The sequence below is a fragment of the Citrus sinensis genome, chromosome 3 (assembly GCF_022201045.2).
Source record: "Citrus sinensis cultivar Valencia sweet orange chromosome 3, DVS_A1.0, whole genome shotgun sequence".
In the NCBI taxonomy this organism is placed as follows: domain Eukaryota; kingdom Viridiplantae; phylum Streptophyta; class Magnoliopsida; order Sapindales; family Rutaceae; genus Citrus; species Citrus sinensis.
In genome coordinates, this window is record NC_068558.1 from 34410144 (window position 1) to 34546603 (window position 136460).

The 136460-nt window shown below is 34.6% G+C and overlaps 12 protein-coding genes, 1 long non-coding RNA gene, 1 other non-coding gene and 1 pseudogene across 26 annotated transcripts; 5 read left to right on the forward strand and 10 right to left on the reverse strand.

Annotated features, from left to right (window-relative positions):
* Positions 1-5330: 5330 nt before the first annotated feature.
* On the reverse strand, positions 5331-7124 carry LOC102626571 (hypothetical protein). Its single transcript, XR_008052712.1, has 2 exons — positions 6814-7124; positions 5331-5690 (listed from the first exon to the last, which is right to left on the reverse strand). It is a non-coding gene; the product is annotated as a hypothetical protein (long non-coding RNA).
* Positions 7125-9993: 2869 nt separating this feature from the next.
* On the reverse strand, positions 9994-14671 carry LOC102626275 ((+)-neomenthol dehydrogenase). Its single transcript, XM_006492719.4, has 4 exons — positions 14513-14671; positions 13985-14243; positions 11775-11957; positions 9994-10521 (listed from the first exon to the last, which is right to left on the reverse strand). The coding sequence occupies exons 1-4, from the start codon at positions 14584-14586 to the stop codon at positions 10129-10131; spliced, it is 909 nt and encodes a 302-aa protein (XP_006492782.2). The 5' UTR covers positions 14587-14671; the 3' UTR covers positions 9994-10128.
* A 6287-nt stretch (positions 14672-20958) lies between these two features.
* LOC102625983 (cysteine synthase-like) lies at positions 20959-27938 on the reverse strand. Its single transcript, XM_006492718.4, has 10 exons — positions 27645-27938; positions 27013-27122; positions 26597-26654; positions 25967-26230; positions 25130-25267; positions 24825-24876; positions 24621-24700; positions 23754-23813; positions 22375-22455; positions 20959-21373 (listed from the first exon to the last, which is right to left on the reverse strand). The coding sequence occupies exons 1-10, from the start codon at positions 27882-27884 to the stop codon at positions 21281-21283; spliced, it is 1176 nt and encodes a 391-aa protein (XP_006492781.2). The 5' UTR covers positions 27885-27938; the 3' UTR covers positions 20959-21280.
* An 8961-nt stretch (positions 27939-36899) lies between these two features.
* Positions 36900-43202, forward strand: LOC102608582 (putative E3 ubiquitin-protein ligase LIN-1). Its single transcript, XM_006492738.4, has 16 exons — positions 36900-38020; positions 38127-38187; positions 38311-38691; positions 38781-38866; positions 38990-40270; positions 40401-40545; positions 40654-40911; positions 41009-41318; positions 41408-41532; positions 41611-41730; positions 41816-41947; positions 42030-42152; positions 42248-42358; positions 42428-42571; positions 42698-42955; positions 43056-43202. Exons 1-16 carry the CDS (start codon positions 37083-37085, stop codon positions 43071-43073), a joined length of 4491 nt encoding a protein of 1496 aa, XP_006492801.2. The 5' UTR covers positions 36900-37082; the 3' UTR covers positions 43074-43202.
* Positions 43203-43286: 84 nt separating this feature from the next.
* LOC102608877 (hypothetical protein) lies at positions 43287-44221 on the reverse strand. Its single transcript, XM_015525373.3, has one exon. It carries the CDS (start codon positions 44113-44115, stop codon positions 43552-43554), a length of 564 nt encoding a protein of 187 aa, XP_015380859.2. The 5' UTR covers positions 44116-44221; the 3' UTR covers positions 43287-43551.
* A 247-nt stretch (positions 44222-44468) lies between these two features.
* Positions 44469-44541, forward strand: TRNAA-AGC (transfer RNA alanine (anticodon AGC)). The gene has a single exon. It is a non-coding gene; the product is annotated as a tRNA-Ala (tRNA).
* A 177-nt stretch (positions 44542-44718) lies between these two features.
* LOC102625517 (pentatricopeptide repeat-containing protein At5g65560) lies at positions 44719-49388 on the reverse strand. 5 transcript variants are annotated; one of them, XM_052438068.1, is made up of 4 exons: positions 46433-49388; positions 45988-46118; positions 45805-45913; positions 44719-45499 (listed from the first exon to the last, which is right to left on the reverse strand). In XM_052438068.1, exons 1-2 carry the CDS (start codon positions 49159-49161, stop codon positions 46115-46117), a joined length of 2733 nt encoding a protein of 910 aa, XP_052294028.1. In that variant the 5' UTR covers positions 49162-49388; the 3' UTR covers positions 44719-45499; positions 45805-45913; positions 45988-46114. The 5 variants fall into 5 exon arrangements, with proteins under 5 accessions (XP_052294028.1, XP_006492779.2, XP_052294027.1 ...); XM_006492716.3 differs by lacking the exon at positions 45988-46118; XM_052438067.1 differs by having other exon boundaries at positions 45805-46118.
* Positions 49389-51922: 2534 nt separating this feature from the next.
* On the reverse strand, positions 51923-54418 carry LOC102625245 (beta-hexosaminidase 2-like). The gene is made up of 2 exons (XM_006492715.4): positions 53450-54418; positions 51923-53048 (listed from the first exon to the last, which is right to left on the reverse strand). The coding sequence occupies exons 1-2, from the start codon at positions 54261-54263 to the stop codon at positions 52093-52095; spliced, it is 1770 nt and encodes a 589-aa protein (XP_006492778.2). The 5' UTR covers positions 54264-54418; the 3' UTR covers positions 51923-52092.
* A 15475-nt stretch (positions 54419-69893) lies between these two features.
* On the reverse strand, positions 69894-72636 carry LOC102624960 (beta-hexosaminidase 2-like). The gene is made up of 2 exons (XM_006492714.4): positions 71744-72636; positions 69894-71100 (listed from the first exon to the last, which is right to left on the reverse strand). The coding sequence occupies exons 1-2, from the start codon at positions 72504-72506 to the stop codon at positions 70073-70075; spliced, it is 1791 nt and encodes a 596-aa protein (XP_006492777.2). The 5' UTR covers positions 72507-72636; the 3' UTR covers positions 69894-70072.
* Positions 72637-74934: 2298 nt separating this feature from the next.
* LOC102624666 (uncharacterized) lies at positions 74935-78820 on the reverse strand. Of its 4 annotated transcripts, XR_008053478.1 has the most exons (4): positions 78659-78820; positions 76111-77218; positions 75886-76001; positions 74935-75371 (listed from the first exon to the last, which is right to left on the reverse strand). XR_008053478.1 is itself a non-coding variant. In XM_052438397.1 (3 exons), exon 2 carries the CDS (start codon positions 77184-77186, stop codon positions 76143-76145), a length of 1044 nt encoding a protein of 347 aa, XP_052294357.1. In that variant the 5' UTR covers positions 77187-77218; positions 78659-78820; the 3' UTR covers positions 74935-75371; positions 76111-76142. The 4 variants fall into 4 exon arrangements, 3 of the variants coding, with proteins under 3 accessions (XP_052294357.1, XP_052294356.1, XP_006492776.2); XM_052438397.1 differs by lacking the exon at positions 75886-76001; XM_052438396.1 differs by lacking the exon at positions 74935-75371 and having other exon boundaries at positions 75777-76001.
* A 1017-nt stretch (positions 78821-79837) lies between these two features.
* Positions 79838-87043, forward strand: LOC102624100 (ion channel CASTOR-like). 4 transcript variants are annotated; one of them, XR_372317.4, is made up of 13 exons: positions 79839-80404; positions 80501-80572; positions 80915-81523; positions 81930-82112; positions 82758-82817; positions 82904-83107; positions 83307-83555; positions 84628-84726; positions 84970-85164; positions 85591-85683; positions 85956-86222; positions 86353-86639; positions 86782-87043. XR_372317.4 is itself a non-coding variant. In XM_006492712.4 (12 exons), exons 1-12 carry the CDS (start codon positions 79961-79963, stop codon positions 86569-86571), a joined length of 2694 nt encoding a protein of 897 aa, XP_006492775.2. In that variant the 5' UTR covers positions 79838-79960; the 3' UTR covers positions 86572-87043. The 4 variants fall into 4 exon arrangements, 3 of the variants coding, with proteins under 3 accessions (XP_006492775.2, XP_024949012.2, XP_006492774.2); XM_006492712.4 differs by lacking the exon at positions 84628-84726 and adding an exon at positions 84475-84573 and having other exon boundaries at positions 79838-80404; positions 86353-87043; XM_006492711.4 differs by having other exon boundaries at positions 79840-80404; positions 86353-87043.
* A 97-nt stretch (positions 87044-87140) lies between these two features.
* LOC102623612 (calcium sensing receptor, chloroplastic) lies at positions 87141-98843 on the reverse strand. Of its 3 annotated transcripts, XM_052438538.1 has the most exons (15): positions 98676-98821; positions 97694-97782; positions 97318-97358; positions 96013-96960; positions 95645-95745; positions 95417-95531; positions 95044-95121; positions 94771-94863; positions 93930-94013; positions 93587-93685; positions 93371-93433; positions 92870-92900; positions 91318-91364; positions 90737-90795; positions 87141-87545 (listed from the first exon to the last, which is right to left on the reverse strand). In XM_052438538.1, exons 4-15 carry the CDS (start codon positions 96679-96681, stop codon positions 87311-87313), a joined length of 1674 nt encoding a protein of 557 aa, XP_052294498.1. In that variant the 5' UTR covers positions 96682-96960; positions 97318-97358; positions 97694-97782; positions 98676-98821; the 3' UTR covers positions 87141-87310. The 3 variants fall into 3 exon arrangements, with proteins under 3 accessions (XP_052294498.1, XP_006492772.2, XP_052294497.1); XM_006492709.4 differs by lacking the exon at positions 97318-97358 and having other exon boundaries at positions 98676-98843; XM_052438537.1 differs by lacking the exons at positions 97318-97358; positions 98676-98821 and adding an exon at positions 97950-98637.
* A 3678-nt stretch (positions 98844-102521) lies between these two features.
* LOC127901330 (uncharacterized) lies at positions 102522-107572 on the forward strand. Its single transcript, XM_052438434.1, has 9 exons — positions 102522-102817; positions 104307-105089; positions 105180-105326; positions 105412-105519; positions 105616-105777; positions 105863-106650; positions 106747-106842; positions 106933-107061; positions 107132-107572. The coding sequence occupies exons 6-9, from the start codon at positions 106171-106173 to the stop codon at positions 107528-107530; spliced, it is 1104 nt and encodes a 367-aa protein (XP_052294394.1). The 5' UTR covers positions 102522-102817; positions 104307-105089; positions 105180-105326; positions 105412-105519; positions 105616-105777; positions 105863-106170; the 3' UTR covers positions 107531-107572.
* A 109-nt stretch (positions 107573-107681) lies between these two features.
* LOC127901357 (uncharacterized) lies at positions 107682-111275 on the reverse strand. Its single transcript, XM_052438488.1, has 2 exons — positions 111128-111275; positions 107682-110373 (listed from the first exon to the last, which is right to left on the reverse strand). Exon 2 carries the CDS (start codon positions 110366-110368, stop codon positions 107747-107749), a length of 2622 nt encoding a protein of 873 aa, XP_052294448.1. The 5' UTR covers positions 110369-110373; positions 111128-111275; the 3' UTR covers positions 107682-107746.
* A 195-nt stretch (positions 111276-111470) lies between these two features.
* LOC102622740 (probable phosphoinositide phosphatase SAC9) lies at positions 111471-118497 on the forward strand (annotated as a pseudogene).
* Positions 118498-136460: the final 17963 nt, after the last annotated feature.

Below are 136460 nucleotides of genomic sequence, written 5' to 3' on the forward strand. Positions count from 1 at the left end.
AAACAAAATTTCAAATTAATTCTTTTCAAAAACCGATAAACTGATGATGGGACGCATATATGAAGGAAAACTAGCTTCAGTTTTATGCTTTTACAAAGTGAAAATTTTAGAAAATGTATGTTAATTTGCAACCTATTTTAAATCAATTTTTGATAAGATCATATAGTACAAGCGCGTGAAATTAATTAGACATGTAAGGTGTGTTTGGTACACTGTATTATATTACGTTGTATTACATTATTTTAATGCAGGTATATTGTATTATGCTGTATAGCATTAGCACTATATTATAATAATACGGTATAATATTTGGTACTACATTGTACTGTATTAATTTTTAGTTATATTATATTTGGTGTTGCACTGTACTGTATTAATTTTTTTTTGTGATTGATTTTAATTATATATTTAGAAAATAATATCTACTAGTACTTAGAAAAATACTAAATATAGAAGCCTTAAATTTAAGAATTTTTACATCAATTTTTTTGGTTTAAATATGTAAGACATGTGTAAAACAAGCAAATTCTAAGATTTACAATGATATAAGATTTATTTTTTCAATAATTCCTAAATATATAACTTATGAAATAAAGATTGAAACAAATAATCCAATCAAATAGCATTTAAAAACTATCACAGCATAAATAAAACAAACTATCACAAGATTCATTCAAAATTAATATATACTTCAAAAGCATCACAAATTAGTAAAGTAATACAATAGTTGTTTGCGTCAAATAATTTAAGTACACACATCTACAAGCCAAACTACTAATGCAAAATATCATTGTTTAGTTAGAAATACATACTCTCTAATCAAATTCCACCTCTCCTCTCATGCTCACGCAAAAGCATCCTAATATAAGCCAACTTACGATCACGATCATTTCATAATACTTTGAAAGCCCTTATATGTGAAGGCTTCTCAACCATCAAATTTAAGGCAATAAAGTCGTCATCCACAGAAAGTCCCACCGAAGCAAGCTCTCTGCCAATGTAATCATGATCTTCACTACTTCCAAACACATTCTGAGACATGTCAGCATTGGCTTGGTGCTTATTACAATTACAAGCATGTATATGAAAGTTGTTGTATTGATTCAGTTAAGTAATGAATAAGAAAATTCCAGAAACAACAAAATTACTTTCTCCAGAAATTTTCTCTCAAGCAAATCACATTTGTTTTCAACATCTTTCATGGTATTAGAGCCATCTATAGTCAGCTCAAGTATTACACTTTAAAAAATAAGCAGATCAATAATTCAAATAAGTTTTCACAAACTTTATTCAACTTTGCAGCAACGGTTAAACTTAATTGGTCTAACTTTCTACTCTGGCACAAACAAGTTTTAACTTCGATTAGAGGGAATCGACTTGAAGAATTCATCTCATAAGCTTAAATTATTTCGGATCGGTATCTTTCTAACTCAAGAGATGATGGATCTATTAAGAGAGTTGAGAATCTAGCTTAAGTCAATTGGCGAGCACAAGAACAAACTAGCCTTGGTTAGTTGTTGTCCACCATCAGTGAAGGTATTTTAAGTTGTTTTCTTAACTATGATACTTCCTTTCATGTGCGAGATCTATTAAAAAGCAATTTGGAGTTCAATCTAAAGCCAAAATAATGCAATTTCAATACAAAAATAGATACATTAAGAAAAGAGTCATTGTTTATTGAGGAGTATTGCACAAAAATGAAAATGCTTTCTAATAAACTCATTTGCGATGGTGATAAAATAACTGAGAAAGATTTGTTGATGAAGATTCTAAATGGACAAATATATGCTTATTTGAATCTAGCCTCAATTATCACAACAAATAAAATGGACTATGATGATGCATATGCCGGTTGTTGACGCACAAAGCTAGATTGGAATAAAATCATAACTTTCAGGCTATGTTACATGCTAACTACAGCATGAAAAATGCTAATTACTCACATTTAAGAGGTAACTCTAAGAAAGGTTCTCATGTTAATGGATGTTATAGTCATCCTAGAGGCAAAGGCCTAAAACCCTAAAAACCTTAATTGAGGCATGTCCCATAACTTATATGGGGCCTTGTCATTTTTCTTGCATGGAATTTTATTTTGTAGGCGACAAGTTGTAAGAATAACCCCCCCTCCCCCCAAATTCATTGGAGCCCCAAAACTTATAAGCATTGCATTCATCATTTCTTTTAGAATTCTATTTTTCCTCTTAGTAAGCCCATTTGATTTAGGTGAATAAGGAGGTGTTACTTCATAAATAATACCATGATCCTCACAAAAGGCATTAAACATACTAGATTTATACTCCCCTCCCTCATCAGTTCTTAAATTTTTTTTTTATTTTCATTCTAAGTTGATTTTCAACTTTATTTTCATAATCTAAGAACTTTTCACCCATCTTATCTTTATTTCTCTGTAGATATATCTCAGTATATCTTGAGAAATCATCAATAAACGTTACATAAAATCTTTTACCTCCTCTAGTCATGGTTTGTTTAAACAGAGTAATTTAGTTAATCTCTTAAGAATTGGTTTACATGTCCTTTTTGTGTACTTAGACTCCACATGTATATCACATTTTTCAATGTTTGATACATTAATATTAGATAGTAAGCCAATATCTTTCATTTTCTTTAAGAAAAATTGATGTGTCCTAGTACCATGCCATAGATCGACAGAGTTAACTATACAAGTAGAAGTAGAGACTTTATTATTAATAATTGTGTCAAGTACATTAATTATGAACAAATCACTAGAGCAATGTCCTTTCCCGACAAAGACCCCATTTTTAGTCACTACAATTTTATCTCCTTTAAAGGAGACTTTTACACCAGCCTTCTCAAATACAAATACAGAAATTAAATTATATATAATATTAGGAAAATGAAGGACATTGTTCAGTGAGGATTTTTCCAAAAGTTAATTTGAGAAGGATTTTCCCTTTTCCCATTATTGGAATAGAGTACAAGTCACCATGATACATTTGTTCTTCTCCATCACTCACTTGAACATACTCATAGAAAAATTTCTGTCACTCCAAATATGTTTGGTAGCGCCAGAATCTATCACCCATTCTTCCTTTCTCTCAGCGGCAACCGTGTTTAGTAGAGAGACCACCACGGCAGTAATAATTTCTTCTCCATTGACCAAATTGGCCTTAGGGGGCTTGTGATCTCCGTTTCTGTACCTGCATTAGCAAAATGTTCTGATATGCCACAAACATAACAATTGCCTTTTTTCTTGAATGTGGTCTTTTTAATTTTGAAAAACTTTCTGTTAGGCTTTTAGCTCTTGCTTGGATGAGCCTTAATCTTGATCAAATTATCCTTACAAGTAATTTCCTTGGCTTCCTCCAATTAATCCATTTGGGTACGTTTTTCTTCATTTCGGACATGAACAATAGCATCCCCCAAATTCTTATGCTTTCTTATAATATTTCCATGAGTTAGGCAATTTTTCAATTAAGCAACCAACCACAAAAGACTCGGGAAGATTAATATTTTCATTTTTCAAATCATTAATAAGCATGTGGAAGCCATGAATTTGAGAAGTCACTTCCTTATCTTCCGTCATCTTAAAACCTAAAAAATTAGCAGTTACATACTTCTGAGCTCCAGCATCTTCTATGATATATTTTTTCTTCAATTGAGCCCAAATTTCATAAGCAAACTTGTGTTGTGAATAAACATCATATAATCCATTTGAAATAGTGTTAAGAATGGTGCTTTACAAAACCTTATTTTCTTTAATCTAATTTTGAAGTAATACCTCATAATTTTCAGAATCAGAATCTGGTAGAAGCTTCGTGAGAAATTCAGCAAGATTCATTACATCCAACGTGTTATAGATTCAATCATGCCATCGCTTGAAAAAATTCCCACCAAAAGGTTCAAGTTTTGATTTGTTAAGTAAGGCTTTAGCGGCAGCCTTCAGTGTGGCATCAGTTATAGTATCCATAAGGAATAGTCTTAAGATTGTTGTAAAATTAAGATAATAAATAATATGTTGTAGAATATAGAATATGGCTATGAATAAAATAAGTAAAAGTCAAGGCATGCTACGCACTATTCTTAAGACTATTTCTGCCCCTCAAATTAATATTTTGGTGCAAATAGGTTAATTACAAATAATCCCCTATATATAATGACTATAGTTGTTGTAGGAGTGCACATTCAATACAAAAATTTGCAATAGCAGATAATTAAATATAAAATATGATAATTTGTGTGGTAATATTTGGGATAAGGAAGAACTAGAGAAAAATCTGTGGACTTATATTTATAGATTAATGGTGTCTATTCCAAATGACTCTTCAAATGACCACCATTTAATTTAATTCTCTTTTAAGTACTTTTAATTCCTTTTTACGTTATTTTCATAACTACCAGTCTACCATAACTTCCTCCCTAAAGTTTAAATTCGAACTCCTGTGATTTGGTTTAAATTCAACTGTATGAGATATGTTATTTTGAAATACCCTAGCATACTCACAATAATCTCTTCCTATCTAATCCTATCTGGTGTACCAAACATGTCCTAAACGTTTTACTTATGAGAGTCACTCTGAACTTAATCCACCATTTCCTTTTCCCATGGATTAGTTTCCTTGGTCTTTCTCTTTGGTACTAAACCTTTCAAGGTTGACAAATTAAGTTTTTTTTTTGAAGTAGCAATTATATTCATCAAACATGATTGTGTAATTTTAGGACAGTTTTTAAACCAAGGTTCTGTTTGGCATAATTTTCCAAATAAAGTTTATTCAAATAGTGTTTTTAAAGTAGGAGTTTTATTAAAAAATATATACTTGTTGTTTGATTGTTAATGAAAACTTTTATAAGAATTTATAAAATTATTTGATTAGGTAAGTTTTTTTAAATTATGTTATTAAAAGAACTAAATAAAATTGTGAAATAAGTTAAAGATATTATAAAAAATTAACATTTTTGAAAGTTTTCAAACCTCTGCTCTCCAAAACCCAAAATTTAAACTTTTAATACTAAAAATAAAATAATTTATTTAATCCTTAAAAATTGTGAAAGAACTTGTAGGATTAAAAAGTCCCGTTCACAATTAAATAAGCCTGGGCAAACATGCAATCTTACTTGCTAAGACTAAAATGGTAATTTATTGTATCCGAGGACTGAAATGATCCTTAGAAAAGATTTATTTTTCAGATTTTTTGGGTATCAAATTAATGGGTTCTAACTTCAAAGAATCCTATGAATCAGCCGATAAAGTGGCAACAATTTCACTAACATAACAAATTTGGTGAGGAAATTATGTAGTTAGTTTTTCGGTTCTCATACTGATGAAGATGCACAACAAATGCATACTGAGATAGTTAGAACAGCCAGGCCAAATTAGATTGAAGAACACGGCAATAACTTACACAGACTTAAACCTTCAACTTGTTTTATTATAATTTCACGCTCATAAACATAAGAAAAAGCATCCAATAGCTTGCTTGCTTCAAGAATCTTGCTTGTTTTTCTGTTCTTCAAACTTATCTATAGCTGCCTGCAGTTCATCCGTGCCTCCAACGGCTCTCATAGTGTAGTAATAAACTCCAAAGACAAATGCTGTCAAGCCCCCAGCAACAACCAGATTCTTGGTCCTTGGAGCAAGGGTATTAAATCCTGCAAGCCCAGCCATCTCGCAAGCAATAAACCTCTGCGCCTGTGTAGTTATACGTTCAAAGCTGCACAATGAAAATAAGATGGTCATCGAGTTAGTCTAACTTCTAAAAGATCTAAATAGCAAAAGATACCAGGAAGCAAGTCAGATACATTTTGCCACCTAAAACTTTTACTCTGCATATAATTCCGTTTAGAAAAGTTCCGAGTGAAGAACTGCCCATAGACAAACATGCAGGGTGCCAATCTCTAAGAACATAATATTATATGAGCTCAGACCTCCAATGAACAAATATGCATCAGAATTGGTATTAGAGTTACGGTTACAATAACTCTATGCGCAGACTATAAATTCTAAAGTAAGAATTGGGAAGGAAAAAAACTATTCCTTCAAATAACGCATACCATGCCAAAGGATAAAGGGATGACGTGACAACAATTTTATCACTAATACCAATAAGAGATTAAAAAAAAAAAAACTAATACATGCAAATCTCAGGGGCATAGAGGAACAAATCACAATATGAATAAGAGTCATATATGCCCTGACAGAGTATAACGGGGCATTAGATCTGGCTAAGAAAAACAGCAAAAGCATCACTCTTACAAAAATTAGAAATACACCGCACGAAGTTGATAACAAAAGAATATTTGGCCCAGATCAACAGCAGTGTAAGTATGCTAATAAAGGACCAAATGTCAAAATTGAAATCTTTGGATGGAATAACAGGGGTATTCACGGAAACTGATTTCAGAAACAAGTGGCACAAAAATCTCATATTTGACATAAATTATTCTTCAATATTGTTCTTTCATCATGCCTATCTCCACCATTATACTTTCACCATACTAAAAGAATAACAGAATCAAATAGACAATCAGTATGTAATTAAATCTAGGATTACCTGACAAGGGTACCGATTACACTGATAAGAAGAGAAATAATTCAAGAAAACAGATGAACTAAAACACTAAAAGGCAGCCCACTTGATATCTCCATCAAAATGAAACAAATCCAAAAGGGTATTGGAAAACACCCATAAGAAAATGAAGAACACAAGTAAAAGCAAATATTCGGGTATTGAAAAATTAATCAACTCAAAGCTGAACAACAGAGCATAGCACAAAAATCAAATAAAAACCCAATCGAAGGGTGTATATATTAAAGAAAAGATAATAGAAACAAACCTTCAACTAAGATGTGAAATTGAACAGAGCGATTCCTCGAAAGTCAAAACCCTTAAAACCCCAAGCACCTCTGAAGAAAGAGAAGCTATCAATAATGTTCGCAAATTTGCCAGTTTGCTTGGGGTTTCAAGCGTTTGGTGACGAGCGTGGACACATTAACAGAACTTGTCGGGTCATCCTTTCTTCAGATTCCCTTAGGCCCATTTTAGTGTTTGTTTAAGCCCATTACAATGTGCGTTTTAAACTGTCCATGTCCAATATGAGCATGCTCTCGATCGCCATCAAAAAGGAATTCGAAAAAGAGTAATGCTTTCGACACCCCTTTAAAATCTTTATCAACCCCATTTTTTGTGACGATAGTTCTATTATTACTGAAAATCACCATTAAAGGACAATTATTAATTTAACTGAATTAAAATCTTTACATCCAATTATGAACCCCATCTTCACATCTTAATTTATGGTATAATTATTTTCTAACAAGTTCAGAACAATTTTTAGACAATGAAAAAAATAAATTACCTAATGAAAAAAGTTTAATTATAAAAAAAAGTTTAAAATTTGATTAACTCTATTATATTATTTTTCCGTTTTTCGTAATTTTAATCAATTAGTGTTTTATGAAGATTGAAGCAATCGTTATTCATTAAACTAATAAATCGCGGTAGAATTTGATCTCATAATGCATTTGCCACCAGCCTCATATACAATGCATAAACAAGGAAGAAATATTCAAAACAACGTGCGGCTAAATTGGTTACCATTGCAAGCCACGCAAGGTATTAGAAAATAACTTCTAGATACATTAACCAGTTGAAATTCAATTGTCCAAGATGTACTCTCATTTGATCTGCCAATGCAAAACTAACATAATTGGTCAGTTTATAAAGATTAAACATATTTAGAAAATAAAATAAAATAAAAAAATCAAATACTCACATGTTCCAAAAAGACATGTACCAAAAGAGCCGACATATTATTAGGCAAAATTAGCCTCTTAGGTTACGTTTAGCACGCAAGATTAGATTGGACTAATTATTAGGACTGGACTGGATTAAGTTGGATTGGATTAAGCTGGATTATATTATATATTGTACTATGTTTGGTATAATATCGGATAGGACAATGTTAAATCATATTTAAATACAAAAAAAAAATATGAATACTTAAGAGTAATAATTAAAATTAATTTCAAGGTAATTAACAAGAGCATTGAATATGTATTAAATTAGTTATTGGGTAGTCATAATTATATTAAACAAATGTAAATTAATAACAATATTTACTATTTAATTAACTTTTATCTGATATTTTAGGTATATTTTATTTTATCAAAAAGTTAGCAAATAATGTATATATAAAATTAATTATTTACTTGTATTGTTAATTTCCATGATTATTTTTAATATTACATTAGTGATTATTAAATTTAATACAATCAATTATTGTAACAAATTATTAAATAGTTAATTTTATTGCAATAAAAATACCAATTTAATTAGACTATAAAAAAATTCAAGGAAATAATGAATAAATAAATTAAATTTAGGTTACAAATAAAAAAATAGTGTTATATATGAAAGAAATATGAATAAATTTTTTTTCTCTTATTCTAATCCCATCTAAACCCACTTATAAATTAAGATTGTTAATCTCATGATTTAATAACTAAATTAAAATTTAGTCCTCCCTAATCCAATCCAAGCAAAGTAACCAAATATAAGATAAAATAATTAATCTCAAAATTAATCTAATCTCATACTTAATCCTAACTTCCAAACGTAACCTTAGTTTCTTATTCTTCTCCTTTTTACTGAGTGCCTCCGCTGTAGTCTCCTTTTTTCTGAGTGCCTCCCCTGTAGTGCACGGGAATTTTTCACTTTTTCACAATTCATGGGGAAGCACGAGGGACGATGAAATATGAATACATTGAATGATGTTCTTTCAAATTACTTCTAGATACATTAACTAGTTGAAATTCAATTGCCCAAGATAATAATCTCATTTGATCTGCTAATTAAAAATTTTTAAAAGAAATCAAACACTCCCATGTTCCAAAAAGACATGTGCCAAAAGAGTCTACAGATTATAACGCAAAATTAGTCTCTTAGCTTCTTCTTCTTCTTCTTCTTCTTCTTTTTTCTGAGTGCCTCCACTGCAGTGCATAGGAATTTTTCGCTTTTTCACAATTCATGGGAAGCACAATGGACTATGAAATATGAATACATTGAATGATGTTCTTCCAAATACTTTATAAAACAAAATTAGGCCGCCTCCTTTGCTTGGAATATATGCCGAGCCAATAATGTTTGCCCATCTCTACTCTCTTGTCTCTTTTCACTTTCCATGTAATAAAAATATATGCATATTTTATGTTTTGCTTTTTGAAAAAACCAAAAAAAAAGAAAAAAAAAAGAAAGGAAAGTTGAGCTCACCTCATCACATTTTTGGCTTTAATCATTTTTGCTTTTGGCCATGGCTATCATCAAGCAATTGAATATTTTTTGGAGTCTACACGTTTGCATGTATATGCGTGGGTACCAGTTAAAGTCAATTTAATATCATTACGAGATAACTTCTTATAATGAAAAGATAAAATATAGCAATGAGACGAATTGGAAATTCATGACTCCCTATTTCACGCACTCGTTATTAAATAATCAATGGACACATATCATGACTTTATGAGGTGGTTTAAATAATCAATCAATAACACAATACTATATTATAAATATTTCCGTTGGTTCAGCATTAATTTTAAATCATTAAAAATACTCATTTAAAAAATGAATATCCAACTGCTTAAGTGATGTGTGGGTTGTAATTACCTTTTAACATATTCAAAAGGAAGGAGATGAAACATCTTTGTCATTCTCAAAAACTTTTTTTGTCACCTCGGCCTCTTATAAAATTCTAATGCCTCACTTTATTCTTGACCTTAATTAAAAGTGTAAACTTAACCTATTCTGTTCGTGCACAAAATTGATACCTCATAAAAATCTAACGCCAGTACAACTTGAAAACTAATCAATATTATAATATCACATTTACCTTTTAACAACAAAATGAGAGTGAAAAATTTACAAGCAGCTTGGCACCCTTGTAGTAGGAAAAAGAAAATAATTGTACTAATTGAGGATAGAGGTGGGCGAATCTATCCGTAATCAGAATTTAGGCGTATTAGTTCATGATAGGTATTCTATTCTTCCACAATAGTAGATAAAAATAAAATCTCTTTCTGGATCGATTTGATGAAATTAAAGAAAAGCAATCGAGGATCCCTTTCTAAAAAAATGAACTCTTGCGTTACTTTTCCTACAAATTAGACTTAACAAAAGGATCCAGCCCTATATAAAATTTAGCAGTGGGCAGCTGTTGAGGATGAAGCAAGAGGAGCCTGGCACCAACATCGGCAGCTTCATCAGCCGTGTGAGAGCCTTGCCCTTGAGTCATCGACGTCTGAGTGAAGCCGGGGCAGTAACTGTTGACACTGATTCCTTCTCCTTCATATCTTTTGGCTAAAACCATAGTGTATGCATTCAGTGCAAGCTTTGATACTGCATAGTCTGTCCAAATTTCTGGCCAGCCTTGGCTCTTCCACGTACCATTTTTCGCACTTTGGAGAAATAATCCGACGAAACGTTCGATTTGTTCTTCAGACAGTTCTTCGTCTTCTAGGATTGATTTTATATTAGGGTTTCTCACCTTCTGCAGGCATGTATACAAAGGTACATTCATGTTATGATGATGAGATTTTGAAATTTCCATCATTTTGATAGTTTTTTGAGAAACGTGTATTTGTCACTTTGACAACATTTTCATCAAGCATTGATTTTATTTATTTTAAGATTTTAAAAATCAAAGAAAAAAGATTAAATTATGTATTTGAAGTACGGATTTTTTTTTTAATTACATGAAACTAGTACTCAAATTACAACTCATAAAAATGTTTTTACTCAATTTCGAAAGGGATGACACTGCTTTCATTCAATTATTTTCCATAATTGAGGAAAGAATTAATAAGCCTCAACAATGCTTTGTGGGGGCTCTAGCCACTACCCTCCCGATTATAAGAGGATGGTTCTAGCAACTCGTGGTTATTTGAGATATGGAATTGAAAACATTAATTAAAACAACATAAAAAATATTTTAATTATTTTTCAAGATTTTTGGTTAACAAATTCTTAAAAGAAAAAAAAAAAGTGTTGAAAACAAGTGTATTTTTCATTATATTCATAGATATTGAAAACATGAAATTCAAGATCCCTTTTAATCTATTTATAATCTTATACATAGATAGTAACAATTCATAGCTTGGTAAAATAGTGATGAAGACCTTTTTATTTTTAGAAATGGTTACACATACTTCTTTTTGAAATGCATAGTGCTCCCTTTTGTGGTAAAAAATAATCACGTAGGCTCCAGGATTTCTAAAAAATATTAAAAGCTGATTATATCCCAAAAGTGATCGGGTGCGACTATTTCTAAGAACAAAGCAGTTCTGTGATTATTTCACAAAATTATGGAGTGCCACTATCTTTTTTTTTCTAAAGATATATACTTATTATTACATTTTATAATTAAAATGGCTAAGTATTCTGATTTAGAATCCTGAACTTTAATAAAATTCAGAAAAGTTATTAAATCATATGATTTAATTTTATAATGCCATTACAATATTAAACCAAATGGCTTAATAAATTTTCTGATTATTGCATTATTAAATCATACAACTTAATAACTTTCCTGAATTTTAACAAACTCTAGAATTCTCAATTAAGACAATTATATATATAGAGCTAAAAGACCACAAAAAAAAAAAAAAAAGAACTCTATTGCAATATATTTTATCTTATAATATATTAAAATAATTTTTTTTAATCTTTTACTTTATCCTAAATTTAGTATCATAAGAATCCTTAATTGGAAGTTCATCACTGTATATAAAATAAATTACTTACACTTAATGTGCCAAGTCTGGAGCTAATGTTAAGTATTCGGCTTTTAGATGGCGAGCGACGAAACAATGGCAGAAGGGATTCGGTCAGCAACTTGGCTCCGTAAAAATTTGTTCTGATCACAGTCTCTGCATGCTCCACTGTGTTTTTGTATATGTCATTGAATGATACTCCCGCATTATTCACCTACAATTCAAGTGTAAAACAAATTGGTAAGCAACATAAAATCAATTAATTAGTATAATAATACCCACCCAAAAAAAAATGAAGAATATATAAGCGCCAGCAGAGAAAAAATAATGTTAGTTTTGTTCAAAATATGATAATTTCAATGATTTCAATCCATAATTATCATAATAATAATTTTGGGTGTGCCAAATTGAGATACAAATATTATATTTTAAATGATTAGGCATTAATAACGACTCTAGCTGGGTAGGCAATAGTCGAATTTTATACCGTGATTTATGTGATAATTATGTAGCACCAATATGAATGAATAAAATAATAGTCTGAGATATAAATTTTATATCCAAAATTTGTAAACATAAAACTATTTAGGTATTACGATACTCTACTTACGAAGTTATGATACAATCATATAGAGGATGTATTTCAAATAACGTGACATTTATAAATTAAATGTGTTAAATAATTACATGTTTTAATTATCGTCACTCAGTATCATAATGAAATATAAAATATTTTTATCATTATTTTATAAGCGTAGAAATAGTCATCTAGATAACATACATTAAGAATTAGATAAAAATTTCAAAAAATAAAGAATAGATAAATTAAACGGTGGGGCTACATGCACCATTACAATAATTTTGGACACCCATATTCCAATAAAAAAAAGCATATTATTAGAGAAAAAATTTAATATTTGATATTTAATAAATGAATATATTCAAAATTCGGGCGTTCAAAGTCAGAATTTGTAATAGTGTAACAAAGTCTATCATAACTAACTAGTCCCCACCATATACGTTACAATCAAACACAAGTAAGCAAAATAAAATAAGACTTAAATGTTGGTCCCCGCATTACCCCAAACTCAAAGACACCACTTATTAGTTCACAAAAAGACGACGCATTATTTAATTTTCCTTCCTCCTCGAATAAAGTGTTGTTGAATGAGCAGCAAATCACTTAAGTTTTGGTTTTGGAATAAATAAATAAAAATCCTCCCTAAATTATATTTAATGTAATTTATAATTAAATGAAATTTTTATATTAATCCATTTAATTTTTATTATTTTATTATTTATTTTTTACACTGATAAGTCTAATTAGATCCTAAACACAATTATTTCACAGATAAACTTTCCCTAGATCGTATTTGACTAAGATCCCGAAGATTTGAATAAAATGTGAGAGATTCTTTCAATCTTTCAAAAGAATTTTTAACAGTAAAATCCTACATCCGTGGCTTCATTTTATATTAACAATAATAAAGGCCACTGAATTCAAGTTTAGCCATTCGAAAATTTCCACTAAATTTTATTTGCATTCCATTAACAAAATTACAATTGATTTGTTCATTTACCATTCAAATTTTGAGGTTTTAATTTTCATTTTAAGAGGTAGAGGATGGAACCAAATAAAATTTTTATTCTTATATTTTTTTAAAATTCAAATTCAAATGGCAGGTTAATAACAAAGAGGTTAAAAGTCAATTGACCTGCACTTGGTCCCTGGGGCAGTTCTTAATTTTAATTAATTATCCTAGAATAATTCTTTAATGAGGATTTTTTGTTTAACAAAGTGAGGATGTCATTAATAGATAAAATAATACAGATTTCAATATGTTAATATACAAAAAAACACGGTCTTTAACATATCGAATTTTTATTTTTTGTATTTTAGTGTCATCCTCATTTTATTAAGGCGAGAAGTTTTTATTAGAGAAGGACTCTATAGAATAATTTTTTAATAAGGATATTCTCATTTTAACAAAGTGAGGATATTACTATTAGACAAAAAAAATAAATTTCAATACACTATTAGATAAAAAAAAATACAGCTTCTAATGTATTAAAATATGTGATTATATATATGTGAGTGTGTGAGGAAAAAATAGAGATGCTATATGATAACATAAAAAATAATTATTATCACAAATATTCTTAATATCAAACAACAATAATTATCATAGATAGTGCCAAGAAAGAAAAAAAAAAGAAGGAATTAAATATTCTACTACTTACAAGAATATCCAACGCTGCAAAATTGCTTTTGAACCATGAAACAAAGGCTTCGATTGAAGAAGGATCAGACACATCCAATTGAAAGAAGTTAACAGGAAGTCCTTTCTCAGAAAGTGATTCCACAGCTCTTTGTCCTCTTTCCACATCCCTAGCTGTTAAAATAACAGTCAGCCCCAGTTCTGCAAGTCTCTTCACCAAAGCAAATCCAATCCCCTTGTTTGCTCCTGTCACTATTGCTATCGTTTCTTTAGACCACCATCTGCATTCAAACATAAAAAAAAAAAAAAAAAAGTTGACAAATTAAATAAAAGAACACAAGAAAAAACACCCCCCCCCCATATAGAACTTATAAGATATTTTTGTATATGATGCTTTTATATATATATATATATATTATTCCAAGATGGGTTTTAAAGAAAAACACAAAACTTCTTAATTAGTTTTTGAATTTAGAAATTGTTTTTATTTATTTCAATCAAACACTATGAGTAGATATGAAAGTGCTTTTATATGATTGAAATAAAGTACTTTGTTGAGGACACGAGGGAAGAAGAGGAAGAGGAAGAGGAGAAATAATTGGGATCTGGTTCTTGTGATTTCATTGTTGCGGAACGAAGAAGAAGAGGATGAAGGTGCAACTCTGGGCAAATGAGAAGTGAGAGATTTTATTTATATCGAGACAGGTAAGAGTATGACATTAAATAAATTTTCATACGTGGGACATACGACAATGAGTGCTAATTGAAAGTCTGCGACGACTTGCAAGGTTTCTATATCACAATTGTAGTAAGATCTCTAAGTTTTCATATTTCTTAAATGAGGACATAATTTGTTTATTTGAATTGAAAAAAAAAACTAAATTCTTATTTAAAATATTAAATTTACCCAATAGGATGAGATTTTGTTGATGGTTGTGCAAATTAACTCTAAAAGGTGCTTTAGTTATTTTTTAGCAAGGTCTACCTATTGCATTAAGATCCTCGCTTAATTTAAGCACTTCTGAACTTTTAATAATTTTATATTATGTTTCATTTAATAATAATATATGAATAAAATTTAATTTTTTATATTTTAAATTTATTAACTATTAATTAACGCGTGAATTTTTATTTAGGAAAAATTCAGATTAGAAGCAAATCTTAATCTCTACCCTCTCTGGGGTTACTGGGTTGATACCTACGTTATGCAAATGGAGAGTCTATGCTATTATTTGAGAAAATGCAAAAGATTAGGGATTTTCATGTTATGAGCACATTTGATAATTATTGTACGCAGAAAGAGTGAAGCAGGTGTGAACACTGAACAGTGTGTGACATTAAATAAGGGAACCCGCAGTTCGTAACCAAATAATTTAAGCCGTTGGCGTGGGCTGTGCGGAGGAGAAGCCTACCCCACGATTATTTTATTTTAATGTCGTAAGCCTTAATTTTGGAGCAGCCAGTGTGCAGGCCCGGCGCAAAGATTCTTTTTTCAGTAGGTCTGACTGGAAACGGAGATTGCCTATTTTTTTATTCGCCTCAAATAAATATATACTATTTATTTTTTTATTTTTTTTATAATATCTAAAAAATTTCTGGTACAAAATATTTAAAGAAAAATAAAGATAATTGAGTCATTTATTTAATAATTTATCTCGAGATAAAATATATATATTTATTATAAGAAAGATATTTAAAAAATAACAAAAAATATATGAAGAATATTTTATTATTAATTTTTTATTCACACTTAAATATATATTTTCTTCTTTTAGTTTTTAATTTTTTAATTTTAATTTTTATTAATATGATTTATTTAATCTATAATAAATATAAATAAAAGTGTATTTGAAAATAAGAATAATACTATAAAATTATGCTGCCAAAAGTGTAAAATTACCAAAAATAATATATATTAATTTCAATAGCTAAAAACTAACGGACTCCCACATAAATATAATTAGAAGTGTGGAGATAGGTTTTACTTATTATTAATAAGTTGTGTGTGTATATATATATATATATATATATATATATATATATATATATATAGACGTATAATAGTTTATATCTTCTCTAAAGGCTATATAAAATAAAACCTTTCCACAAAAAAGCGTGTATGGCAAGTTCATTAAAAATATCGCCCATTTGGAATTTGTATTTGTAAATAGGGGAAACCCGTGATGTAACTATGGTATCGTGCCACAGTTGCATCCAGTGGTTGAATGCCAGTGGACCCTATCAAACCAAGTGCATCCAATGGTTGAATGCAACTGTAGCACGGTACCACAGTTGTACCGTAACTTGATCCTTGTAAATATCCCCTGTAAAATAACGAGTGTCAAATATATTAATTCAATTAGTAAAATATCTTGAGTTGAAATAAAAGTTTTGGAATTTGAACCCTACTGGTATGGATTGACTTTAATATCAGCATACGATGCTAAACATTTAAAAAAAAAATCTCCACCAAAATAAGAATAACATATTATATTACAGAAAAAAACAAATAACGGCCCCCATTAAGACACTATGGCGACAAAAACGGTGCTCCATGGTGTCGTTTCTATTGTCTTTTAAAGTAGCAAGTAAATTTCTTGTATTTAAGGGGAAAATTTCTACAATACATAAGAGTTAATATAATTAATTGATGTATGTATGACATGTTTAATTAAATTTAATGTAATCACCATTTATGAGATGACTTTTCAAAATAAATATATATATGTCATAACATCATTTATATATTGATATATTATCTCTGATGTATTATAGAATTTATAGACATTATTTCTACCGCCATGGACATGGTGTCACCATGGACGATAATGGCTAAAATATGAGCGCTATATTGCAAGTAGAGTGTTCTTTCTTGTTTAAATTTCTTCTTTTTTTATTTTTACGAGCCAAATTTCATGAATTCTACTTTTGGCTTCTTTACATGTATATGTTTTAGTTAAATAATATTGACACATAACAGTTTCTCGCTAATTTACTTATAAAATATTATATAATTCTCAGGTACAAATGTTTGCACAAATTTTCATACGAATATGTAATTTTAAAAGACCATAAAAGTTCCCGTTTGCACAAAGTTTCTTGCAGACATCCTCACCTCATAAGTGTGTGTGTCTATATATATATATATATATATATTTAGGAAGGGATAAACTAAGAGATAAGAAAAATATAAATTCTTATGTAAATTATTTTATCATATAGCATACTGAAATATGTGTTTTTATAAAATAAGAGATCTTTTTATCTAGCGCATATTTTTACATGTTTTAAAATGTAGATTCAATGTTTTGTATCATTATAAAAAACTTTTACAATATTGCAAAATAATTTTTCAATAGCTTTTAACATTGTAAAACCCCAAATTCATATATATGTATTGGTCTAGGATCCTGGACTTTATTAAAGTCCAAAACATCTATTAAGTTGTATAATTTAATAACATAATGTCCTTATACTATTAAACTATATAACTTAATAGTTTTTCCAAATTTTAACAAAGTCCAAGATGCTCTCATTGGGGAATAATTATATATATATATATATATATATATATATATATAAAGAGAGAGAGAGTATATAGAATCTTTCTCTAGTGAAAAAGTGAGGATGCACAGTAGAATACAAAAAAATACAAATTCCAATACATTAGAGACTATTTTTTTTATTCATTAGTGTATTAAAAAATGTATTTTTTTTTGTTAATGATATCCTCATTTTGTTAAATTAGGGATGCTCTCACTAGAGAATTATTATTACACACACTCAGGTGAGGGTGCCCTCTTGTTTTTTTTGTACGGCCGCGTTATTTAGCCATATGACTTTGTAGTTAATTAGACAATGACTTTATTAAATGACATAGTTTAATAGTGAACTAAATATTGATTTTATTAAATCATATGACTTAATAATGTGTTCGCATAAAATAAAATGAAGGTGCTTGCACCTAAAGAAAGATATATAGTTTTAAGCCTCTTAAGCCTTGCGATTTTAAAATTTTTCTGAACTTTCCCTACACTTTAAAAGTCTAAATTGGAACATTTATACACACACACATATAGGATGGATCAGCAATCTCCTAAAATATATTTAATTTTACACTCATTATCATTTATTAGATTGAAGATAAATGAAAAGATCATATTTATCAAAATTAAATATTAAACAAAAAATTTTCGCTCCATGTGGAACCTACCACAAGCATTATCTTTTCATTTTTACTTTAACCCCATGTTTTAAGCTTCTTAAATCCCATGTTTTTTAAATTTTTTCAGACTTTTCTCACACTTTAAAATTCATGTTTGAAACATTTATATTCATGTTTGAAATATTTATACACACACGCATACACACACGCACACACATATATCTATAGGGTGGATTAACAGTCTCCTAAAATATATTTAATTTTACACTAATTAATATTCATTAGATTGAAGACAAATGAAAGGATTAGATTTATAAAAATTAAATATCGAACAATTTTTTTTTCTAACTCCGTGTGGAACCTACCACAAGCAATGTCCTTCCATTTTTCCTTTAGCTTTCACGTGCTCTCCCTCCCTCCCTCCTCGATTTTTCAATCACTACTTTTTGTTTGTCAATCTCTTCCTCCAAATTCGTCCAAAGTAATTAACTCCAACCTATATAAATTCTATCCAAAGCCTATTCATTAACTAGCAAGAAATCCGCAACAAGAAGATTAAACAAGTAGTTAATTCTTCCTCAAAAGTTTATTCGGTGGATTTCTCACAAGAAGCAAAGAAATATTTTAATTTATTTGTTCTCACAGATATGTCTGAAAAGCATTAAAAGATTTAGTATGTTTTCATGTTTTTGTACCATTAATGCTATTTATTTTTCTTCATTGTTTCGGTTTGCTTCCTGCTATACGAGTATGGAATTTAATCTACTGCTAGATTTGCTTTCCTGTTACGGGAGTATGTTTGTCAAAGCGATTGGGCACCAAGGTCATTGACGAGGAAGATTGAAGCAACCAGTTGGCTTAGTAGAAGATTCCAATTTGCATAGAATGATATTCACAGAATAATTATAAAAAGCATGACAATACACCAAATCTTCTATGCTTTCACACATACTCACATTTTGTGAGACGTATTCGGAGAGAATAAAGAGATTTGTATCGATTGTATATTATAGGTTGTTGTTAAAAAAAATAAATTATTATCTTGAAAAATTATCTCAAATGATATGACATTTATCAATTGGTTGGTGAGATAATGTAATTAATCTATTCGAATTTTGTAAATAATTATTAACTACTTAATGAATGACACATTATTGAAAATGAAATTTGACATAAAAAATTAAAAAAAAAAAAGAGAGAGAACATGTGCAAATAGAGAGAGAAAATATAAGAAAGAGATATTTAGGTAGGATCCATATGAAGAGAAAGCAAATAAAATTTCTTAAATATCTAATTTTAATAAATCTCAACCATTCATTCATTTATTTTCATTCAATAAATATTGATAAATATAAAATTAAGGGCATTTTTAAAGACTGCTGATCTCACCTGTCTATATATATATATAAATGTTTCAGTCAAGAATTTTAAAGTGGGAAAAAGTACAGAAAACCTTTAAAACTGCATGGTTTTAAAAACTTAAAACTGTAAGCTTTTAAAGTCGTGTGGTTTTAAAATTTTTCCAAACTTTCCCGTACTTTAAGATCCCTGACAAAAAAACTACTATATATATATATATATATATATATATATATATGGTAAACAGCACGGCACACTAACTTCATCCTATTAAGGCAGGCGGCACACTGTTTATGCTTTGCATGCTTGGAATCCACGTACAATGAAGAGCTTTTGTCATGCTTCAAAAGCCAGCATAGACTGCAATCACAAGTAGGCTGTGGGCACGAACTAAAAAACCTTTTGACTTTAACTAGTTCATTTTATTCAAAAGCTAAGCACTTATTATGCTTTGTTCTTCTCCACTTTTTTTTTTCTTAAAAGCTAGCTTAAGATTGTAGGATAGATCAGGGGACCAATCTTTACATTAACAAAGTTTTGATAAGTAAAGCATTAAACTGAAAAAAAGAAAAAAAAACAATGTAATGTTTGATTCACTTGAGTTTGATTCACGTGGGTCACAACTTTTAATGAAAACTGTATGATTTTCTCAATAAATTTTGTTAAAGGTTTTAATATGACAAATATTATGAAGAAAATTTGTTAAAATTAAAAAATATTTTAGATAATATAATTTAAAAAATAAAAATGTTTAACAACCCATTTTTTAAAAAATTTGAGTTTTCTTTAAAGTTTAAATATATAGATGTATAATAGTTTTTTTTAAATATTTTAGATAATATATCATTCCTAAACCCTTACATGATTACTACCAGATGATAATTTCAAAAAAAAACAAGAACTTTAATTTCACATTAAAAGAAAATTCTTTTGTTAATAAAGAACCGAACAATATCCAGCGAACGCATAACTACGACATGAATAGAACACTTAACTAGTACTAAAAAAGTTTCACTTTGTAATATTAAAAGATTGAAAATTTTGTTAAAATAAAGTAAATGTATTATAAATAATTTAACTTCTTAAAATTGTTCAATAGCCTAACTCCGCAAATTAAGCTCAAAGCGTGGCACAATAGTTACCTTTAATATGATTTCAAATTTGTTTTTTCTATCATAATTGTCCCTTTAATATCATTTTCAATTTTTTTTCCCTCATATAATTTTTCTAGTGGGAAGAGTGTGGCGGATGTGATACCTATAAAGAGGACAAAGCCCCATTGCCTACTTTTTTTCTCCCCTCAATTAGCTTTCCTTTCGGCTTGAGGTTATTATTTGTCAAGGACTAATTAAAAATAAGGTCAATTATTTTAATGAAAATTGAGGCCTACATTAGTTGTGAACTCTTTTTATGATCATGCAGCGCAACAAGGCAATGCATTAACTGCCAAATTAGAGTAAACAAGGCAAACATTAACTGCCAAATAAAAGTCGGTGTTCACTAATCACTTCCCATGTCTTTAACATTTTAAAATTAAGCTAAAGCACATCAATTACAGAAGAGAAATGTAATCACAAATTCCACCCCTAAGATGAATTCCACAAATAACAGGATTTTCCTTCTTAAAAAAGGACTTAACAGTCATGAATGGACATAACTATAATTAGGATCCTACAAGTGGATGTACACAAAAACAGAAGATACTGACTAAAACAAAAGCAAAATGTATGCCAATGTCTATGGAAGACAGAAAAATAAGCTTTGCATTTTCAATAAATCTCGAAGAGTTGAATTTCACGGCACAGGCTGCATGTTCTCACATTCTTCTCGGATTGACTGGAAAAGAACGGATGAGAGGTATCGTTCTCCAAAGCTCGGAAACACAACCTACAGCCATTCAAATTGTCATTAAAATGAGAAACAACCGTTAGATTATTATTTTATAGTACATTACTCAGTTCACACACAGATAAATATAGAGTCGAAGGAAGCAAGACATATTTAAAACTATAATACAATTATAAGAAAAGCGTAGAGAATTCTGACCAGACTACAGAGCTTTTCAGGTTCCAGAAGCTAAAAGGTTGAAGAAAGCATTCATGATGGGGAAAAAGGCCTCCGGAACTCACCCAACAATGTAGTTTGGTCAAGTGGTCCTAATCTATAAAATATTTCTCTCTCCCTAGAAAGCTAGTTCTCATAGACACTGACCATAAGCTGACAGCTGCATTGCAACATCACCTAACCATACTAATAAATAATGCTGACCATATGGGTAGCAGCCAGAGACTTGTTCTCCTTTAGACCAATCTTATGAAAACATGAATCTGTAACTTGAATGGATTTGTTTAATTACTTGATAAAGCAAATTGGTTAATTGTGCAATTTAGTCCTGCCTTTGCCACGCAGGCATGCACTTGAAAGACAAGAAGGCTTTGCTGGGTCAGAAATAAAATGGAGTAAATTGGGCAAAATGGCCATACGGCACCCTCAAGTTAACAAATCACTTTTCAATTGAACTAATAATAGGAGCATTCAAGTTCACTGAATGCAATTCAACTTGATGCTTTACCAGATTTACGTAACTTAATCCCATGTTTCTCTTCAAAGAAACAACGACAAAAAAGATGGTCCCCAAAATATAATCATGTTTGAATTTAGGAATTTTCTGTATATAGAACTAAAATTTATCCCAGATGATAACACAAGTATAAGCCCCTTTAGTGGCATGCAACATTGCTTATCAAATCTCACATGGTTTAGTTTTAATCTAATTTTAAAGTATTGAAAATTTGTTTTTTCATTTTGAAACTTTTTGGTACCAGATTGCAGCTCATTCCAAAATTGATCAACTCGACATGAGATTCTATGAAAGCAACATGACTTACTGCAATAAGCTTTCCAGCATTCTCAGGTCTCTTCCCAACCTCCATTGCTGCAGCAGCTGCCGCCCCAGAAGATATGCCAACCTGATATGAAATCACTTTTCGAATCATTAGATAGAAAAATGATGCTAAAAGGAAAGATTGAGATAGAGATGGATGAGGAAGAGTATTTAAACCATGCTGCAGCTATCTGCAGGTCCAGCCACTCAAATCATGGATTGAATCTCAAAGATTAAAAAGGGAAGGAAAGGGGAAAAAGTGTAAATGGTTCCTAACTTCATTGGAAGAACCACCACTTCCTCAACTAAGAAAACTTTTATTTTTCTTCTCTCTTTATGCAGCTAGTGATTCAATGTTAATGTTTTGGGGGGGGGGGGGTGCTTGGCCTAGGATTTCTAGGTATCAACCCAAAAGACTAGTTTATTTAGTGAAGTGACTGTCCTACTTATAAACCCAAGTATCTTCTTTTTACTAGCTGATATGGGACACAACTCAACAATCCCCACCTCGGACGAAACCACCGCTGGACTCCGGTCCTTTCGTCCAACACACTTGAGTGGTTTCACAACCACATTCTGGGTACTAGGGTCAAGCTCTGATACTAATTGTTGGGGGGACCTTGACCTGAGATTTCTAGGTATCCAACACAAAAGATTAGCCTATTGAGTGGAGTAATCTATCCTACTTATAAACTCAAGTATCTTCCCTTTACTAGCAAATGTGGGACACAACTCAACAGTTAATTTACAATTAAGACATGAGTTTTCATTTACACATCTTTTCTTTTAGTTCAATAACACCCAACTTTAGTAATCGATTAATTTCTTCATCATGAATTATTTAGCATCCATTAAAGTGAATGAAAATGATTTTGAGACACATGACAATTTAACAGATCTAACACATCCACATGATTTCACATTACAATCAAAGTGAAGTCCTCAAAACAAGCAAAGGGACACATGCAAATCCTATAGATGGATTAGATTAACCAATCTGATTGCCAAATGTGCATCACTTTTTTTTCCTGATACCCATAAAATCCCACAAGCCTTTCTATGTTCACCAAGTACTAAGCTGACTACTGCCAAACTCTACAACCTTGATGCAGTCACAAAACACATGAGACATTTAGTATCCAGGTCATCAGGTGGCTGGCTCCCAGGGAGTTTGAGACCCTGGACTATTGGTTGAATCCAACGGTTTGTTTACTATTCAACCCAACCCATTGGGGGATTTAGCTCTCTGTCTCTACTTAAGCACAAACTTATTTCCAGCTGTGCTCTGCTAGATCATGTGCATGTAGAAGTTGGTCAGTACCCAGATTCAGTTTTTCCTTTCACTTCAAAAGTTAAAATCCAAGGCTAATAAGAAGCACTAACCAGCAAGCCTTCCTGGAGTGCTAACTGCTTTGCAATTTCAACAGCTTCATCACTAGATACCTGCCAAATTCACAAACAGAGACACGTGAGATGTGTCAGACTCTACTAGCATCTCATATGGAATCTAAACAAATAATTTGAAAACAAAAAGCATAGCACGAGATGAATTAATATGAAGGCATAAACAGGGATGGCCACTGCCATGCACAGCCGGTACATCCATTTGGCCCACGAAATGCACATATAGAGCTTTACACCAAATATAAGGCCAAAAGTCATTTGAAGCACATTTGTTTAAGAGCACATCTTTGTGTAAGAAAAATTATTTACATTCATATTTAAGCAGTTTCCTAGTGTATCAAGAAACTAGAGGTGCAAGAACACAAGTAGGTCAGCTGGAAATAGTCCAAAAGACAGTGGTGTTGCACACAGATGCATATATAAAGAGACTAGGAAAAGAAACAGGTCAATTGAAGTGCACTGAAATATAATTGAAGTTCTAGTTTTGAAAACTTCCATAGGTTGGTAGCATTAGAAATTATCCATGTCGACCATGCATCCCATATGTCCATCCATGTTTAAGTCAGTTCTCGAGGCTAAATGAATTCCAATCAACCTTTTGAGCTGACAAGCAATCCCATATGATAATTGCAAAAAGTACTGTACAAGGATTCATGGTTATAATTGCACACAGATGCCTAAATAACAAATTCCAAGTTACCAAAATCAAGACACAGGCAACTGCCAAACAAAGAGAAAAAGGGTTTGACTACTCTCTCCAATTAAGAAGCTCTGTGAAATAAGAAGATTTCAAAACTTGCAAAGAAGTAAACAGTGAAACAAGCAAAAGAGCAAATAAGAATTAACCTCAATGACTTCATCAAGCACACCCTCATCCAAATTCCTAGGAACAAAACCTGCTCCAATCCCTTGAATCTTGTGCGGACCTGAGTTTTTATGGTAAAAGCATTTAAAACACAAGTTGTTACATATCAAAACAGAAATTTTCTTTTTAGATGAATAAGTTATACTGAAACAACCTTAAGACTAGAAACTAATTTCTCATCTTACCAGGCTTTCCACCTGAAAGTATATTGCTTTCGGAAGGCTCTATGCCAATAACCTGATAATCATTAAAGTTAAAAGAGAACTCTAAAACAGTAAAACTAGGAAAGAGACAAACAGCTTTTTAAGAAATCAAAAGCACTTAGCGTCAGGTAGAACAGCCAAATGGTAGCGCACTTTGAAATTCATTTTTCTGTCCATGCTACCAATTTTAAGACACTTTCAGATTGGCAGGTTAGACAAAGACTTGGTGGCGGATATGGGACACATGCCAGATATGGTTTGGAAATAAATAATACAAAGATGATTACCTTGATATTAGGGTTTTTCTCTTTAAGATATCGACCAGCTCCCGATATAGTTCCACCAGTTCCAATTCCTCCAATAAATATATCAACCTTGCCTCTAGTATCTTCCCAAATTTCTGGACCAGTTGTCTCATAGTGTATCTGCAAATGGAAATACTTACTTCAGCTCCAGTTATACTCATAGTTTCCAGTTTATTTGATGATACAATTTCTTAACCTAAAATAGGATCTCTTGAACAAAGACTTATTCCAGAAGATGAATGATATGTTGTGATATACTAAATTGATAAATGGAAAGCTGGAAACCATCAAAAGTGATCCTTACCCGTGGTCAAAGCAATTTTTATTGTATTCAATCAGTAACCGAGTAGCATCAAATTAAGAGATGAGGTTTCTTGCCTGATAGCAGGTACCATCGTGCTAATTTGTTAAATTGATGCATCCCATGTCCGAAAATAATATAACAAGGCGAAGAATAAGCATAAAATGCAGGAATCATTAGGTCATTCAGGGAATGTATATGTTCCATTTCCAACAGCATTCTGGGCATATCTCATAGGCTGGTTGCCCTTATATACACTTTTTTCAATATGCAAGCCGTGTTATTGCTTTCTTTTTTCTATTTTACTTGCAATGATGGACAATATCATGGCATAAAAAAGTCACATAATGCACTATCTAATGGGACTACAGTTTTCAAGAAAGAAGATGTGAGCCACTGTTTTACCATCTATGTGGACCATCATGGCCTATCCTTTTCAAGACCACTTTTTTCATTCTTTATCTACTAAGGCAAGTCTATGCTGAAACTAGATATAAGTAGGAAGCGTAACTGCAGACCTTAGGGTTAGCAGGATTGTCAAATTGCTGAAGCATATATGCATTAGGTGTGCTATTCAAAATTTCTTCAGCTTTCTGCACAGCCCCCTTCATGCCTTTTGCTGAATCAGTTAATACAAGCTCAGCTCCAAATGCTTTCAGAAGAACTCTCCTTTCCAAGCTCATTGAGGCTGGCATAGTCAAAATGAGCTTATATCCTTTCGAAGCAGCTATGAAAGCAAGGCCAATTCCAGTGTTTCCACTAGTGGGCTCTACAAGAATACTCTAGAACAGACAAAAAAATAAAAAATAAAAAGTAAGAAGAGAGAGAGAGAGCCAAAACTATGCAAAAGCAATGGTAAACATATGCTTTTTCCAGATGGGATTATAACTGAAACAGTGATTGCTTGTTTTATCTCATGCTTAAGGGGAAAAAAAACACTTCTAATTACCATTTTCCTAGTTCAAATATCCAGTTAGTAACTACTTCAAATGCCTCTGAGTCAAATTTTAGTGCAGCAAACAAACAGGAAGAGGCCCTTATTTAGCCAAAATAAATAAATATCAAAAAGCAGAAGGCTTAGCCTCCCAAATTTAGTTCTTATTACACATTCGTTCAGCCGCAAAAGATTTGTAGCAAACATGTCTTACCTTTCCAGGCGTTATTAGTCCTTTTTGCTCGGCATCAGCTATCATACTGAAACCTATCCTGGAATCAGAAATCAAAATAAAAAATATTGAGAGGATGTAAATTATTATTGATTAAGTTCCATTGCTAGTGATTCCAAGAAGAAGCAAGGAAGCTAGAATATGCCAAATTCATAAGGACATAACAAAATTAATTTGCTATAACCAATGGTTTAGGACTGACAAGTCAGATTTTAACCATTTAGTACATGGACTTTTGGCAAAAACTTAATATCGAAGGGTCTTTAGGGACAATAAAGAGACAGTTCAACATCAAGAATTTTCACCATAAAACTTCCATTCTGGTGATGAATGCACACAAACCAAAAGATGGTCACGAAAGTTTTGAGTATCTAGAGTTGCAATTTTATCTTTCTCACCTGTCCTTAACACTACAACATGGTTCCATGATTTCAAGCTTGGCAGCAATGTTTGCAACACACCCCTTGACAATAGTATTCAGGTATACCATTGGCGTCTTCCCAATAAGCTGCATGACATAGAAACCAGTACAACATATCATTAGCCAAAGAAAAAAAGAAGTTCATTGATATTATTCATGTGGGGAGTCAATAAAAAATGATAATGAAATAACCAAAAAAAAAAAAAACGACAAATCACATAAACTATGCTAAATTACACTCTTAACTTTCTCATTAACTATCCGGTTAGCGTTCACACCCCTACTCCAACACATGTTTTCCAAGTATTAAAACCAACCCACTACATAATTCTAATCAATTCCATCGAAACACAGTCCAAAATCACTTTAAAAAAAGAAATTCCAAAACTGTCCTAATCCAAAATCAAATTTTCAATAAACAAATAATCCAAATTTTCCATACTAGACCAAACATAAGAACGCAGTGAAGTCACAAACAAGTTCCTAAACTATGAACGAGCGAGCTTATCTACATCAAACACGCCAACTAAGAACCAAAAAAGAGATGAAAAAAATCCAAACTTTGAACAAACAAAACAAACCCAATTAAAAACTCAACAGTTCACTCGCCTGAGTGACATCTTCAGCAATGTTGAGACCTTCAATCCCAGTCTGCGGCTTCACAGAGACGGCCTTGCACACAACAGAGTTGCAGGGTTTGTAAGAGACCTTGTACAAATTCTGCTTCAATCTTCGAGCTGCTGTTATGGGGCTAATGTAGCCCAGTTTCAGAGTGGCCAATGATGATTTCTTGGAGATGCAGAGAGGAGCAGTCAACGGACTGCACACCAGAGAAGACGAAGTGACCATTGTTTTGGAACTTTGTGGGAACTAACTGTGATGACCAACTGATGATGCTAAACGAATGAAAGAGCCTCAGCTATTTATTTTATTTTTATTTTTATTTTTCTTTTTATCATAAAAATTTAGAAATGTCTTTTTTGGAAAAGAAAAAACTACACTTCATCAATTGGGTTTTTCTTTTAAAATGTTAGTTAAAAAGTTTAAATGTAGTATTATTATTTTAAAAGCATTAATAAACAAATGACACCATAAATTGTTGTATAAGTGCCTTTAAGGGCATGGATTCCCTGTCTTCTTATATTCTATTTTTATTAATAAAAATCACAATTTCGATAATATGTTTTAGCTAATAATAAAAATAAAAAATATAGTGCGTGAAAAATTTTATATTTTGTCAAATTAATATTAAATTATTATCTACATAATAATAAAATTAATTGCTAATCTTTTTAATTTTCTAATTATTATGAAAATAAAAAAATTAAATTTTAGTGTAGTTCATCAAATGTTATGCTAAACTAAAAAGATTAGGCAATAGCAAATGTAATTTTTTTTATTTAATCCTATTTAATTTTATCATATCTTATTCTACTTAGTCCAATCTAATTTAATCATAAAAATAAAAACATTAGAAAACAAAACAAAAATAAAAGAATAAAATAAAGAATTGTTGGGACCGATTGCTTCAACCGGTCGAAATAAAAACTGGGATGAAATTTGATTTGTATTAGTGGGAATAGAAATTTAAATAGTGTAAAAAAGTTGTCAAATATCTTTTTTCTCTACCCGATGCATTATTACGTCCACAACTCCACATTCAATATTCTACTTCCATATTTCATAAAGTGAAAAAGGGTCAATGGGATTTTGTTAGCCTTTGGATTGCACGAAAAGTCAATTTAGTTTCTTTAAAATTTTTAATGCAAACAAGATTTTTTTTTTTAATGCAAAAGTAAGAATTGAAAGCATTGCTCCTTGGATTTCTACGTCATAAGGGCACTGTTTGATTGATAGCAACTTAAAATATTATAATTTATAATAGCATTTAAAAAATATGCGATTCAGAAGAAAGCTTAATTTTCAATGAATAATTTTTAATATTAAATGAGACCCATACAACAATGTTTATCAGTCACTTTATTTTGAAAATATTGTAAAAACGAGATTAAATTTCTCCAAAGGTATGTGGTGTATGTTATTGGTATGTTACAATGCAATTTTTTTTTTTTAAAACAATGCATAATGAAAATTAAATCCTCTCTTTTGTACCGTCTCATTTACTATTTAAACTAATTAACGCCAACGTCATTTGCATTTCAATTATTCCAAGGGCTAGTTTGAAATTACTTTTAAAAGACTTAAAAATAATTTTATAAAGCAAAAATTCCATTCTCGTATTCGGTAAATTAGGTTAAGGTGGCTCTTGTTTTTTAACTTAATAATTTAAAGTGATTTAATTTAATTAATTAAGTTAATTAGAGGTGTTTGTTTTTATAACTTAATGAGACTTTTTAGATAATTTTAACTTAATAAAATAAGTCAATTTTTTTGGCTTTTTACTTAATGGAGAAATTTGAATTAAGTCAATTACTTACTAATGTAAAAAATATCCATGTTTTATAATTTATTTTTCATGTCTATCCCAAAACTCACCCATAGACATTACCCCACATAAAAATATCCATGTTTTTTATTTCTTATATTATATACGATAAAATTTGAAATTTATGGTATTTTATATATTAAAATTATAAAATAATTATGTATTCACTTGAATATAGTTTTACTTATAAATGTTAAAATATTGTGGTATTTAATATATTATTTATTTTTTAATATATTATTTATTTGACATTCAAATTTAATAAGGATACAAATGTAAAAGTACATATTTTCAGTTTTTTCAGTTGAAAAAAACAAACAATTTAATACTTATTTTTCGAGATTCAGATGAAAAAATAAACATATTATTCAGATTTAAACATTCAGATCTATTCAAAATTCAAACTAATTCAGGTCTATTCAGATTTCAGACAAAAAAACAAACGTCGCCTTAAAAATCACTCTTGACAAAATCACTCCAACAACAAATTTTGAAAAGTAGGCAGAGCAATTTTTCAAAACATGATTTTTAAGAATTAGCTTTATACTAAATATAATTCCATATAAATCCTCATATATATTATAAAAATTTAAAATTATCCTTATTAATTAGAAAATAAAATCATTAAGTTTAAAAAATTATTATTATTACTAATTACATTGAGATGACAAAATAGAAAATAAAATTAAAAAAATAAAATATTTATTTTAGCTGTCAATTATTATACATACAAAATAAAAAATATTTTATTTACATGTTTATAGAAAATTGTAAATAAATTTTATTTCACATTATATCCAATTTAGTTATTTATATTCTTATGACAGTTTAATAGTAAGATTTACAAAATATATACGACTGCTTTCAAAACGTACAACATTTTTAAAAATAAATTTTGCCAAACGTTAAACTGATTCTCTTCACAACTAATTATTTTTAAAGTACAACTAACAACAATTATTTTAAAAGTTACAACCTTTTTAAATTGGTCCTAGTATATAATTTGACATTCATTGATATAGGTGTCACAAAATTAACAAGTATTGAATAATTAATTTAAATATCAACTAGTGGGTTCATTTAATTGAGATTGTAATTTTTTTTAGTTAAAAATATAAGGATTCAACCCCGCTTATGTGAATGAGGAGCGAATTGGATTGCCATTCTAAATAATAATAAAAGAAAGTTAAATATTAACCAATATGTGTAATGAATATAGGTATTAGTTACCTAAATTGGGATATAAATTAATTATGTATATTTTAAGTATATTGGTAGGAATAAACAGATTTTATAAGATTTTATCATTTATTTTTGCTGGATTTTTTGTGAGATTTTGTAGTTAATAACAATACTGGATGCAAAATTTTTCTTTTAATGTATGGATACTTTCATTTTAGCTCATGAAATGATATTATAGGTTTATAACCATAACAATTAAATTTTACCTTCATATATATATATATACCTGCAAGCATCAAATATGTTTAGCTTCTCGACTACTCTCTTAATATGTTTAGCTTCTCGACTTCTCTCTTCCTCATAATAATCTTAAATACATGCATTATTATTACTCAGACTTCACCACCAGTTGCATCCGGCCTTTCACTCCAGTGTAGGGTTCATATGATGAATGACCTTAGTAATAATGATAAACTACTGATCATTCATTGCCATTCTAATGATGATGATCTTGGGGAGCACACCCTTTGGAAGTTTGGATGAAGAATGAATTCAGTTTCAAATTCCAAGAAAATGTTTGGAGATCACTCATTTTTGGGGTAACATGAGATTGGACTTGAAAGAAACGACCGTCGATGTTTATCGAACTTACCACGAAACAGAAAAATGTCAAGATACTAGAAATTAATTATGGTCGATCAGAGAGGACGGATTATATTTCGGCAACAATAAAAAATCGTGGGAAAAACAGTAATAAAATTAATAAAGATGTTTCAAATCAAAATTAACAAGTTTTAATTCCTATGTGTCCTTGTTGGTAGGGGTGGTTATCGATTCGGTTCGATTTAGTTTTGAGATAAACTTTCGATATTGGTTTGGTTCAAGTTTAAAATTAAAAAAAAACTGTTTGGTCTTTAGGAAAAATAAGAACCGAATTGGAACTAATATATAGTTCGCTTTGGTTTGATTTCGATTCAATATCATTTTTTTGGTTCGGTTTCGATTTTTCAGTAACAGTTTGCTTAACGGTTTGGATTAACAAATCAGTTTTTCGATTCAGCTTAACCTATACACAATACCTACTATAATCAATGTATAATAAAATAAAAATAAAATAATTTAAAAATTTATATTAAAAAAAATTACAAGACGTTTGGACTAAAATGAAAAACTTTTAGAATCATAGTCACTATTTTTAATACCAAAACATTTGGCCCTAATATAAATAAAATAAAATAAGTTTCTGCACTATAATATAATTTACCAAAAATTAGGGATGGGAATGATATCTTACCTTGTTGACTTTCAGCCAGGGACCTTTTGCAAAGTTTGCAAAAAATATTAGGGTATAACATAATTTCTATATGCAAACATTTCCTAAACATTAGGTCATACAAAAATTTTATAAAGAACAGGGATCCAAACGATATTATTAGTTTGGTTCGGGTTTTGTAACTTTTTATCCGAAAATTGAACTGAATGGTTTGGTTTGGTATTTTTATATTCGCATTTTTATCTTTAAAAAAACCGAATCAAATTGAATTTTTTCCGATTTCGATTGGTTTTGCCCACCCCTACTTGTTGGTGACCATGTTCATGTACCAATTAAATATTGTGATTCAAGATGAGTATATATGCAAATTAGGAAGAAAAACAATCTAACTATGATTAATATAATTACCACCCGTTAAGTTAAAGAAGATTATGTTATCCGGAATCCACGAGATATATATACATCTCTAGCAAATTGGCAAGATCAATAAGAAGTTTGTGGATCATCCCGCCGTAAATAAGTTTCTTGATGTATTAACAGAAGTTTTGAGTTTATCTTATAATTGTTGTCACTAAAAATTATAACGTGTCCTTTTTAAAATTGTAAAGTGGTGTTCATTTTTTTTTTCTGACCAATAACTTATATAGATTTGAATATTAATTTGTCCCAAGGCCTAATTGAGTCATTTTCAAATAGTTTTATTTGGATAATTACACGAATTTAAGTTCTCAGAGAGCTAGAGGATTAAAATTTAATAAAGAAAAATATGAATTTTAAATTTTTATTTACAAAATTTTCCTTTAAATTAGCTTCTCATAATTTAGCTTCTATTACTTATTGTTTACAGCAAAATAGCTCGTATATAATATATATTTTACTAACCTTTAAGATGTCCTTTTCTACATTTTTTTCCAATTAGTTTTTATTGATGACAAAATGCCCCCTAGATTAGAGATTTTGGCTCCACCCCTAAATAACAATATATTTGTCAATTTGACGAAATAGAAACATAAAAATTGGTAAACGATGGAGAAATTGTTAGAACAAGAAATTCTTTTGGTGAAAACCATCACCTACAATTCAGGAACATTTATGTTATATTACTAAGAATCAATAACAAATTATGCGGAAACGTACCTAAATTCATAACGTTGAATTGTTGTTTAGGGTTGTGTGGTTGACCTTCCTTATCAACACTTTCTCCTAGAGAGTTTTTTAATTCTCTCTATGCTCTCTTTCAATGATAGAATATCAGAAAGAATAGAAAGATACGTGTGACTTGAAAACTATAACCACTCATATAGACAACTTTTTCTTGTTGTCATTAGGTATTCTTAATTATGTCTATCATAAAATTAGAATATTATTAGGTTTCTACACACTAAAGGCTCATACCATTTTAGATACATAAAAGCTCATAATACCGAAAACCTTAATAGATAACTTTTAATTGGGCTTAACCTTATATCACAATCTGCAATACATAATTATTCACATATAAACTCAACGTTAGATTAAGGATCCAACAATGTTAAATTAAAAAATCCAACAGAAACATAAGTTTTTAACAATTTGAAATATTATTGATAAAAGTCCGAATGAGAAAATTAGGATTTAAAGGCCCTTCTACACAAATCTTAAATATTGCGAATTTACCAAAGTAGGCAATAAATTATTATTATATACTGAAATTCTTCTAAATGAAATAGAGAAAACAAAATAAACAGCACTCAAACCTGAAATCTACAAAAATAAAATAAAATAAAAATCATGGAACCAATAGGAAAAATAAGAAAATAACTATAACTTACAAAATGACTATAAAAGAAACAAAATTTATGGCCGAGTGGGACAATGTGATTAGATTCTCCTTATCGTAAGCTTTAAAACGATATATTATATGCCCTAAATGGATACATGTACCTTAAGTTATGACCTTGAAAAGAAACACTTCTTATCTTACACAATTATCCTACATCATCATTCGTGTTTTATTTTTCATCCTCTAAATGGAATATCTTGATAATTTTACTTTTACATATTTATCTCTATAAATACTTCTTGAGGAAGTTATCATTACAATAAAGTAAAATCAATGGTTTATTACGAAAGCAATTTTTTTTTTGTGTGTTTCGCACACTGTATTATATTATGGTGTATTCTATTATTTTAATGTTAGTGTATTGTATTATGTTGTATTGCATTAGAACTGTATTATAACAATATTATACAATGTTTAGTGCTATAGTGTATTGTATTAATTTTTTTGATTAATTTAAATTAAATATTATATTATATTATATTATATTAATATATTATGTTATATTATATTAATATATTTAAATTGTATTAATATTTTATATTATTATTTATTTGAAATTAATATTATTCAAATTTAAATATTTATTATTAGTTATCATAAATTATAATGTAAAAATAAAAAAATTATATAAAATTAAAATTAATAATAATAATAATAATAATATATTATTATTATTACACAAAAGCAAAAGTCAAAAGCAAAAAGGCCAAAAAAAAAAAAAAAGCAAGCGGCCGCATTAGCTTGGGCCCATCAATACAATGCTACTATAGCTCTTTATCTACCAAACATGAGCTTGTATAAATTTAATGTAATGAGAAGTTTTAATACAACAACCAAACATGCCCTTTATGCATAGGCAACGAACTCCCAGCCGCACTAGTCTCGAGATCCCAAATTTAATTTGAAAACTTGAGTTCTAGTCATCGTCTCTCATTTTCCTTCCGATTATAAATATAATTGCGTGGGAGTTAATTTATCTCCCGTTAGTTTGTGGTAAAGATGTTATCATCCAAATTTGTGAGAATTAAAATTTAGACCATGTTTTGCTGTAATGCAACATGAAACTAAACCATATTTAGTATTCAAACAGCAGTTAATTAAGATTCATTATTTCCTTGTCATACATATATGATTCATTATTTCATTTGCCATACATATATGTTGTCAATAGATATAGTCATTTAATGAACTTTTTTTTAATTAAAATAGGTGAATAGTTCTCATCATTCCATATTCGAAAACCATTACTTCTCATTCATTTTTCAGTGTATAAATTCGTCTACACACAGCTTCTGAACTGCAACAAGAATTCACAAACTCTATTGATAGATAATTGCCAAAAAAAAAAAAACATGTTTAGATTTTCTTTGACTCTCTTCTTTTTCATTATCATCCCAATTTTTCTCATCATTCAATCACTGCTACTCAAAGGATGATGATCTTGGGGCGCATCTTCTTTGGATGAAAGAGGAATTTCGTTTTGAATTTACAGTAGATTTTTGGAAGAAAACTCATTTTGGGTGCGATATGGGTTTCGGTACAAACGAGAGAACCGTCGATGTTTTTCAAACTGGAATTGAGATTCACACCTGTCGCTCTACTGGGAATTGCTTTTGGTCAATGAGAGAGGATGGCATCTATTTTAGCAACAATGATCAATCTTGGGTTAAAAAATATGATTGGTAGTGATGATCGTGAATGGAATATTAGTACAGTTAATGCCTTTTGATTGATGTTAAAAAAAAAAAATTCAAGTATATTAAGGGATTGATAATATATATTTTGAGAATTTGAACTTCGTGCCTCTTATATATTTTAACAGAAGAAAGCTTATTATTTAATTCTTGTTTTTGTTAAAAATTATTACCTCTCATGGTTTACATATGATTGCAGGAGCGTTTTGAGTAAAATTATAAGATTTATAAGCCTATAAATATCATGCGATTAAATAATAATTAATAAGCTATAAATACCATGTGCTATGGAGATTACGCCACCATTGCACTACCATGCATTTCAAATCTAACGTAAAGTTGGCCAACACTATGAATTTCACTCCAGTGATAAAGTACAAAGCAACTACTCTCTCACGATGCCGAAATTAATATAAACCAAAAAAAATCAAATTTGGGGGCCATAATTTCACATTTAATATTTTGAAAGTACCTGTGCAATGTTTATAAAAAAAATTTATATGTTGTGAGTCTTAATTTAGTTCCGTTTTCAAGTATGATATTAGTTTTAACCAATTTGATATCCATTTACATATTTATTACATTATATTTTGCACATCTTATGTGATTTTATGAATTATTATTTTTATATAGTTTCTTAATTTTTTATTTTAATTTATAAGTTTGTACAAATATTACGTTTTCTTTATCAATTTTGAATTATCATTTCATGCTTCATGTTGAAATTTTCAAGCATATTATCAATTATGATTTGAATTACTGGAAAGCTCGACCCTTAAAGCATTATGCTCTTAGGTATCTTATATGACACCTTATTATGTTTTAATTGCATAATAATCATGTGTATATTGCTAACATATTTTGAATTGTCAATATTATTATTAGGATTTGGCTATATTGGAGTTACTTTAAGGTAGAGTATCATTTTATAACCACACGATCAAAGTTATAATGAACTTTTTAATATTTATCACTTTACATGTGTGGTTGAGATTCGTATTCTATCATAGATCTACTTCAACGTAGCCATAGCCTTATTATTAACTAAGAAAAATACGAAAATTGAGTTTGACCTGCTCTTTAGTCCCGCTAAAAAGAGCTAAAGGAACATAGAAGGGCATATTCGTCTTTGTCAACAACATAACTAAAAAAAAAAAAACAGTTAGACATTATCTGGTCCTATGTTGTTGGGACATGAACAACAATTAAGCAACAATACAAATGTTTCATTGTCTCGAACTTAACAGCTGTTCAAACTTTCTGTTATTAATTCAATTATAATCTTTATAATACTGGTGATGTTAACAGTGTTTAGTAATTAAAAACTGTTTTAGTCCACGGTTTGCTTTGGTCATCGTATTACTCTAGTCCATGGCTCAAGCCGGCTGATACAATAACAACGGCCGGCAATTTGAAATTACAAAAATTAAAAATTGTTTGTGCAATCCCAATGAAGAAATTAGCTGGACGAAAACTCCTTACTAAACCCTCTTCATTTTCAGAACAGGCTACTTACTTTAATTACGTGATAGCCCCTCTAATTAGGAAATTATTTGCAATTACTAATAAGGTCATTTTGTTTTGATTTGCAAATTAATAGTATTGAGTTGCTAAAGATTTTGTTTGAAAGATGGCTGGAAATTACAGATTCGCGATGGATCAAAAGGATATTGTAAGATTAATGATAGCAAGTGTGGGAAGTTTCATACAAGATCGGTTGATTAACCAGGATGAAAGGACTCAACACAAAGAGCAGTGTGCTGAGAGGCTAGCAGCTGAAGATGGGAGCAATGATAAAGACTCCGAGTTTAGATACTCCGATCAAGCAGTACTGGCCAATTTGGATTGGGGCATTGAAGCACTTGAAGAAGCTATTAACACCTCGAATATGGAGACTAAGCTTGCGCGATTAGACTACGCGGAGAAGATGCTACAAGTATGTGCCATGCTGGATTCAGATCAGCAAACCGCTGGAGTTCCTAACTTCTATCTATCTGCTTGGGCTCATCTAAATCTATCGTATCTTTGGAAACTGAGGAATAATGTTCACAACTCGGTGCTTCATGTACTCGAGATGTTTTCTATTGATCCTTTCTTCTCGCGGATTGATTTTGCACCCGAGCTTTGGAAAGAATTGTTTCTCCCACAAATGAGTTCAATTGTTGGGTGGTATTCGGAGGCAAGGCATAGGCTTGTGATGGAAGCAATCCCTGATTCTTCTGATTTGTCATTTACAGCTGATTTGGATCAATTCTTCAATGAGTCTTTGATCTTTTCTATGAGGCCTGAACAGGTAGAGAAGTTGCAGCAGCTTGAGCAGCTTTATGGAGATTCATTAGATGAGAATACGCGAATGTTTGCTAAATATTATAAGGATTGTATGAACTCTGATTCGAGTACTCGTACCAAGGTGATCCCAATGCTGCCAATTGCAGAACCGCCGGCGACTCCTTTGCATGAGTTCAGTCGATCAATTCCTGATTACGTAAAATTTGGTCCTGTCTTGCCTAAGAGCGCAGGATTTTCAGCTGTTCTTAAATCAAAAAGTAATATGAGAGGACCTAACAGGTTAGTTTCAAATTTGTGGTGACCCTTCTAGTTTTGTAGTCATCTATTCAACTTCTCAACTGATTTTAGGCTCTAAATATATGCATATCTTCATTTGGGTTTGCAGAATGAATGTGACTTCCATGCCCTCACAGGATCTTGATGAATCTCTTGTGTGGGATCCTCAAGTGAGCTTGCTTTATGTAGATACACACACACACACGCACCCAGTTACCCATTGCATAAAATCAATGCCTCAACGGATTTATAATTTTATATAAACAATCTTTTATTCTTGGCGACAATGCCAGGGGGACATGCTTGAGGAGAATGAATATGAATCCGATTATGAGCCTGTTGATGATTATATTAATTCTGGAAACCCTAACTCGGCGTCTCCTAGTGGGGCAAAAATGATTAAGGATGAGGAAAGTGAGCTGAAAGAACATGTCAATCCAATTTTCTCTCCTATAGATTCTCCCAAAACCCGTAGTCCGAAAATTTCATCTCCAAAACCAGATGTGCAGAATTTATCTCCCAAAACTGATGTGCACGGTCGAAAAGAACCCAAATCTTTATTGCGACTTCTGTCCAGCCGCATATCTCATAGCCCTGTACCGACCTCTTCGCCATCGTCTCCACAATTGAGTAAAGATTACAGCATTAGCTCAGCAGACTCAGATGGTGAATTGGTAGTTTGTTAAAAACTTACGAACACTCAAGTTATTTTATTTGCTTTGTTAAAATGTTGGACTTCTACTAATTGTCACTTTTCAATTAGGAGAAGCAGAAAAGCTCAACGAGAAACTCTTCTCGAGCAAGGAGTATGAGTTACGAAGATGTGAACATTGTTTTGCTGGAGAACAGGTAGGCAGTACGCAGTACTTTTATTCAAGTTTGTTACTTATGTAGTTTAATAGACAATCCTGCCATTACATAGAGTTTACAAAATTTCTTTCAAAGAATTATTAATCTTTTTGAATTCTGCAGTCCCTGCAATGAAAGTGACGAAGGAAGCCAAAGCTGCAATTCGCTCCCTTGCTCCGAGAAGATGACTTCCAGATCAAGACCGCCAAAAGATTTTGTCTGTCCTATAACAGGCCAGATTTTCAATGATCCAGTTACCCTTGAAACTGGTCAGACGTATGAGAGAAAAGCGATTCAAGAATGGCTAAAAAGAGGAAATACGACGTGTCCCATTACAAGGCAACCTCTCTGTTCAAATTCACTGCCAAAAACAAACTACGTCTTGAAGAGACTTATAACATCTTGGAAGGAGCAGTATCCTGATCTTGCTCAGGAATTTTCCTACTCCGAAACGCCAAAGCATTCATTTGGGTCCTCCCCCTTAAAAGACATGACTTTGGCATCTAGTCCATCTAGAACTTTCAATTTTCACATTCATAACAATACGGATGATCATATCAATGAAAGGCGCAAAAGATTTACACAAGCGGCAAATGCTACATCACCGACTAGTGTGATATCTCAAGCTTCTGTCGAAACAATTATAAATGGGTTGAAACCTTATGTTACATGTCTTTGTACTTCAGAAAACTTGCAAGAATGTGAAACCGCAGTGTTGGCAATTGCGAGATTGTGGAAGGAGTCAAAGGGTGATCCTGGGGTTCATGCTTATTTGTTGAAACCAACAATTATAAATGGGTTTGCGGAGATATTATCAGCCTCTTTGAGTAGAGAAGTTTTGAGAACATCAGTTTACATTCTCTCTGAGCTGATGGTTGCTGATGAAAGTGTTGGAGATATTCTTACCAGCGTAGATTCTGATTTCGATTGCTTGGCTGCTCTTCTGAAAAATGGCCTAGGGGAGGCTGCCGTGCTTATATACCAGCTGAGACCAGCATTTGCTCAGCTTTCAGCGCATGAATTTATACCCTCCCTTGTTCAGCTAGTACTGAACAAAACTGAAGAGTTTGATGAACTGCAATTTGTGATGGAGCCCAAGGATGCTGCCATAGAAATGCTTGACCAGATACTAATGGGAGGAGATAAAAAAAGCAGGTCCATCACTGCTTTGAGTCTCATTTCCGCCAACGGGATTCCTGCCTTAATTAAGTGTTTGGATAGGGTTGAAGAAAGGAGGTCCATTGTTTCCATACTCCTATGTTGTATGCACGCTGATAAAAGTTGCAAAACTTTGATAGCAAAGAGAATTGAGCTATCCCATGTTCTTGATTTGTTTCATGATGGAAATGATAGCGTGAGAGGCATATGCATCAATTTCCTCTCGGAGCTGGTGCTGTTGAATAGGTTAATTTATGTTCTCTCTTATATGTTTTACGTATCAAATCTTCACTTGTCTTGATGGTAATAACCATACTATATTTTGTAACGTTGGTATCTCATTGTTTTTCATTTTGCTTTTGCCCATTTGTTTCAGGAGGACCTTTAGCAACCAGATTTTGCAAGTAATTAGAGATGAAGGATCATTTAGTACCATGCACACCTTTCTTGTTTATCTGCAGATGGCTCCAATGGAGCAGCAACCTGCCACAGCCTCTCTACTTCTTCAGTTGGATCTCCTGGTTTGTGTTGTCTCTTTGAAAATCAACCACAATAATTAAGCTTGTACAAATATATTTTAGTAAACATCATGATGTCTAATCATAGATTCTTACAATTCTTTTGTCCAGGTTGAGCCACGGAAGATGAGTATGTATAGGGAAGAAGCTGTAGAGGCACTAATTGAAGCACTCCGCAGGAAGGATTTTCCAAACTCCCAAATGATGGCTCTAGATGCTTTACTATCGCTAACTGGGCGTTTCACTTTTTCGGGGAAGTCCTACACGGAAGCTTTGTTGCTCAAGATTGCAGGGTTTGATCAACCTTACAATGCACTTATGAAGCCAGAGCGACTGAGTAAACCTGAATCTGAAATGGTGGAATCAATGGTTTGCATCTATGGTTTTTGGCTGATTTCGGAACCTGTTATTCTTTAATATTTGCATTCAGTTGTATGTCAATAGTCACTTATATTTTTGAATGTAGGAAGAGGAAGAACAAGCTGCATGCTCCTGGGAGAAAAGGGTGGCTTTTGTACTCTGCAATCATGAGAAAGGCTCAATATTTAAGGCTTTGGAGGAATGCCTCAAAAGTAATTCTTTAGAGATGGCCAAGTCTTGCCTTGTAATTGCTACGTGGCTAACTCACATGCTTTCCACTCTTCCTGATACTGGTGTAAGAGGCACCGCTCGTAGGTCTTTGCTTGATGAATTCATCAATGTGCTCCAATCCTCGAAGAACCTGGAGGAGAAAATTTTGACAACCCTTGCTTTGAAAACTTTCATCTCTGATTCAGGTAAATTTTAGTCTAAAGAAATTTAACATTACAAGCATATTTTTTAAAATGAGTTTAACGACTGTTTAACAAAATTTCATGATATCAAGTTGCACTAGAGGAACTAGGAAAGTATGCTAAATGCATATATGGGACCTTGAGAAAGCTTAAGAAGTATTCAGCTGTGGTCACAGATATACAGAAAGCTTTAATGAATTTGTCATCAGTCAATGCAGTAAGTACCACTTTTGCTGTGTTTAGTGCAAGTAATGCCGACAGTTACTTAAGTACCTTAAATTTTTCTGCTTTGCAGACAGAGTTGTGGCATTGCACTGAAGTAACTGAGTTGGATTCAAGCACAAATGGTGAGGTTCTCTCTCTGATTCACCTCAAAGGTCGCGTTTTGAGCAGCCATTCCGATGGCACTATAAAGGTATGAGCTCATACAAACACACTCATCTTATACAAACACCAATTCGTTAGTCTAACAACTAGGTTTGGTCTTGTCTTGATTCTAGATGTGGGATTCTGGGAAGAGGGTTTTGAGATTGATTCAAGAAGTTCGCGAGCACACAAAAGCTGTGACGTGCCTCTATGTTCCATCTTCAGGTGACAAACTATACAGCGGTTCCTTAGACAAAGCAATTCGGGTAAGTCTTCTCGTATCAGTAAAACAATCTTCCTAAGAAGTGAAAGCAACAACAACAGCTTTAAATGTACATCCTCAACCAGGTCTGGTCCATCAAACCAGAAGAAATTCATTGCCTTCAAGTTCATAATGTAAAAGAGGCAGTAACCGAGTTGACAGCCAACGCTGAAATTGCTTGTTTTGCTTCCCCAGCAACCGGCGTTAAGGCAAGTATATACATACATTCTGTTCCATGTGAGCAATTTGTTACAAAGATCAGTAACAAAAGAAATCTAGCTGAAAAGATAACATAATGTAACAGGTGTACAATTGGTCAGGGGCAATAAAGCACATAAACTTCAATAAACATGTGAAATCTCTGGTAATGACCGGAGATAAACTGTACTGCGGTTGCTCTGGTTATAGTATCCAGGTACACACATTCTTGGTTCTCCAACGCACTTGTTTAAATAGACTCCGTGCTTATAATTTAACCATGCAGGAGGTGGATTTGGGCAATTTAACATCAACCACATTCTATGCTGGGACAAAAAAGTTGCTCGGGAAACAAACTATACATTCCTTGCATATGCATAATGGCCTTCTCTTCGTAGGTGGCTCTTCAGTTGATGGCACAGCCGGAAAGGTAGGCGAGGAACTATTTTCATTGGAATGATTCGTGTCACTATCAGTAAACTAAACTGACTGATTTTTTAACTTTGTTGCAAACAATTTTTATTTATTTATTTTTTTTTGGGGGGGATTATTGAAGGTGTTTAGTATCTCAAGCAAGACAGCTGTGGGATCATTCACAACAGGGATCGATATTCAGCACCTAGCTGTCAATAGTGACTTCATATTTACTGCTACAAAGTGTGGGACCATTGAGGTTTGGTTGAAGGAAAGAGTCACCAGAGTTGCCTCTGTTAAGGCTAATAATAGTGGTGGGGGGCATGCCAAAATTACATGTATGGTAGCTGATAACGATGTGGGCATGCTGTATGCTGGCTCATCTGATGGCAAAATCCAGGTAGTATGTTTAATCGATGAAATATATACATACACACAATCAAGAGTCCTGTAAAATTGTGATTTCTCATTTGGTTTTCTATGTAATCCGATTTTTGCAGGCTTGGGCACTGGAGTAGACGGTCATCCATATAAGTAGTTGTGATATTTATATATGTTGATCTTTAAATTTGTAAATCAAGCACTGTGATTTGATTGATTTCACTTCTTTTAATATGTTAAAAATTATAGCTAAGGGGTTTTGTTGAGACTTGAGAGTATTAATCAGCAAGGCAAATTCATTTTAATAAATTTAATATAATTTCATCACATGATTCCATAGATGTCACCCAAAAAAAAAAACACTCAAAAATTGAATTATTTTGACCAAAAGAATAGAATCAAATAGAACAAATGAATACAACACAATCGAAACAAAAACAGTAGTCACAAAACTTTACAAACACACAGCAGCCGCAGGCTGGAGTGGAGTATAAAATAAACTTTTTTATACTCTGGCCCCTCCAACTTTGACATCCGAACATATTTCCCCCTTTTTAACTTTTTAAATTCTCACCCTCAAACTTTACCAACTTTTCATTCGCCTCCCTTGTTCTGTTAAACATAAACTTGAAATGGCCGTGACCAAGCTTTCGAATCCTCCTCCTGAAACCTGCTGGCGCCGGCGGCTCCACTGTTACTTCCACCAACAAAAGCATGGTACCTCAACAGGAAAGTAAGCGCAAGCACGACCCACTCCAAGAAGAAGATCAAAACGGAGAGAGCACCGGCGAGTTTGAGAATGACAGCGCCGTCTTCTTCTCTGACGTAAGACTTCAAGTAGCCCAAGAAATCACTGGTGCTGGCGAAGATGAGGACGGAGACGGAGCCCTGGAAGATTCCGGTGAGGACGGTGGCGACCATGTGGGCGGCGTAGCACTTGTTTGAGGAGGAGGTGGCGACGGAGAGGGAGGAGACGGCGATGAAGATGGTGAGGACGTGGAGGAGGATGAGGAAGAAGCCGACGAGGGAGGGAAAGAGGCGGAGGGAGAGGGTGAGGAAGATGAAGCTTGAGGAGGCGGCTAAGAGGATGTAGTTGCTGATAAGCAGGAGCTTGTGTTTGCGGGAGTGGGTTTCGGCGAATGACGACGACGATGGGTTGATGTTGAAGGAGACGCCCATTGTTGTTGCTGTTACTGAGAGATATCTGTTAGAGCTTGATTTGTTGATGATTTGAAGAGATATTGATGATGATGAACTGAAAGATTTTGTTGGGGGAGATCGGAGATGCGAAGAAGGGTATTTAAAAGGAAGAAGATGGAGCAACGGTCATATTTCTTTTGAAAAATTTTTGCCTTTGGGGGGAATGTGAACGTTGGAAGAGGACACGTGGCCAATTAGGTAGCAAGTTTGCAAGTTCACAACGGTCGGGAAAAGGCAATAGATAGCAAGTTTGCAAGTTCACAACGGTCGGGAAAAGGCAATAGATGTTAGTTAAGGTTCAAACCTTATTACGAACGCTTGAGTTTGCATCCGGGGATGTAGCTCAGATGGTAGAGCGCTCGCTTAGCATGCGAGAGGTACGGGGATCGATACCCCGCATCTCCATCTTATAGAAGCCAGTTTTTTATTTTTTTAATTTAAACGATTTCTGTCAATCTAAGAGAGATGAAAATTTAATTTCTAACAATTTCCATTGGTTTGAATTGAAAATTCTTCAACCTGATTAAAGTTCAACTGCAATTGAGGAAGTCCATTCATTTGAACAGCTGAAAACTGCCAATCTAAAAGAAATTAAAATTATTCTTTATGAATGAATATTAGTGATTTAAATCATATTAACAATCAAATTCTCCAAAATCTGTACAGAAATTATGGTCCGGCCTAAGTTCCTAAAAAGGGTGCAAAGAAAAAGGAAAAACTCTCCTGTCTAGTAAATTCCGAGTATGGTAAACAATGTAACTATCAATGCCCTCTTCTTTTTTCATTGAAATATCAACAAGGAATGCTTTATACTCGAACTTCACCTATCCCACGCCATCACATTCCCGCATAGCAGGCTTGTGCTGTTTCATAATAGAGTTGCAGCTTAACGAATAATTTTGAAAAATTTCTGCCACAAGATCCAGAAACAATTGTTTCAGCTGGATGGTACTTCATTTTTAATAGCACTAGTTGAAATATTCGGTGATCCAAAATTGAATCCTGCTGTCTTCAACTTGTTTTGCGTCCTCCAGTAAAGGTAAACTATTCCACAGGCCTTGAACCAGCTGCAGATAAAAGAATTATACTCTTTCTTGGAATAACTTGTATGTTGACTTGTTTAGCATTCAGCAAGAAAAGAATACAATTCTCCCCCGAGCGGGGCAGGGATATTACATATCGCCAGGAAAGCCAATTTATTGGCTTGAAAGAGCTTTGATCACGACTGGTTGTAAACAAACCACTGTCTCGCCTCTGCTTTCTTTCGAGCTCCGCTCTCCCCGCCCCATTCATGGCTTGCTGTTCGGATAGTCAGAAAGAAATTCCGGGAGGCAGGTTTCAATGCAGATAGCAGATATAGTTCCTAAAAGGTAGTCACCAGATTGAAGTGAAATTTAGCAAGCAAGCAAAACTAACGTCCAAAAAACAGGAGGGAAAGGAAAACAAGGAGCTGTTATGAATCTTGGTAGCAGAAAGATGTCCATATTTCCACAAATATATTAAAGTAAAGCAATGATTTTTTTCGGCACAATAAAATGTAATCTAAGTAAATCAAAGATAAAGTGCACATATGGCATTAAGAGAGCAATAAAGTGTGTGCATATTGCTTTCTGATTAAAAGGGTAAAAATCAACATTTAGAGCACATATCTTCCTCTCAGGTATTTACCTTGTTCATCTGCCAGATGGTTGACACCGCAATGGGTCTTCTCACCTCTGGCGAAATTCAAAAACAACTTTACAGTAACATCGCAGAGAGAACATCTACATAATCCATCCTGTAAGGGTAAATATTAGAAAGGTAAGAAACAATTAACAAAACAAGAATGAAGCATGTTATTATCCTACATACAATTCCAGTAAAATCTTCTTCAATACTTCTTTCACAAGGGAAAGAATATGGCCATAAAGACTCCTTCATTGCTGTCTTGCATCAAGTATTCCTCCATGTAATTGTTGTACAAAGCTGCACACTTCAGTCACCTGCTATAGACAACACCCGTACTTTACTTATAAGACCATTCACAACTCCAAGACAGATGCTAAATATCTTTGCTTAAATCCCAATTTGCAGTACTAATTTCGTAGCACAAGAAGTATGCATTTTTCGTCTATGCTAATAAAAATAACGCTTTCGAAAGAAATGGCTTCTGAGAACTTGTATTTCTTACTCTATCCATCTCTCTATGTACACATATACATTTAATAAATCTAATAGTAATTTTCCAAGAAATGGAACAACGACCAAAAATAAAAGACTGAACATATGGAATTTGAGACGGTAATTAGTCACTTGCCTTTTATCAAATCCCTCAATTAACATTGCATATGTTGGAGATTTTATCTGGCAGCCTTTCTTTTCCATGATGTCCAACAGTTCAGAGCATTTGTCTGCAAGACCTTTCTTAAGCAAGCCATCAATAAGTATTTTCCAAGCTACTTCATCAGCATTATACCCACAATGTAGTAAGTTACAAAACACTGCTTTAGCCTTCTCGTTTTTCTCTTCATCATATAACCCACAAAGGAGCATCTTGTAGGACTCTAGATGCGGTAAATGACCATGTTCAATCATAGCATCCAACAGTCTTACTGCTTCCTCATACAATTTCAACTCACAGCAACACTTCACAAGAGCATTATAAATATCTTCACTAGGTGATATTCCTCTTTCTCTCATGTGTTCAAATAACCTTTGGGCTACTGTCCAGCGCCCAACTTTGCAAAGTCCAATGATGAGCTTCCCGTAAGTGTTAACATTAGGTGAACAACCGTGTGCATGCATTGTCTCAAAAAGTTGCACTGCAGTGTCAAATTCCATCATCTTCCACACATCAGCAACGTTGACTAATGAGACATTTGAAACCAAATAAAATCCCATCACATTGCTGTTTTCTTTCATCCATTTTTTATTTGATAGATGCTTGATTAAAAAAGCATATGTGTGATGAGAAGGCTCGCAACCAGCATCAAACATGCGCTTGAGAACATCAAATGCGGAATATATTAAGCCCAAATGAGCATATGCGCAAATTAGCAAGGTGTAAGTCACAGAATCTGGCACAATTCCCTCTCTATTCATTTTAACTATCAAATCTTCAGCTTCATCTAATTTCCCTATGCTGCAATATGCCTGAATAAATGCAGTATAAGTATATACATCAGGTTTAAGTCCCAAGGAAACCATTTGGTCTAAAAGCCTGTGAGCATGATCAAAGTCTCCTTCCTTCAGTACTTCTTCAATAAGAATCGTATAAGTATAAACTGTGGGTTTAACTCCCATCTTTGTCATCTTTTCCACCAGCAACAATGCTTCTTGCACCTTTCTTTCTCTGTATAAGCCATCTATTAGAGCATTGTATGTGTATGAATTCGGCAAACAATCATCACTAAGCATTCTCTCTAGTAAAGAATGGGCATCATCTATTTTCCCTTCCTTGCAGTATCCATCAATCAATGCAGTATATATCACTTCACCTGCCTTTATACCTTTCTTTTCAAGAGAATCAAACAGCACCTGAGCTTCTTCCACACGCCCTCTTTTACATAAAGTGTCTATGAAAACACTATAAGTAAACTGATCAGGAACAAGACCACTTTCATTTATCAAATGAAGCACTTTATAAGCACTATCTAAATGACCTTCTCTACACTGTCCATAAATCAATGAGTTATAAGTAATCAACGTAGGTGATAAATTCTGCTCAAGCAACTCATTAAGTAGAGACATTGCCCTATGCACATTTTTTCTTTTACAAAACCCACATATCAGTTCATTATAAGTCCTAGCATTTGGACTACAATTATTAGATTTCATCAAATCCAAAATTTGCAATGCAGCCTCCATCAATCCCTCCTTACAATATCCATCAATCAACGCATTATATGTAACCACATTTGGAAACAACCCTTTCTCCAACATTCTATTCAACAACCCGCTTGCCTCATCAACCTTATTCTCTTTACACAAGCAATCAATCAACACTGTATAAGTATGCACATTTGGCTCACACCCTCTTGCCGACATCTCATTAAAAAACTCCAACGCTTCTGATTTCCTACCTACTCTACACAACCCAAAAATAACCACAGTATAAGTCCTCACAGTCGGCCTACAATCATCCTCTCCCATTCTCCTAAACAACTCTATTGCCTCATCCACCCGTTTTGCCCCACAAAGACCGTGTATCAAATTCGTATACGATACCTCATTTCTTCGACAACCCTTTTTCGGCATCATCCTAAAAACCCTAAAACCTTTCTCCACATCCTTATTCCTACAATACCCCAAAATCAACGACGTATAAGTAAATGTATCCGGACTCAATCCCGCCTGCACAATCTTACTCACATACAGCTCTGCCTCACCAACATTCCCCACCTTACAACACCCATTAATCATCGTATTAAACGTATAAATATTCGGCACAACCATATTATCCAACATTTCCAAATACACGCGCTTCATCTCATCAACCAAATGAAATTTCGACAATTGCATTAACAATGTGTTATAACCCTTAACACTAAGCTTCAAACTAAACTCACTACCACTCTCATTCACTCTCCTTAGAAAATCTAACACGAAAAGAATTTCTTTATCCAAACTACAAGATTTAAGCATCAAAAAGACAATTTTTTCACTGGCCTTGGTGAAATTGTTACGGATTAAGAGATTTAACAAAGAGGAGTAGGATTCAACGGAGTGTTTGAACCCGGGTTTTTGGGAAATCCAATAGGAGAAATCGAGGGCAGTTTGGGGATTGAGGTCGAGGGAGAAGAGAGAGGAAATGTGAGAAGGGGACAAGAGAGGGATTAGTTTTGTGATCGAGGTGTGTCTTTGCCAAGTTGTGGGGTGAGTTGAGAGGATGGTGAAGATTTGAGAAGGGAGATCCGGTGGGTCCGGGTCTAGGGGAAGTGGGAGGGAGGAGATTGATGATGATTTGCAGAAGGGATATTTATTGAGAAACTGACCTGGGCTTTTGGTGAAGGCGGTAAAAATGGCAGCCGGCGCCCGATTACTCATTTCCAGACGGCGGCGGGAATGACGGTTCGGTTCATGAATGTGAAAGGAAAGAAACGTGGGAGACTGACACACTTCACTGGTTTCTGTAACGAAAGAAGAGGAGGGTTGTTACAATAACAGTGGTAAAATGGAAAGAAGAAAACTGTGTAGTGAGTTAAAACTGCCCTGAGCTAATTTACGTAAGCAATGCTACGGCGTCCAAGCATACGGGTCTCAGTTTGAGTCCGAATTATTAAGGTGTTATTTATCATTAATTAAACGATGGTTAAATAATTTTATGACTTATTAAATTTATTATTTAGTAGATGAATGATATATGATATTAAAAATTAAATTAAAATTTAAATATTAGAATTTTAACTGTTAAACACAAACATAATACAAATATTTTTTTTTTCGTGACACTCATATGATATATGATATAATGTGCAACTCCATTTGTCTTTTTTTTTTTTTTGTCCCAGTAACGACACCTCTTTCTAATAAAGTTTTAAGTTTTTTGTTTTCATTTTTTTTTTACTTATAAATAAATGTTGATAATTGTTTCGGACTTGTAAGTATTGGATCAGTTTTCTTATAGACTATTACAAATTAAAAAGAGTAAAATTTGCCATTCAAAAATGAGTATTAAGAATTTTTTTTTACCTGCCATGAAAGTCATAATTAAATATCAAGATGTATTGGTATTTTAAATAAGGATTAAGATTCTTTTTTAATTTGAATTCTATTGAATATAAATTTACGTTTTGATTAGTGATTAATAAATAAATAATAAATAAATTATATAAACAAAAGATGTTGTTAATATCATCAATTGATTTTGTACAAATTAATTTAACATAATATTATTAGCTTGATGAAAATATAAACTTACAAAAATAAATTATCATTACAATATTTGTTTATATATGATATTAAAGATTTATCGATTGATTAAGCATGTCTTTTTTTTTGGGGGGGGGGGGGGGAGTGGGGGGGGGGAGATTAGACAAGTTAATAGGAACATAAAGTCTAAATTCCTAATCTGCGATTAGAGATGGTAGAAGGGCTCCGGCCGGCCGGGCTCGTCGGGCTTTGTCTGAGGGTAAGAGCTAAGGTCTCGAAAATCAAGGCCGACCATGGACCTGGGCTTACAACAATAATAATCAGGCCCAGCAACCCACAAAATTTTATAAATTTTAATTTACTCCAACTCTTTTGTGCAGCCAGCACTTATACACCCCAGCGTATTTCTTCAGGCAAACCTTATCATTTTAAAAATTTTCTGAAAAACAAAAACCGGGCCAGCCTAAACTCCGGTTCAACCGTCCCATTTTGCCAACCAAATTTGTGCTTAAAGAAACAACCGACATGGGGCATATGACACGCTTTTCAAATCTCACCGGGCAACATTAAGATGAGCAAAGTATTTGTATCAGTTGTTGGTTGCATTTACGATAGGGACACAAAAAATTTCTAAATAATCAACATGAAATCTTAATGAAATAAGAGTATTTCACTCACTGAGCTGTGTAATTGGTTTGTGTATACCAAATGAAAAATGAAATATTCGAGGAACTTTTCAAATAAAAAATAAAATATTTGAGGAAACTAAATTAATCACCCATAAGGCTATGGTATAATATGAGTTTTTGGAAGAGTAGAGACTAATGAGAAGGGCTTGATTAGCTAAAATATGATCTGTGGTTGTATCAATCGTAGTGGTCCGGATGATGGCAAGGTGAAGTTAGTAGAATTTCTTATGTTAAGACAACTACACGAATAGAATTTATTCATAAATCTAAAAATGATGATGGGATGCTGGTTTTGGTAGAAAAAAGAGTAAAACAAGTATTAAATTATTTTCTAAAAATTGAAAATATAATAATGAGATGCTGCTTCGATAGAAGAACGAGTAAAAAGAATGAAAAGATAGCTTTTAGAATGAGAAATGAAAAATGTACAAAAAGAATCAAATGTTAGGTTTTAGAAAGAGAAGCAATTTTTGAATATTGATAACTTTGATATTTAAGTTTTATAAAATTTGATAGTTTGTTGTACAAGATTAAAATAGTTTGCTAAGGTTGTAAATATACTTAAATTAAATTTCTAATAAACTTTAAAAAAAAAGCATATTAATGTCTATCAATAATATATTTTTTTAAAAAATACTTGTTAATAAAAATCGATCATTGTTTGAGTTAGTCTCATTTTTTTAAGTCATAAATCCTCACTATGTACATCATAGTATTTCATAATATTTGTTTGACTTTAAATTTTATATTAAGCAGTACCTAATATATAGTTTAACGTAAATATTAATTGTAAAAATTAAATTTTGTTTTTCAGAAGATTACGTTTGCATTTTTTAACTTTAAAATAAAACATTTTTGGATACCTAACTACTGAAGACGCAAATATGAATGCATGATTAAAAATACAGAAGTGATCTCCAACAAGGCATTATTCGCTTCCCCGTCAGTCTCTGTGAACTTAATTGCCAAACCAATTGGACATAACTGGAACATTATCCTTGAGAATGAGATAATGCTTCTTCTACTCCAAGAACTAACTACTTGTTTTGTGTCTAGTAATAAAAAATTGCAACCAAAGCCGACAACCTCACCCCCCACCCCCCCCCCCCCCCCCCCCCCCTCCCCCCCCAAAAAAAACATTTATTGGTTATTAGTTTTATAACTTTGGTATGGAACAAAACCATAGAAGGGTGTTAGACCATTTTCCTATCTAAGACTAGTAAATCCTTTGTCGAACTATATGTATGTTGAACAATCACAGGACTTGTCTTTAATCCATGGAGAAACAGGACAGTGCCATAGAGCTATGTTGATTTTGGGGCTAGTTCAATTAACTAGTATAATTATAGCAGCTGCGCAAAAGATGATTTCTTGCTGCTGTGAATGGCAAAGAAACAGCCCATAAACAAGCATATAGCTAAATTGATGCATGAACTGTGTTGCACATGCCTGGATTTCTCACACACCAAAGTGGCTGAATAGGCTCAGCACCAATCCCTCTACTCACCATTCTGTGCCTCCACTCATTCAACCGATCTGTTGCTTCCGCGTACCTCTTCTTGCCCGTCTCATCCCTGTTTCCTGACCACAGCGCCTCAGCCATAGCCGAGGTCCTAGGCCAAAGCCGAGAGTCCAGAACAGTTGGATCGGCTTGCTCAGACCATAATGCCACCTCCCCACCAAGCACCAATGTAGCCTTCTCCTCACTCAGCCCATATGTTATGTCATAATTGTATATCGTTTGCCATGTCTTAAACGGCGCACACCATGACCCTCCTTTTGATGCTGTGTCGCTACTAACAAGCTGATCATACTGGCTATCATTCCCAAGAAATCCTCCATGTCCACAATCCAAATAATAGTAATCTGCAGATGACACAATTGCCCTGTATCCAGCATCAACAATCTTTTTCGTGTTATTCGGGCCATTGTTCCATGTTTGCAAGATTGTGTACTTAGGATCAAGAATTGAAGAATCCACCTTAACAACACCATCCAATAAAACATCCTCCCAATAAATCACAGTGCGATTGAGGGAGGCAATGTAAGGGAAGGTTTCATTAACAAATTTTTCGAGCACTTGACTGAGACTTCCACCGTTTGATAGGAATGATTGAATGGTGGGATCAGTTTTCCAGCAACCAGGGGTGACTTCATCAGCTCCAGCATGGAAGAATGGTTCTGGAAACATCTTTACAACATCACTTATCACATTTTTAAAGACTTGGTAAGTCTTCGGATTCAAGGGGTTCAATTGGCCAGTTCCTGGCTCTGCTGCTAGCTTGTCTTCCCCTTTGCTTTCTGCTGGCCACCAAAACATGTTTGCACATGTTACAATTTCTGGGTATGCCTCTGCCCATGACCCTGTGTGGCCTGAAAATCAAAACACAATTGCTCACGCACTCATCTTTTCCTAAGCCATCAATGCAGCTTTATGATTAACGAAGAGAAATGAAACAGTTTTATTTCAAAGAATTGACAACATATTAGATTCAGCATGGCTCTTTTGCCTAGTAGTAATGCAAGAATTATGCCCCAGCAAGCTAAAAACAGGAGCCCCACCAAAACAGGGCACGTTCTTATTTTTTATTAGATTCTCTATTAATGTGAATTTTAGTCAAACCAAGTTCATGATTGAAAATTAATTAAAAAATTAAATAACATAAAAACAAATTTTACTCATATTGGCTAATTGCATACCATAAAATTATGCAAATATTAATTAGACAATCTCTAATCACATCAGACTTTTAAAAAAAATAATAAACACTCACCAGGAGAATCAATCTCAGGAATGACCCTGACACCATGATCCAGACCAAACTCAACAATCTTCTTCACATCATCAGGAGAGTACTGCATGTCATCGCCATAAGATCCTTTAGCAGCAAGCCCGGGTTCAGAGGGCAGATTCAACGGAAACGAATGAGAATCCGTAATGTGCCAATGAAACACATTCATTTTATTAGCACTCATGGCATAAATCGTCCTCATTATATCACCAACGCCGTAATAGTTCCTCGACGTATCAAGCAACAACCCTCTGTGGGCGAAGATGGGATCATCCCACACGTAAACACCCACCGGAACACGGGAAGGGCGGCCCCAGACGAGCTGAGAAAACGTCTCTAGACCTCTCATGGCGCCCCACGGCGTCTCCGCCGTCAGGTTTGCCGTGGGGTGGTCGCTGGGGATGTGGAGAGTGTACGACTCGTTGACCCCGTGGTGCAACGGCGCGTATAATCTGTGGATCATGATATGGAGGGCCTGCAAGGGTTGGGGAGGGGGAAGGGATAACGTGGCTGTTGACGGGTTGTTGACCGATGATGGAAGGTGGTGTTCGGTTTTGATCAAGGTGAGATAGCGGGCGACCGCAGAGGAGAGGTGGGGGTGGTCGTATGGTGGCGCGATGGTGAAAGACGGAGACAGAAGGCTGAGCTGGTGCTGCGGGGCCCATCTGACGAGTCTTGGTTTTGGCCATACGTCGATGGTGGTGGCAGTTGTCGATTGGACAGATGGGATGATGTGTAGCACTAGAAAGAAGATCAATGCAACAACGTTAGAGATGGAGATGTGACTTCTGACCATATTTTGGAGTCTTGTTCAAGTGCTGTGTGACTACGCTTGTGTTTTTGGTTGGTATTGGATCCTTATAATAGAATGAATGAATGAATGCTTATGTTTGTGCTGTGGAAATGTTTGCAGTTGTTTTTAAATTTTCAATTTGAAGTTTCTAACTTCGGTTTTGCTTTTGTTTTTCTTGTTTGGTCTTAATAGTTATCCTTTTCGCATTAATGTTGACACGTGTAATTAGCACAAGCGATGCAATTTTCTAATTATTCGAAATTCAGTAGTCTAATAGTGCTCTAGTTTAAAAAACAAAATGCTCTTTCAGTCTTAATGAAACTAACCTTTTCATTATAAAGCTTTCAGTATGGATTTCGAAGTACTAATTAAGTATGAGTTGGAGCAATTATTGTTTTTTTCTTAAATAATAATTGTTTGGGTGATAAAATATGACAACCACAATCAGGCTTTTTTTTTAAAAAAAAAAATTGATTGTGCTCGCCTTGCCATTTAAAATAGCTTGGGGGGAATTCGATGAGCAGGATTAGGCAAGGAGATGGATAAACTAAGAAGAGGCTCAGTTAAAGTCACTCCCTCAATCTTCTTAAAAAGTTCAAGGACGGAGCTCTATCCACAAAACCCATGATTCTATCATCTTATGGAGTAAAGGGAGGTGGAATCCTATAAAAAAAAAATACCAAATCCTAGAATGTAAGGGAGATTAAGGGTAAACTCTATCCAAAAGCTCCACTATACTGCAATCCATGGGGAGAGATTTGATCCCCATAAAACTCCTAAGAATGCCAAGTGTTGGAAATTTTTTGAAAGAAACTCCATCCTATCTTATTCCTTACATCATCTCAGAGGGTTGAATTTTGAAAAACTTTCTTCCTCACCCATATCTAACCTTCCTTATTTTTATTTCTTCTTCTTATTTTAAAGGAGAATTTCTTCTTATTTTATTTTTTTGATTAATTTTTTATTGATTCTTTTATACAAATAATTATATACCCTGTCAGTCCACGAAAACCCGTGATACTAACTTGAAAAATTTCTGACTCCCATGACCATTTTTCTGGTTACAAGTACTCGCCAGGATTGAACCGTGCTAGCTAATTTTTGCTCGGACTTCTTTGTAAAGGCAAAAATCATCTCTCCATATAAACAAATTCAAATGTTAATGTTACCAACATGACCAGATTATTGTGTCAACATTTTGGCTCTGTCTATGGGGACAGTAGGAGAAACCATTCTACTGGAGCAACAAAACCTATGTGGGATCAAGAGGAAAAAGTGAGCACAAAGAGGGTGAATTAAGGATGAACAAAAGTGATGATGAAGCAAGGAGGGAGATACCCAAAATTGATAAGAATAAAACTTAAGGGTAATCGCCCACAAAGTTAGGGAGCAAGCGATAAACGAAAGAATGAAGCAGATGAAAAAAAATGGATAGTCTGGCACATTGTTACAAGAACTAAGGGAAGAATAGAGAAGCCTCAATACAAGGAATTCTGCTAGGAGTACAGATATGCTAAAATCAAATAACAAGAGACAAGTACCTGAAAGACCAGGAGTTGTTGTACCAGTGCCACAAGAATGGATGATCTTTTTAAAAACAGACCAAACCCCACTATAGAAGTGCGAAGAGAGGAGAATATCAAAGAAAGAGAACTGAGAAAATATCTATCATGTTGATGCGAGATTCTGGTTCTCTGCTCGACCACGACCAGGATCTCTCCTCAACTAACTAGACCACGACCAGTACCTTTCCTCGTAATACTTCTTCTCCACAGACTCCTGCATACATAGAAACAAGTCAGAGCACGCCGGGTGTTTTCTCGGGGTAAACCCTCCGACGCTCAAGTCAGGAATGTAGGCTTTGCCTTTCTGGGAAAAACGGCCACTAATCTTATGGCTCTTTTCTTAGATCTATCAATCGAAAGTTCTCTTTTTTTTTCAGTTTTAATCTCAAAAAGTCTAACTTTTTACCTTCGTTGGCTACCTTTTTATAGGCTTATCTTGAGTTCAGACCTTCCCTCAATCCACGCCCATTAACTTCCCACCTCTCGGAAGTGGATGCCCCGTTTCCGTAATCGTGGGTGGTTGCATGGCCTTCGTGCCTTGATTCTCGGGTTGGAGAGCACGTCTCGCCAACTGTCGTTGACCGGGTCTCTTCACCTCAACCCTTAGCAGGAATGACTTTATGCTTCTAATAGGAGACCGGCCTCACGGATGGCATATTCGTGGACGAGCAGAATATTCCTGCTCCTGTTCCCCTGCTACCAGACTTCTGTAAGATATACCTGCTCGTGGAACCCCGCTACCAGTTATCTGCTCATCACGGCTGGTCTTGTCGAAGTACATACCCCAAATATCGGTCCCCTAGTTTCTGATGTTGGGTAACATAGTGAGCCGACAGTAGAAACTCGATAGTTTTGGCTCGTGCGGGATAGGAAAAGGCTGCCAAGAGTCGTGTTGCATTTAATTACGGATAAGGTGAGGTGGCAGAAATCTACCCCTTCATTTGAATTTCAAACCGATGGTTACGAAACTCTTGGATTTGTGCCGTGAAATGTTGGCAGCCCAAAAGTTTGTTCCTCATTAGGAAAACCCAAAACCCCCAAAAGAGAAACTCGTCATTTACTCTGTTTTTGTCTTTCCGACGAACGAGTATCGGCATAAAAGCTTCCATCCCTGTCTTCCATCCTTGTCCCTCTCCGACTGAGCTATAACTTCAGGTATTATTTTTATTTCCTCGGTCTTGGATAGTTGTAGACAATTTCTTTTCTCTCTGTTTTGTTTGGGTAGTGTTTGGTGATACTGCTCTGGTTATAGTTTAGGGAATGTCAAAAGGCAAAGAGAAAGTTATTAAGATTGACGACGACGAGTTAGACTTCTTGCCTAGTCTGCTCGTCAGTCCTGCCTTTGACCCCGGGATCCCCTTAGAACCTATTAGATCTAGTGTTGGGACTAGTGCTAAAAGGATGTCCCCCCAAACAACTTCCTCAATTGGCAATAGCGGTGACGAGGGTTCTTCTGGTTCCGAAGACACCTTGAGTGAAGACCAGGAAAACGATTCTGGTGAAATGTCTTCACCAGGAACATCGCGACCAGATAGGAAGAGCACAGTAGGAAGTAGAACTCTATCACAGCATTACGCTATTGATTTTATAACGTGCACGACAACAGTAGACGAGCTTGTTAATCTCCGGGTTAGGTACGACATTCCTGATGATATATCCCTTAGGATCTTAGGAAAAAAAAGATACTCCTAGCCGACCTCCTAGGGGGTACGTTACTCTGTTTTTGGAGAGTTTTAAATTTGGGCTGAGGTGCCCCCTGCAACCCTATTTTGCCCGAATACTTAATGGGTTGAATTTAGCTCTTGGTCAGCTGAACCCCAACAGGTGGAGAGTACTCTCTAGTCTGTTCATACTGTGGCATAGATGATGACAAAGCAAGCCCACAGTTAATGAGGTGAAGCACCTGTACCAGCTAAAGAGCAGCCTTAAAGACGCCGGCTGGTATTACTTCCAATCAAGTACCAAGACCAGGAAACTTATAACTGATCTTCCAACGGGTGGTGGTGGGAATTGGAAGAAAAAATTCTTTTTTGCTGGGGTCCCTGGGGTCAAGTTGTGCAGATTGACGGGAAGGATTATCGTGTCCTACCTCGTTTCGTGGTCCCAGGTTGCCTGCTCGCTTTAGATGTCTTGTCTCCATAGTTATTCTCATTTTGCTGATTTGTCTCTAACCCAATATCTGTTCGCATTGTAGGTTCTTGAAGTGTGCACTACCCGCTTAAACTTGAGCCGCTTAAGCGGGTCGAGGCTGTGCTGGCCAACTCATGTTCGAACTGAGAGTTGCTAACTTCTTACAACTTGGTCGAATCTGGTTTGGTGTCCACCGACCATAAGATGGAGAATGCTGTGATCCGGGCTCTGAATTAGAAACGTTCTTGACCTCATGCTGCCAAGCGGGACCAGAATAAATATGCTCCCACTGCGAAACGGGTGAACATTGTGCAGCAAGCTCCCCCTTTGAAGACTCTACCACCTCCCCCTACCAAAGCCAGAGAAACTAGTGGAGCAGCCGCTGACCCCGCTTCCTCTTCTCCACCAGCTGGGCCGAAGTCTCGCTCATCTGACAGCCGAGTAGAGCATCTAATCCCTTAGATCAATGAATTTTCTAGGCTCGTGAGCAAGAAGAACTTGGAAGATTTTGACGGCAACACTCTGGGCGAGCTGGTGGGGGCTATGCAGTATACTGCCTTTCACCTCGGCTGCATGACCACTTACTATAAGGCGAAGGTCGGCCGCTATAACTGGAAGATGAAGGAGGACATTCAATCGGCCAAGACCAAAGCTGATGCTGCTGAGAAGAGAGCAGGAGACCTGAATCTCGAGAATTTAAAGTTGATAGAGCGAGAATCTCTCGCTCAAGCTAAGGCCATTACCCTTAAGGAAGAGCTTACTAAAGTCAATGAGGATCTACAAAGGTAGAAGGCTATGTACGAGGCTCAGATCAAATCTCTCCGGGATTCCCACCAAGTTCAGGTCGAGAACTTGGAGAAAGAGGTTGACAACCAATATGACCAGGGACTTCGGCATTCTTATCGCTGCATCATGGCTGTCCTCGGGAAGCAGCATCCTGATTTGAAGATGGACGAGCTTGCTGCTTGTGCTGCTCAGTATATGGATGAAGAGGCCGCCAAAGAAGATATCGAGGAGGTGAAGCCAAATGCCACCGAAGAGAGAGCCTTTCCTCTTCATCCAGTCCCCGCTGATGTTGCCGAGGCAAATACCCCTCCTGGGGCAACTAGTGAAACCCCCCCGCTCCTGAAGTAGAGCAGCCAGTAAAGAAAAACCAGCTTACTGACCCGCCATCCTCTTAAGCACGTCTTGTGTTGTAGTTGCTTTTTGAACATTGTATGTTAATATTAGCAGCTTTGCAAATTACTAGCAGATTAATAAGAATGTTTTTACTTGCTTTCTCGTATTATCGTTACGATTTATTTATTTATTCGAGCAAATCCAGGTATGCTTGGCTTCCGGTCTCGTCATAGGACAGGCTTCAAGACTTAGCCTTTGCATGCCTTAGAAAATTTTTTTCAATGCTTGGGAGTCTGCTCGCCTTTGCTTGGTCGAGCAGATCCTGGCAAGTTTGACTTCTGGTTTCACCGTAAAACAGGTTTTGAGACTTAGTGAGCCTTTGCATGCCTTCGAAAATTTTTCAATACTTGGGATTTTACTCGCCTTCGCTTTGGTTGAGCAGATCCTGGCACGCTTGGCTTCTGGTCTCGTTATAAAACAGGCTTTGAGACTTAGTGAGCCTTTGCATACCTTCGAAAATTTTTCAATACTTGGGATTCTGCTCGCCTTCGCTTGGCCGAGCAAATCCTGGCACGCTTGGCTTCTGGTCTTGCCATAAAACAGGCTTTGAGACTTAGTGAGCCTTTGCATGTCTTCGAAAAATTTTCAATACTTAGGATTCTGCACACCGTTGCTTGCTCGAGCAGATCCTGGCACGCTTGGCTTTTGGTCTCGCCATAAAATAGACTTTGAGACTTTGTGAGCCTTTGTATGCCTTAGAAATTTTTGTATGCTTGGGAGTCTGCTCGCTGTCGCTTGGTTAAGCAAATCCTGGCACGCTTGGCTCCTGGTCTCGACATAAAACAGGCTTTGAGACTTAGTGAGCCTTTGCATGCCTTAGAAATTTTTCCAATGCTTGGGAGTCTACTCGCCGTCGCTTGGTCAAGCAGATCCTGGCACGCTTGGCTTCTACTCTCGCCATAAAACAGGCTTTGAGAATTAATGAGCCTTTGCATGCCTTAGAGATTTTTCTAATGCTTGGGAGTCTGCTCGCTGTCGCTTAGTCGAGCAGATCCTGGCACGCTTGGCTTCTGGTCTCACCATAAAACATGCTTTGAGACTTAGTGAGCCTTTGCATTCTTTAGAAATTTTTGTAACATTACAGCTGACTGAAATTCCTCATCAATTCATTAAGTGCTGAACTCGGCTTACATGAGATTGTTTTGACATAAAATAAATAACAACGAGCGCGAATAGAAATAACTTTAAAACATGAACAAGTCTTACTGGAAATATTTCTTGAAGTGCGCTACGTTCCATGGGCGTTTCACCTCATGGCTATCCGTGCGAACCAGCTTGTAAGCTCCGGGTCCAACTATCTATTTGACCCTATATGGCCGCTCCCAATTTGGTCAAAGTACTCTTTGAGTCGAGTCTTTTGTGTTCTGATTCACTCTCCTTAACACCCAATCTCCGACCTTGAACTACCGTACATTCACCTTCTGGTTGTAATACCGAGCAACCCTTTCCTGGTAGACGGCTGATCATTTCGATGCTTGCTCCCTCTTCTTGATTAGCAAATCCAAATTCAAGCACATCTGGTCGTTGTTCTCCTGCTCATCGAAATGATCTGTCCGGTGCGTGGTCGTCCCTATCTTGGCTGGTACAACTGCTTCATGTCCGAAGGCCAAGGCAAATGGAGTTTCCCCAATTGCTGTTTTGTAGGTTGTCCTGTATGCTCATAATACACCTGATAACTCATCAACCCATGCACCTTTTTTTATTGCCAACCTATGGCATGTGACCTCACGGTGGATTCCTGGCATGTCTTCATGTGTCCAAGCAAATATATCTACATGAGCTCGTAAGCAATGCACCAGCTCCTGCTTCTGCTCATCTTTAAGTCTCGACCCGATTCAGACTGTTTTTCCTGGATCATCTTGCTGCAAGCTTATTGTCTCCAGTTCCTCTACAAGTTTCTATCTGCCATTCTTGGCTCCCACTCGGGTATCAAGGGATGTAATCTGCATTGCTTCCCTTACTACAGTGGAGTAACAGCTTCGGGTGATTCTCTGGTCTCTTCGTACCACTCCAACTACCCCATTCACCCGGTACTTGAGAGCTAGATAATGGTTGGAAAGTACCGCCTTGCTCATCCTCAGAAATGGACGACATAGAATCATCTAGTAAGGACCCTCTTCGTCGATCACAACAAAATCTAGTATCATAGTCCTTTCTGTTAGGGAGCTACCAATTGTGATGGGCAGCTCGACCACACCCAGAGGGACCAGCCTTCCTCTTCCAAATCCCTTCAAGGAGGTATTTGTGTGCTCCAACCTCAAGTATGCTATTCCCATCTCCTTAAGAGTTGACTTGAACAAAACATCGACCGAGCTTCTGGTCGATGCTTCTTGTGTCTACTAGAACTCGGTCAAACTTCGTGCTAGCAGCGGTGACTTTAATAATTAAAGCATCCTCATGTGGATATAGAATCCCTTCTTCATCCTCATCTGTCCACATGATTGAAACTTACCTGACTCTTGTTCGCTTGGCTGCTGGGGTGTTGAAAAATACCTCTTTGCTAGTCATGGCATACTTGGCGTAGTTCTTCCTCGACATGTTGGAGTCTCCTGCCAATGTTGGGCCCCCAACAATCACTCTTACTATAGGCTGCTCGTGGCTCAAGTTTCTATCACTCTGCTCCCCTTCACATGTCGAGGCCACCATTGGAAAAGTCTCATCTATAAACTCATCCACGTATCGATTTCTCACCAAATTTTCAATCTGGGTCTTGAGATCTCTGCATTTTGTTGTGGTATGGCCATGAGTGCTATGGAACTTGCAATAGCGTCCCCTATCCCTCCTGCTGGGTAGCTTTGTTATTGGGCTAGGGAGGTACAGTAATCCCCAGTCCTTTATGGCCTCGTACACCTCGTCTAGGAGCATCTTCAAGGAAATATACCGCTCATAGTCCTGGTTCTAGTCAATCATGTGCACTGTCTTTTCCCTGTTTGTACCGTTCTGAACTAGAGGAGGTGGCAGCGCTTCTGGTTTGCTCCCTTTACCACCATAGGGGTGTCGATGAGGATGACCATATACCGAGTCATGCCTTCTCCAAGGCTCCCTAGCTGGTGAACGAGGAGGTTGCGCCCTACTGCGCTGATACTGTGATGGCCTCTGATGAGGCTGGTAAGCGGTAACCCGACTTCATGTACCACTACCTGAGGCATGGTGGTCCCTCCTCTTGATCGGCCCATTTCCTGGTAAGGCTCTCTTCTCTTTCATTCTCAACCCTTCTAGCTGGTCTGTCTTAATCCGTGCTGCTTTTTCCTCCTCAATCTTTATGTCCCTCTTAGCCTGCTCGTAAGCGGCTGCATACGTCTGAATAACTGTGCTCCTCAAATTGTACCATAGCCTTCCTATCTTCACCCTTTCTTTCAATCCCCTTAATGCCTGAGGATGGTTGAAGGCTCCCAAGTCGAGGATAGCGCGATGGAACCTCTTGATGAATTCCCGAAGAGTTTCTTCTTTCTCCTGTTTCATGCTTTTTAACTCCATCATGTCATCTTCCAATGCCATTGCCCCACAAATTGCTCTGTAAATTCCTGACACATCTGGTCAAAGGATTTAACGCTTTCTCGAGGAAGTTTTCGGTACCACTCACGTGCTCGTCCCTGTAGAGACAGCGGGAACACCCTGCATTTTTGAGCTTGGGATAATCCTTGTACCACAGTTATGTCGTTAAAGCGCTCTATGTACACCAACGGATCGGTTCGCCCTGATTACTTGAGGTCTGGGAGGCGAAAATCTATTGGAATGATTGCTCTCATGATCTCTGCCGAGAGCGGGAATTCTCCATCCAGCATTATCCTCCAACCAGGTACTCTGCTCCTTCCTTGTATGTCATCAATTACCTGCGCTAGTCTACGCACTTCTTCCTCTAACTGTACTGCACGACCAGGGTCACGTGCTGCAACTTGATCTCGCTCTTGCTCTACATCATGTAAGTGTTGCTTGAACTCCGTTTCCTCTGCATTCGCCACCCCGTCATCATTATCAAAAATCTGTCTTCCTGGGGATTGATCTTCCCCTCTATGGATTTCTCCCCATAGAGATAAGTTACCTCCCTCACCACTAAATCTCCTGGTGGTCTGACTTCTCATCATATCATCGTGCCCTGGTGTCATTCAACCACTTCTCACCCTTGCCTCATGGATTCCCCTTCGTTCACTCCTCAGCTCATGTAGGATGGTTGTCAGAGTCTCCATCTGCTTTTTCATCAATTCCATCCGGTCATACATGGCTTTTTCCCGTGCTTCATTGGCTATCTCCCTCAACGTCACGGATTCGTTAAGCCTCATATCACCTCCTTGTGCACTACTTCCTCCTACATCCAGTGTTTCTTCACTTGCTTTACTCCTCCTCTTTCTGTCAACAGAAGCTTTTTGATTAGCTCCCCACAAACGGCGCCAAAATGTTGATGCGAGATTCTGGTACTTTGCTCGACCACGACCAGGATCTCTCCTCAACTAATTGGACCACGACCAGGACCTTTCCTCGTATCACTTCTTCTCCACAGACTCCTACGTACATAGAAACAAGTTAGAGCACGCTGGGTGTTTTCCCGGTAAACCCTCCGACGGTTAAGTTAGGAATGTAGGCTTTGCCTTTCTAGGAAAAACAACCACTAATCTTATGGCTCTTTTCTTAGATCTATCATTCGAAAGTTCTTTTTTTTTCAGTTTTAATCTCAAAAAGTCTAACACTTTTACCTTCGTTGGCTACCTTTTTATAGACTTCTCTTGAGTTCAGACATTCCCTTAATCCACGCCCATTACCTTCCCACCTCTTGGAAGTGGATGTCCCGTTTCCGTAATCGTGGGTGGTTGCATGGCCTTCGTGCCTTGATTCTCAGGTTGGAGAGCACGTCTCGCCAACTGTTGTTGACCGGGTCTTCTCGCCTCAACCTTTAGCAGGAATGGCTTTATGCTTCTAATAGGAGACCGGCCTCGCGGATGGCGTATTCATGGACGAGCAAAATATTCCTGCTCCTATTCCTCTGCTACCAGACTTCTGCAAGATATACCTGCTCGTGGAACCCTGTTACCAGTTATCTGCTCATCACGGCTGGTCTTATCGAAGTACATCCCCCAAACATATCAGATGCAGAACGTTCACATTAGCAAATGGCAATGCAAATTGAAGTGTAAAAACCTACCATGAATTATCGAGAAGATGGAAGGTCAAGAAAGGACTCAAAGTTAGTCTGTATTATTAACAAAAGTCATGAACATTATAATTCCAAGAGACTTTTGCTTCCAAGCCTTCGTTATTGTGGGAAGAATGACACCTTGATGTAAATAGAGCAATTTAATGAGATAACATGAGTGTAAGGTCTAACATCATTATAGAAGTGCAAAGCATTCCCTTTGACATTAGAAGGGCGAGCACAAAATTGGTATAGAAAATTATCTCGAGACAACATTAAAATATTTAGCCAATTATGCAAGGATTTCGCTGAGCAATTTAAGAGCACCGTGACTCTAGAAGATGACACGATGGAGCTTATGAGTATCAAATAGGGTGAGACGAAAACTCTTAGGAATTTTGTGGAAAGGTATCATAGCGTCATCTTGGAGCTTAGTGCTTTTAGTTATCCGCAAGCTTCGAGGGCGCGAAGGTAGACAGGTCATGGTATAACCTGATGGTGCCAACAATTAACTCTTATATAAAATCCCATGACCAAGTAACTAGAATTAGAAGCAAAAAGACAGATGAGCTGCGGAGATGGGAAATAAGGGCTTAAAGGGGAAGTATGCCAATTAGGTATCATGATGCAACATCAGTGAGTAAGAACAACACTACGAGGCCAACACCTTTACTCACAGCAGAATGTTCAGGCTAGGCTCCCATCATTTTGCCCAACAAGTCTAATCATCAACACAACACTGCATCAAACCACAAACTAATCATACAAATTGCTAATGGCATGCTGAGTAGAGGAAACAAAGTAGACTATTTAAGACAAGTAAAGATTTTAAGTCTCAAAACCTATTTGGGTGAGACAAGGAGCCTAAATTTGTTAATTTAGCTCACATATAAATAAGTGAACAAAAATCTAAGAGCACGAAATCTTTCTAAGCAAGTGAAAGTTTCAAGTTTTAAAACCTGCTCGAGTGAGACAAAGAACACAAACTTGTTAATTCAGCTCAGCCATGATTAGACGAGCAAAAAGATAAAAGCACAAAATCTTTCTAAGGCAAGTAAAGGTTTAAAGTCTCAAAACTACTCAAGACGAACAAAGAGCCTAAGCTGGCTAATTACGCTCTCCATCAATAAGTGAGCAAAAATATAAGCTCGGCCATCAATAGAAGAGGCAAAAATATAAGAGCACAAAATCTTTCTAAAACAAGTGAAGGTTTCAAATCTAAAAACCTACTTGGGTGAGATAAGGAGCCAAATTTGCTAATAAGGTTCAATCATGATTAAACGAGTAGAAAGATAAAAACGTGAAATCTTCTTAAGGCAAGTAAATATTACAAGTCTCAAAATCTCGCTAGGATGAGAGAAGGAACCTAAACTTGCTAATTTAGCTTGGCTAGGATTAGGGGAGCAGAAAGATAAAAGCAAGAAATCATTTTAAGGCAAATAATAATTTCAAGCTCAAAATCTGCTCAAGTGAGAGAAGGATCCTAAACTTGCTAATGAAGCTTGACCATGGGTAGGGAGCAAAAATATAAAAGTAGAAAATCTTTCTAAGGCAAGTGAAGGTTTCAAGTCTCAAAACTTGTTTGGTGAGAGAAGGAGCCCAAACTTGCTAATTTAGCTCGCAAGCAGAAAGATAAACGTTTGAAATTTTCTTAAGGCAAATCCATATTTCAAGTCTCAAAATTTACTTGGAGTGAGACCAAAAACCAAAAGTTGCTAATATACACGTCAAGACTAGGCAAAAATCCATAGAACTTATCAAGACTACGAGAGAACTCTGAAAACCTATAAAACTTGTCAAGACTAGGTTAGAATCTGTAAAACTCGTCAGGGCCAAACAAGAACTCTAAAAAACTATAAAACACGTTAGGACTAGATAAGAATCTGTAGAACTCGTCAGGACTAAGCCATAACTCCATAAACTTAGAAAACTCGTCAGGACTAGGTGAGAACCCATAGAACTAATCAGGACTAGGTGAAAACTTCATTAACCTCTAAAACTCGTCAAGACTAGATGAGAACCTGTAGGCAAGAACTCCTTAAACCTATAAAACTCACCAGGACTAAGTGAGAATACGTAGAACTTGTCAGGGATGGGTGAAAATTCTGTAAACCTATAAAACTAGTCAAGATGGGAACTAGGCGAGAACTCATTAGGACTAGATGAGAACTCCATAAACCTATAAAACTCATCAAGACTAGGCGAGGACTCATAGAACTTACTGTCAATAAGCGAGAACGCAATAAGCTCGACATGGGCGAGCAAGAGCTTATTAAATTCACGATAAATAGGCAAGGACCTAAAATACTTATCAAAGTAGGCAAAAGCTTATTACATTCTACCATGGATGAGTAAGAGCATAGTTTAAACAAGACCACGAATATGTGAGTAGAAAACAAAAGCAAAAAACTTACTCAAAGTAAATAGAAGTTCTAAATCTTGAAACATAATTCAAGAGAGGTGTGGTTGTCCCTAGTAAAAGGATCCTCTTTATGTCCAAACAAAAAGCGGATTCACCTTGTCATAGCAAAAGACGAAGCATCCCTAATACAACTAGAGCTAGTAGTAATGGTTCAACTTGAGTTTAATCTCTTTTGTCCTTTTGCTCCTTCATATAGGCAACCATATCTCTAGTAAGGTCATCCATCTTCAAATTAGAATGGCCTTTTCAAGGAACACCATAATGCAATTATAGTAAAACTTAAGGGACAATATTGTAACTATTGTCAGCTTTCTTTTCTAGGGCCTCAATACGGTCTTTTAAACTAACAATCATTTCCTGAGATTGGGATTTAAAGGACTTCATCCACTACTCAAATGAAGACTTCTAGTTGCCAAGTTGAGTCCTTAAGTCTTTTAATGCCTTCTTGAACTTAACAATTTTGACTTTAAGCTTCGCTTCAGCATCTCAATACTCTCCTTTTAAGTATGGATTTTGATCTTCATCTTGTTGTCATACCTTAAAATCCGCTTCTTATAGTTAGTCGCTATGTAGTTTAGGTAGTAAGAGCTATATCGAAAGGCATTCAGTAGTTCAAAAAGGGTGCAGCCTTCTATATCCTTTTTGTTGACTATTCTAAAAGTAGATCTTAAACTCTAGTGAGGAGAAAATCTGGGGATAAAACACAAAGAGTTGGGAAGTGGTAAGCAAGCCTGGTGAGTAATATTGGCAGAAGGGGGATTTTTAAACATATAGTTTCCAATTTGTTCATTACATGCTCAATACTAGAAACCAAGGAATTGGTGTCTGGATAATAAAATAGGGTGATCACAATCAGGGTTTCCTTGAAGCTTGATGGTGCTTACGTCACCATTTAAAATAGCCTAGAGGAATCTGCCGAGGATGATAAAGTGAGAAGGGGGTTAAACTGAGAAGAGATCCAGTCAAAACCATTCCCTCAACCTTCTCTGAAAAATGGGGACTCAGCTTCATCTACAAAATCCATTATTCCGTCATCCTATGGAGTCAAGCGAGGTGGAATCCTATCCAAAAAAACCCATAATCCTAGAAGCTATAGGGGATGAAGGGAAAACCTTATCTAAAAGCCCCATTATACCGTAATCCATAGGGAAGGATTTGATCCCCATAAAACCCCTAAGAATTCTAACAATTGGGGACTTTTTGAAAAAAACTCAATCCTATCTCATTCCTTACATAAATCTCAAAGAGTTGAATTTTGAAAAACCTTCTTCCTCACCGATATTTATCCTTCCTTATCTTATCTCTATTTCTTCTTCTAATTTGAAGGGAGAGTTTCTTCTTAATTTTTCTTTTTTGGTTCATTTTTTATTGATTCTTTTATACAAATAACTATATCCCCTATTATTCCACGAAAACCCAAGATACTAGCTTAAGCTTTGGAGAGTTAATGCTGGAAAAACTTTCGGTGCCCTTGACGGTTTTTCTTGTTGAAGATAGTTCCTAAGGTCGAATCGTGCTCGCTAATTTTTGCTCAAACTTCCTTGTAGAGGCAAAAGCCATCTGTCTACATAAACAAATTCAATTGCTGGCATCAGGATTTAGTACTCACTAGGGTCGAATCATACTCGCCAATTTTTGCTCGAACTTCTTTTTAGAGCCAAAAAAAAAATCTCTCCACATAAACCAATTCAAATGTTGGCATTAGTATCTGGTAGATAGCCCTCACACCGACACAATTAGATTTGGCATCAATAATAATAAGGAGTGCGCATAGTGATTTCCTAGCTGCAACTAGCCTCAATCTATTGTAATTTGATATTTTTTTCTTTATTTATTGCTAACAAGAATTACAGTAAAAAAGAAAGTCTTGTGTGGGGCGAAAATTGCTATTTATTTTCTCTTTTAATTATAAAATCTATCTTTATGGAAGAATGAATTTAGAAAACTATTATTGCTGCATTGCAATGAATGAATGAGTCTCAAATCCACACAAAACTATAATAAAAGGGTAAGGGACATAGTCTCCCCGCCCCCCACAAAAAAAAAAAAAAGAAAACATATAAAATAGACTCTCCCATAAATCAAATTCCATAACGAGATTTGGAGATTAAAGATATGACCAAAAAGAGCATATGTACCGTGTAGATTGGACCATGTCTGATAGCGTTTTAGTCAAGTCAATTTTAACAAAGAAATAAAAAAAAAATTCCTATGTTAAGTCAATTCTAATAAAGAACTAGACTTAAACAGAATTTTCATCTCAATTTCTGTCATTTCTTTTTCCAAGTTGGGACCCTTTCTTCCGTCGTGTCTCCATGTCTTGTTCACTTTAGACTTGACCGTTTACTTGAGTCTTGGTTACTCAAACCTTTTCAGCTGATGGGTTTATTTTGTTTGTTAAGAAATATTCAATTTTTTTTTAAATTTTATTTCTTTTTTTTGAATAAATTTTCTTTTAATTCCTAAATTTTAGATTAATTACCTAGTTAGCTCCTATATATATATATATATTTTTGAATGATAGCTCCTATATTTTTTAAAATCACTAAAATATCTATGTTATTACTTCTATAACGTCTAAATCGTATAGGTATTATAACATTTTTAAATTTCAATCAAATCTAATATAAAATATGTGTAAAGTAGAAAATAATCAAGTAGATTTTATCATAATTAGATATACAACATAAGTTTTTTGAGTAATTTTTTTTAAATAGAAAAAAATTAGACAAATATTCAAACTGTTACCACTAAAGGAACATTTACTCTTTTTAATTTACATATCACTTACTCCATTTCACTTATATACAAACATAAATTAGGAAATTCTCCTTTCAAATATTGGGATGAAGGAAACTTAACTAAGAGCCTAAAACAATAAATTTGACTTGCTTCTAAGTTAAGAGCCCAAATCAATAAATCAAACTGAACTGTTCGCATGGAACTAGATAGTGCATTAATTTTTAGAATCAACGCCACCAATAAATACTTTTAACTTTTACATCTCATTTCTCTTGCAAAAAGTTTTTGCTAGCGATATGATCTTAATAAATCTTACAATTCAAGAATGTCTTAAGAGGTTTCGACAGCACCAATCCACCATGTCACGGGACCAATATCCGATAATATTTTATCACATATCCTGTCACAGTTAAATTTTAAAATCATTACAAAAACATCATAGATATATCGATCCAGAGGAATGGGAGTTGAAATTAAAAGACTCATCAATTTTATTGAAACAACTAATGCAATTAATTAACTAATAATGTCCACTGAATCATTACAGTTCTTGATACTTCTCGGTACATTAGAGGGACAACTAGTTAGCTTTCAATTGGCATTGGGATTCCTTTAACAACAAGAATCTTTGTTAACCTGTGTTTCTTCAAGAAGAATCAGCAAAACCCTTAGAACCCACGGAACCCGTAGAAAGTGTCACATTTTCTTCATCATCCCCCGAATTATATGCATGAACAGTGTTACACATTCCGGGATTTTGCAAGCACCACAGTGGCTGAATAGGCTCAGCTCCGATCCCTCTATTCACCATCCTATGCCTCCACTCGTTCAGCCGGTCCGTCGCCTCGGCGTACCTCTTCTTCCCCGTCTCATCCCTGTTTCCGGACCACAAGGCCTCCGCCATAGCCGAAGTCCTCGGCCACAGCCTGGCATCCACCACCGTCCCATCAGCCTGTTCCGACCACAACGCCACCTCCCCGCCCAGCACCAACTCCTTCTCCTCCTCAGTCAACCCTTCAGTGATGTCATAATTGTAAACCGTTTGCCACGTTTTAAATGGGGAGCACCAGGACCCTCCGCCTGCGGCTTTCTGAATCTCCGGAGGCTGATCATACAAACTGTCATTTCCGAGGAATCCCCCGTGTCCGCAGTCCAAGTAATAATAGTCGGACGATGACACAATCACCCTGTACCCAGCTTGCACAATTTTTTTGGTGCTCTCAATACCATTCTTCCAGGATTGGAAAATGGTGTACTCAGGATAAAGATACGATGGATCAACTTTAATTTCATTATCCAGGATCACATCTTCCCAGTAAATCGCAGTCTTGTCAAGAGCAACAATGAACGGAAAGACAAAATTGATGAATTTTTCCAGGACTTCGCTCAGGGTACCGCCGGTGGATAAGAAGGATTGGATTAAGGAATCGGATTTCCAGCAAGCCGGAAGGATTTCATCGCCTCCTGAATGGAAAAAATTTTCCGGGAAAATGCTTGCAACATTCTCCAGGACATTTATCATGACCCCGAAGGTTTTTGGGTGCAAGGGATTAAGTTGTCCGGTTCCAGGCTCGGAAGCAAGCCTGTCTTCCCATTTGGTGCCTGCTGGCCACCAAAATTTGTTTGCACAGGACACTATCTCTGGGTGAGCTCCTGCCCATGATCCTGAGTGGCCTGAAATTACATTACAAAAAATTGAAAGTTTTTAAGGAACAGTCTTTGCGCACGGCTGTCTGATGGGAACATATCATATGAATTATAAGGAGAGAAAAAAAAAAGAAAAAAGGCTATGATTTTGTCAAATGGGTAGATAAAGTGACAAAAGATTTTTTCCTACTGATAAATGTTGGTCTTGAATATTAACATTAGTTAGATTTATTCATATTTAGAGTTAAAAAGACAAAAAACAAAAACAAAAATAAAAATAAATACTACTTTACTTTAATTGTGGATATTTTCTCTTTTACCATGTTGATGACTGATGAGACAAAATTTGTTCCGTTTCAAGTTACAAAACAAGAGAAAATTTTTTCTATCTTGTGGCTTAAAATTTCGGGTAATATCAAAATTAAAAACTCATATTCAAACAGTTTGAAGATAGCATTACATTATTTTTTAACTTCAGCTTTTAATTTTAAAAAAATAAAATAAAATTGTCAAACAGAAACGTTTTTCATTTTTAAATTACTATTTTTGAAAGACATTACCAGAAGCATTTTCGAATCCGAAAAACATCAAACTCAAAACAACAATTTTCAATGTCTCATTTAAAAAAAAAATTGAGAAAACAGTGTCTGGAAAATAACATCAAACTCACCAGGAGTGTCAATTTCCGGAACAACCCTGACACCATAATCCAAACCATATTCAATAATCTTCTTCACATCACTAGGAGTGTACAAGTAGTCCTCCCCATAGGATCCCTTGGCGGCAAGATTAGGATCAGACGGCAGCAACAATGGAAACGAATGTGAATCCGTAATGTGCCAATGAAACACATTCAATTTATTTGCACTCATTGCAGAAATTGTCCTCAGTATATCATCAACTTCATAATAGTTCCTCGAGGTATCAAGCAACAACCCTCTATGCGAAAAGAGTGGCTCATCCCACACATAAATGCCAACCGCCACACACGACGGATTCCCCCAGACCAGCTGGGAGAAGGTCTCTAGGCCCCGCATGGCCCCCCATACAGTCGAGGCTACGAGGTAAGCTGTGTTTTCGTCGGAGGTGATGGTGAGAGAGTAGGACTCGTTAACACCGTGCGTAAGAGGGACAGAAATGTTGTCAACAGATATGGAGAGGGTCTGTAGGGGAGGAGATGATGAAATGTTGATGGATGGTCTAACCAAGTGATGGTGGTGCTCTGACTTAATGAGTTTGAGGTAACGGTCAACGGCAGAGGAGAGCTGGGTCTGCATTGGTGCTTGGATTTTGAACTCTGCAGCAAGATTTGTGGCTTCAGGTTTTGGCCATGAGAAGATTCTGGGTTTCGGCCAGACATTAATGGGATCAGATTGCAAAGACAAGAGGCAAAGTTGAGAAAGGCTGATGAAGAAGATAATGGCTCTTGCCATTTGGATTGTGCAATGGCTGTGAGAGAGAATGAGGGAGGTGCATTTGCATATAAACAAGGTGCAAAATTATCTTCTGTTTGAGGAGAAGTTTTTTGAATGGCTGTCGTTTCAGCTTGCAATGATAGGCCACGGTACAACAGTTAGAATCTGTATATCAAGTTCCAACAAAATTTCTAGAAAGTTTTGGCAGCCGGGTAGCAGGAATTTGTCTCCACTATTCTCAAAAAGTAGAATATTTATCGAAATACACCCTCACACTTCAAAATTCCTCGTATATGCCTTTTTTAATGTGCAAATACCCAATTACCCTCATCCAAATCTTCTAAATCATGGTCGAGTACACAAAGCCTATGCTTCTGTTGCTGTTACTTCATTCTTCTGCTGCTACTTGTTCTATTATTAACTTTCACTGGAAATTCACCGAATTTAAAGTGATTTACACTTGATTTTTACTTCACAAAGAGAATTTAGGATTTATAATTGTTAGAGTTATATGCTTTAGGATTTTAAAAAACTAACTCTTGGTCTTTGCAGAGTTGTACTTCAACTGTGACTCCCTAGCTAACTAGAAAATCAAAGAAGTTTGTCTCCCTTTCAAATTCCGTCAATTCTTTTTTTTTTTTTTAAAAAAAAAACAAATTACAAATTTTGAAAGCCAAAGTAAATCGCTTATCGACAGTTAAAACTCTAGGCCGGTTTGTTTATTATATGCTTTTACGAAACCATGACATGTAATCATCACTGGGGAAACCATGGCATGTAATTATCACAGAGGAAACCATGGCATGTATGTAAACGGATCCTTAGTAATTAAGAAAGTGTTATGGAGTGTTCAAGATTTTGAATTTTTGAAGTAAATAAACTTTTGATTTGAACAAAGTTAGAAGGTATAAGCATAGCATATAGGTCTCATTTGAGATTGAGGTGTTGTAGTTTAAAAGTTATAACTGTTGTAAAAAAAATATTGTAACTATTAAATAAAATTAATAATATGTAGCAAAAATAAATTTTAAATAATAATTTTCATAAAATTATTAAAGATATAATAAATTTTTCATTATACAAGTGAAAAATTATATGAACATACCTTACAAACTACATCAGTTAATGTTTATCAGACATTTTAATACTCTACCTTAACACAATCCTAAATGCACCCATAGTCGAGGAGGCCTAATTCGAAAGAATTAATCATATAGCCTTATTTATAGATTAGATTAGCATGGGAAGAGGGAAAAAGCATGTTGGTCTTCGGTTCATGTTTAATTATAATTATGCACATGCCGTCGCTTTTGGCAGTTATTAGTCGAGCTAGCATTAATATTATACAAGCAGGTGCAGGACTTGTAAATTGTGGTCTTCTTTCACTTTACAACTTAGATCCTGTTTCATTTGGCTTATATTGCCGATGCATTTCTGCATTTGATTTGACTCAACAGCGGTCATGTACTTTTAAAAATTAGCTTTTCCAGTTTTGCTTTCCTGTACAATCAAAACCCGAAGATGAAACATATAAACTGGACCTTTTGCCAAATTGAAATTGATGATGAATTTGAAGTATTGTCTTAATAGGATTGATCATATTTGCTATATATTATTCAAAATTTAATTGAGACCAAGAGTTATTTACATTTTATTTAAAACTAATTGCAACTAAATTTCTCTAATGTAATCGTGTAATGAAAAATTTACTCAACTGGTATGTCGTGTAATTTGTCTGATTGGTTTATAATATATTATTATGCAGCTTTTTAATCTTACTGCTATATATATATATGTGTGTGTGTGTGTGAAATGGTAAAGAATGAGGGAAGTTTCGGTGAGGATTTTATATTTCTCTTTTAGGGATATTTTAGTCAATACACAACTCGAAAGGCATAATTATTACATAATTATCAAGCATGGGGTATAAATAAATAAGAGTAATGATACAGCCACAAACTCTTGTACAAATTTATTTTGTACAAACTGATGTGGCATGATAAGATTGGTTGAATTAAATATCATTTGACCCACATGATTTGTTTTTATTAATTTATATTTTCATTCAACTAATGAATTAATATCACGTCAATTTGTACAAAATAAGTTTGTACAAGAGTTTGTAGCTGTATCATTACTCTAATAAATACCCTTGTTTTGGGGTATACTGGAAAAACAGAATAGCAAAAAGTTGAGTTTTAAACTGGGGACTATTATCGGACCCTGCAAGTGAGGAAAATGCAGAGTTTTGTTTTCAGGAAAATGAACATAATGGCTTGGAATCAGAAGTTGGTTGAATTGTGGTCATACAGTGTGATTGATCAATTCAATTCGGGTTAAAATCTTCCACATGTTACACGAGAGCTCTGTGGGAACCCAGTTATCTCATGCGACTGGCTGTTGTTTGAGCTTGTAGAGATAATAATAATTCAGAAGATACAAGAAAAGTAATAATATGCATTGGATACAACCTAAAAACTGGTAAATTTGGCAGCATGCGGTGAAGGGAAAACTAAAGAAATATCGGATCAATGTGTGATTTTCCTTCGTTCAAGGCTTTTGGTTCAATTTATTACATCGACTATAGAATTTAAGTAAAATTGCCCGATTGTCAGCCGCACTCAAACAAACGCCAAAACTGGTATATTGAAAGGGAAAGCAAGAGAGAGAGATAAGAGAAGCATACACGTCTTTTGGGAAAAAAAAAATGCAATTAAAGAAATTGATAGATAAGACTGTCCGAATAACCCAATTGATTTAGACTCTTACCATGAGAACAAGACTGAAATCATAATCCTTTAAAATGAAAAAAAAAATGTAAATAAATCCTGAATTAAGTTCTTATCTGGTGGTGAGGTATTACCGGCTTTTAAACCACATCAACTGTGAAAAAAACAATTATAAACATGAAATAAAAGTCAGCAATGTATAGTAAACATAACTTTTAAATAATAATTGTGACAAAAATAATAAAGTTATGGATTTTTTTTCTTTGGCTGAGAAATAAAAGATTATATAAAACACCATATGAAATTATTATAGATTTTTTAACATACAAATGTGAGACTAGATCAATTAATTTTCAAATAATTTATGTAGTGTAGCTTTTGCACAATCATTCTGCCAAATAGGTCCCAAGACCATTTTCGCATAACATAAATATTATCTGTTATTAAGTATACCATATAATGTCTAGACAAATGCCATGTGCCATCTGTCAGAAGACAAATTTTTTTATCTCAATTTTGTAAATAGTAATGCACATCATTATGTATTTAGATGATCAAATACAGCAATATAATGGAGACAATATCTCCCAAGATTTTCTCATATAAACATGCCCATGAAAGGTTGATCCATACATGAAACAATCTCAATAGGAAGGGAATAGGACTACCTTTTCATTTTTTTTTCCCCTTTCTCCTCAAAGGAATAGGGCTCACTGAACCCATCATTCAATAATTCAGTAGCAACAATGAAATATGGAAGAGCTTTCTGCAAAATGTGTTAAACCTTGTATCCAGAGAAGTGAAATTTAGCTAAGAAACTAGCTCAAGGAATACATACTTTCCAAATTTCTAGCATGAAGACAGAAAGAAGCAGCAAAAACATTAGTACTTACAGTCTACAAAGGCATATGGATGAATGTTACTTTCAGATCTCTCCTAGATAAATCTGTTTATCGCTGCTGCAAGATCCAATGACAGGTTCAGTTGGGTGGAAAACAGACTCATTGACAGATCCAGTATGTCCCGGAAGCTTATACAAGATACGTCGTGAGGTTGTATCCCATATGTAAACCATGCGATCTGAACTACCTGCAGTGACCTTGCTCCCATCTGGTGACCAACCACATTTCAACAAGGTCTTTTCAAAGTTGTGCTGGTGCCCTTCCAAAATCTTCACACAGCGATTTTGAGGTGCATATGGGCGCATATCCCAAATGCAGAGCTTGCAGTCCATGCCATTAGTGAGGAGATATGAACCATCAGGACTCAAGCTCATGCCTGTTATCATATCTTGATGGCCTTGAAGTGTCATGCTTACTTCACCTTTACGCAAGTCCCAAACCTTGACATCATTGTCAATGCCACCAGTGTATATTTTATCAGAAGCATCGGAGAAACTGACAGCTGTGATCTGGTATTTATCTGGAAATGTTTGGATAGCACCCCTCTGACGCATATCCCAAAGTTTAGCAGTTCCATCATCAGAGCCACTAACAACAAGAGGCGGTCCTCTCCGAGAAGGGCAGCAAGAATTGACAAAAGAGTTATGCTCTGCCATCTTTTTAATCTGTTTTCCGGTTTCAACATCCCAGGCCCGCAGAGTTTTGTCCGGGCTGGCTGATATTATCTGGGACCCGTCAGTTGTCCAGTGAAGATCCAGAATTGCATTCTTGTGCCCCTTCAGAACCATGAAATTTTTGCAATCCCCATGCACATGCCAAAGGAAGATGTCTCTGTCGTGAGATCCAGAAGCAATCACCGTTCCTGCTGGATTGAACTTCATGGTATATACAGCACTCTGATGGCCTGTCAGCAACATAATCGGTGATTCTAAACTTGATGTTCTCTGCTTTCCATTTGGACCTGGAGCTTGGGGAGCACTATATGGGACTGTAGACCATTCCATTGGCCTTGCACTAACAGTAGACAAAGCATTTTCATTCTCTCTTTGGTGTGTAACAACTTCCATATTTCCCTCTGGTACTATGCTGGACAAATGAGCTATAAACCATACATAACCAGTAAAGAAATTAGCAGAGGAAACAACCCAAAAAAAAACCGAAGTCAAAGAAGGTACAGGTCCAATATCTATGATTCTATCTAGCAAAACTAAGGACTAGATTTCAAAACTAATGGCTTTGCTTTCAAATAAGGACTCACAATTATCCTTGGCACATTCTGATAGCTTGATTACTACCATTAAAAATCCATGTTTTCCATAGATATAGTTATAATTTTTTTCATCCTAACATGATTGATGTAAGCAGGCATCATTTATTTCCTTTTTAACAAAAAAAGCCTTAATTCTACTAAATGGTTGGAAGTATGCATTCATCATTCAGCTAATCCTATGGATATGGGAATTATTATTAAGCTCGTCACTATCAAGTATCCAACTACATGAGACTCAAGCTCAGTGCAGGAAAATTAAATAAATGAAATCCAGCAAAAGTTGAGACATTAGATTATGCAGTCACGGAATGTGATAGAGACAAGACGTAATGATAAAAGTGAAGAATCATACTGTATGTTCTTTTTAAGGAGCCATAAAGTTAAATAAATCATAAGTTGATGTAATATATGTCAAGCTAAAGCAAACAAAACAACATTAAATGTGCATGAAACTGAAATTAAATTCCATGTTAACTAGCCCTGATGTAACATAGCAGACCTAACTGTCAATCCGTAAAACTAAATCCGAAACAAAACCTAGAACTGAACATTCAACACAGATAAGGAGGAAAAGATCAGATTCAAATCATCAAAATCTAAATGTAGGCCACACCAACAAGGCCCCAGACAAGGACTAGATACAGTTTGCGGATGCATATCAGAGCTTGAATGCCATTAACACCAAATCAACAAATAGCCACACGATGTATCATAGCCTAATGAGGACCGATCTCAGAAGCTAGAATTAACGCGGATCGAAGAATGAACCCTTGACTCCCAATCCCATGTTACAAATTCAACTAAATAGAAATCACATTGGAAATACAAAACTTGGAACTGCACTAAAAACAAGAATGACCAAAAAGCACTAGCAGAAACGAAAAATCAGCTCATTCGATAATCCAACAAGGAACTTACCTATATTACCCAAAACCCAAAAGTTGCAAAAGAGTAAGATTTTTCTTAACAATACTTCATCAAACATTTAAAATTAAAAAAAAAAACATATTTTAATCCTTCATGTTGTTATAAATTTCAGGAGCCAGTCATGAAAGCTTATGGAACCACCACAAGTCTATCCTTAGCTGAAACCCAAGTCTAGCATGAATTCAAGCACGTGATCAAAGCAGCACGCCAATCCAATTCCAAATTAAAAAAAAAAATCTAGAAATTTTCATTGCAATTTTGACCTAAAAAAATTAAACCAAAAGATAATTACGACTCAAAGCATCGAAAGCTCAAAATTAGAGAGAGAGGGAGGGAGCGTACCGATTTCTTCTTGTGTGCCCTAAAGATTTCTCCTCTGCAATTGCAAAATAATGTCGTCTAAAGTTGCTCGGCAGAGAGTAATAGGTGGTGGGTTCACTAAAGAGGTATCGTGAGGCGTCCCAATGTTGTGTGGGGTAGACTTAGAATGTTGACACCCATGAGAATTCAATCATGGGCCGGGCTTCACTTTCGTCACAAATTGCCTGAAGTAATGGTAATGGCTGACTACGGTATCGCCGGAGTAAAGATTCCTACAATTTGGGTGTTGTTGGATAGTCAAATTTTATTACTTTTTTTTTTTTTAATCATTATAGGGCACAATGCCACAGTTAAACCTTATAATATAATTACTAAGTATATTTTGTTACCATCATATACAGTTCTCAAATTTTGCACTAGATATTTTACTACTGTTTATAAAACAATTCGAAAAAACTTAGCCAACAACTTTTGTATTATAAACTTTTAAAGTCGTATTGGTATTAATTTTTTACGTACATTTTTAATTACAAGATTATTATAGATTCTAGTATTTGAGTCTTAACTTGAGTATGAATATAATGTATTATCTATTATATGAATATTTAATGATAGATTTCATAACTTATAAAACTATTTAAACCATTTAATAGATGAGTGTCATACATATTAAGATGTAAATTCGAATTTAGTATTGAGGTGTATAGTATTGCTCTTTTTACTATTGTTATTTAGCCTACACAATCCAATTATGTGAAGGTTTTCAAGTAGACTTGTATTAGATAAATTTTACAATTTTAGCTTTTACAAAAAGAAAATAGTTGTATGGTTATCAATTATATATTTTAGCGAAAGTTATGTAATAATTTTAATCAAATCTAATCAGTTGTGTGCCGTCATATAAGTTATTGTGCTTGGCGATTCATGTGTCACTTGATCATTGATCTTGAGATTTTAGCCAATTGTCAGATGATACGTGGCTTAGTGCAAAGATGATTTAGTGCATAGGAAGAGTATTTGACGGACACTCTGTATTTAACTGACGAATTTTTTAAATTTATCTTTGCTAGAACGGCTTTATTGTATAGTTTTGTTTGGAGTCCATGCAAAACTATTACTTCATTTTTCACTAACATACACCCACTTTTAAGTCTTGAATTATTTAATAAAATATTGACAACATTCTAATCATTCGACTCATTCCAATACTCCATGATCGCGCGCCCTTAAATGACAAACTCAATTGAGAAAATTACACCTCAACGCCCCAAGCTTTAGAGCATCTTCCAAATAAACCCCGAAGGTTTTCAAACAATTACATCCATGTCCCTAGACGCCGAGCCGTCTCCTTCTTCCTCAAGCAGGGACTGGCTCTTCCCATCACAGTCTTTCGCTCACTCCTTTGACAACTACACGTCAAAAACCCCAAAATACCCTCGCAGATTCTCCTCAAACCCCAGACTGTCGCAGCCACTTCCTCCCGATTCGAAACCCCACAAAACGCCGGCGTTTCAGTCCGTTTCGTCCTCCAATTCCTCTTCTTTCAGTGAATACAAGTATGCAGGGCTTAGAAGAAGATCATACCTATCTCGCCGCGCCGAGACGTCTCCGAAACGTGAAGAAAATGGCACCGTATTGCAAAGAAACGCCGTCGTCTCAAATCGAAACGTCGGCGTTTCGGAGGAGAAAACGTCGGAAAGTAAGATGATTGCCGGCTTTTATGGTCAACGGGTCAAATTCCGGTGGCATATGGTCATTTCTTTGGTGGTGATTGCTCTTTCTATCTGTAAAACTATTAAATGTTGAATTTTTTTTAATGAAAAAAATGATTTCTTTGATTAATTTTGTTTGAAATAATTGCAGATTATGATAACATTTTTCACTTCATTGGTACACAAGAATTTCTCTTTACATAATCAAGTCGACGAGTTACAGGTAAAATTCAGTTTTTTTTTTTTTTTAAAATGATTTTGTACTGTTAACTTGATATTTAACATACTAACTTTTTGTTTAAAATTTTGCTTGGTGGAAACTCTAAATTTGTTGTTTGCTTTTTGCTATCTAAAAGGTTAACTTTGTCTTGAATGATTAGCAGCAAACAATTATTTTAAATGGTAACCAAATGGCGTCATAAGATTGAAAATAAGCTTGCTCCCAGTTTATCTGGTTATATAATGTGATATTTTTCAGGCTTTGATATTTTAACAATTGAATCACATTGATTAAAAGTATTCATGTGTGATCTTCACTGAACAAACACTAGTTTCGCCTTTGTAGAACCAGGTCTCAAAGCTGAATGGTAGGTTACGAGCTTGCAATTTGTTGGATTCTACAGATGTCATTCGCTCCATATCCAAGGACAGTGAACAACTTTCCAGCGAAGACTTAAAAAACCTGGCTTTAATCGTCTCACTAACACTTCTATCCATACCTGTTGTTATTTTGAAGTACATTGACTATGTCTCTAAATCAAGATCACCGGATAATATTTCAGAGGAAGTTTCTTTAAGCAAGCAGCTTGCATACCGGGTGGATGTCTTTTTTTCAGTCCATCCTTATGCTAAGCCATTGGCGCTGTTGGTTGCAACTCTGCTACTTATTTGTCTTGGGGGCTTGGCACTCTTTGGTGTGACAGATGATAACTTGGCCGATTGCCTTTGGTTATCTTGGACATTTGTGGCTGATTCAGGCAACCATGCTAACTCTGAAGGCATTGGTCCAAGGCTAGTTTCAGTTTCCATTAGCTTTGGAGGGATGCTTATATTTGCAATGATGCTTGGACTCGTTTCTGATTCAATTTCTGAGAAATTTGACTCACTGAGGAAAGGAAGAAGTGAGGTAGTGGAGCAAAACCACACCCTAATTCTTGGGTGGAGTGATAAATTGGTAATGTTCTAATTTCTTGGAATATCCACATACGGCTTTTTCTTTCTTCCTAATACACAACCCCCCACCCAAAAATAAAAAAAAAACAAGTTATGGGGCCTGAATATTACAGCACCTTGTGTCATACTTCTTACCCCTCTCTCTTAGACACCATAACCTATGATTCTACTTAGTTTAGCTTCCATACAAGCTATACCTGCAGTTGACTCCCATTTTATATCTAAATTATTTGTTTTCATTTTATTAGTATAGTTGGACTTTACTGTGATATCTTGCATCAGACATTCTAGTTTACATGTTCCTGCATTGGACAAATGAAGATGGATTGTGCCACTTAGTCCCCAATTATTTCAGTGCTCATGATAGCTTTCCCATTGTCCTCATCAATTAGTCTGCACTTCAACAGGGATCATTGCTAAATCAACTTGCCATAGCCAATGAGAGCTTGGGTGGAGGGATAGTTGTCGTAATGGCTGAACGAGATAAAGAGGAGATGGAACTTGACATTTCCAAAATGGAGTTTGATTTCAAAGGGACATCTGTAATATGCAGAAGTGGGAGCCCTCTGATTCTGGCCGACCTTAAAAAGGTAAGACTCCATACTTTGTTAGCTCATGTAACATAATTCTTTCTTCATTTTTTCTAATCATGTAGCCAACCTAATGCAATAGGGTTTAACTGTAAGTAACTGATACCAGATCATTTGAGTATTAGATCCAAATCAAATAGTCAATTGAAATTATTTTAAATCTCATTTGAATCAAGTTATTTGAAAACAGGTGAAGTTATGAGACAAGCCAGAAGCATGAATCTGCACACAATTTGGTGAATAAGTTCTGTTTTCCTATAATGTTGCTTAACAAAAACGGAAAAGAATAAGAAGGGCTTGTTGATGTCATTACTTTGATTTTTCTTAATGGGTATTAAAAGATACTGCTCCTTTTTCCTTGAGAATATGTTTTTCCAGAATCTTTTTCATGAAAAGAAATGAATTTGAATGAAAAGAACAAACGCCGAAAATTTTTTGCACGGGACTTCCTTACAATTCTGTGTTCCAACTTGCTGAATCTTGTGGCATACTCTTCAAAGTACTTGTTGCTAGCATCTGCATTCATTTAATTTGAGCAATATTCTACGTTATCATCTAACCACCCAATCTGTGGTAGATGACAATCATGTGATGCTGAAAACCATGGCAATTTATTTGTTATGCTAACCTCATGAAAATATTCAGGTGTCTGTCTCCAAGGCCCATGCCATAATTGTCCTTGCTGAAGATGGAAATGCTGATCAGGTTTATTTGAGTGAAGACATTAATGCGTTTTATCCTTAAATATCCCATAAGATTGATCACATTAACTTATTCATAGTATAATACAGAGTGATGCTCGTGCATTGAGGACTGTCTTAAGTCTAACAGGCGTAAAAGAAGGGCTAAGAGGGCACATTGTAGTGGAACTAAGTGATCTTGACAATGAGGTCCTAGTTAAACTTGTTGGAGGAGATCTTGTTCAAACTGTTGTGGCTCATGATGTTATTGGCCGTTTGATGATTCAATGCGCTCGGCAGCCAGGACTTGCACAGGTTCATTTTATAATTCCAGATGTTTTTTATTCCACTTACTAAGTTTGGCATCATTGTCTTAATCTCAATGTAGATGCTAATCTTCATGGACGAGTTTTCTGCCATTATATTTTAATGCTTATTGCCTTATTATGCAAATAAGCATCCAGTGTCATGTTCTCTTACTGTATCTATGATAATTATGGACTGGCCATGGCAGATCTGGGAAGATATTCTTGGGTTTGAAAATTGTGAGTTCTACATAAAAAGATGGCCAACATTGGATGGCATGCCATTTGAGGATGCATTGATCAGTTTTCCTGATGCTATACCTTGTGGAGTCAAGGTTGCATCCTGTGGTGGTAAGATTATCATGAATCCCGATGACTCATACATTCTACAAGAAGGCGACGAAATTCTTGTCATTGCAGAAGATGATGATAGTTATGCTCCAGCAGAGTTGCCTATGGTGCTTTCATTTTCCTCTAGAAATAAGGATTTTAAACAAATTTCTTGGTTTATTTTGCTAGCCTATTCCGTTTGTTGCATAATATGTTCAACATGCATAATGTGATACTTGACTTACAGCTTACTGAAATCAGGCTGCATTTGAATGCTTCAAAAGAATGAAAGAGAACTTAAGAGAGATGAATAAATGCATTAAAGAAAGAGAATGATTAGGTTAATAGGCTAGGAATATGCGAATTTAGTTGATTTAGTATGCATTTCATAAGGCCTTTCATCGCTAAGGATAAAACTATATATTTGCCTTGGTTGAAGCAACCACTAAACGAATTGGGTTGGTGTTTGTATTTTCTTATAGGGTTGTTATTGTTTCACTAGTTTAGGAATTGCATAATATCAAATGAAATCAAGGACCTGAGATATCATTGTCCTCTTTTTCTGTGGGGTAGAAATGGTATCATCTGCTCCCTCTTGTTGTTTGTAAGTCATCTGCTTTTATTAATGTCCACATGAGTACTGCACAATATGATTCACAACTTATCACGTGACGCACATTGATTAAGTGAAGTCTGTTACATTAGTCACACATTTCCTCTGTTGACCCGACTGCATGCTGGAAGAATGAAACTTATGCTGCATCAATCTGTTCAATTATAATTTTTTTTTAAAAGAGTTTTGACAGATCATTTGACAGAAAGCTGCAATTAAAGAAATCATTTGATGCTTTTAAAATATTTTGCCAAACAACTAAAATAAAAATAAGTGGAGAAAAAGGCAAACAGTGAACTGCAGTTATGACAAACATTCTTGGTTAAGAAAGATGGCATAGTTTTTTCAGGCTAGGGATATGTCATGCGTGGAGTTAAACTGAGTCGGGCTTAAATTTTAAAACTTACATAAGTATAATCACTTTGATCATTCAGGTCAAACAAGCATCTTTCATAAACATTGCTCGACCAGCAAAAATGCCACAGAAGATTCTACTTTGTGGATGGAGGAGGGACATTGATGATATGATTGTGGTAAGTTTATCTATTTAAGCCCCTAATCATTGTTGTTTCACCTGAATGCTGCAGGTACGGAGGGGTAATCTACCTAAAGACTTTATTCTGCCAAAGTCTGCAGAAAAGATACTTTTTTGTGGGTGGCGACGGGATATGGAAGATATGATCATGGTAATGTTACAATACAAGGAATCTGAAACCATGCTCCCAAAACTTCATGAGAGCGATCGATCCTCAATATACACGAAGTGGTGGTGGTTCAGAATTTGTTTCCCACCATTGCTCAATTTCTTCTCACACAATAAATCATTTAGGATTCAGAAACATTCTTTTTCTTTGTCTAGTTTGGTGCATTACAGATAACTGATTTCATATTTATGGTGTTAATAGTGTTACTCGTTTACGTTTCTTTAGGTTCTAGATGCCTTTCTAGCACCTGGTTCAGAGCTATGGATGTTCAATGATGTCCCAGAAAATGACAGGGAAAAGAAGCTTATTGATGGTGGTCTAGACCTCAGCAGGTTAATGAATATATCTCTGGTTAATCGTGAAGGGAATGCAGTTATACGGCGTCACTTGGAAAGCCTTCCCTTGGAATCTTTTGATTCAGTGAGTAGATATACAGTCAGCTTATTTATCAGAAGCATATGTTTTAGAGTGAGAGAAATTAATTCTCAGTCAGAGAAATTAATAATCATTATGGATCAAATGTAAAAGGGATAAAATAATGGGAAGCCAGAGCTTTGCCAAAAATATGTTCCTGATGTAAGTGCTCACTAGATGAGTGAACCTCTGGCTGTTGGGCATTTCATTTTCGAAAACTCTTTTTTTTTTTTTCCTTTTTTACTTCAGCACTTAATATGAAGCACACCAGGCAGGTGACAATCATTGTTGGAACTAGTTTGAAGTGAAACACAGTGTGGCTTGGTAGGCTTGTTAAGGGTGTTTGTAGCTGATATTTGCATTTCCTTTCTTGGTATGTTTCCTTTGTTTCTTAGTTTGATTATATTTTGATGTAGCCATTTTGTTTCACAGATTTTAATCTTGGCTGATGAGTCAGTGGAAGATTCAGCCATTCAAGCTGATTCCAGATCCCTTGCCACACTGCTTCTGATTCGTGATATTCAGGTACTTCGAAATATGAGAATAAGTTAAATATTCGTGATGTATCTACTCTTTCAAGGTACTTCTTGTAGTAGTTTCATTCTGAAGACCAATATAGAGAAATTTCTCTCATTCTCTGATTATTGCTGATCAAAGACTACTTACCCCAGTTTATCTTCCTACTTGTTCCCATGCTGCATAGAGTTAGGTTCCTTTGTGAAAATGTTGGATCATATACCACATGATGTTTTGGAGATTGAGTTGCGTTTTTCCGGTCTTTCTACTCATGATTGCAGGCAAAGCGTCTCCCATACAGAGAAGCAAGGGTTTCCCAAGTCCACAGAGGAAGCTTCTCGCAAGGCTCTTGGATTGGGGAGATGCAGCAAGCTTCTGATAAATCAGTGATAATCAGTGAAATTCTAGATCCAAGGACTAAAAATCTCTTATCCATGTCAAAGATTAGTGATTATGTTCTGTCAAATGAGCTTGTCAGCATGGCTTTGGCTATGGTTGCAGAGGATCGACAGATAAATGATGTATTAGAAGAGCTATTTGCCGAAGAGGTACTTGAATTGACACCCCTCAATTCGTACCCAACTGTGTCTAACAGCTTACTTATGATTGGTCATTTGGAAAGATAAGATCTTGCTTGTCTTTTTTAGCCTAGTTAATGAATCTTTTTTGTTCTAACAGGGAAATGAATTGCACATAAGACAAGCTGATCTTTACCTTCGTAAAGGTGAGGAGTTGAGTTTCCTTGAAGTAATATTACGAGCCCGACAAAGAAGAGAGATAGTTATTGGCTACCGTTCAGCTAATGCTGAGCGAGCTGTCATAAATCCACCTTTGAAAAGTGAGAAACGGAGGTGGTCACTACAGGATGTATTTGTGGTAATTGCGGAGAAGGAATGAACCATTTTTATTTCCACACAGCCAAAGAGATTCTTGGAGAAAGGAGAAAATCCTCTTGAATGATCAGAGTAAGCTCAAACATTTTACATGGAAGTAATATGTAAATATACATCAACTGTCACTTAGAGAATTCACCATCACAGTTTAGATTACCTAACACCGGAAAAAAATCTCAAGAGTATTAAAAGACAGCTCATTTTGGATTTACAGATAGGGGGGTCAATGCGGCAGATTGTCATTGTTGCCTGGCTTCTGCATGTGAAGGATATATCTTACTCTTCTTTTCCTACTCAGATTATGTTTTACAGTATAGATGAGTTAGAAAGTAGTGTCATCAAAGCAATGTCTCCATTTTGCAAAATGTGCTGAGTTCCAGAAATGTATTGTAGCTTTTACATTGGTGATTGTGAGTAGATTAACTGTTTGTTACATTGTTGAATATAAATGAACTAAGCTACTTCTTTCTGGAAAAGCACCAATGTGGTTGCAACTACAGAAGGCTCACAAAAAATTTAATGCAGTAACTGATATGGATATGTACATAAGTCTCTTCATTTAATCAGATGAAATAGAAGAACTAAGCTTTATTTGTCTGGTGGAATGCACAAAAATGGTTCTCCAGGTTTACATAAAGGTCAGTATCAGAAAAAGTTTCTCGGAATCTGCCATGCAATTAACAGCAAGAATAATGAGAGGCTAAAATTGAGGCATCATACTGCACAAGAAAAATCTTTAACCTCTACGCTTCAGAGAGATCGACATTCTCATTCATTGAAGCCACTGATTCAGAGGATGGATCTTGGATTCCTTCAGTATCAGCTGGTTGAGATTCATGCTTGGCAGCAGCCTGCAACACCCGGTTTTGGACATCTACAGATGAGGGTGATGTCGGTAGACCAGGTCGATTTGTTTCTAATTTCCCAGCAGCCCATGAAAATGCCCGAGCACCAATTCTAACAGGAGCTAGCAACAGCCTTCAGAGAACATAACACAGAAACCACAGCTAATTCATCAGTTAACAGATTGGAAACTTAAAAAATCCTGTTCTTATCAACTACACTATACAACCAAGCTTCATGTCAATTTAAATTTCAATTTTGAATGTACTATTATCAGATAATACACCAGGGCGCATTTGGTATGTCGGTAAGGATTAAAATAGGACATGATATGATTGCACTAGATTAAATTGGAATAGATTAAATTTAGTGATGTGTTGTCATATGTTCAGTGTAGCATAGTATAGGTTTGTATTATAAATTCAATTATTTTATTAAAATAATAAAAAATAAAAAATAATTATTGTATATTTATTCAACCATGAATTTAATTAAATTAGTTAAATGAAAACTAATGAAATATCAAAATATATTTCTATTTATAATATTATAAAAATTTTCAAATTATTAAACATTAAATGCCTTTAAATCTTCGATGAAAGTTCATTAACATTTTCGATGTGGAATATGCTGAAAGTTCACCATATTTACAACACTTTGCCTTGAACTTCACCATTTAGTTGCATAAAACAAAGGTAACCATCATCTTTAATGATAGTTCACCAACATCTCAACGTGGGACATGGTGAAAGCTCACCATAGTTACAACACTCCGACTTGAATTTCAGCTTATCAATGATTCTAATTTTTGTACAGATTTACAAAACGTTATCACCACAATAACATGTTTTTTTATATATAGATATCATTTGTAGACTTTTCCTCTGATTAGAATTATAATATCTCTTCTAACTAAAATTTTATCTAAAATGATCCATTCCACCTAGGGAAAACAATGAAGACATACTTGGGATATTTAAAACATGAAAGAGATACTTGATTTAATTTATAAATGTTGTAAATCTGGTAAACTTTCACCATATCCACATCGAAATATTAGTGAACTTTCATTTAAGACTCAAAAGCAACCCACACGCAATCGCCCAACAAACCGTCCCTCTTGCTCCTCCTCCAATTAGTAAATAAAATAGCTGATGAAAACATAAAAGAGAATGAAGAGAGAAAGAAGAGATGAGGAGGCAAGGGATGGAAAACCACATCAACCCTAGTCCTTCTGTGTTGGATAAATCAAAGGGGGAGTGTTATAAATTCATAATTATGGCCCTACCACTTTGATATTATAAACAGAAAAGTCACGATAAAAAAAAATCATTTAAATTCCTTGATGTTTTAACACACACACACACATAAGGGCTAAGGTAATGAAGAGAGAGAATAGAAGAGGAGGCAGAGGAGGAGAAACCTGACTTTAAACAGTATTTTCCAATCCTAACCCTCATATGTGTGTGTATATTAAAATATCAATTTTCATATCTTGACTGTCAAGGACCTATATGTTTATAACGTCAAAAGAGGTCGGGTCGTAATTATCAATGTACAACATTACCCCTTAGACACGCCACTTCTATTACATTATTGGAGGTGCTCAGTATTACCTCGTTAAAACCTTGCTAATAAAACCCAGAGGGATAAATCCTGGTTATTCCACTAAAACCCAAGGAATAAAACTTGGACGAAGGGAAAGAAATAATAAAATAAATAAAAGAAAACTTCAAAATGGAGAAAAGTACTTCAATCAAATACATTATAATAGCTTAAATAAGCTCTTTTGTTCATTGGTCAATAATACAACAAGCACACACATATATATAGTCGATTATACAATTAAAAATATATTTTATAATATTATTAACTAACATATAATATCAAAATTATGAATTTTATTTATAAAAAGAAATTTTATTTTTGTTAATATTCTATTATACAATAATATTTAAAATTTCTCTTATTCTTTAAGAATCAAAAAATTTATTTTATAATTAAAAATTAATGTAATAACTAAATAATGTACAATTGAATTAACGAAAATATTTATCCTAACATCTCCCATGCCCATGGGATAAGTTTTGGTTGAAACTAAATGGTGGGTTTCAGGATCACAATTAATTATCTCATTTCATTCTATTCTCACATGCACCAAACATAGGACTGGATAAAAAAATAATCCATCTCAAGTTTTAATAATGCAACCAAATAGTATTAAATTGAACTATTTATTGTCAAATTCCATGTTTAGTGAATGTTAGGATAGGATAATCAGAGAGAGTTAATTGTAACCCATCATTCAATCCCCAATTGGAGCCAAAACTTATCCCATGGCCTTCATGTGATAAGTTAAGACAAGTATTTTTGTTAAATAAAATTATAGATATATATTTGTTACATTATTTTATACTAAAGCATAAATTATTTAATTATAATAATGAGACAAATTAATTTTATAATAAAAATCCTAATTAAAAAATAAAAAATTCTTTTATAAATTATATCTATTATAAAATAAAAAATTTATTTTAAATAAAATTCATAATTTTAAGATTATATTTTAGTCAATAGTAAAATGCTATATATTTTTAATAGTTTAAAATTTATATTATTTAGATATTTAATCTTTTTTCATATGAACTATTTTACTAAATTAATGGTTAAATTAATATATAATAACTACTTTTTTTATATTTGAATAAAAAATTATAATTATAATTCAATCTTATCCCAAACTATACGAAACACAAAACAAGACAATACTATACATAATCCTATCTAATTCAATCCAATCTAATCTAGTCCAATCTAATCCAGTCCAATTTGACATATCAAACATTCCTATGAAATGCCTATCATGATGCCCAATATTGGTTTTAGAAATTGGTGTCCATATGTATATTCGGTGCAACACCCAGTGGTTTTAAATCACCTTATTATTTTCAGCTGGCAGTGCAATTAAAATGCTAACTCTGGGTGTTCATGTCTAACAAGCATTCAATCTACACACTACACCCTTCATAACATTATACACAATGAACATCTATATTCACTAAGATTTGGCGTTTGATTAAAACATTATTATAGCATCTGGATGATAGGAAACCACAAGACAATTTATAAAGAATAAACTAATCACGTTGTGGTAGTTTGAGAAGAACAAGTGATCCATGTTAGGAGTTTATAATCATTTGAACCTTTATTTTTCCAAAACCTAATTATTTTCAATATATATATTTAATGTGCAGATCAAAATTGGAATAAAATATTTAATGATGACTCTGTTTTCTAGATTTCATATAACCTTAAGAAGACTTTACCTCACATCTTGCTTAAAATCTTCAGCATCATTGTATGAAGCCACCCGCCGATAAATAGTCTGGTAGAATTACAGCAACCCAGCCACAGAATCAGTATAATTTGCAATACCCAAATACATAAAACATATAAGAAATTTTCAGTTTCATTTAATAAAGAAATCTGCACCAGTGCATGACGGCCAGTAGATGGACTATATTATATAAACTCTCTGTTCCAAAATCAATGTAACATCATGATGTCATAACATTTATTGCAAAAAATCCAGAGGCATTAATAATTTTTTTTTAAATAGAAAAAGGACCAAAGAATAGACCAAAAAAGCCATCTTCTTGTCAGAAGCAACTAGCAAAATCAGACAACTGAAAATCATCATATCATTCTCAATCTTTTACCACAAAATCCCAACCAGTTAACCTCTAGGACCGGATTGTATATTTGAAACTGAATTGCAAAGGAAAAGGAGCATGTACGCACACACTCATCATTTCATCATTTACTTAATCTATACCAGTATTAAAATTCAATATAGTAAATGAAACAACTTTACAGGAGCACTTAAACTAGAGAAGAATATGAGTACCTGACCAAGGCCAATAACAGCAATAAATTGTAACGTCTTCTCCCACTCTGAGTCCAGTTATTTACATGCAGTTAGCACAAAGCATGGGACATTATATTTTTATAGAAAAAGGAAATAGATTTAAAGGACAGTTGTCTATACAGAGGCCATTAATCTAAAACAAGATCTCAATAAACATCCCATGAAACAGATATGCTATGATTACATGCCAAGACAATCCAAAGCTAATGTCAGGCCACAGCAGAACAATGTTACAGGTTGCTCCCAACAAAGTCTCAAGATGTAACTATCCAACATTGGAATTAAACTGGGCCTTCTAAGGCACAGTAAATCCTAAAACGAACACCCACTCCTCTTCCCTGCCCACCCCTAACCTTTGTCTTTCACCTCAGGCGTCTGTGTCGTAGCATGTGCCCTCAATCATAGACATCATAGAATGCTATCTATCATGGGCCAAGACCAGTTTGCACTTGAATTTCAGAACCTTAACCTTTCCATTTGATAGATGCTACCAAAACAATCCACAATTCAGTAGTTTCGGTGAGTAATCCTAGAAAAAGTTTACCTTTGTTTTCGTTCTGGTAATAGTCACTAGATATAAAAAGAGCCCAATTTAAACCCTGTTTGGTATTGTAGTTAGCAGCTATAGCTTTTGATGTACGCACTAAAAGTGTTTGGTAAACACCAGTTGCTATAATTTGACAGCTAAGTTGATTTTTAGCATACACTTATACAATGAAAACCTATAATATCTTCATTATTTTTTATCAAAAATTATTATTAAAATTCATATTTACCACACACTATCAACTTTTATTTCATAACTACAGCTTTTTCTTTTTCTTTTTTTTAATTACAAAAGCCATGGATTTTAAACCACAGCACCTTAATACTAAACAGATACTAAGGGCGTTTTGTCTTTTGCCACTAAATAGCAGGCCATCCAACCAAAAGGGAATAGACTGACACCCACAAAAGAGAATGAAAATGAAAATACACTAGGATACCACCTAAACAATAATTTATCCCATCCAACCCTCCATCCCAAAAGTTAGTCTACATGTATAACCTCCAACCTCTATGTATCACCTACCCAACAAATACACAGCCAGATTGTCTTAGCCAACTATTCAAGGTAGAAGCATACAGGCATTAGTGCCTTAGTTATGAGTCTACTCTTAACTAGGCTCCTGCATGCAGGCTCCTTCAACAAGCATCCATAATTTCCTTAAAGAATTGGAGGGAAATGTTTCCGGAGTTAGTTGCCAGCAGATGCATGTCAACATCCATGTTTCTTTTCACCAGAAATCAATCCCATTGAGTATAAGCTTTTCATTGTTCAACAAGCACAAGCTCTAATGATAAAAAAGTCAAATTGCAAAGGGTCATATGTTACATTTTTTATGACCTGAACTTCAAAAGCAGTTCAACAATGTATACCGAACTAGTAAATTTGTACAAACCAAAGTTCACTAAGGACATATCCCAATGAATCATATTGCATTCCAATTATGAATAAAATTGACATATCTGAACAAAGAAATATACGCACCTAATAGCACATATAATACTGCAAAACAGCCCTGGCCATAAATAAAAGCAGTTATTAGCGAAAGATGCACCTTAGATCACATGAAAAGCCTTAACATTCATATTATGTACTTGAGACTGCATCTGAACCATTAACCAGTATTTAGAGACTGAAAAAAAATTAATGTAGTAGATATTCAGGAAATAGTTAAGAAGCAAAGACCAATTAAGGAATGTTTTAATATATTTTCTTAAACTGCAGATAAAATGTACAGATAGATGATGAAATTTATCTATGTGGCCGAACTCTCTTCGTCATAATGGGTTCCAACACTTCTCAATGCAATTCTATGCAGCTCTTAGCTTAGATAGAACTAGAAGAATTGCTTTTAATCCATGCCTCCAGTTATGACAAGTCAAACAAAGATAGCTTTAGAGGTGTACAAAATGGATTCAGCATGATAAACAATTACTGTGAAGAAATCACGTATGCAATTGAATATCCACACGAAAGTAACCTTACCACACCAAACCCAAGAAATTGCACCGGAGAAGGATTGATATCTTCTAAGATTGCCTCAGCATCCTGAAACGATCCAACTATGCATTAATAGGCAGCTAAAAAGTTTGATCTATTTTTCGGAAAGAGAAGACAAAGAAACAAGTTCAGCCAGAATAAAATCTTATACTACTGAAAGTTTAGAAGTTCAGAGAATAACAGTAACCCTGTTGTGAATACCTCGTTGAGTATGGTTAATGCAGTCTCAGATTTTAGCTCCTTTATCCGTAGACCCTCTTTCACCCAAGACTGAAAGCCACCTTGGACCAGGAATGGTCTCTATCATGTGAAACAACACAACAATTAGTAGATGATTTTTAGATCTATCTATGATGATTCTGGCAATATATTTTTAGCTAATGCTGCCTTCCGGTTCCCCAACACATGAGATAAATTATACAGTGAACAATGGGATTTGAATTTTGGGTCAGATATATATACTTTCTTCTTCCAATTTTGATTCCATCTTAATTTCATAATCAAGTATTGCAAAGAAGCATTGGAGAGTCCTAGTGATACTTACCATAACCCCAAGTTTTCTCAGAGATCTTGCAATGCCTTTCGAACGAGTACCATCAGCATCCATAACTATGACCTTGGACCTGTCCTACAGATAGTACAAAAAGTATATTCTGAGACATCATTTCCACATACCATTAAGAAACAACAAAAAGTGCATGATATAGGGGATATTATTGCAAATAAGAACAGCCCATCATAAATTCTAGAAAAACTCGAAGGCAGCACAAGCATATATACATAAATAAGACAGGACCACATTACTTACACTACAAAATATATATTGTATCTTTACTTTTCATCAAATCACTGAATCAAAGGGATCGCTACCATCTGTGATACACACCAAACATCACATTCCAGCTCTAATTGTAGCTATCTAATCCATAAACTGCATTCCTACAGACAATTAAATGTTTGTTCTCTTAGTACAATCTCAATAGTACAGCTTTATTGAACAACTTGAAATTGGATGCTCAATGGGTATGACCAAACTACGAAACCGACCATTTTGGTTTGTGCATCATTTATGCTACACAATTTTATTGAATGATGTAATATATTTACCATTTGCAAGTCATATGCTCCTATGGGTTGTTAAAAATGTAAAGAGTGGTAAGGTATACAAATCATGTGTTAAGCAAGACAGGGAGACAGGGTAAAGCTTCATGACTTCTTCTTAGTAGCCATTAGCACACAAGAACAGAATTTGGAGAGTCAAGTAAAAAGTTGTTTAGCATTTTTGCAGAAAGTTGATTTTTATTTTTTGAGAATAGAAAGCTTTCTATTTGAAAAATTGGGAGCTATACAGAAATAAGCATTCTAAGAGTTTAAAGCTACCATACCTGAACAATTTTCAAATTACGAATAACGGCAGCTGTTAAGGTGTCATCAAGCTCTCTGCCACCTCTTAACAATTTCTTTACTGATCCACCAACCTAAATATAAACAACGAAAATTAGAATGAAACCGTAAGCTCCACATATACACCACCCTCTTTTTCTTTCTCCAAAACATTACTTAGCAATTTCCATCAAATAGAGGCAATGGGCATTTTGATTGCCTTCCCTATAATAAATTCACAAAAGAAATTACACTATATACATGCTTAAACCAACCTCAGGCAAATATACACTTGCGTAGCGAAATCGTGCTCCTCGTCGAAGATCAGGAATTCCATCTCTTTCTCTTAGATCCTTCAGAAGATTCAATTCCCAACATCAAGCAAAATTTGATAAAATTGAGCAGGAAACAAAAATGTAGGTTTAACTTTGGAGTGAAAACATTATCACTAATCAATCATACATTTGAACCCAAAAGAGAACCCCTTTCTTTTAATAACCCAAAAACAACTTTAAAAACAGTAGAGGTTCTAAGTAAAACTGGAATGAAAGCAGTAGGATAATTGTTTTAGCCTTCTTATGGGAGCACCAGAACTTAACATGTCTGATTTAACCAAATAAATGGCCAGAAAGATTTACAATCTCTTGCCTCATGCCGGACATCAATCAGTACAGCATTCTCCTTCCCTCTCAAAAGTTCCAAAGTCGACTTAGAAGATAAATCTCCAGAGTAACCACCATATGTCCACCACCAATAAAAGATCCTGCACAAATCTGATAGAACATTACGTTTCCCATGCGATAAGTAATTCGCTAATTTGTTTTCTAACATGAATGGTAACAAAATTCATTCTTCAGAACAAAAGGATATTCATACCACAAAGTAGCTGATGTACCCAAGAAAACAACAAATGGAACAATAGGATCATTTGGATCAAAGCCAAGGCTTCTTTCCAACCCCTCAATGGCAACAGAAACCTGCTTACACAGTACTGAAATTTAGTGCTCACAGGCAATGCAAGCTCAACGTGTTTACAATCAGTTACTGTTAGAAAATCTTAATGGAAGTGATGCAACAACAAAGAAAATGTCTGACCAAGAACCAAGGAAACAAATATTTTGGTGTATCATAATGGAGATTTCCGAATTATGCTTTCAATGAAAATAATCTCACTATAGAATCTTACTAAATCATCAGATATCATGAAGCAATGAAACTGATTTGTATCCAAATTCTAACAGTACCTGTTGTAAAGCTGACCCAACAGGCCTCCAGAGTTTTACTGCTCTGTCTTCATATAAATTAAGAGCATCCCTTATCTCTGGAGGAAGTGATTCCTTAGTGGTGCCATAATAGTAAACAACAAAAGAAGCCCCATTTGTCATAGATTCTTCCAATGCAACAATTGTATTCCTCAAGACATCAACAGCAGCAACAGTTGCTTTACTTGAGGCTTCCTTCAAGTCAGTTGAAAAATTTGTCAACTTGCTGCCGGCAGATCCTCCTGTTTGATCAATAGAAGAAAACACCCTACTAACAACATTATCAACTGCTTCTGAAGTACTTTTCTTTATAAATGTTAGTGATGAAGTAATTGTGTCAAGTGAGCTTTTCACAGCATTTTCTCCTTTAATCATGGAAGAACTGAAGGACTCATTTACGCCAGCTAAAAAATCATCAAAACTGCTTTTGATATTGGATATTGAACTGTTATCCATATCCAGAGAATCAAATGTTGTGGTGGGATTCTCAGGTGTTAATTCAATAGCTAATGTGGTTTTGGGTTCCACAGGTGCCATCAACTTGTCTGCATTTTCAGTCATTCGGTCTGCAAAATCCACAAGTCCTTCTTCCACAGCAGGTACACTAGAATCTTCTATATATTTCAGCTCCCCACTTCCCATAGGGTTCATCTCATTTGCCGCTTCAACAGAATAACTCCATGCATTAGATGGTTTGCAACTAATGTCGTCTAATTCATTTGTACAGGAATTAATGAAATCTATGGAGACTGATTTACTGTTTTCAACAAAACTAGAGTACAAGGACTTTGTAGCTTGTGTTTTAAAGCAAACTCTCTGGAGATGAGTTCCATTTTTCAAGCCCAAATCAATACCATCTTCCACATTACACTTCAATTCAAAGTCCTTCCTGAATGGGGAAAAGGATTGCAAACCTCCATGGAATGATGGCTGCTAATTGAAAAATGCAAATGCAATCAATGTTTAAACGCAAGATTCCCAAGGCAACAAAAAAGTAAGAGATTTCAGGGCATGTATTGCAAGATTCCCATCATTTTTTGTACATTTCGATTCAAAGTCCTTACTGAGTGAAAATGTCATCTTTGTAATGTAGGGTAGTTCAAGTGCACAAATTGCAGGTTCTATGACTCCTCTAAACCACTTGTGTATTTTACCCGAACTCTTGGTTAAGAAAATCCTAGTCCATGGAGTATGATATATCAATCATGCAACAATGACCTACAACATCTATGTGGATTGATTTTTGCAAAATAAAGAACAATGCTGACTGAGGAATAAGGTGCATACCAGATTAGCAATATCTCAGCAAGTAACCAACAATTTTTTATCTGATAAGAAAAAATTACAATTTCTTGAATATACATGAAACATTTTGCAGAAAGAACCATGTCATAATTATGAGTCCAACTGAAGAATTATCAATACTTATCACATGAAACGAAAGATACCCGAGTTCACTTAATGAAATTCTCTTTTTTTTCTCTAACATTGAGATAAGCAAAAAATTTTAACTAAAGACAATCATCTAGTGATCTCAAACAAATTAGGTTAGTATGAAACCATCATAATTTGTTCGTTCATTGCCTAATTTTATTAATGCAAGAGCCTGGAAGCAACTCAAAAAGAAAATAACCAACATAGGAAGTGTCATCTCATATCTCACCAATGAATGGGAACAGCTTGATGTGGCTGAACAAACTGGCAGAATTGTCATTTTAACACACGTTCAAGAAACTCAGCAAATTCTCATATCTGTTTAAATTCCACAGCAAAGATAGTTACAAGAAATCTAATCAAAATTTAAAATGTCAGAAGGCAAATCTTCCAATTAGGATCAAAAGAAGATAATTATAATTTGTCATTTCAATTCTGATTGTACAATTTTATTTTTTTTATGTGTGCATTTATTAAGATTCTACCTTCTCTGCCAAATTGTGATGGACTTGGTAAATAATGAATTGTACCGACTTGAATTTTATACAACTTATTGAGATAATAATACGCCAAATTCAACACCGTCCATCCCAAATCACAACAAGAAACTCAAACTTTTATCCCCTCAAGTGGGTTCTTGAAACTGAAGCTTTAGTGCCAGTACAATTTTGAAAGATTGTGATCAAACTAAAACATCAAATAAAATAAGACGCAACAAAAACACCTCTTCAGAAAATTAGTATAGGAATATAGATAAGCTACACAGACCTACTTCAATGAATTAGAAAAATTATGATAAACTTGATGCATTTCGAAAAACAACAAACAAATATTCCCAGGAAAACAAAAAAAAGACACCTTTGTTTAAGCTTAGACAAAAATAACTAAGGACATATGAATGCATCATAATAGTATCTATTCCCCAATTGAGTTCACCAACATAAAATCAGCATGCAATAAAAGATATAGTCTTAGCAAAATTTGTGTGAAAATGGGCTAAATTAAACCCAAAAACCATTTGAAATTCAATCTCTGATGCAAGAGACATCCAAAATTTAAGATAAATAAACTAAATTACACAACCCCATTTGATTTCATGACAAAGAGATCAAATCTTGAACTGTGTATCTTGAAATTCAGCCGTTAGTAACTGCAAAATTATCAAAAAAAAAATGAGCTAAACATATATAGCATTTCAGAGGAGTGCTTACTTGACAAATCACTAATACAAAGCTGGGAATGGGCATTCGGAATGTTTTGAGAGGCTCGTATGGATAAAATATCAAGTTATTTAAGTAATGACAAAAAGGAGAATCGTGTGGCTTGTCAAAGCCGTTAGCTCCATCTCTTTTGCCTCGTCCTCTCGTTTTGTTTCTGTGGGGACATATTTGATATTTCGGATTTTGTCTAAAATTTGTCATGTTTTTGGATACTAGCATCTACGCCTCGAGTATTTAATAAAATTGTTATTAAGGATAAGCTTTTCATTTTTTTCATCTTTGATCTTTTTGAAGTCGTATTTTTTTATAAATTTTATTAATAAACCAATAATTTGACATTAAACCAATTATTTATGAACCCACTCAATTCTTCCCTGCACCTATTAAAAAAAAATCATTCATAATATTTAAAATTTCAGAATTTTAAAAATTACCCTTCATAAATCTCTTTTTCTTTCTATCTTACAATTGAATATTCTCTCTCTACTCTAACATTTTATAAACTAAACATTTAATTTCACTATTTTTGAATTTATTTTTGTCTTTTCTTAGCATATTATGATCTCTATTTCATGTTTTCTATATGTAAGAATTTTTTTTGATATCCATAAAATTTTGTGTTTGGTGAAAATTAATTTCTTGATATTTGTTAATTTTTATAACTGATAAAAATATATCAATGTTCATTTTTAAATGATGGGTTTTGTTCATTTTAGTTAGTTATATTAATTTTTTGTAGGTAAAAAAATATATTTGAATGAATTGAAGGAAAATTGTGAAATTGAGAAGATACAGAGAAGAAAAAGTTAATTAAATATTTTTTCAAAAATTATTCAAATAATAAAATTCTTAATTAAAAACAAAGATGGAGAGAGAAATTCAGTGGGTTCAAAATACTTATTTTAATTCCAAAAAAGAACCAATAAAAGAAATCAAAAGATGATTCTTTTATTTCTCAACATATTTCTCTGTACTTTTCTCTCTCTACTGATTCACAATTTTTCATACTTCTAACTATCATTTTATTCAATTATTTTGTATTTTTAATGACAATTATTTAATTTTTAGTTAGTTTTGATATTGATTAGAGATTGAAAGTGTATTTTAGAAGACTTCCGGTCTCTTGAAAAAAGGAAAAATGGAGAAGAAGAAGAAGTGTTCTTGATTTTTTGTAGGCGTTAAAGGTAAATGGTTTGAAATGATATTTTGTTTTAATTTCACTCATTAATCTCATTCGGGATAAAATTATAAATGCAAATAAATGGGGTTTCATAAGTATTTTTAATAGTGTTAAAAGGTCTACTCACTAAATAAACATGTTTTACCCAAACCAATGCGATTAGTAAGTTATTAGGTTGCGTTGATCTGGTTAAAAATCAAAATTAAAAATTAAATAAATAAAAAAGGCATAAAAACTATATGTTACTTGAAAATAAAAAGAATTTCTAATAGTTAGTTCTAATGTCCCATATCCAAAACATGCATATTAAATAAATATTATAAGTTAGAAATACAATATCCAAGAATGAATGAATGAAATACCATATTTTTGTTGAGAATTAAGAGTGTGATTTTAATTTTGATATTGGAGTCTAAAGTGCCACGTTTAAATAATCTCTTTTATAAAATAATAAAAAGAGGTTAAAAATTAGGTTAGCAGTTTAGCCATTTAGGGTTTAGCAATTAAGGATGAACATATTATTGTTGTTGTTGTTATTATTATTATTATTATTTATATGTTTACTAATCCAATCCAATCCAATTATTAACAAATTTGAAAAAATTGATCCAATCAAGCCGTAATAATTCATTCAACTCGTCTAAATTGGATTAGGTTGAATTTGGTTTGCCACCCTTGTTTTGAGCAACAAACCTCAATGTGATTCCATGAGCTCTTTGATTGTTTATAAAATTGATTTAGAGTACATAATGGAGTGTATCGACAATGAAAATGTAAAACAAATTATTGTATACATTAAAATGTGCAAAACAATGAATTATATGTACGAACGAGTGCAAACACATTTTTCAATAAGAAGTTAAAAGATATTTATGCATGAAAAAGCCTACGTTTGTAGTTATTATAAATTTTAAAAACAAAATTTACATTTAGATCCCTAAAATTTACGTATAAGTACAAAAATTTTAAATATTGTTTATTATTTTTTTAACATGCCTATTCCTTGTGGATAATTCTATCTCATCACTAATGTTGTTTCTTGCTTACAATTTGTATAGCGTCTCAAAATAGACAATAGGGGGATTTTGAATTTTTTAAGTCTCAATATAGTCTCTAATCTTGTGAGAAAGATTTTCTTTCAATAATTTGGAGGTAAACATAACATAACTTTTTGGACTAAAGCCTAACTCTGCTGGTTATGGTGGTATCCTTTTCAAGACCTGAGTCTTTAGATTCGAGTTTTATAGAGTGTGCATGTGTATTTAATTAATAATTTTTTAAAACAATACATCAAATATTAATATCCATGACATAATTTAGTTCTTAATTTTTTTTAAAATACATCAAAAACATAATTTTTTTAACAACTTATAGGCATGACAAATTTCAAGATATAAATATCAGTCAAAATAAGTGAAAGAAATAATGGTGCCAATTCTAATTTCTTAACTAAATTAATTAGTGCATGAGCCCCGAATACGACACGAGAGTTTGATGGGCTAACATGGCACAAGAACCTGAATAAATAATTGATTTAAGAAATAATTCAACGAAAAATATAATTGATAAGAATTCAGTATTGAAATGAGTTTTTTATGAAACACTGAATTAATGATTATTAAGCAAAAACAATAAAAAATAAATATTAATCATTGATAAGTTTCAACAAAAACTTAACACAATCCTCAATCCTAATTCAAATTATAAATGTCATTCATATATTCATTATAATCAACAACAAAGGTTATAAATGTTTAGGATTGTTTATTTAGAACCCACATTTTAATAAGGCTTCATTTGATGTAGTTTTTCAAACATTGATTATTTGAGTAAAGTTTCCCCAATAGAGTTTTTATCAAACAAATTTTATTTATTTGGTTGCCAATAAGAGTTTTTATTAAAAATTATAATTTTATTTAAATAAACATATTTTTTAAAATTACATTATAAAAAGAATTAAATAAAGTTATAAAAGTAAAATATATTTTAGATATTTTAATATTTAAGAAAAAAATTTTGAATCTCTACTTTCAGAAACTCAAATTTTTAGCTTTTAATTGTAGAGACAAAATATCTTATTTAATCTTTAAAAGTTATGCTAAAAAAAATCAAATAACTACAAAAATTTTAATAAGAACACATAAAATTAAACGAGCATTTATTAATAATCACTTTAGTGTACTTATCTAATGACCATAAGTGTTTATTTAATCTCATAAGTTCTTATTTAATCTCATGAGTTCTTTTCAAATTTTTTGTTGTTTTTTTTAGTAGAGCTTTTCAAAATTAAATAAACTATTTTGCTCCTACTAGGAAAAACTAAAATTTTAGGTTTTTGCGAATAATTGTTTAAAATTTTTAAAAAATATTAAAATATCTAAAATATCTAAAATATCTTTTTTTTATTTCATAATCTTATTTCATTTCTTCATAACATAACTTTAAATAACTTACCTATTAAAATAATTTCACAATTTCTAATAAAAACTCTAATTGACAATTAAGTAACAACTTTTTTTTTGGTAAAAAATCTAATAATAAAAATTCTATTTAAATATATTATATTTGAAAAGGTATACTAACCGAACCTAAGATAAAAACAAAAATTTTTACATCCACACAATTAAGCTTAAAACAATTTCAAATGAATTTTGGGAAATTTACAAAACAAGCCAAAAAAAGAAGGCATTTTTCAACTTTAACCCCTCAAATTTTTTTCTTTCAACATTAGCCAAATCACCACATTTTGGACGAAATTACCCTCCTCATTCTCATGTTTCCCTCAAGCAAATTCCTTCCCCTCTCACCAAAATCTCATCACCGGAAGTTCTATAGATTGTCGGCGGCAGCGTACATCGGCAGCGAAGGAAGTTGTTGGCACTTGAAAGAAGCTAAATCACGTTGAAAATCTTCGGAGATCTCCAAAATCAAAGAAAAAAATTGAAAACCCTAGGTGAGTTGTTATTGCCGTTTTTCTTGTTGTTGTTGTTGCTGTTGTTGTTTGGGATGTTGTTGTTGTTTGGGTTGTTGTCGTTGTTTGGGATGTTGTTGTTGTTGGTGGTGTTTTAATGGCGGTGGTGGGTGAGATGCATGTGGGAAAGGGAAGAGAAGAGAAAGGGGGGAAGCCAACTCGCGCTGCGTCGCACGCGAGATGCGCGTGGCGTGCGCACCTCGCGCGCGCGAGATGGGCATGCAGCGCGCATCTCGCGTGCGACAGGCGCATCTCGCGCACGCGAGGTGCGAACGCCGCGCGCGACATGCGCATGTCGCACGCAAGATGGGCGCGACACGCGCACCTCGCGCGCGCGAGATGGGCATGTTGCACGCGAGATGCGCGCGGCACGCCCATCTCGCGCGCGCATCTCGCGTGCGACAGGCGCATGTTGCGCGCGCGAGGTGCGAACGCCGCGTGCGACATGCGCATGTCGCACGCAAGATGGGCGCGACACGCGCACCTCGCGCGCGCGAGATAGGCATGTAGCACGAGAGATGCGCGCGGCATGCACATCGCGCGCGCGCGAGGTGCGCACGCCACGCGCAGCTCGTGTGCGACAGGCACTGCGTCGCACGCGAGATGCGCGTGGCGTGCGCCCATCTCGCGCGCGAGGGCGCGGCCTCGCGCGAGCGAGTTGCGCTAGGCTCGCGCGAGGGAAGCCAAGCGCGCGCGAGTTGCGTGCAGGCAAGCAGCTCGCGCGCTTGGCTTCCCTCGCGCGAGCCTGTCGCACCAAGAGGCAGCATCTCTTGGTGCGACAGTTGGTGCCCGTCGCACCAAGAGGTGCTACCTCTTGGTGCGACAGGCTCGCGCGAGGGATGCCAAGCGCGCGAGCTGCTTGCCTGCACGCAACTCGCGCGCGCTTGGCTTCCCTCGCGCGAGCCTAGCGCAACTCGCTCACGTGCGGCTGCGCGCTCGCGCGCGAGATGGGCGCAATGTGCTCATCTCGTGTGCGACAGGCGCATCTCACGCGCGCGAGGTGCGAACGCCGCGCGCGACATGCGCATGTCGCAAGCAAGATGGGCGCGACATGCGCACCTCGCGCGCGCGAGATGGGCATGTCGCACGCGAGATGCGCGCGGCACGCCCATCTCGCGCGCGCGAGGTGCGCACGCCGCGCGCATCTCGTGTGCGACAGGTGCGACATCGCACGCGAGGTGTGCACGTTGCGCCCATCTCGCGCGCGAGGGCGCGGGCTCGCGCGAGCGAGTTGCGCTAGGCTCGCGCGATGGAAGCCAAGCGCGCGCGAGTTGCGTGCAGGCAAGCAGCTTGCGCGCGAGTTGCGTGCAGGCAAGCAGCTTGCGCGCGAGTTGCGTGCAGGCAAGCAGCTTGCGCGCTTGGCTTCCCTCGCCCGAGCTTGTCTCACCAAGAGGCAGTGCGCAGTGCTGCCTTAATTTTTTTTTCTTTTGTTCATAATTTTTTAATGTGTGATACTTTTAACTTGTACCAGATAAATGGGCAAATCAAAATTAGCATTGCATAACCCACCCGGACCGATTAAAGAACCAGGAATGATGAAAATACCTTATGTTGATCACTTCCCTGGGCGTATCACGAGTATGTGCAAATTAGATGTCGTTGTTAATGCCATCCGGGAAAAATTAACAAGGCAACAGTTGAAGCTATTCAAAGACGATATATTTGGGCATTTCCTACAGTGCTGGAGCTATCCGTTCAGTGGCGTGATTGTGCACAATATATTGCTTCGGCAAGTGTCACATGGCGATGGAAATGACAAAGATGAGTTATGGTTTCAAGTTGGCGACCATTTGATACGGCTATCGATTGGAGAGTGGTGCCTAGTAGCGGGACTTTGCTATGACGAAAAAGTATTCCTGACGAAGCATAAAACAAATCATAGGTTACTTAATAAGTACTTTGGAGGCAGGATTCGCGATATAAATCTTGGCCAGTTCGAGGAAATATTTATGAACTTACGCTTCAAGACTATGAATGACACCGATGCGCTAAAAATTGCCATGTTTTACTTTGCTGATAGAGTGCTACACGGAAGAAAGGATCATTGTCAAATCAATTTCAATTTACTTAATGAGGTAGATGACATAAATCATTTTCGAAGTATTCCGTGGGGTCGTTTGTCATGGGAAACAATATATAAAAGCATTGATAATGTATTGAACGGCAAAGTAAAAAATTTAAGAAGGCAAGCGCAGAAAATCCATTGCATAGAATTGAGAAATACAACTTTTACGGCTTTACGTCGGCAGTGCATGTGAGTGAAGAAGTTTTTTTTATAACTTAGTTTTGTTATAATAAATATTTAATGACACGTTTTTTTACTTCATATCTTTCCTTGTTGAAGGCATGGATTTTTGAAGCGATCGAAGGACTACCATTAGAGTGGGTAGAGAAAATTAAGAGGAAGGGTGCTCGGATCGTGCGATGGAAGCCTGTGGCTTCTTCAAATATTAACTTCGGCGAAGTGTATTCATACCTGAACGAGCGTCTTGTAAGTCATTTATATGTATGTCTGTATATAAGTATTACATAATATATGGTTATACTAATTGGAAATTTGGTAATCTTTACGACAGGATGGCACCATTTTCCAAACCCTGAAACCGGATGCAAAGGAGAGAGCCACAAATTATTGGAAGAGCGTCGAGGATTACGTGCCATATTTGCCAAGTTGGGTCCGTAATGTGGGTATCATCTATAGTATCATTGAAAACCGGATGCAAAGTCATTTATATGTTTGTTTTTTAGGTATTTATTGTTTTCTGTTTTACTTGGTGCAGCACCAGCCTTCAATCAATGCGCCATCCAGTACAAGGCCAAACGAGGTGGATCCTGACCCCACGAGCCCAATAGGACTGGAGCAGAGTCCTGTTGAGGATGCCGGTGCTGCCGACGACCATTATGAATCCGCACATGATTCAGATGACAGAAATGAGCCAGAGGTAACTTCTGTCGTCCTGAACATTTACAATGCACATATACCGATCCGACATTTTGTCATTACTTTCTTATTTGCATAAATTGTAGGCAAGGACTAAGTTCCGCAATGATTATTTCGTTGGACGACTGGATAAAATAGAGTCTTCCATTCACGAGTTGAGGTCGGAACTTCAGACTGGACACAGTTCCATTAACGAACTGAGGTCAGAACTTATGGCGGAACGCAGAGAAGCACAACAATATAGAGCAACGGTCATGTGGTTTATGGCTTCGTTTGGCGCGGGTGCTTCAAAGGGCGCGTACGGTGATTCTCCGTTTGGCCCCGCACCCTCGATGAGCAAGTTTCGTATGTTTTCGTTATGTTATTATGATTTCAAACCCGAACTTATGTTAATATGTTCATCTCCTCGAAACAACAGGCCCCAGATTGCTATAGTCCGAACGTTGATGCTGGCTATGGTACGCATACTGATGCTGGTAATGACGACGAGCACACCCCTATGTCCTTGTACAGTCTACATGGGGACATATGTGATGACAGTGTACAGATATTCACGGAGGCACCTCCCGGCGTTAGTAAGTTTGGGTGTCCGTACCGACCGTCGTATATATTTGGCAGTCCTTACTTCATTCCTCCTTTCAAGAGAGTTAGGAATGTCAGGGCTCTACCCGCACTCAACATTACGGACTATGAAATTGATGAAAGATCGAGTGTGGATATGAATCCGCTTAGGGGACTAGAAGACTCAAGACTATGTGAGGAGTTTGATCAGTGGTTTGCCGGCAACATTTTCGTGGATCGGCCCGTCCAACAGTCTCGAAATTTCTTTGAAATACTCATGGGCAATGCTTCGATGGGGTGGCTTGGTGACGAGGTAAGCGTGTTTAATGGTCAGTACATTACAATACACAATAATATTTCTGCTGGCATGGATATTGATATAAATTAACTTGGTATAATCCCTTTACAGCATATTCACACGTATTACCGCTTGATCAGCGAGAAGCAACGGCGGTTTCCAAATGCACTACCACAACGCGTCACGCATACAGATATATACTTTTGGGCATGTTTTCAAATTTTATAATCATTAATTATAATTTCGATGTTTTAAATATCTCGAAATGTTATTAATTTTCTACTCATCGTGTAATAGGTGTTTCTAAAGCAATTATGGAACAATGGTAGTTGTGATGTCAATTCATTACAATATGGCAACAACTTGAGCAGCTATATAGATGGGCGGGAAGATCTCATGTCCAAACCGTTTACGGATGTCGATATGGTAAGAATTGTCACTCAATCTTATGGTAATTGTGTATAAAATATACTAATTTACCAATTTATTTATGTAGATATTCATCCCTGTGAATTTGGGCGGCGATCATTGGGTACTAGCTCGAGCGGACCTTCGCGCGAGGAGGATGCGGATTTACGACTCGTTGGTTACCTTTCGCGAGGACAAAACATATTTGCGTAAATTCAAACCTCTTCAGGTCGTCTTCCCTCAATGGCTTCAAGATGTTGGATTATACAACCTTCGATCTGAGCTGCAGAGTGCCGACCCTTGGAAAGTAAGAATTGTTAAGGATGTGCCCCAACAATCACCTGGAAGTGGTGATTGCGGTGTATTTATGTTGATGTTTACAATGTATTTGATGTTCGGGCTAAAACTTGATTTTGATAGTAGCCACGGGCATTACTTCAGGAAGAAAATTGCTGTAGATATATTCACGGGCGATATTGCCTTGTAAGTCGTTGTATTGTATTAAGACTTGATGTATGGATGTAGATTATTTTTCTAATAGATATAAACTTTTGATATATTCATATATTTAGCTATAAGTAATTATTGATCAACTTTAGTACTCATTATGCAAATGAACATAACATAATATACCTCATTACATATAATTGTAATATAAATTATAATAAGAGTTCATAATCCATAATTAGTTACAACGACACAGTCAGTTTGGATTTGACACAATGGGATTTTTACATCTCTTACGGTTATGACCTGGTTGGTTGCATCGACCACATCTCACAGTTCGTCGGTTAACATCCTCACCGATAGAAGGAATTCTTAACTCTGGACGACGACCAGGTGGTGGTGCTTCGATCGGTGGGTTAACTCTGATTTCCTGGATTTCTTCTGGAATGTCCCAATCTGTCATGTCCCCAACCGGTTCTACTGGTTCTGCATATGCCATGACCAATGAATCTTTAGAGTAATAATCAGAGCAAAGACTTATGTAATCCACACGGACGATCAGACAAGCAGCAATTGCATGCGCACAAACAAGCTGATCGAGTTGGAATACTCTACAGGAGCAAGTTCTTTCATGAATGTCAACTATCCCTTCCTTCATACCACCACCCAAAACATGAAATCGATACTGAGACACTGGCCGAACGGTCATTCTTTCGGCCAAAATTCTCCTTTCGCCGACTATCTCATCTGCCCACGTCGTTAGACGAGTGCTCATCGATTCAGCGACAATTTTCCTATCATAAAACCATTGCTGTAATGTTTTTCTAAAGTGATCAACAAGATGAGTAATAGGAAATTTTCGCGATTCCCTCATTAAAGAATTCACGCTTTCTGCAATGTTGGTGGTAAGTATGCTGTATCTCCTACCTTCAAATTCGGACCTTGCCCAATTACACGTGCCCACATTATTCTCTAAGTAATCAGCCGCGGCCGAGTGGAGCATCCACAACCCATAAAGTTGTCTTTTAAATTCTTCGTGTCCATATGCCTTTGCTGCATTAATAAAAGCTGGCTCGAATTGATCCCAAATAGCTTTGGACATCCTGAATTTAGACTTAATGTTGCCTTTGACATGGTAAAAACAAACTCCATGACTAGCAGTGTGAAATGCTTTTAAAACGGCTCGCTTGATGGCAGTGCATCGATCAGAGATAAATACTAACTCTGGCCTATCGCCAATCACTCCGTGTAACTTCGTCATAAACCATTCCCAAGCATCATTGTTTTCTGAATCCATGACCCCAATAACTAACGGATACAGTTGATTATTACCATCCAAACATGTTGCTACAAACATGCTTCCACGATATAGCCCCTTCAAATGAGTGCCATCTACAGCGATCACAGGCCTTATGTACTGTGTGAAGCCCTTAATGGAAGATCCAAGCGCAACAAAGTAGTATAAGAAATTATCATCTCCATCCCGCTGGAGGTGTGTCACTGTGCCCTCATTCGCTTTGGTCAAAACGTGAGAGTATTTGGGAAGTAAGTTGTATGACTCTGCAGGGTTCCCTCGTACTATTTCAAGACCGACTTCTTTAGCCCGATATGCTTGCTGATATGTTAACTGGACCCCGTATTCTTGCTGCATGTCTGTTCTAATGTCATTCGGCGTGTATATCCGTTTATCCTGAATAAATTTATCCGCAATAAGATGGCCAACAACCCGACTCCTAACTTGGCGGAGGCCACTAGGCAAAACCTCATTAGAGCATGTATGAACATTGTCAACTCTTCTCACTACCCAAGGAACATTATGCTCATCCGAACCTCTTGTTGCGCGAAGACGCCAATTACATGATTCCGAAGAACAATGAGCCTCAAAGCGTGTCGTTGTGGACCGTGCAATCTTGAAATCAAACTTTTCCCGCAAGGCCACTTTGCGCAATTCCAGTATTAACTCATTCTTCTCAACGAACAACTTTCCCACACCAATGTCGGCAGAATTACAGCTTCTAACTAAGTCTGGAGCAACCAAGTTTGAAGGCAAAACTGGAGCAATACTCACCAGGGGATCAACTGTTGTCCTCCTCCTCGAACGGGCCATCGGAGGAATAGGTCGATTCTCTCTATTGTTAACAGGAATATCATACTGATGCTCATCCTCATTATTGATAGGAATATCGGAATGACCAGTGTCCCTATCATCAACTTCAGTATTAGAGTTCATGCCTTGCACATTATCAGCTTCTGTGTTGTTGGTGTTATAACCAGGATCATCATAACTGCGGAACTCATTATTTTGAAATGGAGAGTAATGTTGCCCTAACGATGTCCCTAATGGTAACACATTATTTTCAACATCCGCTATCGTAATGCCATTATCATCAATAGTGTCATTGTTTTCGTTGACTGGTGAGTAATGTTGTTGGAACGACATTTGTTGTGGTAACACCTCTTCCTCAATATCAGGGACAAACTCGTTTGCTCTAAACGAATTTTCATTTTCCACAAGTGGCTCAGGATTTTCGGCCGGAACTCGAGGATGTGTGGTGACAAATATAGGGATGCATCCATAATTGACCACATCAGAGGCCATGTGCAGCACAACATTAACCATTTCATCATTAAATATATCCATAGGTAGTGAACATGCACGATACATTGTGTTACTAGATCTCAAAGTTGTCTTCATCGACAAACTATATTCAATAGGATTTATCTGTAAAACTTCATACACCCTTGCCATAAATTGCTCAAACGTACAATCTTTCCGAACTAAAAATGTTGTATTCTTCGCATTCACGTACTCCGTACGGCCATCCGCTAATGTCTCCCACCAACCGTCATAACATAATTGAAGTACAACGGAATCCATTAAACCTAAAAAAAAAACAAAAGAGATAAGATTTCACGCTACAAAACCTAGTAAAAATGAATATGCAGTACATTTATGTGGATGATATGAAGTATACAATTTTTTATTTACTTCGTCTCATCGTAAGCTTCGAAATGATATATTATACGCCTAAAACGGACACATGTAGCCCAAGTTATTACTTTCGGAAAATAACTTAAATTTAGTGAGACAGGCAGTGGGACATGTGCCTGTCTCACATAAAACCAGCAAATTTATGTGAGACAGGCGCCTGTCCCACTTGCCTGTCTCACATAAAACCAGTGGTAACAAGTGAGACAGGCGCCTGTCCCACTTGCCTGTCTCACATAAAACCAGTGGTAACAAGTGAGACATGCGCCTGTCTCACTTGCCTGTCTCACATAAAACCAGTGGTAACAAGTGAGACAGGCGCCTGTCTCACACGCCTATCCCACTTGCCTGTCGCACATATTTTGGTGAGACAGGCAAGTGAGACAGGTGCCTGTCTCACATAAAACCAGTAGATTTATGTGAGACAGGTGCCTGTCTCACTTATTCTGGGCTTCTGTTTTACTCGATTTTTCAGGGGTTTCAATGATTGATTTTCATTTCTCAACTCAAACTAACTACTTTAACAAGTCACATTGTTTTGTTAATGAAAAATAACAACATTTGCAATAAAAACTCACATCAATTTCGAACTCAAATGATAAAATCAATAGATTAAAAGTTTAGGTTATGGTAAGAGTATAAACTAACCTTAAGAAGCTTTCCAATTGATAATTATATCTTCAATTATGTAATACTTGTTTGATGAAATTTGCTAATTTATTGAGAGTAATGGAGTTTGTTGAGTGATGAAATTTGTTAAGTTGAAAAGGGAAAAGTGGTGGAAGTGCTGGAATTGATAAGGGAAAGTGGCATGCCTTTGTAAATTTGATGAAAATGATGAGGGTAATGTAGTCTAAAAATAGGGTGTTTGGCTAGTTACGATAGAAAAAAGTTTGAGGGGTTAAAGTTGAAAAATGCCTAATTTGTTTGGCTATTTTTGTAAATTTCCCATGAATTTTAGACTAATGAAAGTCGATTCTCATCCAAGTTTGGTAACTTATTGACATCTTCTCATATAACCTTCGATCAAGTCGATTCTGACCTGACGACTAATTGGTACATCACCGTTGTTCTCTATACTCGCATGCATCCGATCACAAATCTCACTCCAATTGTCGTCTTTCTTCGCCGTTTTAGCGCATCCTTCTTGAATTTCCCGCATTTCGTTCCCTCCTGTTACAAGTCTCCGGTCAGGTCAGTTCACTTGACGATTAATTCGGCAAATCTCGAATCTCTTCTCTATCTCTCTCGTTTTCTCGCGTCGTTTCACTTCAATTTTTTGTGTCTTCCTTTCAGTTTAAGTGATTGAATCAATTTTGTCGCAGTCGTAAGAGAAATTAAGTAATGCTCTTGGATTTAAAATTTTTTTGCTTTCGACTTTAGATCTCGAAAGTCAAACTCTGCTACGAATCCATAGATTCTCAATGTTTATAATCTTATTTGTGTTTGACCAGGTAACTGGATCGTGAAATTCGTCGTTTTGTATCAATTCAAGCTTTCGCGAGCTCATGGAATCACCTGGTGAGTTGTGGTGAAACGTTATCGTTTCAATTTTCGCTTAATTCTTTATTGCATATTTTTTTCTCTAATATTTCAGTTTAATTTAGAAAAGAAAGAGGACCCAAAAAGAGAGAGAGAGAGAGAGAGAGAGACTCTACCATACTCAATTCCTTGCTCATTCTGATTTGGCCTGAATGTTGGCATTGACTATTATTTGTTTTCATTTCGATTTAATTCTCATTTAGACAGTCTTTACTAACGGTCAATAATAGTTTAAGGAAAATGATAATAGGGATTCTGCAATAATCTTTCTGCATTGTTCAAGTTAGTAGACAATGAATAGGGTGTTTATGTTTACCTCATTTTGAACCCTGAGGGCTTCGTTGAGTAGTTGATCCAACATATCCAGCAACGGTTGATGTGAGAACAGGATGCCACTTAGATAGGCTTAAACTGATTTTGGAGGTTTGTATTGGTTCTATTGTACGTCTTGCTTACAAATTTTTTATTTTTTATTTTTAATTTTGTATAATATGCTCTTTGTTGGTAAATCTCATTTGACTTAGAAGAGATAGTTTTATCCCAACAGTGGGATAAATCATTGAGATGCATGGCAGTGTGAATATAGTAGACAAAATCATTGAGACACGTGGTGGTGTGAACATAGTAAACTTTGTCAAACACAGCTAAGATAAACAAATTGTTTCATTAGCCTTTATCTTATCTGCTGTGACGATTCAAATTAATGCTGTTTGGTAGGTTGCAATAAACGAAATGAGCTGACTGTTCATATTATTTAGTCAGATCTATAGCAATAAGTTGAAGTTCATTGTCACATGGGTTGGGAGTAGCGTGGGCTGTGAGTAGTAGAATGGATTTATGGAGTTGATACAAGTGCCCACAATCTATCATGTCATTCTAGGATTAAATGGATTGCACATTACTGTAAAGATGGGGGTTAAATTTATATAATTCGGATTGATTGTAAAATGGCAGGCAGAGATGAGTTAGAAAAAGAATGACCTGTGTCCTTTTTGAGCTGTTTCTAAATGTCCCTGGTGTGCTTCATGCTTAACACGTGCCTTTCCAAATAATTTTGCTTAACCTGTGCTTGTCTACTTCTTGTGCTATTCTGTGCCTGGTCCTGAGCTGTGTTGGTAGATTAACATCCAGCTTGAACTTTTAGGTATATCTTTTGTACATAAATTCTGAATACCCATGGACTTAGCGTGATAAATTCAAGGATCCATTTAGCTGAGTCCTTCAAGTTTTGTTAGTATGTCTTCGGATTATAAATATGTGACAAAAATGAGGTGTAGAATACATTTAAAAAGAAAAGATAAAGAAAAAAAAAGAAATGAAAAGAGGTGTTTAGAAGTAATAGTTAAACTAGATACACTCCCACTAATTAGCGATTCTGATGAACAGTGCCCATAGCTTCTTTTATACCTTGAAGTTGCAGAAATTGATTCTTGGTGAATTAAGTCACTTACAGACATAACTTTTTCTTCCATCTAATTTTTATTAGGTTAGATAGGAGAAGACTTGTTTCAGGGTGTCCTGACCCTAGTATTAGTTTTCTCGTCAGACTTTTCAAGAAAATTTACAATGGACACGACATACAACTTCTAGTAATCCTAGGACTTTGTTGTGGAAATGGGACAAACCTTTTGATACCTTTACCAGGATCAGTTAGTGCTGAGGATATGGCTATTACTGGAGCTGGTGCATGACTTCATGATCAAGATGCACCAACCCTTCCACTGTTGTATGATTTTGAAGAATTAGAGGGAGAATTGGATTTTCTTTCTTGTTTTGTGGCAGTTACCTTTTATCCTGCTATTTCTGGAACAAGCTCCATGACTCTTGGTGAGGTAGAAAATATTTTCATAAAATGTTAATTGATGTATCTACGCACTTTATTCTTAAATTAGTATTTTAGACCATTAGCTTTGTGGAGTGGGTTTGCTGTAACTGCTGCTGGTGACAACATAATTGTTAATATTATTACAGATAGAGATTCTTGGAGTTTCTCTTCCATGGAGGGGGGTATTCAATAATGAAGGCCCTGGTGCTAGATTAATTGAGCTTGGCAAAAAGTTTCAGGGGGAAACCGATCCATTTTTGTCGAATTCAGTTACAAATACAGTTCCGTTTTCCAATGAAAATGTGTCAACATCAATGCAAACAGAAGCTGCTTCCAATCCTTGGGTTGACCTGTTGTCTGGAGGGGACACATTTTCTGATCCTCTTTCTGAGCCGTTCTCTAACCCTCTTTCTGAGCCGTTCTCTGATCCTCTTTCTGAGCCAGTGACAAGAAATGTTGCATCTGGAGGGGCTGATTTGCTTGATTTCTTGGACCAGCCTATAGTTGAAGATCATGGTGTGGAAACTTATAAAAGATCTTCAACACAGGATGGCTGTTCTCTAGCTAGTGGTGCCCAGCAGTACATAAGCTGTCTAAAATCCCTCGCAGGGCCACGCGAGGTATAGTACTGCTCTCTTGTGTTTTTTGCAGCTCTACATCTTAGCAACTTCATCTTTTTAAAGGAGTAAATTCTAGAAGTTCAACAAATTTTGCTCTGCTAAATGTATAACTTATTAATCAGTGTCCTGTTATTATGGTTTGACACTACTGACATATTGTGTTGGTATTTATTTGTACTTCCCTTGGTTGAATTATTTGCTGTCTCCATGCCATTCAATATGGTGCTACTTGGTTTTTGATCATCCATGACACTATATATATGTAAAGGATGAATTGATTGTTTTGGCTTGTATTCTCACATTTTATGATTGATCGATGGAAAGGTGTTCATGTATTAAATTCAACCTCACAAGCGTAAGATTGACAGATTCTGGGCAAATTTTCAGGAAAAGAAACTAGACTTCATGGAAGCAATGAAACTTGAAATTGAACGTCTGCAGCTGAATCTTTCTGCAGCTGAAAGGGATAGAGCTTTATTGTCAATTGGAACTGATCCTGCCTCTATAAATCCAAATGTATTGCTTAATGAATCTTACATGGGAAGACTGTCGAGTAGCAACCACTCTTGCATTACTTGGCCAAACTTCCCTAGAAGACAAAATTGTTGGTGCAATTGGCCTTGAGAATAGTGATGATAGTGTTTTAGACTTCTGGAATATTACTAGAATCAGAGAGAGTTGTTCTGGTGGCGGGTGCAAGGTTCGTGCAGAAACTAAGGTGCCTGCTCTTGCTTCCTCAACTGCAACATCTGTTGGAGCTTCACAATCCCCTTTGTTGTGTTCTCAATGTGAAAGAAAAGTTTGCAAAGTTTGTTGTGCAGGAAGAGGAGCTCTACTGTTTTCAAATTATAAATCAAGGGATGTGACCAACTACAATGGCTTCTCAAGTCAGAGTGGATCAAGCTATGGAAGCCAAGTTGATGTATCTACCAGTCGTTCGCTAACACTGGATGGCGTTATCTGTAAACACTGCTGCCATGAGATTGTGCTTGATGCATTGATGTTGGACTATGTTAGGGTCTTGATTAGCTTGCGAAGAAGTTCCTGTGCAGACAACGCAGCATACAATGCTTTGAATGAGGTTGTTGGATCCTGCTTAAAGGATAGTCTTTCTGAAAGGATTCAGTCTTCCAATAACGTGCAAGCTGCTGAAGTCCTTCACCAATTATGTGGTGGACAGGAATTACTTGCTGAATTTCCATTTGCTAGCTTTTTGCACTAGGTATGTTCTTGGTTTGTATTCAGTTCTCATCATGTTATGTTTTCCTTTTAAATTTCTTTTCTTGATTAAAATTTTTAGAAATATGTTTTAGTATTTGTTCTTGTGATATATGCCCAGAACATTCATCCCACTTATCCATGAGAATCCTTGTCTGGTTTGATTTTCAATTGAGACATTTTTGGGAACCCTGAGCAGGTTCCATATGCTAATAATCTTTGAGGTAAGGTGTTGTAGGATGCCTTGAGAAGCTAAAAACCTATTACAAGGAAAAGCTCTTGCATTGTTTTGTGCAATCTGTGTGCTAGCAAGTCATGTCTCTAATAATTTCATAGTTTGCTTGATTGGAATTTTTTATCTTGATATGGATTGTTTATTCTAGATTCCTTGGTGCCACTGTAGGTTGAAACAGCAAAAGATTCAGCACCGATTTTGTCACTGCTTGCTCCATTAAATTCTGGATCAAGGCACTCATATTGGAGAGCTCCACCTAGTACTACTTCTGTTGAATTTGTTATTGTTCTCGGTTCTGTTTCTGATGTCAGTGGGGTTATCTTGCTTGTTAGTCCTTGCGGCTATTCTGTGGGTGACACACCGATGGTAAGTGCCATATTTATTCCCTTATTTCCTTGTTGTTCAATAAATTTGGTGATAAGCCAAGTGGCCTTAATAATGAAGCCCAGTACCAGGGGTGGTGGGTAATCGATATTCAACTTGTGAATATTCCTAAGCAAGCACTGAATCAACATATACCTCGGCAAAAGTTCTCCATGCTATTATAATGAAAGTCATATTTTGAAATGATTAAAAGAGTCCCTGTGTAGTGCCATTTCCAAAGAAATTGCAGCTGGGGGTTTAGTTTCATGTAGGTTAGTTTCCGATAATAAACTTTCCATTTCATTAATTGCTGATGAAAAAACCAAGTAAGAACAGTTTTGTTGCTCGTCATTTATGTATATTTTGGTAAACTGTAATTTTAAATTCTCAACGATCTTCCCTTTGTAGGTAAGAAGATGGTCCACTCACTTGATATTTATGATTGTAGATCAGGTTTCTATTGGTTTGCCTTTATCATTGGGAACCCAAGTTTGATATTAACAGAGATCACGTCAGTAATATCCTATTTGGGTAGATGTGGGTGAGGATTTAAAATCAAATTTGAAATTGAGGGCAAAGAAGAGAAAAGAAACCACAATAATTAAACAAAATATTAGGAACTATTCTGATGAGTTTTAATCTCGAGAGGAACGATTTTCAAATGCAAAATTTAACTGCTAGAGAAATTGTAGCTTTTTGTCATTAGTTAAGAGGAAAGAGAATAAGAACTATCCGGCCCTTTCCTTCATGAATGTGTGTTGAGGTTGCTGCATTATTTAGTCAGTATATGTAATTTTCTTCCCTGCAGTGCTCTCTGGCTCCTAAATTTGCTACTGAGTCCATATTTTTCTTTGAGCTGTTGCTTCCTATTGCTGTTACGGGTACAAATCTGGGCAAGCAATAAGATACACCGGGAGGAAAGGTCATCAATGGGAAAATGGGATGTCCAATCCCTCATCACATCTTCTTCAGATTTGTATGGTCCAGAAAAGTCCGCTAGTGTTGAAAAATTACCTAGGCATGTAAAATTTACTTTTAAGAATCCTGTTAGGTGCCGCATTGTTTGGATCACATTACGTCTTCAGAGACCTGGTTCAGCTTCAGTTAATTTCGGGAAGGACTTCAGTCTTTTGTCTCTTGATGAAGATGAAAACCCCTTTGCACAAGTAGACAGACGTGCTTCATTTGGAGGAGCAGTTGAAAATGAACCATGTATTCATGCCAAAAGAATTCTTGTAGTCGGAAGCCCACTAAAAAGGGAGGGGCTTACCTCATCACAGAGCTCTGAGCAGCTAAGTATTAGAAACTGGTTGGATAGAGCTCCACAAATGAGTAGATTCAAGGTATTAGTTGCTTTCACTCTTTGTTCATTCATAATTCCAGCTTTCTGCTTGATGCCTTGCCTCTGATAAACCTCTTTTTTTCTCTTCAGGTCCCAATTAAGGCCGAGAGATTGATGGACTACGATCATATTGTATTTGAAATTAAAAAATAAAGAGAGAGAAATTAATTGTTAATTGAGTTGGACAATTTTCCGTGGTTAATTGCATCAAATGGTATACAAAATTTTCAGCTAGAAAAAATCTGCTCCCAGAAAAGAGAAGAATGGGATTGTGCTTCCTCACACGAAGAAAGACTCGAACGTCTTCGCGCTACTTAATCAATGAAAGATTTTGTCAAATATCTGGCCCTTTCTTTCTTGAATGTCTGTGTACAAGTTGCTGTGTCATTTAGTCAGTATTTGCAATTTTCTTCCCTGTAGTGCTCTCTGCTTCCTGAATTTATATTGTTGTGATCTAGTTGCTGAGTGCATATTTTTTCTTTCTCGTTGCTGCAGGTTTGTCGTTGTCAAACAGAATCAAGTTGTATTATTATTGTGATCCTTATGAGCTTGGAAAATGGGCAAGCGTTTCTGGAGTTTGATCCTTATTTATATGTCAGAGAAAGAGTTCTGGGTTTGGGTTTGATTTTGATTTGTAATTTTTGTCAGTTTATTGAAATTTTTTGTTGTATAAAAGCAGAATGTAAAGGTATAAAAATTCATTGATGCTGCAATGTCTGTGCTTTTGGGAAAGAAGAATTCAATGTCTTTTCTATGCCATTGGATTTTTCCACTGCTTGTAAACTTGGGCTGTCGAATGCTCTGTGAACCTTAAGGGCTATAAAGTAATTTTCAAGACTGAAGGATTTATTAATCGAGTTCAAAAGATTGCAAGTTGGTGAGCGTTGGCATTTAAAAAATCAATTGTTATTCTCTCAAGTCCGTAGTTCCGACGGACGTGTAACACTTCTAGAAATTTTTTTGATCTCTCCTCGTGAAGTGTTTTCTTTTTCGAGTTTAGAACGAAAATTGTAAACCAATTTGTTTAGAACGTTTAGAACGTTTTATTCATACGACATTAGTGTGATGTCATCATTATACTAATGGTGAATAGGCCCTTAGAACGAAATCCCCTGAGTTCAGAACGTTTCTGTGAAATGACATTTAAAAAAAGAAAATTGTAAAATGAAAACCATGATTCAGATATAACAAAGAGGGACAGAGTAAACAAGAGAGCGAATTTGATACCTCGTTGATTGCCATTTCATAGCCCAGTCTCAGTGATGCAATTGCCATATGCCGAAGGCTTAGTAGTGAATCTGCCAAAATCTTGTTGTTTGCTTTTCCATTCAGTTTCAAGCAGTTAGTAAACCCAAAATAAATTGCTTGCGACTCCAGCCATCCCCCTCCCCATTGACGAAGGTCAGGAGAGGGTTTGGATAGCTTTTCGAGTACGGATGCATCTAGTTCTTGTAGACATGACGGAATCTCTGGCAAAGATTCAAGCCGCTTGCAGTTCCTTGCATTTAGTGACTGTAGACACAATGGAAGTTCTGGTAATGACCGAAGCATCTTACAATCCGTCAAGTCAAGAGATTCTAGGCACAATGGAAGTTCTGGTAATGACTGAAGCATCTTACAACCCTCCAAGTCAAGAGACCACAGCCGCGACAGTTGCCTGATACTTGCAGGTAAACACTCAAAGTTATTTCCACTTAGATCCAAGCCTGTCAGTGAGGATAGACAGGCAATCTCTTGTGGAATTTCCATTACAGCACAGTAACTTATATTTAGACGTCCCAAAGAAGATAAACCTAATAATAATGATCGAGGCAATGATACCAAACCTTTGCAGCGAGAGAACTCAAGAATTTCAAGTACGTTTGAATCTGCAACAGAGGATGGCAGTTGACTAATAGCTGATCCAGCTGCTGAGATGTGACGCAAAGATTCTAAATTGCCAATGTTATCCGGCAACTTATCAAGTTTAGAGCAATCACTTACGGACAATTTTTTAAGCCCCGGTAGATTTTCAAATGACGATGGCAGCTCTGCAATTGCCGTCCTGTCTAAATTGATGCGTTTTAAATGTTCCATTTTCTCCAAGATTTCGGGGAAGCGCTCAAGGTTCAAGCAGCCATTAAGAATAAGCTTAACCAAAGATTTCAATTTACAAAACCTAGTTGAAATCCGCTTCAGCCGTTTGCAACTACTCAAATCCAACTCTGCAAGATCAGTTAGGCACTCTATTGATGATGGAACTTCTTCTATTGCAGACTGGCCTAAGTATAGCCGTGTAATATTCCCAGAAATCTGTGGAAACTCTATGAGATTAACACAAGAGGAGAAGTTAATAGTTACTGGACAAACAAAATGAAGATTGCTTGGAAAAGACATAAGACTTTTGCAGCCCTCAAAAGACAACGCACTGAGATACTTAAAATTCTGGATAGATGAGGGAACACAAGCCAAGTTTGTGTAATCCAAAAGATAAGTTTCAACATTTGGGGTTTCTAATGGATCTGGCATCTTAATGAAATGTCGAGAATGACTGAGGTTAATAGATTTTAACTTGAAAGCTTCCTGCAATAAAAGATATATAAAAACTATATTAATTAAAAAACAACATTAAATCCAACAATTAATTGCATGTATATTTAAAGCAAGAAAAAATTAATATTTTAGTTTTAGTACAAAACTTACCTTTTTTCCTTCCCAAAGTTGCTCAACTTTACTAAAACGCAAATTCAGTTCAACAAGGTTCTTTGGCTTGAAATTTGATGGCAGTGTCCTTAATGGATATGTGTCCCAATGAAGATATCTCAATTTTTTAGGAAGATAATCTAGGCCATTTGGAAGCTGCACTTTAGAGTATGAAAGTTGTTTTTCAATGCTCATACTTAGAATTTTCCTTGATAATATAGGAGAGGAAAATGCCGCTTAACCCGAGTCAAACCCCGAAATTAATCCAAACGACGTCGTTTCAACTATTTTGTTTTTTGTTTTCAATCTCATTAAAATGACGTCATTTTGTCTTAGTTAAGGGAGCCCCAAATTGCCTTCTCTTCCTCTTTGTCTCACAACCTTTGGCGTTGTATTCCTCTTTCTCTTCGTTTCACAGTTCACAGCCACCACCACTGACAACCACCACCGACAACCTCTTCGTTTCACAGGCACCACCACTAACAACCACCACCAACAGGCACTAACAACTACCATCACGCATACCCAGCCATCAGCACCACCACCACCGACAGCCATCACGCCTGGCAGCCACCATCACATGTACCCAGCCATTGTCACCACCACCACCAACAACAGTCATCATAGCAATATATATATATATATATATATATATATATTTATAAACAATAATTCTTTCCAGCCACAGTCCCGGCAATCTCTCTCCTGGTTTTGGAAAAGGAAAAAAATATATGCTTTGATAACATTGTCTTTGGATTTAAAATCTATGCTTTGAGAACATTATCTTTGGATTTAAAAAACTAAAAAGGCAGATTTGGAGGAATTAGAGGGGGCTGTGAAGGAAGATAACAATGCTCTGTACTTAGGAAGAAAAAGGAATGAAATGAAAAGAGAGAGAGAAACGAAGAAGCTGGTGTTTCATTTTAAAATGAAAAAAATTAATTGTCAAAACAGCGTTGTTTTACAATCTTCGAGGCTTGACCGACTCGGGGCAAATAGCATAACTCTATAGGAGAACTTGACCACAGTAGGCCAAAAATCTAGGCAAGCACATGCATACACAGAAATGAGTCAACCTACCATGCAGCGCTGTATCTCATACAGCGCATGCATGCAACAGGTAGAACCGGTTTTAACCGGATAATATAATGAAAATTATATTTTTATTTGTTTTTTATGTGAAAAAATTATGAAAAAATTTGGAAAAAAGGATAAAATTGTAATTAAATGAGGAAAAAGATTGTAATAATTTTAAATTTAAAAATAGTACCAAAATATAAAAAATATTAAAAAATATAAACATGTCACAAAAATGCTTACATTCCTACTTATTTTGTCACATTCCAATATTTATAATGCATATTTCAAGTTTACTTTTTAAATTCCTATTTTTCGTGGTTATTTATCTAAATATTGGTACGTTCTTTCAACTTGTTTTCCCACTAGTTTTTGGTTCCATACATCCGCTCTTTTCATTAACTTCCAACTTTTTAGGTGTATATTTCAAGTTATTTTTATATCTCTGTAATGTATTAAACTTTATCTAGTTTTTGGTAAATTGTTCCGATTTATTTTTCTACCACTTTTTGATTCTATATTCCTACTATTTTTATTGAATTTCAATATTTTGGGTAAATATATCAAGTTTAGTTTTTAGATTCTTACTTCTCATTTGAATTTATTAAATTCTTGGTAAATTCTTTCAACTTTTGGGTTAATTTTTTCAACTCTTGCTCCTACCACTTTTTAGTTCTATATTCCTACTCTTTTTATTGAATTCCAAAATTTTATTTGGATATTTCAAGTTCAATTTCTCGATCCCTACTTTCCGTTGGAATTTATCAAAGTTTTCGTAGGTTGTTTCAACTCATTTTCCATTAGTTATTAGTTCTATATTTCCAGTTCTTTCATTAAATTTCCAATTTTCAGGTTGATATTTCAAGTTTATTTTTTAATCTCAATATTCTATTAAACTTTATCTAGTTATTGCTAAGTGGTTCCAACTTATTTTTCCACTACTTTTGGTTCAATATTCCTACTATTTTTTTTATTGAATTCCAATATTTTGGGTAAATGTATCAAATTTGTTTTTTAGATCCCTACTTCGCGTTTAAATTTATCAAATTATTGCTAAGTTATTTCAATTTTTGGGTTACCTTCTTCCACTCTTATTTTCACCACTTTTTCGTTCTATATTCCAACTATTTTCATTGAATTCTAACATTTTTCTTTTGATATTTCAGGTTCATTTTCTAGATCTCGACTACCTGTTAAACATTATCAGATTCTTGTTAAGTTCTTCAAACTTTTAGGTGATGCTCTTCAATTCTTGTTTCCACCATTTTTTTATTCTATATTTCTACTCTTTTTACTTAATTCCAATATTTTTTGTGAATGTTTCGAGTTTATTTTTTGATCCCTACTTCTTGTTGGATTTATTAGATTTTTGGTAATTCTTTCTGAGTTTTAGGTTAAGCTCTTCAACTATTTTTTTCTAGCACTTTCTTGGTTTTATATTCCTACTCTTTTCATTGAATTATAATATTTTATATAGATATTTCAAGTTCATTTTTTAAATATCTATTTATTGTTGAAGTTTATCAAGTTATTGGTAAGTAGTTACAACTTTTGGGTTAAGCTCTTCAATTATTATTTTCACCATTTTTTGGTATTATATTTCTATTCTTTTTATTAAATTCCAATATTTTAGGTAAATATATCAAGTTCATTTTTTAGGTCTCTACTTTCCATTAAAATTTATCAAATTTTTTGTAAGTTCTTCCAACCTTTAGGTTAACCTCTTCAACTTTTATTCCCATCAAATTTTGGTTCGATATTTATACTCTTTTTTTTATTGAATTCCAATATATGGGTGAATGTTTCAAGTTTATTTTTTAGATCTCTATTTTTTATTGGAATTTATCAAACTCTTGTTAAGTCGTTTCAACTTTTGGGTTATGCTTTTCCACTCTTTTTTCACCATTTTTTGGTTCTATGTTCCTGTTCTTTTTATTGAATTCCAACATTTGAGTAAATATATCAAGTTCTGTTTTCAGATTCATGTTTTCCATTAAAATTTATCAAATTCTTTGTAAGTTGTTCTAACTTTTGGGTCAACGTTTTGAACTTATTTTCTTACCAAATTTTGGTCCTATATTCCTATTCTTTTTATTGAATTCCAATATTTGAGTAAATGTTTCAAGTTTATTTTTTATTTCTATACTTTTCATTAGAATTTATTAAATTCTTGTCAAGTTGTTTCAATTTCTGTATTAAGCACTTCTACTCATTTTCCTCAATATATTGGTTTTATATTCCTACTCTTTTAATTTAATTTCAATATTTTATGTGGATGTTTCAAGTTTATTTTGCAAATCTTTATTCACTGTTGGAATTTATCAGATTATTGGTAGATACTTACAACTTTTGGGTCATTTCCTCAATATATTGGTTTTATATTCCTACTCTTTTAATTTAATTTTAATATTTTATGTGGATGTTTCAAGTTTATTTTTCAAATCTCTATTCACTGTTGGAATTTATCAGATTATTGGTAGATACTTACAACTTTTGAGTCATTTCCTCAATATATTGGTTTTATATTCCTACTCTTTTAATTTAATTTCAATATTTTATGTGGATGTTTCAAGTTTATTTTTCAAATCTCTATTCACTGTTGGAATTTATCGGATTATTGGTAGATACTTACAACTTTTGGGTTAAGTTCTTCAATTATTATTACCACCACAATTTGGTTATATATTCATACTTTTTTTTTATACTAAATTCTAATATTCTAGGTTAATATTTTAAGTTCGTTTTTAAGATCTCTACTTCTCATTGGAATTCATCAAATTCTTTGTAAGTTGTTCTAACTATTGTGTTAACCTCTTCAACTCTATATTCCACGATACTATATTCCTACTCTTTTTATTGAATTCCAACATTTAGGTAAATGTTTCAAGTTCATATTTCGGATCTCTACTTTCATTGGAATTTATCAAGCTCTTATCAAGTTATTCCAACTTTTAAGTTCTGCTCTTCCACTTATTTTTCCACCATTTTTTTGTTCTATATTCCCACTCTTTATATTGAATTCCAATATTTTGATTAGATATTTCAAGTTTATTTTTTGTATTCCTAGTTTCTTTTAATCAATTTCAACTTTATTTTCAGGATTTTTTTGTTACATATTCTTACTCTTTTAAGTGTATTCCAATATTTTGGCTAATGATCCAAGTTTACTTCATAAATTCATGCTTTCCGTTATAATTTTTCAACTTTTTAGTAAATTATTCTCACTTTTAGGTTATGTTATTCCTACTCTTTTACACCTTACAATGGTTTTATGTTCCTATTATTTTCATTATATTCCAACACTATAGATACATGTTCCATGTCCTTTTTTCAACTAATAATAATATTACTTTTTTAAAATAACAACAATATTAGTAAGGCCAATTATATATAACCCCTTATTATTTTAACAAATATCAATTTACTATACAATATTGAAATTTTTTTTATTGCAACCCTTTTATCATTTTCAACGTTTTGGGTCCTTAATTTAAGTCCTTTTTTATTTAATCTTCGTTACTTCATGAGTTCTTCTGAACTTGAATTTTTATATACTTAAGCTTTTAATCTTTATACATATTTATTATCATTTAATCATTTTAATTGATAGTATTTAGTTATATTTAAAAAACTTTATGCATTTATTTCCATCTTTCTCTTTACTTCTCAAACTAAATGCTTTAATTTTTCATAACTTCAACTGCAAATAAATAAATAACAATTCAGAATGATTGCAATTGTGAATGAAATTATCATGCCCTATTAAGTTATCCGGTGCACTAAAAAATTAACCAAATCAAAATTTTCATCCATTTGTATATAAGAATTTTTTACAAGCTTATGGGAAAATAATTTTTTTATCAATTCGTTTAAAATTGTTGTCATTCTATTTATTTTCAAATAATTAATTTCTTTGACTTCAACCAAAATTCATTTTAACAGCTTTGCATGCAATTGTTATACTCCTCAAACATTTTATTTTTCAAATTGTTATGATCAAATAAATTATATATTTATTATACGATTATTCCATGAACCATGAAAATTAATATGTTATATCAAAGTTTTAAAGGTTGGCAAAAAAATCGTTATTCATTATTTTGAGAGATTGTTTTAATCATTAATTTGATTATCCATACTTGACCTTTTGACCTCTACACAAACGTTTGTTCATCTATCATTTCTCATTTTGCTAAGAAACATTTATCATTTGAAAAATAAAATTCTATTTCAAATAAAAAATGTCTAAATTCTAGTTTTAGATCATGATAATTTTAAAGAAAAAATTAGAAAATTCTAATTCTTTTGAATCATTGTTCTCCATTTTAATTAATTTTAATTATTTACGTTAAAAATAACCTTATAAATTTATTTTCATCTTTCTCTTTACTTTTAAAAGAATTTCCTTAATTTTTTTTATAACTTAAACAATAATACTATATAAGGATGCAGCCAATTGCTATGCTTCTCAAAAAAAATTATCTTTTAAAAAGTTAAGGCTAACGTAAGTTATAACTTACAAAATATTTTAAATTAATAAAATTGAGGCTAATTTATTTGTATTAAAACATTATTTTTTTTCTATCATTTCAACTTGATTAGATTTCTTTTTCTTGAACTTAATGTTGTTTATACTTACTTTTGATGTTTCGATATGTTACACCAAAGTATACTTTTTTATCTTAAAAATAAATTATATTAAGTCAAGTTTTCAATTACAGAATCAATTCTTCAATTTTTTCTGACTCGACGAAAATCATTTTCAAAAGTTTTTTACAGCTCAATTTGGTACTAAGAGAATATAACACTTTAAAAACAACATTTATTGGTATGAATTTGGCATGTCTTGATTGGAATGGCAGGTATTCTTGATTTGTTGCCATTCCTTTGCAGATAAAATAATAAATGCCCTATTAATTGTTTGCGATGCACTAAAAATTTAAGTAAACTAAAATTTCCATTCATTTAATTAGATGTAATAAGACAATTAGATTTTTTTCACAAGCTTGTGACCAAATAGCTTCATAAAATTAAATCAATTTACAGCACAACTTCCACAAACTAGACTCCAGCTGCTGCTCATTTTAGATTTCAAGTGTCTACACATAAAAAAGAAAAAAAAATGACATTAGAAAACACAGTGCAACCATAAAATAAATAACAATATTTAGAATTTCAAATGCATGATCCAAATTCTTAACTAGGATCAAATAAATTTGGTTTTCAATAGAAAAATTGAGACTTTTAATCTAAAATAAACACAAAAATATATTTTCATTTAACATATATTTTTTAAGGGATTTATTAACAGAAATATTCAAAATATAAAAATTACTCTCTACTTGCATAATTGTTTGATGCAATTTTTATGTCTACTTTCATTTAACGACCAAGTGATCTTTGAAATAAAGAGAAAGATAACAATACATCAAGAATTAGCAAGATCAAATGGTCTTTTATTCTTAAATTTGTTGGCATTTATTTGCAAATAAAATTATAATGTCCTATTAATTTATCCGATGTACTTAAAAATTAATGAAATAAAAATTCCCAATACACAAATGACAGCATCTATCACTAAAGCAATTTGTGACAATAGTGAACTGACGTGAGGGCCACTAAAAAGTTAGAATTGCAGAAGGAAACGAGCCTAAAACCACTTTTGCTAAGAATTCTTTTTACAAGTTTGCGAGAAAATAGCTCTTTAAGAATTTTTAACATCTGACAAATTCAAAATTAAATCAATCTATAGCTTCCAAAAGCTAAACTTCAGATGCAACTAATTTGAGATTTAGATTTCATGGATCTCTGCATACAAGGGAAAAAAATGATATTAGAAAAAAAGGCCCCAAAAAAAATATATATTCAAATTTCAAATGCATGATCTAAATTCTTAGGCAGGATCATATATATATTGTTTTCAACAGAAAAATTGAAACTTAAATATAAAATAAACACAAAACTACATTCTAATTATAGCATATTTTTTTGATGAATTTTTTAATAGTAATATTTAGAATATAAAAAATATTCTCAACTGGCGTACTCATTCTTTATAACTTTTATGTCTACTTTCATTTAACGAAAAACTGATCTCAGCGATAAAGATAGAAGAGAATACATCAAAATAAATAAGAATAAAATTTCAGTACAAATTCATGATTGCATGAATAATATACATCATGAAATAGCATCCTAGTGAAAAGATCAAAAAACACAAAAGAAACTAAGGGCCCGTTTGGTAGCGTTTTTTACCCATTATTTTCATTTTTGTTTTCATAATACAAACAAACGGATCCCTCTAAGTTACGTTTAACATAACATACATCTAATGATATGACTAGTTGACCAATAATTATATGCCATGTAAACATAATAATAATAAAATAAAACTGATTTAAGCGGTTGGAAATCGGTCATCAAAAGAAGTCAACGCAGGCAACACCCTTCTACAGGCGGTTGTCTCTGCCGTCAACTTTTCTGGTTTCTCCGATGACTCAATCCTTCCCATTAAGTTAGAATCCCAATTTTGCAGGCTCAAATCTTTCCCGGCCAAACCCAAAACCCACATCAATGATAATCATCATCATCATTACACCGAAAAGCACACACAATCTCTTCATCATCATCATTCAAATCCAACTTCAAAGTTAGAGTTTTTTTTATTCCAAATAAAACCCATATGGGAAACTCGGCTTGGAGACTGCAAAATTAGTTTCTAGTTGTGATTCCTCTCCTCCTTTGCCATTTTCTTTGAGCCCAAATAGAACCCAGATTAAAAAATTGATTTTAAAGAAATTCCAGGTGTGGGTCTGTTTTTGCTTTTGTTCCTATTGTCGTTGTTTCCTCGAAATCGGAGTTGAAGTCGAATCCAACTCATTTTCTTCATCGTTGAGTTCTCCGAGTTCATGGATGGATTCACCTTCTTCTCCGCTGTCTCCACCTCAGGGAAAGGGCTATTTTTTATGTTCTCCAAAGAGTGCTTCGAAGAAAAAGAGCAAGAAAAGTCTAATTCTTGGTGATGATCTTGATTTGCTTGTAAAGAACGATGAGTTCTTGTCGGATTTGAAATTTTTTTTGTGTTAAAGAGCAGGAGAAGATGCTGCAGAAGGCAATAAAGGAGCAAGAAAAGGTTAGTGGAGACTGGAGAGGAAGAGAAGATTGTCAAATGGGCACACCAATTCAGCCGGTTTCCCGTCTTTTACAGCTTTTGGACAAATTAAACACTAGTCATTGGATTAGATTTTAGCACTTTCAACGGACAAGATTTTTCAGATTGTACGTTACGTTAATCGTAACTTAGGGATTGCCACAAACATAATATGTGTTTAGTGAGATGGATTGAAAAAACAAATTATAAAACAGATAATTTGAATTTTCATTTGTAGTTATAAAAGTGAGAACGTGTTTAACACGTTCTCAAAGAATCCCAATACAAATTTTAAAATAAATTACAAAACAAACCCCAAGCCTCATCTCATTATCCGAATCTAAAAAATTCACGGCTCTCTCTCCGTCGCAGTAACCAAAATCAACTGTTGTTGCTGCCGCCTCTTGGCTCTGTCTCGGCCGGTGGTGGTACTACTACTTCGTCTCTGCTCTGGTTCCGCCATGGTAGATCGACTGCAGTTGCTGCGTCTCTGTTGAGAAGGGCTTGGCAACCAGAGGCGACGAGTGAATCGCCGAGTGGAGTGAAGACTAGGAGAAAGAAGACAAGGAGTAAGCCGAAGACTATGGCGGAGATGATGTCTAGAAGTTTCCATTGTTGAGCTTTGCATTTTGATATGGGTAAATTCAGGTGACCCATGCTGCAGGTGAAGGATCCAATTAACTTAAATACTTAATTGCATTTTCGATAAACTACTCAAGCATCAAAGCCCAAAGGAGCCGGTTTATTGGTTTTGAGGAGATGATGATGAATTGATGATGGGACTTGGGTAGTGGAAATCTGGAATTGATTTGAGTGAGTATTGAGTGGATGAGTTCGGTGGAGTAAAGGCAAGCACGGTAACTAGTAAGAAGATAAATTGCAACATGACGATGACAAAATTAATATTAATTCAAATAATAATTTTATTATTTTTAATTGTGTCTACCAAACGCATATTACTGATTTTAGTTTTAAAATACAGAATATAAAAAATAATACCAAACGCATATTTAAATTTAAAATACTGCAACTATAAAACACCATTTTCATTCTTATTTTTGTTTTCAGAAAATATAAATTTAAAAACAATACCAAACGAGGGTTGAGTGTTAGAAAATACATATTTATAAAGGAGAAAACCGTCATTTTACATTTCAAGTCTTACTAACAACCCTTACTTTTATGTATTTAACCTTCTTGTGATTTAATTACATGTGTTTTATTTTAATTAAGTATTTTATGTATTTTAGGGGTATTATAGTCATTTCACAATAAATGAGAGATCAGACGGCAAAACGAACATCACTTTTGAACTCACGACGGTCGAAAACCTTAAGAGGAGCATAAAAAGAAAAATGACACTATTCACATGTATAGTACTATTCACGTGTACGATACTGTATATGTTACTTTTCACGATACTGTTCACATAGACGGATGATGACGTGGCATTGACCGATGATGTGGCATTGACTGATGAGGTGTCACGATCCTGTTGGGCTAAAATTCTTATGTACTGTTGATGGTGACATGGCAGCATATCAGTGGACGAAAAATCTCGCGTACGGTACATGCATCACACAGGATTATTTTCAACCAAACCGCGTTACTGTTCAATCCGGGTCAAACCGTGTTACTGTTCATCCCCGTGGTCAAACTACGTACTGTTGACTGATGACGTGGCGCAATCCTGAGCGTCCAAACTGTTTTTAATCCGATGGCCATAATTTACTCCATGTATCTATAAAAAGAGGGCCTCCCCCCCTAATTTAATAGCTCTGAATCTATTTTTGGGATCCATTTTCTGTAATTCCTTCTCCATCTTGTATTTTCTTCGTGTTTTAATAAATTCTCATTTTGCCCCTAGTTCAATTATGAGTAGCTAATTTCCTTTCAAGCTTGTGTTGAAGGTGAAGTCTCAATAGGGATGACAATTGTACCCGCAAACCCGCCCAAACCCACCCGCCAAAACCCGCCCGTTGCGAGTAATTTTATCCGTTGCGGGCGGATTTAGTATTATAAATTAAAACCCGCACATGGATGCGGGTGGATTTGGTATTAACCTTATACCCGGTGGATACCCGCATGGATATCCACCAAACCCGCAATAATTTTTTTTAAATATTTTTAATTTAATTTAAATATAAAAATATATAAAGAAAATAATGTAATTAATCAAATTACCAAATAGCCAAAGGCTCAAAGTTGTGTATGTGTGTATATGGCTCATCTTTTATTATAAAGTCATAACCTAAAGAAAACTAAAGGCATTTCCCTTCGAATTAGTATTTGAAAATATTAATCTTAATTATTATTATAGGCATTGTGTTGGATGGGTGCTTATGCTGGTGACTAAAATGAATATATTCTCTTTGATCTTGTTTTAAATGATAATATGAAATGTAATTATTATTTTTAGATATTAGTTTGTGTTTTTTAAATAGATTTGTATAATTTATACTTAAATTTGAGAATTTATGTTGAATTGATGTGGAAATTTTAATTTTTCATTTACATTGTTTAAATATAAAATTGAATATGTTATATGGAATTTGAGGTTATTATTATAAATTTATATATTAAATATTTGTGATTTTAAATACGGAAACCCGTAAAAAATCCGCCGGATACCATTGCGGGTTTGGTAATTGTTAAAACCCGCTGCGGGTGGGTTTTTTTAAAAAAATTAAAACCCGCTGCGGGTTGCGGGTGGGTTTGGTAATTTAAATTTTGTGCGGGTTTGGGTTTGGTAATGGCAAACCCGCTGCGGGCGGTGCCCATTGCCATCCCTAAGTCTCAACATGTGTCATGGGCTTTATTTGGTAAATTTATTTTCTCCTTCCCTCTAGTTTTTGTGGATGTTTCGACTTCTCGTCGACAAATAATACTAATCTTGTCTAGTACCGCCTTGGTTTCACTTTCACCGGCCCTCTAGTACAATGTTATTATTATTTGGCACGATAAGCCCTTAGCACCATATTATTTAGAGCGTGATTCATGAGGTGTGGATTCCCCCATCATGATTTAATTGACATTAATACAAATTATTTAGCCCATGATGCATGTTGATACGGATCCAGATACCCAAGTACGTCATTTTAATAGATTTCTCTTCAATTTATTCTCGCCATTGCAGTTTCAATTTTAAAATTTATTATCGCCAACGGGCCCTAAGCACCTAAAAAGAACTGACAAAGATTGTAAGCATATAGATTCATTCGTGAGTAAAATTAAGCACCTAAAAATAACTGGCAAAAATTTATCAGCAAATAGATTTATTCTTATAAGTAAAATACAGTCTAAATCTAAACCTTATTTATGTTGGATGTATTTTACTATTTGTTTACTCGTTTATAATAACTTCCACAACTATAATTTATTTTGGACATAATTTATTACATCCAAACACACTGTTCAGGTAACCAGAGCACTAATAAATCACTAGATTACTAATTACCATTGCATTTGAAAGAGTAGGAATATCTCTATTAATTTTATAGGCTAATTTTAAATTTATCAATCAAGTAACAATGTAACTGCAAGTTTCCATGTGCACATAGCCCACTCGCGTCTAACCAAATATCTCTCTCCTTGGGTGTAACTCTTTGTTCCATAAAACTATAAAGTGAGGAATATATTAATTAGACAGTTTCAAAATATAAAATAACTATTTCATAATACATGATACTACATTTTCCAAAATAGAGACAACCAAAAAGCATTTAGCTACGTCATTCATATGACATCCAATACCTATCCATCATACACTCAAAAATGAAAAAACTGAGGCCTAAAGTTTAGATTACTACCTCTTAATAAAAAAAAAATAACAACGTGCTTGGATACTACCTTGCAAAAATTGTACCTGCATATTACCAAAGGAAAAAAAAAAGATGAAGTATAGACATAAGAAAAAAGAACTAAAGAAGATTCAAAACAGCATCCGAACAGCACCTGGAACTTTTCAGGTGCACTTTTAGCAGCAAAATTTCAGCAAAACAGCATCTAAAATTTTCAAGTGTAGTTTCAATTACAAAAACAGTAGTAGAACAACCCTTGAAAAGTTCAAGGTGTTGTTTTTGCCATATAAAAACAGCTAAACAGCACTAGAAAACTTTCAGGTACTGTTTTTCTTTATAAACAATGGTAAAATGTCACCTACAAACTTCCAGGTGCCGTTTTTCTACATAAATAGCAGCTAAACTGCACCTGAAAGTTTCCAGGTGCTGTTTTCCGGCATAAACCACAGTAAAACAGCACCCAAAAACTTCCAGGTCGAGTTTTTACTGCATAACAGTAGTTAAACAGCACTTGGAAGTCAAACAACAATTAAGCAACACTAATACTTTCAGGAGCTTTGTTTCTACATAAACAGCAGCATAAACAACACCTGGAAATTCCAAATGCTGTTTTTACTATATAACAGCTGCTAAGCAGCGCCTGAAAACTTTGAGGTGATGTGTTTATGCAAAAATAACAGTAATGACAGCACCTGCATAACAGAAATCAACCCATTGATAAAATTTTTTGCTCCACTTAATTCAGCATCAAAAACTTATATAATTGAATCAATCTTATGCGAACTTCATCAAACATCATATGTGCATGAACACATTATTCCAATTCCAAACATAATCCAACTCTAAATCCATGAGATCAAATCCAAAACACACAATCTCTAATCAATCACACAATTACAATCACAAAAACATATTTTTTTCTTAAAATTAATCTTATAATAAAAATATTTTATTGATTTAGTGAAAAAAAATAAACAGAACATGCTTACCGTAGAGAGATGCAAGCCTGCTATGCTGACATAAAGCCAGAAGGAAACAAAGACAGTCATTGTGCTTTTCATTTGTCTGCTCTGCAAACTAGCCCCATTACAAAAGTGCCAAAAAGAGAAGAAAAGAAAGTTTAATTACAATAGAATTGTAATGAAATGTGTTTATAATAATAGAAGTGTCAAGTTTTATAGCATTTGTAGGCCATAACAGCTTTAATAGTTAAAAATAAAAAGCAAGTAGTTCTTAAAATATAACATGCAGAGATCTTGTCATAACATCAAAATTCCCAAGAAAAAAGAAAATGTACCAATCAGACGTCCCCAATATTTTTTACTGCTTGTCCATTCTTGTCACTTTTCTTGTAATAATCACCATTCTCCTAGTAAATGTCCAAGATAAACTATAATTCTAAATTTGAAAATCGCTGAGAAGTAGGAAAAGGGAATTAATTCGAAAGTGCTACCTCAGGAATATGCACCAACAATCTCTAATAATCAGTTGAGCAAGATCAAATAGCTTAAAATGATGTGGTGAATCTGGCTATGATGGGGGGGGGGGGGGGAATGCTGAAATTCAAAGATTTCTCGAACTTGGAACTGCATAATACCCAAATTCTTGTTCCAAAAAAAAAGTGCAAGAAATGAAGAGCATCCAAAAGAACCAACCAAACCACTTGCTTCGCCGGCACCTCTCCAAAATACGTGGACATTTTGCAATAACCTAAAGGAAAGAGACCCCCAAAAACTTTCAATGCCAGTGAAGATTATAAGTCCTTTATATATTGCAGAATTGGAGACTTTTAAGTAAAAAAAATCACAAAGAATCACATGAAGCTTTTGTCTCAATACAATATGTAAAAGATCAAAGCAAAAAGACATGCAACTCCATTGAAAGGCTTATTTATTTTTTAATAACAAAACTAAAGAATCCATTAAAATTGATCTTAAAAATCAGCAGCTAATTGGTGCCAATAAAAACGAAGCAGCAATAATCTAATATCTAGTCACGTAATTATATATATTGACAGTAAGAAGAAAAATATCATCACTCACTACCGAAATAGTACTTCAAAACCTAACTCAAAATCATAAAATTAACAAAAAAAAATTAAATTTCTAAACATGCAAGCAACCTAAAATATCCAACAATAGATATAAAATATCAAAAATGCCAAAAAATAAGGTAATAAATTAAAAATCAAAATTAAAGCAAAACTTTAGCAGAATACGGTAGTGTGCACAAATATACGGTGAAATTTGCAGAGTGCTAAAGTTGTTAGCCAACCAAATTAGAACGAAGTGGCAACAACAGCGACAACAAAGAAAGAAGGAAGCAACAGCTCACATTTATGCCAAAAGATCTGAGTGCTAAAGTTGTTAGCCAACCAGATCAAAAGGAAGTGGCAATGGCAGCAGTAGCAGCAGCGGCTACCAAGAAAGAAGGAAATGGAAGCGGCCAAGGTTTTGTGCAGCAGCAGCGAAAAAATTGATTGTTAGGTAGAAACTAGAAATTAGGGTTCGAGGGTGGGGCTATTTATATATTTTTTTATTTTTTAATGAAAAACTGATTTTGTTTTATATTTTTTAATATAAACTTTAACTTATAAATATGATTTACTTAAATTGAAAAATTTAATATGCAAAACAAATTTCTTAAAGCATATATATAGACTACAGATTATATACACATTTTAATAATAAATGTCTAATATTGATAACAAGTATCTCAGTTGAGTTCATTTTAATCAATTTAAATATTGGCTAACAAAGTAATAATGGTTACTAACAACATAAAAAATAAGCTTTATTATAAATCATTAATTTTGATACTACTAAATTCAATAGATAAAAAAATAGCATTATATTTATGGTGTGTTTATTTCATGGAATGGAAATTGAGTGGAATAAGAATGAGTTGGGAATGAAAATGGGTCGAGAATGAGAATAGACTGGAATAAGAATGAAAATGAGAATGAGATTCTAATATTTATTTAGCAAAAATAAATGAGAATGTAAATGTGTTGGAATATCACCGATCTGTTTATTTGGCAAAATAAATGGGAATAAGAAATGAGAATGAGAATCAATTTACCAAAATACCCATAATATTAAATAATGTAATTTTCATTAACTAAATACAATATAACCTCTATCAATTAATAATGTCGGAACATATAAATTTATTAATTTAGAGAGATATTAATTAATCTATAAATTAATAAATTATTAATTTATAGAGTGTGTTCACAGTATAATGAACTAACATTTAATTAACTGAAAATTTATTGTATTTTACAAATATAATCAATAGAATTTAAATAAATCCATCAAATAAATAATGTATACTTGATTAAATAAATTCATTAATTTTACTAAATGTATTCAATGAACTACACTAAATGTTAGTTATTAAATTGTATAAATTGAATTAAAACTAATTTAATGTACCTATCTACTTGATTAACTAAATTCATATATTTACATAAATTTATCTAAATGTATTCAATGAACTAAACTAAATGTTAGTTATTAAATTGTATTAATTGAATTTGAACTAATTCATCTAATGTACCTATCTATTTCCTTTCAAAAAAAAAATGTACCTATCTACTTGATTAACTAAATTCATGTATTTACATAAATTTATCTAAATGTATTCAATGAACTAAACTAAATGTTAGTTATTAAATTGTATTAATTGAATTTGAACTAATTCATCTAATGTACCTATCTACTTGATTAACTAAATTCATGTATTTACATAAATTTATCTAAGGGTATTCAATGAACTAAAATAAATGTAATTTCATTAAATTGTATCAATTGAATTTGACTACTTATCTATTTAATTAAAGAGTATTCATGCATATACATAATTTAGCTAAGTCATATATCCAATGAACTAAATTAGGAATTAAATGTATTCAATGAATTAAGTTAAAATTATTGTCTATATAAATAAACACAAAGTATTCTTTTATTTCATAGTAACTTGTTAAAAATTAAAGATGAGATTCAACTAGATTTAAACTTCAAGAAAAAACAAGTTACAATAGACTCATATTTTAATAAATTGACATAGTCAGTTACATTTGTAATTTCTGCAATTATTAATTTATGATATAAATGTGACCATAG

Coding starts and splice junctions, on each gene's coding strand:
- LOC102623612 (XM_006492709.4), bottom strand. CDS start 97,744: ATGACAATTCTGCCAGTTTGTTCAGCCACATCAAGCTGTTCCCATTCA. Junction 95,746..96,012: donor TTGGGTCAGCTTTACAACAG/GTACTGTTAGAA, acceptor CTGTGTAAGCAG/GTTTCTGTTGCCATTGAGGG. Junction 94,864..95,043: donor CAAGTGTATATTTGCCTGAG/GTTGGTTTAAGC, acceptor GTTTATATTTAG/GTTGGTGGATCAGTAAAGAA.
- LOC127901357 (XM_052438488.1), bottom strand. CDS start 110,368: ATGGATTCCGTTGTACTTCAATTATGTTATGACGGTTGGTGGGAGACA.
- LOC102625245 (XM_006492715.4), bottom strand. CDS start 54,263: ATGGTCAGAAGTCACATCTCCATCTCTAACGTTGTTGCATTGATCTTC. Junction 53,049..53,449: donor TCCTGAGATTGATTCTCCTG/GTGAGTGTTTAT, acceptor TTTGATTTTCAG/GCCACACAGGGTCATGGGCA.
- LOC102625983 (XM_006492718.4), bottom strand. CDS start 27,884: ATGGTCACTTCGTCTTCTCTGGTGTGCAGTCCGTTGACTGCTCCTCTC. Junction 27,123..27,644: donor TTGCTGAAGATGTCACTCAG/GCGAGTGAACTG, acceptor TATGTCATGCAG/CTTATTGGGAAGACGCCAAT. Junction 22,456..23,753: donor CACTCCAGGAAGGCTTGCTG/GTTAGTGCTTCT, acceptor ATTTCATATCAG/GTTGGCATATCTTCTGGGGC.
- LOC127901330 (XM_052438434.1), top strand. CDS start 106,171: ATGTTCATCTCCTCGAAACAACAGGCCCCAGATTGCTATAGTCCGAAC. Junction 106,843..106,932: donor ATACAGATATATACTTTTGG/GCATGTTTTCAA, acceptor ATCGTGTAATAG/GTGTTTCTAAAGCAATTATG. Junction 107,062..107,131: donor CGTTTACGGATGTCGATATG/GTAAGAATTGTC, acceptor TTATTTATGTAG/ATATTCATCCCTGTGAATTT.
- LOC102625517 (XM_052438065.1), bottom strand. CDS start 49,161: ATGAGTAATCGGGCGCCGGCTGCCATTTTTACCGCCTTCACCAAAAGC.
- LOC102624960 (XM_006492714.4), bottom strand. CDS start 72,506: ATGGCAAGAGCCATTATCTTCTTCATCAGCCTTTCTCAACTTTGCCTC. Junction 71,101..71,743: donor TCCGGAAATTGACACTCCTG/GTGAGTTTGATG, acceptor ATGTAATTTCAG/GCCACTCAGGATCATGGGCA.
- LOC102626275 (XM_006492719.4), bottom strand. CDS start 14,586: ATGAAATCACAAGAACCAGATCCCAATTATTTCTCCTCTTCCTCTTCC. Junction 11,958..13,984: donor TTGCAGCGTTGGATATTCTT/GTAAGTAGTAGA, acceptor CTTGAATTGTAG/GTGAATAATGCGGGAGTATC. Junction 10,522..11,774: donor CCAGACTTGGCACATTAAGT/GTAAGTAATTTA, acceptor ACATGCCTGCAG/AAGGTGAGAAACCCTAATAT.
- LOC102624666 (XM_052438397.1), bottom strand. CDS start 77,186: ATGGAAGTTGTTACACACCAAAGAGAGAATGAAAATGCTTTGTCTACT.
- LOC102608582 (XM_006492738.4), top strand. CDS start 37,083: ATGGCTGGAAATTACAGATTCGCGATGGATCAAAAGGATATTGTAAGA. Junction 42,153..42,247: donor CCCCAGCAACCGGCGTTAAG/GCAAGTATATAC, acceptor ATAATGTAACAG/GTGTACAATTGGTCAGGGGC. Junction 42,572..42,697: donor TTGATGGCACAGCCGGAAAG/GTAGGCGAGGAA, acceptor GGATTATTGAAG/GTGTTTAGTATCTCAAGCAA.
- LOC102624100 (XM_006492712.4), top strand. CDS start 79,961: ATGTCCCTAGACGCCGAGCCGTCTCCTTCTTCCTCAAGCAGGGACTGG. Junction 82,818..82,903: donor AAGATGGAAATGCTGATCAG/GTTTATTTGAGT, acceptor AGTATAATACAG/AGTGATGCTCGTGCATTGAG. Junction 83,108..83,306: donor GGCAGCCAGGACTTGCACAG/GTTCATTTTATA, acceptor TGGCCATGGCAG/ATCTGGGAAGATATTCTTGG.
- LOC102608877 (XM_015525373.3), bottom strand. CDS start 44,115: ATGGGCGTCTCCTTCAACATCAACCCATCGTCGTCGTCATTCGCCGAA.